This window comes from Macaca mulatta, chromosome 9 (assembly GCF_049350105.2).
Source record: "Macaca mulatta isolate MMU2019108-1 chromosome 9, T2T-MMU8v2.0, whole genome shotgun sequence".
In the NCBI taxonomy this organism is placed as follows: domain Eukaryota; kingdom Metazoa; phylum Chordata; class Mammalia; order Primates; family Cercopithecidae; genus Macaca; species Macaca mulatta.
The window spans coordinates 101,010,498-101,154,676 of record NC_133414.1 but is presented as its reverse complement, the minus strand read 5'-3'; the positions used below and the strand labels follow the sequence as shown (position 1 = coordinate 101,154,676).

Sequence of the window (144,179 nt, the reverse complement as noted above, 5' to 3'; positions counted from 1 at the left end):
CCTTTTAAGGCGATTTCTTGGCCCTCAAGGTCTCTGATTTTTGTTAGTCTAACCCAAAGAGTCAGCCAAAAGCTTTGCTGGCTTTTCTCCTTCCTGGTAGGTGGCCTGAGGCTTCTATCTGCATACTCAGTTTCTTTCAGCAGCAAATGCCTTGAATGAAAAAATGGATTCAGAATGGCAGCCCATCTCTGTTGCACTGATCCCTTCTCTGTATTTTGTCTTAGGTTCCGGTTACTTTGAAAACTTTCTGGTGACTTAAAGCAGATGTTTTCTGCTAGTTTTTCTCTATTCTAATTGTTTTCAGTGGGAGTGTTTGTCAGCTATATACTATTCCATCATACTCCTTTTTATGTCTCTTTTGTAGCCTCTCTCCAACTTCTTAATACATTTAATCCTTCAATCCCTATCAAACTTGTTTTGTTTCAGATTAAGAGGTTAAAAAATTTTATTTCCAAGTATCTGAATTCTTCAACATCATTTTCTCCCACTCTGAGCAGAATCACTATATCTCCATAGGTTCTCTTATAGACAAATTTCACTAATATTTTCTAGGTATTTTGTCATTTAGGTGTTGACTTTCATTTTGTTCCTAGATTTGAAGAAAGAGGGCTTTTTAAGAAAATTAATTTCCAGGTGATAAGCTTTTCCCCCTAGTTTTGTTTTTATGTTGTAATTTTATTATATTATGGAAATATCATGTGTCTGTTCTATTTGTTGGAATTTATTGAGTGTTATTTGTATCTTAATATATGATCTCTTATTGTGTTTCATAATCACTAAAAATATACAAATTCTGTGAATGTTTATGTGTTTGTGAATGTGTATGAACATATAATCTATTAAATTATTTTGTTCTCTATTTCTCAGATTTTTTAATTTGTCCTGTTGTAGGTCAATAGATACAAATTAACATCTTCAACTATGACTATATTTCTATTTCTTCTGTTTTCTACAATTTCACTTTATGAATATTGATGCTATTATTCATCTACATGGATTTGACATTTTATCATTAGATAGGGCACTTATTTGTCTCTTCTAATGTCTTTTGCCTAAAAATCAACTTGTCCCTGCAGTAGGTAGTGTTATCCTATTTACATTTTTTTGATAATACAGATATATTAGGTCTTAGTTTTGTTGTGCTTTCTCTTTACACTGCTTTAAAAAAAAATCTTTATCTGTGTTTGGCTTTATTTAGTGAAGATAACTAAAAGCCAAACACAATCAAAAAATTGTGTTTGTTAAATAAACATACATCTAATGTGTTTTTAATGGTCTTAATGGTTTTTAACGGTCTTAATGGTCTTTTAATGGTCTTTAATGTCCTATTGTGTTTCATAATCCTAATAAAAGAGCATTAAAAGAGAATTCTTTTAGCTATTAATATTACTTCTCCCCAGAAAACGGGGACAGCAATGTCAGAGTTGCTCAGAATTTAGTCTCTCTCCTTTCCCTGTCTCACTGACAGACACTTCCTACAAAGATTGTGGGTTTGTGTGTGTCCCCCTTCAGTTATCTCTTCTCTGCTCTTCCATGGAGCCAAAGAAGACCAAGGAAACTTCAGCTTCTGGCCCTCATGCCCCGTTCCGAACAAAGAATTGCTGACTTTGCCTCCTGGGTGGTAGGTAGCACTTTCTTTGGAGCCCCTTCTCTGCCAGCTTTAGGTATTCTCCTTCAGTGGCATTTCAAAGCTTAGCTTGATCTTCCCTACACTTGATAGTCTTTCTTCTGTAATGGCTTAGGTTAAAGATTCTGTGTTTCATTGTCCCTTTTTTGTGATTTTGTATTGAATCACAAAGAAGGAAATGAATAGAATGTTAATCTGGAATCTTAAAAGAGAAAAATAATAGCTAACACTTAAATAGTACTCTGTATATGCCAGGTACTGTTCAAAGCATTTTTTTCATGTAATAACTAATAATCTTCACTTTGCGAATGAGGAAACAGTGACACAGAGAAGTGAAGTGACTAACCTTAGGTGAAAAATAATGAGAGTAAATAGATAAGCCAAGATTTGAAGTTAGGCAGGTGTGCTCCAGAGACCACGGTGCACTTTGCTATACTGCCTTTCAATCTCATTTATTTAATAATTTACACTTTTCTTGCTGTTGTGTCATTTTCCTTTAATGTATATGTGAGTACATATACTCAAATTATTTTAATTGCTATCCTGGTCTTCCTGTTCAGTCATGAATCAGTGCCATTCTCTGTTTCTTTCTTTCTTTTGGTAGTTTCAAATGCATTTTAATACCTGTGAGGTAAATTCTCACTGTTTTAATTTTTCAATTTTGTTCCTAACTACTCCATTATCTTTATTTATACAGATGAACTTTGAAATCATTCTACCAGGTTTCTAAAAAATCATCTAGTGATATTTTCAATTAATTGTATTAAACTTGGAAATTATTTTGAGAAGAAATGATACATTTATAGGACTCTAGTTCACTACATTTATCCTTTTATAAATAGCATTCTTATTTATTTACAAGACTGATCAATAATAAAAAAGAGCAGGTATAAGTGAAACAGAGTGAAAAAGGATTTTGGACACAACACAAATTTAGAAATATTAAATGAGTACTATAAATAATTCATAAATATGGATGCTTATAAGAAGCTTTTGGTATTTAAAACTTGTAAGGGATTAATATCTGGAAAATACACGAAGCTCCTGCAAATCAACAAGAAAAACAATAATAGACTACTAGACAAAGGAGATGAGCAAGCTAATTACAAGAGAGGAAACACAAAAACAGATGAAGAACTAAATGCATTAATAGTTGGAAAAATTCAAATTAAAAAACATCAACTGTCACCTTACATGTTAGACTGGCCAAATTAGGAAGCTGGATAATATTACACGTGGGCACATATATGGGCATAGAATCACAACTGCTTCTGTGTGGTTGATGTTCATGCAGACAGCGACAGACAGTCATTCTAGGGAGCAACCTGGCATCCACATTAAATCAAATATATTCAGATCCTATAACTCAGTGTTCAATTCCTGAGATCATGTCCCAAAGAAATTTGCATACAGGTCCAAAAGGGGACATGTACAATGATGTCAATCTCAGCATTGTTCTTGGTGGCTTGGAATTACAGGTGACTTGTAAGTTCACCACTGGGGGATTTGAGAGGTAAAATGTGTGAGATCCAAACCGTAGAGTTTTAAACAGCAACTAGGACAGGTGCATCCAAGGCAACATAAATTTTATGAATGAATAAATAAATGTTAAGTAAATTAATGTAAACAAAAGGAAGATGTCTGTAAATAGACCAATAATGATAATGACAATATGGCATAAAGTGAAGACAATGATGGCTACAACTCTGCTCCTGAGATCCAACTCACCAAAAAACAAGTAGCAATAGAGAAAATCTCATGTCTGCTTGTGTATTGAGAAATTCCTTCCAAAATATAGCTTTGGTATTTTAGAGTCATACTAATCTTCTCCGTTCTGATAGTGAATTTTTTATTATTTAAATTATTTTAAAATGTATAATGGGACAGTGAAACTTAAAAACTTATTAGCACAAAATGGCCAGGGAAATAATTTTGTTTTTTGAATTTCCAAATCTTTCCATCTCGAATGAGATAAAGTGGCCAGTAGTCAGGTCCACTCTCCTCTGTCTGTATTTTGGGAGGAAATATCCAAAGCCCCTCCTCCAGTTCTATTCCTATGGCCAGGAGCTAGGAAAAGTGCTGCAAAAAGACTGAGTTCTAGGCAGAGACCTTGTGTAAATCTTGTTTATTCACTGCATTCTTTAGGCCTGCCTGGATCCATTCTGGTAAAGTACAGGCCAAGTACCAAATATGGGAGCTCAGCCCAGTTTATTTCCAATTTATGTGTTTTGCTATAAGAATGTTAGTATTATCAGCAAATTGGAGGATTCGTCCAATCTCCAATCTTGGTTCTTTCTTCCTAATTATTTTATGAACAGGTTAAATAAAACCAGTCTCAGGTATGATCTTTATGGGGCCCCAACGCCTACCCTTCTCTTTACTTCTTATCTCAATCCACCACATCTATGTTAATGCTACAACCTCCTCTTATGAAGTGACATCATTTTTGTCCCCATCCATCCCCATATTGATTCCACACTTCTCCAAGCATGCACTATTGAGATTTAGATGTGATTTACTTTATCCCAAGTTCCAAGGTGTACCCTGGTTATATTAGGCCACTTAAGTCATTTCTGTCCTCTTCACCATAACGCTTGCCTAAGAGTCAATCTTGCAGGTCCAGTTGTGGTACTGCCTAGGACTTTGGTTTAATTGGGAAGAGATGCTCTCTCTGGCCTTGGATGTGAACAAGGAAGCATGTAACCATGATTTTTCTGGAACCCACGTTGAGGCATGGAAGAGGATATTGCTGAATTAATTTCAAAGAAATAGGGTTAGAGCACTGATCAAAAGATGCCTGAAGCCTGATTATCCACAGACAATTTTCCGTCATCATTTAAGTCATTTTGAGTTGGGTTTTCTATTATTTCATCCTAACAGATACAACTGCTTAGACAGACTAATCTTTATTTCCCAACTGACTTCTAGAAAAGGTCTCTAAGGATAACTCTTCTCTATCTGGGTTAAATGGTCTATTTCATCCCCAGACTTTGAAACAGGCAAGAAGTTCAGAGATTAAAAAGTCAGCAAGCCCAGATAGTAAACCATCTCTCTTGTTCAAAAACTCACTTCCTGGCTTTCTAAATTTCAGAGTTAGAGAATCTCACAAATGCAAGAGATTCAGAAGTCGTACTTATCAGCGTGGTCGACTTGGTAATTCATGACTCCTGATTCAGCTTAAGGCTGGTAACCTCTCCTTCTTTATCTATGAAATTCTCTGGGAGGAGAATCTGCCCACATGTTAATACCAGATTTAAGGACCACTCGGGAGTTATCTTAGTTGATGGAACATAGTTTAATGCTGTAATACTATGAAATCATGGCAAATGTTTGTATAATGCCTACAATGTGCTAGACATGTTCTAAGCACTTTATATAACTCATTTAACTTGCATTTAATCCATATTACACCATTTCAGGTAGATGCTATTATTATCTACATTTTGTATATGAGGAAACTGAGGCACAGAGAAGCTAAGAAACTTAGGCAAGGTCAGACAGCTAGTAAGTGTAGACTCAGAACAAATCTTGAGAGCTGGGTTCCAGACTACATGCTTAATAAGTACATCAAGAGAGTAAAATGAATTCCATGTCAAGTATATAATGGTGAATTTTATAGAGATTACATAATCATAGAGTTCATAACTATGAGTTTTTGTGATCTCCTTGATGGTTTTGCAGTGATCCATCCACCTACTGTATTCCACAGTTCTTAAGAATGGCTGACCTCTATTTACAAGGTTGCTAGCAAACATTAGGTATGCCACTTCTGAAGAGGAAAATAATTATTTCATAGAAAGTTAACCCACTCATTTGTGGCTTCAGCCTACCTAAGCCTTGGTCTCAAAAGCTCTAAGCTGTGACCAATAGCTCACAGCTGTGCTGTGCTCAAATGTCTGCGTGAAGAATATGATGGTGGTTCATCTCTGTGGGAGTTTGGTTATTGATTCTAAAAATTCCTTCTCTGATTGCACTTCTTCAGGATCAGGATGATATATCACTTTTTTCTTCATACAAATAAATGTATTTGAAAATAAATACACATGAGATTTCTATATAATAACACTATATGCAAACAAGAATGGCTAATATTTAAAAAGACTGCTAATAGTAAGGATTAATGAATATGTGGATCAATCAGAATTCTCATATAATGCAGTTGAGAGTATATTTTGAAATAGCCACTTTGTACAGTTATTATTTATTATCTACTAAAGCTAAAGGCATCCTTATTTTTTGATCTGGCAATTCCACTTTTAGGTATATAACCAACAAAGTAACATGCGATATGCTCCTCAAAATACAATCACTGAAATGCATATTGCAGTATTAGTTGTAAAACTCAAAAACCGGGTGTGAGGGGGCAATCCCCAATACCCATCAGCATGATAGGTAAACAAATGTGATATATCCACACAATGAAATGTTACATCCATCTACAGATACATGCAAAAATATGGAGGAGTCTCACAGACATGGTGTTGAGCAAAAAAAGCCAGACCAAAAAAGAGCACATACCGTATGAGCCATTTTATATAACACAAAAACTAGGGGAACTCCTCTATGCTGCTAGGTTACCCTGGATGGGCAGTGCTGGAGGGAGCATGGGGGCGTTTCTGAGATCCTGTTGTTATCCTGATTTTTTATTTGGGTTCTGGTTATGCAGATGTGATTAGTTTGTGAAAAGTTGTTGTGCTGAACACTTAGGATGTACATACTTTTCTGCAGATATGTTGTACTTCAGTAGAATGTTTTTAAAGTACATGTATGCAGTTTTCCCTGCAGAGGCTCAGTGAAGAGGACAAACTGTCAGTCTCTCAAGACAGTGAGCTGTTTTGATCTTTCTCAGACAACGATCCTTGATTCCAGAGAAAAGCCTGACCAGATCCCATAACCTTTTAACCATGAAAGAACCAGATAGACCAAAGTGAATGTTTAAAATATAGTAAACCTATTTTTCAGATTTCTAAAATGGTTGAGTGGAAAAAAATCAATAGTATTTTTAACTAGAAAGATTGTCCCATGTTGACCTTTATATTAATTTTCTGAATAGTTGGATTTGGAATTTCAAAGCTTGTATTGGTTTTTTTGGGGAAAAATGTGAGTTTTCCAGTGATAGTGTTACTAACTATACAACTTGGAAGTCTGTGTCTATTTTGACAAAATAATTTGTGTTTAGTTTACTAACATTGTAACATATTCAGTTCTTTTTGGAGAAAGAAAAGAGACATATTATGGATAATTTGCATTGACTCTTCTCTTGAAGTTTTGCAAATGATACATGATCAATGTTCAAGATACCATTTCTGTTAGGAATTCAGATTCAACCATCATTGATAGAGAACTTCCTTTGCACAAAGCACCATTCTGGATATTTTATATTTTTCAATTAATTTAATTTTTATTTCAATTGTGTGATGTGGATATTTAACCCCATCATATGGATAAGGAAACTATAGCTATAGAGATTGATTTATCCAGCTAGAATTCTGACTCTAAATCTAGGACTTTTAAAAAATCATGCTAGGTAACCTTCAGAGACTGTCTTCTAGAAAATGTCATTGCAGAGAAATCTAGGAGGCAGGGAGCCATATCCTGTTGTCACCAAGGCATCATCCTATACTCATAAATCAGCAGATGTGAGGCCAGGAGAAGCAGGTATGGAGAAAGGAATACAGGCTCAGGAAGGTTACGGGCAGACAGGGAGAGCTTGCCAGGGAGAGCTTGCCAAGCATTTCCATTCTTTTCTACTTAGGATGAGGGCTAAACAAACAAAATACAGTCCACAGTTTTTTTCTCTGAATCAAACATGAGTTTGACTACCTTATTATAAGGAAATTTACCAGCCCTTTTTCATCTTTACCAGTTCTTTTTCATCTGCACAAGATATTGGGAAGGAGAAACAAACCACAGAGCCCTTTTGTCCCATGATCTTGACCTTGGAATTGCTAAAGAATGTGCTCATTTTTCTTTGTCAGAAGCTGTATTGGAACTGAAGAGTGAAGAAATTGAATTTTGTAAACAGAGTTCGGAAAAGACGCACTTTGGTTCCAGGAAAGAATTCACAGTGACTCCACTCAATGAGAGTTGAGTTGGCAGCTTCAACATCTTCTCTGGGAAGCCCCCGAGTAGCTTGGAGAATTGATGTTGCATAAAAGGATAATCACTGTCATTTAAAAGAATTAGTGTTTGGGTTCTTCAAGTGACATTGTGAGAAGAAAAATATTTATTAAAGATTGGCCTATAGAAGGAAAAACTAGATCCCAGAGACAATAACAAGAGAAAAGAGTAGTGATCTCAACTCTCCTCCTATTAGGGAAGAAAAAGCACACACACACACAAAAAGTAAAAAAAAAAAAAAGTTGGGGTGACTGATGTTTTATTCTTTATGCCTTTCCCTTTAAAACAAAAATAGACTTGGAAGTGGAATAGTGAGACCACTTAGATATGTACAAAATTTTGCTCTTAAAACTCTCCTTGACCCTTAGAACCTTAGCCCTAATTGCTATTTTCACTTCTAAATATCATTCTGCATGCATTCATTTATTTAATTGCTTGTGCCTACTGAGTCTTTTTTCTCCTATTACTCTATTTTGAATTTGAATTGAGCAAACACATAACTTTGGTTGGAAACGTCAGCTTTCAGAGGCTTTTAATTTTCTTCTAGATTCCTTGAATAACCTCTAAATTACTACCATAAAAGCCAATTGATGCACAGAAATTTTTCCAAAGAGCGGTCATGGTTTTGAAACTTAAGCCTAGGGCTATCATTTGAGCAAAATCTTTTGTTATTTGTGAATTTGTTTTCATTTGGTTTTCCACTTGAAATTAATTAAATAATTTAAATTGAAACAAGTTGAGGTACATCTGGAAAGAGCAGCTGCCAAATAAATGCTTGTTGAGTTAATAAATAAATGAATGAATGGGCTAATATGCTTAAATCTGATTCTGTCTCTGAATCTGAGGGAAAAAAAAAGTGGTTGACATTAACTCTTCCTTGATTGGTCCAAGACTTGTACAGGACACTGAAATCTCTAGTTACTTTCATCGTGAGGAGTCCTCTGGAATTTCTTTAATGAAGAGATCTTGAATATACAACTAGCCCTTAGAAGAGGTTACAAACTAATTGTCTCTGAGCTAAATCCAGCTCCAAACATATTTTATTTGACATTCACAGACTTTTAAATTGTTTTAATTAAAATTTACAAACTAGGAGATTTTACCTAAAAGCATAGGTTCTATCTCTTCTTGTATTAGCTCTGCACTTCTCCACAGTATCACACACATGGACGAGAATAGCAGCTACTTGCTGTAGATAAGGCATAGGCTCTACAACTTACTACAGTCCACGTTTGCCCTAAAAGGAATTACTATTAATAAGTATTTGCACTGTTATTTTTCATGTATGTAGTAAGCATATATTTCTCTGTGTTACAAACTTAGACTGAGAGCTATATAATTCTAGAAAAAAATGGAAAAAATCATCTATTTTTCTTTTAATAGAAAAGTTCATTTTATATAAAAGTTAAACCTTTAAAAGAAAGTCTGCCTGGCTTCTTTGGGCATCTGTGCTTACAACTCTTGCCTTACTATCTTTTTTCTGTGATTCTTTGCTTTTTGTTTCTAACAAAGCAAATAATCTCTATCACAGAAAAAAGACAGTAAAGCAAAAGGTTTGTTTCTGCTTTTGTTTCTTTTATACAAGTCATAATGGAGAGAAAATTTATTCTTGTCTACAAAACAAACCTTTTCCAATATTTTAATTTTTTCTCTCAAGGTTTATCTGAAAAGTGATTTCATCAACCCATGTTGGAAGCTTATCAGAGACTGTTGGTATGAGACAAAAACTGGGGAGATGAAACCATGAGTCGATTCAGACAAAAAGTCAGTCATGAACTGGGACCTGGCATCACACACTGGGGTTGAGCCAAGCTGGAGTCAGGCAGGAAGTCAAGGACCAGAGCACCAAAATCAGACAATTACTAAGAGGGGCCAAGTCAAGAACTTACTGGAAGAGCCAAGTCAGAGATCAGGAAACTTGAAGAAGAAAATATGTTTGGAACCTGTATCCTGTCTACTTCTTAAGACTTCAACACACATAGAAGCTTGAGGCCACATTGGGTTTTTGGCAACTAGGTTTATCTTAAACTTAAAAAAATGCTTTTAAATAATGTTCTAACTAATTTTTCCACCAGGTAACTTGATATAAACATACAAATGATTCCTTTAGCAACTTCTTTTAAAGTATACATTTTATTAAAGTATAACACACATTCGAGTGTTCAGCTTAGTGAAATTTTACAAGTGAACATACTAGATAAACAGCATGTAAATCAGTACATAAAACATTATCAGTACCTTTATGCCCCTTACCAGGCACTACTCTTCCAAGGATAGCCACTATGCTCATATACAACACACAGATTACTTTTTTCCTGCTTTTTATTTACACTAGTGAAATAATACAGTTTATGCTGGCTTCTTTTATTCAACATTATATTTGTGAAAATTATATATGTTACATGTAGCATTATTTTTCTGTTGTTGTAAGAAAATTCCACAATTTAGGCATTCATTCTATTCTTGATGGACATTTGAGTTAGTTTTGGTTTGATGTTAGCACAAAAAATTCTGCCATGCACATTTTTTTTCATGCTTTACGGTAATTATATGTATGCATTTCTTCTGGACATATGCTCACAAAGGAAATTGCCGAGTCATAAAGAATGCTCATGGTCGGCTTTCCTAGAAACAGTCAAATAGTATTCCAAAGTATTTATATCAACCTATATTCCCACCAAGAATTTAGGAGAGTTCTGTTTGATCCACAAAATCACCAACACTTGGGATTGCTTGTCTTATTCATTTTAGTCATTCTTGTAATTGTGAAATGATATTGGTTTCAATTAGCATTTGAACTTATCAAGTTGAACACTTTTCCTATGTTGGTTGGTCATTTGAATATCTTCTTTTCGTAAAGTGTCTTTTCATTTATTTTGCCTACTTTATCTATTATGTTATCTGATTTTTTTTCTATTCATTTTTGGGAGTTTTAAAATATACATTCTGTATATGAAATTTTTGGTGATATCTGTATTGCAGTATCTTTGTTCATTCTGTGGCTTGTCTTATCACTGCCTTAAAAATATGATTTGATGGACTCTCATTCTTAATTACAATGTCTTCCAATGTGTCTCTTTTTCTTTATGGTTAGTGCTTCTAGATTGCATCAAGGTCATAAAGACATTCTTCTAAGTTTTAACCTAGGAACTTCATTGTTTTACCTATCGTATTTCAGTCTACCATCTGTCCATCTGAAATTAATTTCTATTTACAGTGAAAACAAAAATTAGGAATGAAAATTTCTTTTGTCCAATATGTATATCCACTTGACCCAACATCATTTATTGAAAGCATCCTTTCCGTTCCCCCACTACACTCCAACAATCAAGTGACCTTGAATATGTAGGTCTGTTTCTGGACCCTCTATCTGTTTCATTGGTCTGTGTGTCTATTCTTGCACAAGTACCACACTGAAACTGCTTAATTACAACATTTCTTAATACCTAGTAGTGTATAAACCAGTAAGGTTTGTTTTTCCTTTGTAATATTATCTTAGTTATTCTTAGATTTTTGCATTTCTGATATAAATTATAGAGACATCTTGTTAATTTCTACATGTACACATTCACACACACATACACATACACACAAACTTGTTTGAAATTTTATTGAATTTTCATTAAATTTGTAGACATTTTCTCCATGTTGAGTCTCTTTATTCATTAGCATGGCTTTAGTACTTATTTATTAGGCTTTCAGCTTTTTCTCAAACTTACTTGTATTTCTCAAACTTACTTATATTTCTCAAAAGAACACATTGATTCTTTTGTATCTCACACGTGTGACTGAGTTTTTAGGCTCATGTGTGAGATATGCTTCCCTCAAAAATTGTTATGACTGTGGCATGTTACCTGTGTGATGTGAAAATAAAAAGGCCACACCATCTTCCCTAGGAAATTTAAAGGAAGATCACTACTATTTTTAAGCTTTTTGCTATTTCGTTAATATATCCTTTGTCTCATTGCATAAGGAATAATTATTTAAAGTATAAAACTTTAAACTACTAAAAAAGAGGAGAGGAAGTCAATAAAATTTCATTCACAATCTCAACCATCTTGTATTAGTGTGTTGCATTACTATAAAGAAATACCTGAGACTGGGTAATTTGTAAGGAAACAGGTTTATTGACTCATAGTTCTGCAGACCGTACAACAAGCATGATGCTGGCATCGGCTTGGCTTCTAGGGAGGCCTTAGGAAACGTACAATAATGGAGGAAGGCAAACAGGAAGCAGGCCCATCTTACATAGCCAGGGCAGGACCAAGAGAGAGGTGCAGAGGCGCCACATACACACTTAACCAACCAGATTTCATGAAAACTCTCTCATGAGAACAGCACCAAGAGAGATGGAGCTAAACCATTGATGAGAAACTGCCCCCATGATCCAATCACTTCCCACCAGGCCCCACCTCCAATGTTGGGGATTACAATTTGACATGAGATTTGGGCAGAGTCACATATCTAAGCCATGTCATATCTTGTATACTCACGGTGAATATTTTGGTGTAAATATCTTCCATATATACCATTAAAAGGGTATCATATTATATATATATGTTCTTGTGTATCCTCCTTTGTCTCTTAACAATCTTTCAGAAGTATTTTCTTGCTCAAAAATTATCATTTAAACATGACTCTTTAAACTACTAGATAATACGATGGGTATCAAATGTGTGGGTATCAAATAAACTATTTAATAAAGTACTTATTGGTAGTTTCAAATTTTATTTTTAGATTATTTTTTCTATTCTGAGTAATGCTGTAGCAAACACCCTTGTAAATAAATATTTGGTTTTATGACTATTACAGCTTTCTAAAAATATTGAAATAGAGATGGATGCACTTCTAAATGTTTAATTCTCATTGCTAAATTACTATGAAATGTTAACACCAATTGATATAAACCACAACATTGTAAGAAAAGGCCCATTTCTCTGGAACACCAAATGATGTTGGCAATAAACTACATTTGGTAATTTTCCCCCCAGAAATATAAAATGCATTTTTCCAAGTTTCCCCTGAAAGCTTCAGTGCCACATAAGCTCTTTAGGAGATAGAGCTTAATGGTTAGTATTCCTCTAGTGTTTTTCTCATATTACAGTCATATGACAGGATGAAGATTTTAGGTATCTCAACCTTTATTTTTTCTCTCCTTTCAACCTTCAGACCAAAGAGGGCAAAACAGAAAAAATATGACTGATAATGAATAAAAAGATGGATTGCAACTCATAATGGGTAGGGTTGGGAAAACAAGCAGGTTTACTATTGGTGGAAATGTATATTGGTATCAGTTTGAAAGGCAATTTGATGATGTCAGTATCTGTGAGCAGTTAAACACTTAAATGATACATATTCTTCACCAAGCAATTCCAGTTTTGTAAATTTTTTCTGAAGGGAAAATTACAGAAGTACACAAATACTCATAGAAATACTCAGTGCAGTATTGGTGAAATGAGGAGAAAAAAGAGAGAAAGAAAGAAAAAAGAAAATGAACTACTATCATGTAGAGAATGCCATGCCATAGTAGATCCATGGCACAGAATACTGTATTGATATATAAAGAAGATGCTATATATATGAATGAATAGATAGTTAAGATACTCTGTAGCACAAAAAGGAAAATGAAGACCAATAGCTGTATCAATTAGGATTGATTCAAATCTAATACAGAAATCTACACATGCAGGTTTAATTTCTTTTTTACATCGAGATACTCATACACAATTCTATTTTAATAAAGTATGGGAGGGGAGGGCTATTTGTGGACTGAAGAAGTCAACCAAGGACCTCTCTTCCCAGGCCCCCTCATCCTCTCTTTTACATTTCAACTCAGAGGGCTGTAAGGATCAATGTCTCTGCATAGCTGTAACCCAACTGTGGCCCTGCTATACATAATAAGACGTACTTTGCTTCTATAACAAGGAATCAAAGGGCAGAAACCCAGGGAGAACTCAGTGTAAAGCACCACAAATTTCATCAGGGACCCAGCTCCTTCCTATATTTCTTCTCTATGCTCCTTAACAGGAAGCTTTGGTCATCACTAAGTGGTCACGAGTTTCCAGCTCTGGGTTTTCATTTTCCTTTCAGGTAGGAGGCAGAAGGAAAAATGAAGAGGCAGGGATGGCACCTACCTCAGGAGAGCAAAACTTTAGAAATCTTCAGCAGATTTCCACTTCCATTTCATTAGCTAGAACTGTGTCACAAGACAATCCCTAGCTGTCAGTAAGGTTAGGAAAAGTAGTTTTTGAATTGGATACAAGGCTGCTTTGAACAAAATGGGAGTTTCTGTTAGTTAAGAAAAGGTAATAGACACTGAGTGGGCAACTGGCAGTGTCTGCCACAATATCTAGAATATTACTCCATTATCTTGAAAAAGTAAATTACTGTTTAGTTATACCAACACTTCTATATGTGATTTCATACACACACACACACAGAGAGAGAGAGAGAGAGAAAAGCCTAGAGGGAAATACAGGGGAAGTGGAATTATTGTTGAGCAGAGTGAATGTCTGTTTTTACCTTTTGTATGTTTTTTTTTTTTTAAATTTATTTATTATTATTATACTTTAAGTTGTAGGGTACATGTGCATAACGTGCAGGTTTGTTACATATGTATACTTGTGCCATGTTGGTGTGCTGCACCCATCAACTCGTCATTTACATCAGGTATAACTCCCAGTGCAATCCCTCCCCCCTCCCCACTCCCCATGATAGGCCCCGGTGTGTGATGTTCCCCTTCCTGAGTCCAAGTGATCTCATTGTTCAGTTCCCACCTATGAGTGAGAACATGCAGTGTTTGGTTTTCTGTTCTTGTGATAGTTTGCTAAGAATGATGGTTTCCAGCTGCATCCATGTCCCTACAAAGGACACAAACTCATCCTTTTTTATGGCTGCATAGTATTCCATGGTGTATATGTGCCACATTTTCTTAATCCAATCTGTCACTGATGGACATTTGGGTTGCTTCCAAGTCTTTGCTATTGTGAATAGTGCTGCAATAAACATACGTGTGCATGTGTCTTTATAGCAGCATAATTTATAATCCTTTGGGTATATACCCAGTAATGGGATGGCTGGGTCATATGGTACATCTAGTTCTAGATCCTTGAGGAATCGCCATACTGTTTTCCATAATGGTTGAACTAGTTTACAATCCCACCAACAGTGTAAAAGCGTTCCTATTTCCCCACATCCTCTCCAGCACCTGTTGTTTCCTGACTTTTTAATGATTGCCATTCTAACTGGTGTGAGATGGTATCTCATTGTGGTTTTGATTTGCATTTCTCTGATGGCCAGTGATGATGAGCATTTTTTCATGTGTCTGTAAGAAACTACCATCAGAGTGAACAGGCAACCTACAGAATGGGAGAAAATTTTTGCAATCTACACATCTGACAAAGGGCTAATATCCAGAACCTACAAAGAACTCAAACAAATTTACAAGAAAAAAACAAACAACCCCATCAAAAAGTGGGCAAAGGATATGAACAGACATTTTACCTTTTGTATGTTTTAATTGCTTTAGCTTTCTTACAGTGAACATTTATTTCTTTTATAAGGATACTTTTACAAATAAAAAGGTCACTCCTAAAATGAAATAAAGCAAAAGGGGAAGAAAAAGAGGTAAAAGCTACTAGGATTTCAGATTCAGATGTCAAGATGGTAGCTCTGTCATAAAAGAAAAAGACCGTCCTGGTCCGAAAGTCATTTATCTGGCACCATAGCTGTCTGAGCAGATCAAGTAAAACTTCGAGAAGCAAATTTTAAATCTTCAAGTGTTTGTATCTGTATGATTTCCCAAGTAGTTCAAAGAAAGCATTGGGCCAACCAACAATATAGAAAAAGCACACATTCATCATCCACAATTTTTGTAGGCTCTACTAAAAAATTATACTGTGATATTCCATGGGAAAAGAAAGGACAAACAAAATGGCAAGATCTCTGCCTTCTAGCAACCAGTAGAAATGTTAAGGAGGAGACTTCCTGAAAAGGATACATCTGGATAGGTTATACTGTCAGATATGTTGCTATTTCTGTGATGTGAAATGAGATGTGACATAAGTAATAATAAAAGTAATGAGACAAGTTAATATTTATTGAGTACTTACTATGTGCCAGGCAGTATGCCAAGTATAATGCAGGACTTCATTTGCTGTACTTTTCATTTTGACCTTATAGAAAAGGAAACTGGGAGAAACCAAATGACTTGCTGAAGTCCGCACAGTTAATAAGTGGCATATCTAGGATTTGAACGCAGTCCATCTGATGGGACAGCCAAAGTTCTTAAATGCTTTGTTCCACTATTCCTCCTCACTCAGTGAACCTTCTACACAATCCAGAGATAATCCTGCTTATACTGAACCGTCCCCAAAGACTCACACTTTTGAGCAGACAACAAAGTTGCTGGCCTTTCATTTGGAAGACTGTTGCTAAAATACTCTTGTAACCTCTGAGGAGAGTGAGGCCCTATGGCAAAAGTATAGTACCATGGATGAATTAAATCAGATTAGCCTTACTGAAGGCACAGAGAGATTGACTTAGATTGTGTAGGCCTGTAACAGGCCAAGTACCAGTGTTGCGGGGAAACTTGAGGGGCACGCAGTGAGAGACAGTAATCACAGAGCTGGAGCTATGCTGGGAGTGTTGGTACAGCTTAGGGATATAAGTTCTACGCTGGGGAAAGAACCCTTGAGAGAGAATAAATGGTTGGGTTTCAAGGACTATGGCTTAGTTACATGGTGAGCAGGCAGGACAGTAAATCCTCCTGCCTCACCTCACTCCTTTCTCTTTGAGGAAAAAGCAGCTGACAGGGCAAAGGACAACAGTGAGTCAAAGAGCTATGGAGCTGCTGTGGTCAAGGGTGTCTGTGCTTTTTATGGAATATGGTGCTCATCTCCATGGGAGTTTGATTCTTCATTCTGAAAATTACTTTTTGCACTTCTTCTGGGCCTGGTGCCTAGGTTTATCATTAGTTCAGAGTTACCCTTCTGGGTGGGTTTATCATTTATGTATACCACATTCCACAGAATTATTTCTGAGGGATTTGTCTGGAATGGCATATTGATTTAATGCATATATCAACTCCTCTTGATGAGTATGGGTAGCTGGAGAACTAAGTTAATACACTGATTCCTGCTTTGGCAGAAAAGAATGCTAAGATGTTCATTATGGATGTGTGTTGGGATAAGTACCGATTCTGATCCTGGGTCATATGTTCTTGTTGTTTATGGTACTGAATCAGAAAAGGCATGGGAGATAAGTGATAACCATTAGGAAATAAGTAGGGGTAAAAATTAGGTGAAAAATATTAGTGGGGAGATCCTGACTGCACGTTGGGCTGGCTGGATGTAAGAATGCTCCCTTGGACCAATCCATTTCTTGTTCTCTGAAGGACGTTTCTCCCAGCCCCAAATATGTGTCCTTAAATTGCTCCTGATTTTTTCGTAACTTCACCCTCATTTTCACTCCTCCTAGTCTTCTCTATTCTAAGAAGTTTACTTTCAATAAGTACATTTAAAGGGAGAAATTGCAAATAATAACTTAATTTAATTCAACACAATTCATTGGTCAGTTGAGGTGAATCAAATTCCTCTAGTTATAAATTTATAAATTTATAAACATTCACACAAGGTATACATACAAGCAAAAGCATATCAACCCTTTCTACCACTAACAGACAGTTTTCTCATTCACTAGTATGTCACTTTAAACTTTGAAACAAACAGCCTTATGAAGCTTCCTTTGTTCTTAAGCAGAAGCTTTCCTCCTCCCCCGGTGTTTTTGAGATGGAGTCTCTCTCTGTTGCCCAGGCTTGTGTGCAGTGGCGCAATCTCAGCTCACTGCAACCTCTGCCTCCTGGGTTCAAGCGATTCTCCTGCCTCAGCCTCCCAGGTAGCTGGGACTACAGGCATCTGCCACCACGCCCAACTAATTTTTGTATTTTTAGTAGAGACAGAGTTTCGCCGTGTTGGCCAGGCTGGTCTCAAACTCCCTGCCTCTAGTGATCTGCCTGCCTCTGCCTCCCAAAGTGCTGGGATTACAGGCTGAGCCACCGCGCTGGGCCCAGAAGCCCTTCTATTATATAATGAGAGAGCTCATCATGTACTAGATGTTGGAAGAATAAAGATGAATAAAACAGCCACTTCCCTTGAGGATCTCACAATATAAACTGAGTATTTCAACAAGTAAGATGAACAATACTATCATAAAAGCAGTCAACAGGGGGAGCATTTATCAAGAACTGTGAAGGATTTGGAATTTTATTTTCTTAGCAGGCTAACAAATTAATCTAACACAATTTCATAGAAGCTGGCAAAAGACACAAGACTATAGCACCAAAGACGAATAATTCTATTACTCATGACACAAACCTAAGTATCCTCTTTGCTTCAGTTCGTTTTTCCCAACCATTCCCACAAGAGCACTTTAGATAGATGTTTGACAAGCAGTAGATGTATTTCACAGCGGAGGGTCCCTGAGCTTAGGGAGCCTGCATCTTTCATACCATACGGTAAGGAAATCTGCCATTTCCTTCAGAGAGAAACATTACATCTATCTTCCAAAGCTATTTGCCATGTAAACATTCTTAAAAAGAAAGGACCAACAGGACAGCCGGTGCCTCACTCACAAGGCAGGCAGAAACACAAGACCCATGGAGAATTAGCTCTGCCTGGAAATTATGGAGGGTTTCATGGATGAATTGTTTAATTTTAAAAATAAGTAGGAATTCACCAGGTACAGAAGCAGAAAGAAAGACATTTTAGAGAGTGAACACTCAGTCAGCAAAGACCTAGAGATAGAATGACGAAAGGACAAGGACAATTTGAAATTACTTAGAGAGTAAAATAGTATTCTCAACTTCAAAGAGTTGACCACATTTTGATCATTATTTAAATTTGTTTTGGCTATAAACTGATACCATAGTAGTCACAGCACTGTTTGTGAGACAAATCATTGAGCTGAACACAGTGAGACTTGGGTGTAGATCAGGATGCAATCTGCTGGGCTCATTGTGTTCCTGGCGCTGCACAGACAAATGCCCTGCCACCCACTCCAACTTCTCACAACATTGTGAGAACATTGGTTTAGCTATCTGAAGACAATGTTCTTCCCATGGTCCCCAGACCCTTCAGATCTGCCAGCCACTACACATATGTCTTGATTTTTTTTTTTCCTGAACATATACCAGAAGTCATTGAGAGCTAGAAACTATTTTTAGGTAGTCATGAGTCTATCTTTTAAACTGTTGAAAATCCGAAAGGCTAAGTCTGTTGATTGCTTCTGGTTCTGCTAGAATTAATGTTGCCAAAGCAACCAATCAAATAGTAAAGATATCATATTGGCCGGGCGCGGTGGCTCACGCCTATAATCCCAGCACTTTGGGAGGCCAAGGCGGGCAGATCACCTGAGGTCGGGAGTTTGAGACCAGCCTGACCAACATGGAGAAACCCCGTCTCTACTAAAAATGCAAAATTAGCCAGGTGTGGTGGCACATACCTGTAATCCCAGCTACTCAGGAGGCTGAGGCAGGAGAATTGCTTGAACCCGGGAATCAGAGGTTGCCATGAACCAAGATCGCACCATTGTACTCCAACCTGGGCAACAAGAACAAAACTCCATCTCAAAAAAAAAAAAAAAAAAAAATCATCCTACCAGCACAATTAGTATTATATGTGGCTTTGGGACTGACGTGGCCCTGCCAAGGAAAGTGCTGGCCAATGTGGAGAAAAGAATTATTGGTAGCCTGACAACCCTTCCTGAACTGGGGCCACCTGCATCAATATAATGGGCAGGGGAAAGAGTTGGGATTGTTAAATGCAGATTCCCGGGTGATACTCCTCACAAATTAGCCCTCCTACAAGTGGGATCTGGGAAATCTGAATTTTTAAACAAATTCCTTTGGTGGTTTTTTTATGTATTCAAATATTAGAACACTCCTGCTAAAGATGGTCCTTGAGGAATGAGTCTGTTTGTTCTGAAGGAGTTAATAGACCTCTCTTGGGAGCAAATGCACTTCTAGGCCTTGGTGGGGAAATTTCCACAAACTCCTGCCAGGGACCCTCCAACACAGCCTCCCAGGGAAGGATAATTCATTCTCGGTGTCTCACCATAGGGTTGGGCTAGCAGCAGAGGTTGTTTCCTGTTATCCTGAGGGTGACTCACACAAGTGACCCAGGAGTACAGCCTATATTTAATCAGCCTGAAAGTGATAAGCCTCAGAAGAAGTTCCAAGTGGTTTGGCAGGCTCTGGCCAAGATACACATGGGTCATAGAGGTGAATGACACCGTGTGGTTGGATGTTTAGAGAAGCACACTGACAATAAAGTCCTAAGAACACCAAGAAATATGCATCAGGGTAAATGTCATGAAGGCAATAAATGGGGTACAATGAGGGAAGGAATAAAAGATGAATTGAGTTTATTTTCTTTCAAAGGCAAAAAGAAAGGTGTCTTGGGAATCCTAATAAAGAAAACACACTAAGTCTATGGAAGACGTAAAGGCAGGCAAATGCCTGTAGTATGTCCTGAAATAAACATATTATATGATAGATTATTGTATTTAACACAGTATGTCTCTTAGTCTTCACAACATTCCTCTAAGTTATGTACAATTACACCTGCTTAATAAATGAAGAAATTGAGACTCAGATGGTTTAAATTATGTATTCATGTATCCCACAAACATTCAGGGAGCACCTACCAGGCATCATATGGAGGTCCCATAACCAGTCAGTGACTGGACCATGGTTCCAAGCCAGGCCTCTGACTTTAGAATGTGGTATTTCTGCTGTCAAACTGCTCACAATACGGTTACAAAATGTGAAAATATAAGTTTTAATGCACTAAGTAAACTAAAATATAAGATTTATCCTCCAAAAGTACATGATAAACTTCCAAATGAACTGTACAGATTAAAAATGTCAATGTCTGTGGTTTTGGAGGGCTTTAGAAGGCTTCATACAGAAGTATGGGCTTGAGATGGACCTTTAGGATTTAGAGATGGTCTCAGGAATAGAAAGCATTTGCTCTGAGTTAATACAGGAAGTTTAGAAAGAACTCATTGATCATGTAGATTAAAAATCCCAGTTCATTTAAGCAATATTTATTGATTCAATAAATACGATGTGCACAGTTTCTTAAATCAGTAAACTCTGAGACTCCAAAATCATAATAATACTCAGGCTCTTATTAAATAATTTATAATCCAGTTGAAGAGATAAGACAGGAAATTATAAAATGATTAGTGATGATACCTAATAGCATTATAAAGTTATGTAATAAACCATTTAACTGTCTAAATCAAGGAATATCGTAATAAATGATAAGGTGATGGTTGTTTAAACAGTAAGAGCCAAAGGAATTAGAAACAAAGTAAATTTGACCTCTTGATGATTTTGGAAGTTCCAGGAAGAAAAAAACACTGGAGCAAATTAGAGAAAGAGAGAGAGTGTGAGCGGGTGTGCGGGTGTGTCTGTGTATGTGTGTTTGCACCTCTATTGTTTTTCCAGGAAAGGTAGATCCAATATTGTGTTTTAGTGTTTCTGTATTTTTTTCAAGTAAATGACTTCCTAATACTCTAAGAGGAAACACATGCAATATTTTTCTTTTCTCTTAAGTATACAATTTTTAATAAGTTCCTATTTCTTAGAATTTTGTATTGTAATTGTCATTTTAATTTTTATGAGGCTGTAAATCTTAACTTCCTACTTGATTCAAGGCACAAGGATAAACTCTTAGAATGGAAGTTTTTGTGTGTTTTGTAAGTGTTTTTTGTAAGATGTGATCAATGATTCACATCACTTAGTGTAATATCTTTATTTTAAAAAGTTTTGCAAATTACTTGGCAATTAAAATGGTTATTGTATATCTCTTCTTTGTCATTCATACAGACCAATACCTAAAAGTATAAAGAGCTAAGCCATTGTTGATGTACAGCTACTTAATAGAATATTACCAGTAGGATGATTATGACTTTTACTCAAAAAAGAGATTCCAACCAATTGATGGAATGAAGAATGTGGCTCCAGAAAACATATTTCTCAGTACTGAGAATAAAGCAGAAGAGGAAAACTAAGTAAGACACTACACAGCCAAGCACTGGCCCCCAAACTCTAGAATCTTCCTAGCAGGGTCTGGAAATTTTAGTTTTAAATTGATGGTAAAGATGAAGACCTGTAAGGAATATGTATGTTTGCATTTTTATTCCTGATATTTTAATTTTAATAAATCTCTTTGCCATTAAAAGTTTACGTTTGAACCATTTTTCCTCCTAAAAAGTATATATGTCTATCATATTTTTTGAGTCTTTGCAAAATCTCGCAGACTATTCTTTTGTTGTCACCATAAATAAAATAACTTTAATTCTAATTGTAGTGGTTTTTTACTTGAAATTTCTATACTTTTAAAATTAGAAATTGAGTTTCTGATCTCCAGTTTTTGTCTTCGGAGGAAAGCTTTCAAGTTTAAATAAACTATTTGAAGCTACCTGAGTTTTAAATTAATATTCATTTATTATAGTAGAAATTTTACCTAGTTTTTTTCAAGGTTTTATGTCTTTTGTCAATCTTATAAACTTATGTATTGAGTCAATGTTTTGCAAATAAGAACTATTACTTCTGGGAGAGGCTTTGACAAGTGTTCAATCACCTCAAGTTTTAAAAATTAGTATTTACAAATTTAGTAAATTAAATTATTTAAATATTTTAAATGCATTCCTAATAATTTTCTTTTTGAACACTTTAAAATTTGGAGCCCTATCATGTTTTTCCTAAATACTTAATCATACACTTAATAAATTAACTTACAAATATAGTTAATCTCAAATACCTTAAGCACACAATACAGTTTATTTATTTTGGCAAATTATTTTATAACATTCAATTTAAATCCAAAACTCTAAAATTAATTACATAGTTTATTAGGAATTGCAAGCCTTATACGTCACAATCTCTTAAATGCTACAAACACTTTAAATTCAAATATTAGGAGACTATCCCACTGATTACAAAACTTATTCTTTTTTTTTTTTTTTGACAGAGTCTCACTCTGTTGCCAAGGCTGGACTGCAGTGGCACGATCTCGGCTCACTGCAACCTCTGCCTCCTGGGTTCAAGTGATTCTCCTGCCTCCTTCAAGCTACAGGTGTGCGCCACCACGCCTGATTAATTTTTGTAGTTTTAGTAGAGAGAGGGTTTAACTATATTGGCCAGGCTGGTCACTTGTTCTTAAACCTAGCACATACAAGTTTGGCTTACCTTTTATTATTAATTTCCCAGGAATGAAAAACTATTTCCATAAAGAAAACCAGAGTAATACTATTAACATGACATTACCTGATAAGATGAATTGACACTACTTTCAGGTGGAATTGAAGTTACTGTCTTTGTTCTGGCTGCTATAACAAAGTAACATAAGTTAGATGGCTTTCAAACAATAGAAATTTATATCTTACAGTTCTAGAGGCTGGGAAGTTCAAGATCAAGGGGCCAGCAGATTCAGTATTTGGTGAAGACCAGTTTCCTGGTACATAGATGGCCATCTTCTCCTTGCACCCTCACATGGTGGAAGGGGGTGAGAGAGCTCTCTGTAGTCTCTTTTATTAAGGGCACTAATCCTGTTCATGAGTGCATACTGTTATGACAAATACAGAGAATAGCACTTAGCATTTCTCTCTGCAATATTTATTACATTGTTTCAGAATTATTCTGTAACAGCAGGGGGTCAGGGGTTGGGAAATGGTCATAGAATGAGTTTAACCTGAGGCTTTCTGCAAAAGGCAGTGAGGGATTATTGAGGATTTGTTAGCAGAGGCATAAAGGAATCTGCCTTATATTTTAGAAAGACTGACCTGACAGCAGTTCGGAGAAAAGGTTCAAGTAGGGTGAGATGGGAGGCTAGCAGATCAGAAGGTCTGAGCATTTTGTCCAGAAAAGTGATGAGTCTGGACTATAACGAGACAAAGAACAGGGAAAGTATTAATAAGTTACATTGACCAGCATAGGTAATAAATAGGATGTGGAAGGTGAGAGAGAAAAAGGTGAGGATGCTTGAGTTTTCTAGCTTAAATAATTCCTCATTAAGATGAAACACACAGCTGGGATGTTTCTTTTCTATGTTACTATTTCCAGGTTTCCAGAGAGGCTAATCTGCAAAAGAGGTTTCCAGGAACATTATGAATAAGAAATGAGCTTTCTGTTAGTTTATCAGTTTGTGTCACGGGCCTTAGCAATTTCTTGCCCAGAATCTGCATGAAAGCATCTTAGCCCAAGATGGGAAGTGATGGCAATATCATGTAGACCTGAACTCTTCTGTAATGCATGTCTAAGTATTCCTGACCAGGCAGGATGTGCTCTGAAATGATACTGCCTACTGCTCCAAGGCAAGTGATGAAAATACATAAGTATTGCTCAGAAGGCATGTCTAATTGGATATTCTCCTTTTGGGTGGCAAGGAGAAACTATCCTGTAAGAAAACAGGATGTAGAGAGTATTTGTCTGCCAAGATTCTTCCCAACTGCTGTTTCCCAATGGTCAAATTTTTGACCCACAAGGAGATAATGCCCCTGCACTTCTGGGTTGTGTCATCCAGTTTCTTCAGTGACATCTTGAGATACTAGGTCCCAAACTTTGCTGTGTAGTGTTTATTTAAAACCAGAACTGATGGTAAGAGCCGGAAACTCATGTGGTCAGCCAAGGCAAAAGATCCAACACACTCAGGGAAAGTTACTGAGTGTTCTCAGCAGCAGAACAATGAGGACTAAGGAGAAATTAGGGTCGTGACAGGTGGGGTAGTAGTTGTGAAAATAGGTGGAGTTGGAGGAAACTGAAGGGGTCAAAAGATTCTTGCCTCATACATAATTTATCCTTTTTTTTCACTGCCTGAGGTATCACACTAAGTGTTTGATACATATCACCTGACCTTCACATCAACCCTATACACATTTTACACATAAGGACATTAAGGTCCAGAGGCATAATATGTGTTGACAAAGGCCACATGGCTAGTAAGTGTTGAGGCTAGAATTCGAACCAAGTTGAGATTTTTCTATAGGTCACACTGATCTAGTAGATAACTAAAAGTTGTTTATGAGGCTTAAACTTCTATGCTTTTGTCCTCTTATAGGCTACATTATAACATACTTCCTATGTTAAAATTTAATGTCTCAGTAAACTAAACTAAAATCTCCTGCTCATTTTCATATATTTTCTACAAATGAAGTAGGTAGGAATCTACATAGTATGAATAAAAGAGTTACTTTATTGCAGCACTATTCACAATAGCAAAGACTTGGAATCAACCCAAATGTCCATCAGTGACAGATTGGATTAAGAAAATGTGGCACATATACACCATGGAATACTATGCAGCCATAAAAAAGGATGAGTTTGTGTCCTTCGTAGGGACATGGATGCAGCTGGAAACCATCATTCTTAGCAAACTATCACAAGAACAGAAAACCAAACACCGCATGTTCTCACTCATAGGTGGGAACTGAACAATGAGATCACTTGGACTCAGGAAGGGGAACATCACACACCGGGGCCTATCATGGGGAGGGGGGAGGGGGGAGGGATTGCATTGGGAGTTATACCTGATGTAAATGATGAGTTGATGGGTGCAGCACACCAACATGGCACAAGTATACATATGTAACAAACCTGCACGTTATGCACATGTACCCTACAACTTAAAGTATAATAATAATAAATAAATTTAAAAAAAAAGAGTTACTTTACATATGCAATGATTCTTGGCTTCTGTAGTTATTAAAGAATTATGAAGCTAATGGTATCCCAAAAACTACACACTATGTTGAATCAGGAATAAATTGAAATCCCAAACAGAACAATAGTGAGTCCTGAAATTGAATTGTTAATACAAAATCTACCAACCAAAAAAACCCTGAAACAAATCGAATTACAGCTGAACTCTACCAGACATACAAAGAAGGGCTAGTATCAATCTGACTGATGCTATTTCAAAAAATCTAGAAGCGACTCCTCCCTAACCGATTCAATGAGGCCAGCATCATTCTGATGGCAAAACCTGACAGAGACACAACAACAACAGAATAATAATAAAACTTCAGGCCAATATCTCTGATGAACATAGACACAAAAATCCTAAAAAAAAAAAAAAATACTAGCAGTCCAAATCCAGCAGCATATCAAAAAGCTAATTCACCATGATAAGTAGGCTTTGTTTCTGAAATGCAGTGTTCGTTCAACACGCATAAATCAATAAATGTGATTCATTACACAAACAGACCTAAAAACCAAAACCACATGATCATCTCAATAGACACCAAAAGGGCTTACAATAAAATTCAACATTCCTCTGTGTTAAAAATCCTCAACAAACTAAGCATCAAAGGAACATACCTCAAAATAATAAGAGCCATCTATGACAAACTCACAGCCAATATCATGTTCGTACTGAATGGACAAAAGTTGGTCACATTCCCCTTGAAAACCAGAGCAAGACAAGGATTTCCAATCTCATCACTCCTATTCAAAATAGTGCTGGAAGTCCTAGCCAAAGCAATCAGGTAAGAGAAAGAAATAAAAGACATGCAAATAGGAAGAGGAGAAGTCAAACTATCTCCCTTCACAGATGATATGATTTATATTTAGAAAACCCCATAGTCTCTGCCCAAAGGGTCCTAGAACTGATAAACAACTTCAGTAAACTTTCAGGATATAAAATCAATGTACAAAAATCAGTAGCATTTCTAAACACCAATAACATTCAAGTTAAAAGCTAAATTAAGAACAAAATTCCACTTACTATAGCCTTAAAAAGAACAAAATACCCAGGAATACAGCTAACCAAGAAGGTGAAAGACCTCAACAACAAGAATTAAAAAATACTACTGAAGTAAATAAGAGATCACACAAATTAAAAAACATTCCATATTCATCCATAGAAAGAACCAATATTGTTAAAATGGCCATGCTGCCCAAAGCAATGTACAGATTCAATGCTATTTCTATCAAATAATTAACATAATTTTTCACAGAATTAGAGAAAAAGACTCTAAAATTTATATGGAACAAAAAACAGTTCAAATAGCCAAAGCAATCCTAAGCAAAAAGAACAAAGCCAGAGGCATCATACTACCCAACTTCAAACTATGTAAGACTACAGTAACCAAAACAGCATGGTACTAGTACAAAAACAGACACATAGACCAAGGGAAAAGAATAGAAAATCTAGAAATAAAGTGATACACCTACAATCATCTGATCTTTGGCAAAGATGACAAAAACAAACAATGGGGAAAGAACTCCCTATTCAATAAATGATGCTGAGATAACTGGCTAGCCATATGCAGAAGATTAAAACTGGATCCCTTCCTTTCATCATATACAAAAATCATGCCAAGATGGATTAAAAATTAAATGTAAAACCCAACTCTATAAAAATGCTAGAAGAATATCTAGGAAGTACTATTCTGTACATAGGCCTTGACAAAGATTTCATGAAAAAGACTCCAAAAGCAACTGCAACAAAACCAAAAATTCATAAGCAGGACCTCATTAAACTAAAGAGCTTCTGCACAACAAAAGAAACTGTCAACAGAGTAAACAGGCAACCTACAGAATAGGAGAAAATACTTGCAAACCATGTGACAGAATAGGAGAAAATACTTGCAAACCACGTATCCAACCTACAGAATAGGAGAAAATACTTGCAAACTATGTATCCAACAAAGGTCTAATATCCAGAATCTATAAGGAACTTAAATTTACAAGCAAGAAAAAAAAAAAAACTACAACAACAAATAACACCATTACTAATGGGCAAAGAAAATGAACAGACACTTCTCAAAAGAAGACTTACAAGAGGCCAACCAGCATGAAAAACGCTCACGATCACTAATCATCAGAGAAATGCAAATCAAAACCACAATAAGATACCATCTCACACCAGCCAGAATGGATATTATTAAAAAGTCAGGCCGGGCACGGTGGCTCATGCCTGTAATCCCAGCACTTTGGGAGGCTGAGGCGGGTGGATCATGAGCTCAGGAATTTGAGACCAGTCTGGCCAACATGGTGAAACCCTGTCTCTACTAAAAATACAAAAATTAGCTAGGCGAGGTGGTGGGCACCTGTAATCAGGAGGCTGAGGCAGGTGAATCGCTTGAACCTGGGAGGTGGAGTTTGCATTGAGCCGGGATCGTGCCACTGTACTCTAGCATGGATGACAGAGTGAGACTCAAAAAAAAAAAAAAAAAAAAAGGTCAAAAAATAGCAGATGTTGGTGAGGTTGTGAACATTTATAAATTGCTGGTAGGACTGTAAATTAATTCAGGCACTGTTGAAAGCAGATTGGAAATTTCTCTAAGAACTTAAAACAAAACTACCATTTGACCCAGCAATCCTGTTACTGAGTATATACCCAAAGGAACACAAATCATTCTACCAAAAAGATACATGCATTCATATCTTCATTGCAGCACTATTCACAATAGCAAATACACTGACTCAATCTAGACACCTATCAGTGGTAGGCTGGAAAAAGGAAAATGTGGTACATATACAGCATATAATACTACGCAGCCACAGATAAAGCAAAATCATGTTCTTACCAGCAACATGCATGCAGCTGGAGGCCATTACCCTAAGTGAATTAACACAGGAACAGAAAACCGAATACCACATGTTATCACTTATAAGTGGAAGCTAAACATTGAGTACACATGGGCACAAAGGTGAGAACAATAGACACTGAGGCCTACTTACAGGGAGAGGGTAGGTGGAGGGTGAGGTTCAAAAAACTACCTTTCGGGTACTATGCTCACTACCCAGGTGATGAAATCATTTGTACACCAAACTATGGTGATACAAAATTTACCCGTCTAACAAACCACACAAAGACCCCCTGCATCTAAAATACAAGTTGAAAAAAAATAAAATTTGCTTGTTTTTAAAAAGTTATGCAGAAAAGGCAGAGCAAGATGGTCAAATAAAAGTCTCCAGCAATTAGTTCCTTCACAGGAGCACCAAATTTAACAACTACCTACAAATAAGAGCACCTTTATAAGAAGCAAAAATCAGGTTAGCAATCATAATACCTGGTTTTGACGTCAAATTAAGGAAAGAGGCACTGAAGAGGAGCGCAAAGGTAGTCTTGAATTGCCTATACCACCCTTCCCTGATTCCCCTACAGTGGCTGCATGGCACAGAGCCAAGTTCAATCTGCGAACTTAGGGGAGGAAGAGTATATGATTGGAGGACTTTGCATTGGAGCCCAGTGTGGACCTGTCACAGCAGAAAGCAATACGAGGCAGAACTTAGCCATCATATGCAGAGGAAGAATTTAGACCAGCTCTAACCAGAGGCAAATCATCCATCCCTGCTTTTGGAACCTGAGTTCTGTCAAGCCCTGCTACTATGACCTAAAATTCCCCAGGGTCTTAATAAACTTAAAAAATAGTCTAGTCCACAAAGACTGCAATTCCTGGGCAAGTCCTGGTGTTGGGCTGGCTGAGAGACAGTGGACTTTGGGAGCACACAACCTAGTGAGATACCAGCTGAGGCGGCCAAGGGAGTGCTTGTGTTTCCCTTCCCCAACCCCAAAAAGTGTAGCTCACAGCTACGGGAGAGATTCCTGCCCTCTGCTTGAGAAGAGAAATCAGAGAAAAGAGGACTTTGTCTTATAACTTGGATACTAACTAAGCTACAGTAGGATAGGGCACCAGGCACAGTCCAGGCCCTAGCTCCTAAGACAACATTTACAGATGTGCCTTGTGCCAGAAGGGAAGCCACTGCCTTGAAAAGACTGAAGCAATCCCGGCAGAATTCATTACCTGCTGACTAAAGAGTCCTTGGGCCTTCCATAATCAGCAATGGTAGCCAGGTAGTACTCGCTGCAGGCTTTGGGTGAGACTCAGAGCTGTGCTGGCTTTAGGTGTGACCCAGCACATTTCCAGCTGTGGTGGCTACAGGGAGAGACTCCTTCTGCCTGAGGAAAGGAGAGGGTAAAGGGGACTTTGCCTTGCAGCTTGGGTACCAGTTCAGCCACAGTGGGGTAGAGCACCAAGTGGATTCCTGAGGTCCCCAACTTTTGGCTTTGGTTCTTATATGGCATTTCTGGAACTGCCCTGGGTTAGAGGGGAGCCCATTTCCCTAAAGAGAGTCCCAGGCCTGGCAGCATTCACCAAATAATGACCGAAGAGTTCTTGGGCCTTGAGTGAACATTGGCAGTGTCGGGCAATACTCGCCATGGTCCTGAGTGGTGGTGGCCATGGGGAATTCTGCTTGAGGAAAGGGTAGGGAAGAGTGGGGAGGGCATTGCCTTGCAGCTTAGGTGCCAGCTCAACCAGAGTAGAATAGAGTGCCAGGTAGGTTCCTAAGGTTCCTGTCTCCAGGCCTTGGCTCCAGAGAGTATCTCCAGATCCATTCAGGGCTGGGAGAAACTCACTGCCCTGAAGGGAAAGACACAAGCCCGGCTGGTCTTGCCACCTGCTGATTATAGAGTCCTTGGGCCTAAAGTAAACATAGGCAATAGGCAGGCATTTGTCACTGCAGGTCTTGGATGCATCCCAGTGCTGTGCTAGCTTTGGGTCTGACCCAGTGTAGTCCCAGGGATGGAGGCCACAGAGGTGCTGTGTCACACACTCCCACAGGTCCAGGCAGCTCAGCACACACACACACAGAGAGAGAGACTGTTTATCAATAGGAAAGTAAGAGAAGAGAAGAAGAATAATTGTTGGTAAACCAGGCAATTATCCTGAATTTTACCCCAGACCACCAAGACAGTAAATTTATGAGTCTGCAAGAGCCACAGTATTACAGATACAGCTGCAGTGGCCAAAACAGATACAGCTGCAGTGACCAAAGATTTCGATCACAACACCCAAGTCCCTTTAAATACTTGGAAAGCCTTTCCAAGAAGGATGGGTACAAACAAGCCCAGACTAAGACTACAATAAATAACTAAGTCCTCAATGCCCAGACACCAACAAACATCCACAAGCATCAAGACCACCCAGGAAAACATAATTTCACCAAATGCACTAAATAAGACCTCAAGAGCAATCCTGGAGAGACACATCTATGACATCTCAGGGAGAGAATTTAAAATTTTGAAGAAGCTCAATGAACTCCGAGATAATACAGAGAAGGAATTCAGAATCCTGTCAGATAAATTTAACAAAGAGACTGAAATAATTACAAAGAATCTTCATCAACACCAGACCTTTCCTACAAGAAGTGCTAGCTAAAGAGAGTTCTTCAATCTGAAAGAAAAAGACCTTAATGGGCAATAAGAACTCATCTGAAGGTACAAAACTCACTGATAATAGTGAGTACACAAAACACAGAATATTGTAAACTGTAATTGTAGTGTGTAAGTTACTTGTATCTTAAGTAGAATACTAAAAGATGAATCTACCAAAAATAACTACAGAAACCTTTCAAGAAATAGACAATATAATAAGATATAGAAAGAAACAACAAAAAAGTTTAAAAGTAGGGGGATGAAGTTAATGTGTGGAGGTTTTTATTCATTTTCTCTGTATTTGTTTATGCAATCAGTGTTAAGTTCTTATCAGTTTAAAGATAGTATAAATTATAAGTAATCAGTTTAAAGATAGTATAAATAATAAGATAGCATAAGTTATAAGGTATTATTTACAAGCCTCGTGGTAACCTAAAATCAAAAAGCATACAACAGGTACATAGAAAATAAAAAGCAAGAAATTAAAACATACCAGCTGAGAAAACTGTCTTCACAAAAAAAGAAACAGGAAGGAAGGAAAGAAGGAGGAGGAGAAGACCACAAAACAACCATAAAACGCATAACAAAATGCCACGAGTAAGTCCTTGCCCATCAATAATAACATTGAATGTAAATGTACTCAACCCTCTAATCAAAAGACATAGAGTGGGTGAATGAATAAATAAGCAAGATCTCATGATGTGTTGCCTACCAGAAACACACTTTACCTATAAATGCACACATATCTTTTGATATGACTATAAAATAGTTTTTGGTTTTTGGAAAAGATAAACAAAACCATAGAATAGTCATGCAAAAAGATATTCCACACAAGTGATATTCAAAAAAGAGCAGGAGTAGCTGCAGTGATATCAGACAAAATAGATGTCAAGACTAACAGTATAAAAAGAAACAAAAAAGGTCATCATATAATGATAAAGGGGTCAATTTAGCAAGAGGATGTAACAATTTTGAATATATATTCACTCAACAGATATATAAAGCAAATATTATTAGAGCTAAAGAGAATAATAGACTTCAATACAACATTGAGCTGGAGACTTCAACACCCCACTTTTAGCATTGGACAGATCATCCAGACAGAAAATCAACTCATTTACTCTGATGTGATGATTTTCATGCATTGCATGCCTGTATCAAAATGTCTCATGCATCCCATAACTATATATACCTATTATGTACCCACAAATTCTTTTTAAAAAAATTAACCATGTGCACATACACACGCACACATACAAAATAAAGCGACAGAAGAAAAAAAGACTGAAGTTCAAATTCTGTCTTTACCTTATGAGCTATGTAACTAGAGGGGTGGGGGTTTCGGGAGAAGAGGAAATATTTAACTTCTCTAAACCTTAGTTGCATAACTTGTAAAATGGAGACATAAATACTTAGTTTACAGGTTTTTGTTGGAATAAGACAATGTATCTAAAATGTCCAGCTGTGGGCCAGGCACTTGGTAATTGTGCAGCAATATTTATTCTTCTTGGTGGTGATTTTTAACTTATTTTCAACGTGGATTTTAAAAAGCTGATGAACAAAATGCACTGCTTCCTAGACAAATTTATTTGCAAGCCAAATTTAATATATAATTTTAGAGGGTTCCAAGCTCCTTGAAGACCATCTACAGGTTCCTTATTTCTCAAGGGGTTATCAGTGGGAACACATTAGGGATTTAGATCTCTGTGCTGCACCTCTGCATTAAAATCTCAGGCATGAGTACAGTCCTCCATATTTTAAACATCCCTCCCACCAAGTAATTCATGCACACTCACTGCCTCATGTTAAATGACCACAGTTAAGATGCCCAACCTGCCAGCCTGGGTTGCTGCAGAAGAATGCTACCAACGTGCACTTGGAATGTGTTTGTATGTGCTTGGCTTGGCTTTTCAACCAGACAGCAAGCTCCCAAGTAGTGGAAACTCTCTTCAACATCTTCCTTTGCATGCACACATGGTATAGGTGCTCTGACTTGAGTGGCTTCTTCATTAAGGAGGTTCAGTTCTTGGTGTTGCAGGAAAATTAGCCATGTGTGATGGCTTCTATTAGAGTCCAGCAGACGCTGTCTGTATTTGAGTTTGTAATGAATGAATAGTTTGCAATCTGTTCCTTGGAAAAAATGCAGTATCTGAGATTTCCCAAGTCCCTCTGTGAGTATCAAATAGTTCCTGGTTAAGTCAGTGCTACAAAGTCAGAGACACAAAATCAGCAAAGTTTAAATCCCCTATAGATTTGATCCAACTGTGCCTTCAACAAATGCCTATGTACTTTATCTGCATAATAAATGCCTTTGAGGCACTATTCACAATAGCAAAGACTTGGAATCAACCCAAATGTCCATCAGTGACAGACTGGATTAAGAAAATGTGGCACACATACACCATGGAATACTCTGCAACCATAAAAAAGGATGAGTTTGTGTCCTTTGTAGGGACATGGATGCAGCTGGAAACCATCATTCTCAGCAAACTATCGCAAGAACAGAAAACCAAACACCACATGTTCTCACTCATAGGTGGGAACTGAACAATGAGATCATTTGGACTCGGGAAGGGGAACATCATACACTGGGGCCTATCATGGGGAGGGGGGAGTGGGGAGGGGGGAGGGATTGCATTGGGAGTTATACCTGATGTAAATGACGAGTTGATGGGTGCTGACGAGTTGATGGGTGCAGCACGCCAACATGGCACAAGTATACATATGTAACAAACCTGCACGTTATGCACATGTACCCCAGAACTTAAAGTATAATAATAATAAAAATAAAAAATTAAAAAAAATGCCTTTGAAATATAATTCTTGTGGATATTGTTGGGATTCAGAATATACTGCCCCAAGATATGGCACCTTGGAACTTGAAAAAATAGCAGAAGCAGGAAGGTCACTCTCACCTTACACTGCCCTTCTCCCCTGAAGTAGGTCATAAGACCCTCATTCAAGAGGTACCTTCCCTATACCCAGAGGAAAGAAGCTTTCTTACCTTCAAAGACACAGAAATGTCAAGAGGAATCTGGACAAACAGGCTTTGCTAAGTTCTCCTCAATTACTACCGTTAGATCATACCACCGTTGTCCAATCCTGCTTGCTCATGTCCATCCACCTCATCAAGCCCAGCATTAAAAATAAACAGGTTTACCTGTGTCTTTGGATTTTTTTTTTTCTTTAGGACAGAGTCTAGCTCTGTCTCTCAGATGGGAATGCAGAGCTGCAATCAAAGCTCACTGCAGCCTCAAACCCTTGGCCTCCCCAGTGGCTGGGACAACAGGTCTTTGGATCTTCATTTCTGAAGGCTTCTGTGTCACATCAAACTTACATTAAATAAATTTGTAGTGTTTTTCTCCTGCTAATCTGTCTGTGTCAGCTCTGTCAGGGACCCTAAGAGGGTTGAGGAAAAACTTCCTCCCATATTATATAAATATATATGGAAAAAATAATCACACGTCGTTCCACTGCCTGGAGATAGTCACCTTTAAGTTTTCATGATTATCCGTTCGCGTCTATATAGAGATACATTTAGATATGGAAAGAAACATAGGTCATTTCCTCGGGAAGCCTCTCCCTGATCTTCCACCCACACCCCAGTCTAAATGAGGTTTTCCTGCTAGATCAGTTCATAGCATCTGTACTTTTTCTTGATATTCCTTATTAGAGTAGAAAATATTTGATTAATTATTATATTTATTTTCTGCTGCATCTATTCTTTGTGAGATAAACTGATTGTGGTAATGACATTGAGTATTGAGTACATGGCTATACGCCCAGCATTTAGATGAGTGCTAGGATACAGTTAGACAAATATTCAATACATATTTTTTCAGTTAACAAAATGTGACATTACGAGTGTGTACATATGTTTCTAAAGTCAGTGAGCTGCCATCTTAATCTTATTACCAAATGCCATAAAGAAAGAATCACCTGGAAACAAACGAGGCCAGTGTAGCTCTTGCTAGAAACCACTGGATCTTGCAAGCTTGAAACAGAATACTCAATAGGTACTTCACAACACACATGCACACACACACACACACGCACACCACACATTTGTGAAAGACAGTATGAGGCACAGAAGGTACCTGGTTGACCTGACCCTGGTCTGTTCACTATTAAAAAAAGTATCAGTTGAGAACTGACTCAGGGTGGGGGACAGGCACCCACTCAGCTAACTCTAGATCTCAGGCCAGATGCCTGTTGGTGTTCAGTGAAAGTTCATTAGGCTTCCAGTGAAGGCATGACCATGATTTCCTAGAAATGACACTACTCATGATATTAGGAATCTCTCTGGAGTACAAGAATTCAGTTTGAATTGTCAGCAGAAAGACATGTGAATATGTGCAAGTCATCTTCCTGGAGCCTCAGTTTCTTTATCTTTAAAATGAGGGTAATAAGACCCACTGCAAAATGGAATATATATATGGTACATGTAAAACACAATATTCGTCCTTGAGGATGCAAAGATGCCTTCAGCAAAGTCCTTGTCCTCCAGTATATACATATATGTGTATATTTATGTGTGTGTGTGTGTGTGTATGAAGTGATTTTATTATCTTGAATAATAGTATTATATTTATACTGCAGTTCAAAAAGGTAGATTAGTTTAGAAAGAAACTATTTTGTGGGCATGAAAAGCAAAACTTGATCCTTCTGTTGATATTAATTTATTTAACACCAGGTTTGTGCAAGGTGCTGTGATATATATGACGTATATTATGTCATATGATGTATGATATATGATGCATATTTAGATATATGTGTATGCATGTATGTGATATACAAGATACATACAAATATATGAATTATATATACAGATTAATATAAAAATTTTATTGACTTATTTATATACACATAGATGGATTGATCTTCAAAACATCATATTGAGTGGAAATATCATGAGATATATTAACATACAATCAACCTGGGAGGCGGAGGTTGCAGTGAGCTGAGATCACACCATTGCACTCCAGCCTGGGCAACAAGAGCAAAACTCTGTCTCAGAAAAATAAAATTAGGTGCATAAGACAGCAATAAATAGTTCACATCACTACATACAAAAAGAAAGGTGCATTTAAAATACATTAGAATGGCTACCTATTAGGAATGCCAGTGGAAGTGGAGTCTGGGAATAAACTACATAAATGAAAAAATGTTTTCAAGTGTTCTTGCATGGACTGATGATAACACAGCACAAACTGAAGAAGAAGACAACCTCAAACCTCTCTTCACTCCCACCTCCCACAGGAAACCAGCACAGTAAACTTACCTCTTCTAACACTTGCTGTTATTAACAGTTAAGGACAGAACATGAAGGCTGTGAGGTGATCTATCAGAGCTGTTACTGATGTCGTCCATATTCTGCATCTCTATCCAAAACACACTGGCTCTAGGAAATAGAAGTCTGACAAGCATTATGTACATTTCATTTTCCTCATGTCATCTTCTTTGGAAGCTGAAGAAATCTTGAAAGCCTTGGACTGCTGCCATCAGACATAACTAGCTGCCATTGTATTACCTTTCTGACTACGCGGTAATTAAAAGTTGCGTCTTTACTGGATTGTTTTTAGAGTTAAGAAACGCATGTCTATGAATGAAACTGGACGCACAAGGCTACACAGAATAGGATTCTATTTACATAAAATATCTGGAAGAGTTTATCTCATTAAGACAGAAATCAGATTAGTGGTTTCCAGGGACTGAGGAGAGGGAGGGGTGAGGAGTGACCACTTAATGGATTTTTTTTTGAGGTGATGAAAATGTTTTGGCACTGGATGGAAGTGGTGATTGCACAACATTGTGAATGTGCTAAATACCACTAAATTGTATACATTAAAATGGTTAATTGTTATTTTATGTGATTTTCACCTCAATTGAAAACAAAAAGGGGAAAAGGAGAAAGGGACTTTCCACATTCTGAGTTCTTAAGAAAGTCCTTTCTCAGTGAAAGGATGACTAAGGTGTTATGCATAGGTCAGTTGAATGCTGAGTGGGCAGGGGGCGGGGTGGAAAAAGGCCACAGGCACAAGTAGAATATGGGAGGATGGGGTGTAGAAAGTGCTGCAGTGGGGACCGTCCCTCATACTGATTCAGGGTCTCACTAATGAGCAAATGCTCTTCTGCAGCTCTCCGCACTGCAATTGAGTTCGGCATTCATGCCATACCCACTTCTCGTGAATTATCTCTTTTCCCAAAGGGGTGTCTATTTCCTGAAGGCTAGCCCTTCAGCTTTTTCCTGTGGCATGACCTCCCCCAAGGCTTTGTCCTATCCTGAGGCCAATCCATTTGAGCATCTGGTGCATGCGAAACACAACATTCGTCCTTGAGGATTCAAAGATGCCTTCAGCAAAGTCCTTGATCTCCAGTAGGACCAAGTCTATGTGGTCTGGATTCCCGTGATCTCCGTGAGCTCATCCACTGCAGCTGTGCTGGCCTCTTTGCTATGCCTCCTGAGTGCCTGGCATGCTCTGGCCCTAGACCCTTACTCTAGTGATTTTCTCTGTTTGGACAACTGTTCTTCAAGTCTCTGTTCCAATCTCACAGAGGCCTCTCCTCACCATCCTATTTAATAATACACCTTGCTTCTTCCCCTCACTGACTTCTCCCCAATCTCCTATACGCTGCATTACTTACCAGATCATATATCCCTTCCAAACATAAAGTATTTTATGCAATCATTATGTTTATTATTTATCCATCTCCTGCTGCTAGAATCTCAGCCTCACAATAGCAGTCTTTGGATATTTTACTCACATTTTAATTACAGGTCTAGCATGGTTCCTGCTAAAAAACAATTGCTGCTCAATAAATATTTGCTGAAAGATTTAAAAGCCCATGGTTCAATTTAAGCACTTTCTTTTCTCTATCAATGTGAAATTTGAATACAGCAAGTTTCTGTAGCTGCCTCTGACAATTTTGCTAACAGTCCTCTTTGCTGTTATCTAAGAGCAGATTTGAAAATCCACATCCAGGTGCTGGGGATATCACATTTGAGCTATTGCACCCTGGCCACAGGCCCAATGTGCCAGACTGCACATCTCTCCTGCTATATTCACCTTTAAACTATATCCTCTCTTAGGGCAACAGCTCAGCAGGTAGCACCCTCTAAGGAGTAAGGGGGCTAAGTCTCTCTTAAAGACCCTGAAAATGCTGCCAGTGCTGGTTGAAAAACCCTGGTGATCTGTGACATCTGTAGTGACAGAAAACTCTGGGAGGTTTATGGAACCTCATTGCTAAATTTCCTGCACAACTGTTTCAGCAGAGTGGAGCCCATGATTCAGCCATTACTAAATGGCACTGGCCACTTATTAGGTGACAAAAATGAGCCCATGGGGGTACAAAGGTAAAGCTCAAGTCAATTCTATTGAGTCTACTGGGTCCTATCACTAAATATCCCTATAAATGGAGTGACATTTCTAGGGATGCTCTACAGATTACCTCCATCAAAGATTCACATAACTATTGTTATCTGACTATTATCCAATTAACACCCAACAATTGCTGTGAACATAAGGAGGTGAACAAAATATAGACTTCTGCCCTCAGTTAATCTAAGAGTAGTAGAGTGTTTGTAAAACTTTTATTCAAAATAGAGAAAAATAAATACCATTACATGAAAAGGTAAGAGAAACTGCTGTGCCTTAACCTCTCACCTTCTACTGGTAAGTATTCGCATAGTGTAGTTTCTCAGATTGTGGTCCCTGGGCCTTCATCATCTTGACACCTACAGATGAATATGTAGTAGTATACAAACTCTCAGGCATAGGCCTGGACTCCTTGAAACTTCTTTAGAAGATAGGCCTGAGGGTGTGTATTTTTAAAATTTCCTCATGTGATTCTTATATTAAAAGTTAAGAACCAGTGTTATACCACATTATAATTGATTACAATATAGTTTATTCTTGTGCCTGACAATTATAAGAAGAGCAGGCGAGATGCATCTTCATTTTGTGGATGAGCAAATTGAAACTCAGATATGTTAAATCCAGAGTTACAGTTATTTCACGGCAGAGCTAGAATTAGAACCTGGACTACCTGATTTCACATTTAATCCTTGCCTTACCCCATGCTGGCCTGTTTCTCTGTTGGGGGGGCGGGGAAGAAACCAACATGTGAAACGACAGACATTATTTCCATAGGGAACAAGTCTTTTTTATACAAGCTGAGCAAATTTAGTACTAGGAGAAATACTGCCACCTTGTGGCCATCTGGAAGTGAAGCACAGCCCTTTCTGTCATTGGAGAAGTTGATTCCTCCCTGCCCCCACCCCCCTCGCCCCTGTCTTGGTTGCACTGCTTTCAGTGACGGATTTGTGTTGAGCTAACCTCACTCTCTACTGATGCAGCTGATGCGTCCTTTGGACTTTGGACTTTGGTCTTTGGTTTTGTAGCTAAGATTTTTTCTCCTAGCTGAAGCTAATGTACTCATTTAGGGCACGGAACACAAGGTCATCATGCCATGTAACGGCCAGCAGAGCCAAGACCATTCATCTTGGTGGATACTTTCTGCAGCTGACATATGTTTAGATTTCTAGAACTTTGACCTTAAAATGAAAATTTTAAATATATATATATATATTTCTATATTTTGTTACAAAATCTTCCTGAAGAAGCCAAGGCTGATTTCAATGTTGGAAAGAGGGACCGCCCTCCCTTTCAATTCCGGGGAATATACAGAGATAAGAGGAACTCTTCTCCATTCAATTTCAACACACTAACCTCTGCAAATTCACAAGAAAATCTTCATGGGGGTTGCACTTGGCAGACACATGATACAGACCACAGAACTACATGGAGAGCCCTAAACACAGCTAGTGCTGTATGGCTAGGCGGATGTGAAACATGAAACATTCAGCCTTCAAGATAACAAAAAAGTTTGCTCAAGCCATGCCAGGAATCTGTGGAAGTTGTCAGCTACTAATAAGTCCTCAGTTTGGGCAATCTTTACAAGTACTTCTCCTGCCTTGAATGGCAAAGCTCCCAAGCTGCTGTATAAGTGAAGCCACCGTCAGTGACCACCCCCACATGCCCAGGCTTCAGGCTGTTCTTGATCGCCTTTCCTCCAGTCTCTGCTCCTCTTGCTTGCTCCTGCCAGGGAATCTTTAGCAACCTCTTCCTTTCTTGAGATCTCAGATCCTTGGTCACTTTCCTGACTTCACACACTAAGTCAAATCCTCCTGTTATGCTCCCGCATTACGTTTTCATCTAATGACATCTGTCAAAGTTGTGTTTAGCATTTAACTGTGTCACTATCCCATTAGTGTCTGCCTCTTGACTCATGGTTCCAGGAGGTAACCATGTATATAAGCCAGACCTAGCACAGCGCCTGGCACAGAGTAGAAATACAATAATCATTTACTGAATGAATGGAAAAAACCCATAAACAGGGCTAATTTTGATTCAATAACTTCATTTTTATTCCCCTCGAATCACATCTTCCAAACCATATCTTTGATAAACTTTCCGCTGCAGCCTCCAGAGTGAATCTGATATCATTTGTTGTTTAGCATCTCCCAAGTTGCCACTGAAGCTGTATCTATCAAACTCAAATCTCAAAGTGGGGAGAGGATACACACAATTTTATGTCCTAGAAAGACTTTAAAGATTGCAAATGTTCTTAACAATAGCCTCCTGATTACTCAGAATTTTCTTTGTATAACTTTATACAAGTTAATTGATATTTTCAGCCCTTGCCTCCTCTATAGAGTGGGGATAACAGAACCATTGGATGGAGTAGTCAGATAACATACATTTAATTCTTTTCCATTAAGTCTGATGTTAGTCAATGGTTTTTCCTGGATGCTGTTCACCAAATTGAGAATGTTCCCTTCTATTTCCAGTTTCATAAAAATTTTTGTCATATGTAGATAATGAATTTTGCCAAATACTTTTTTGTGTAAGCATATACCATGGTACATAGTAGGCACTCAATAAAGTTAATTTCCTCCCTCCTTAAGTACTTTTTTTTTTTTTTTCCTCCTCCCCATAACTTCCTGGCTAGCTGTTTGGCCAGTATTGAGTCATATGGAAACGACCTCATTCTGCCGAGAGCAGCTCCAGAACCTACACCTTTGAACTTGGCTTAGGCTTATACTGGAAGTCGAGAGTTGGAGAGACCCAAAGCCCCAGACAGGGCCAACCCAAGTATATCTACCTAGAGAAGTCCATTTCAACATCAACCTGTTCTCTTTCATCCTTTGAAGAGCTCTCCCTTTCCTCAGCCATCTGGAGATACTCTGTTCGCCTGAGCCTGCTAACATAGCAGACCTATGCCCAATTCCTGGGGCATTGCCTCCTTGTCCTCCCCCACCAAGTCTTTAGTTTAAGATTAAACAAGTCAAGTAAGAACTAAAGTGTTCATGACCTATAGTGGTTAAATGTCTTCACATTCTTTAATAACATTTATATTTCAGCAAAATAAATTACGATAAGATTTGTATTTTACCAACATATGGTACCCTAAAGCAGTGAAATACTATGTACCAAAAAATAATATGATTGTATTACTCTGTTTTCACACTGCTAATAAAGACATACCCGAGACTGGGTAATTTATAAAGGAAAGAGGTTTAATGGACTCACAGTTCCACATGGCTGGGGAGACCTCACAATCATGGCTGAAGGCAAATGAGGAGCAAAGTCATGTCTTACGTGATAGGAAGCAAGAGGGTATGTGCAGGGGAGCTCCCCTTTATAAAACCTTCAGATCTCATGAGACATATTCACTATCCTAAGAACAACATGGTAGAGACCCACCCCCATGATTCAATTACCTCCCACCACGTCCTTCCCATGACACATGGGAATTATGGGAGCTAAAATTCAAGATGAGATTTGGGTCGGGACACAGCCAAACCATAACAATTATATTTAAAAGGAATATTAAAAAGAAATTATTTTTATTTACTAACATGGAATAGCAACCATAACCCATTGTTGAGTAAAAAGCATGTTTTAAGCACGTATGATGTGATCACCTTTCTTTAACTTTGTGTGTATGTAGATATCTAAAAATTCACAAGAGCTACCTTTGAACAGTGAGATTGGGATTAATTTGCACTTTAAAAAAAATAGATCTCGCTCTGTTGTCCAGGTTGGAGTACAATAGCATGATCTTGGCTCACTGCAACCCCCGCCTCCCAAGTTCAAGTGATTCTCCTGCCTTGGCCTCCTGAGTAGCTGGGATTACAGGAACATGCCACCACACCCAGATAATTTTTGTATTTTTAGTAGAGACGGGGTTTCACCATGTTGGCCAGGCTGGTCTTGAACTCCTGACTTCAGGTGATCCACCCACCTTGGCCTCACAAAGTGCTGGGATTACAGGCATGAGCCACCTTGCCCAGCCTTTTGCACTTTCTTTTTAAAACTGTTTTGTATTGCTTGAATTTTCTAGATGACTGTGTACTGGCTTCATAATCAGGAGGAAAAACAATGATATACTTGCTGGGTTGTACTGCAGATTTAGAAACACACAGCACCAGAAGTCATTTGCACCTTATGTTGTCTCAGGGATGAGTTAGTTATCGTTTCGCTCATTAATTTATATGATCATTTGTACAGCGAACTTTTCTTGGATGCCTAGACCTATAAAATTAGTCACACGTAATTCTTACTCCCTTCCACTGCCTTTAGGATAATAAGCTCCATATATAATTAATTAGGATGAGAGTGATAATGACAATAATGTCTACCACTTTTGTGTAAGCCAGACACTGTTCTAGGTGCTTTTCAGAATTGTCTTTAATCCATACCACAAAAAATGAGGGAGGCATTGTTGGCCCTAATAAACAGATGGGGCCTGCAGTGTCTTTAGCCGGAGACACCGGAGAAGGTTTCATAAAGAGGTGGCCTCCAACTAAGACTTGAAAGAGGGGTGGCATTTGACCTTCACGGATGGGTAGAAGGGAATTCCAGGTCAAAAGAAAACGTATAGCGGAGAGGCATTCATGATGTCAAGTTACGAATCGTTTAGTTTGTTAGAATTGTAGGGAAGGCTTTCAAAAGAGACAAGGTTGTCGGGGGCAGATTGAGGAGGAGAAAGTTCCAGATTTAGGAAACAAATCTGAAATCCCTGCAATCCAGAGGTTAAGCCGTGCACTTTAGACAGAGGGGTTTGGATGGTTGGTGGGAGGGTGTCACACTGGAAAAGAAAGTCCATTTTGTTGTACTCACTTCAGTGTGCACTCACTTCAGCATCTTTTGTTTAGGTGACTAGGACACATTGCTCCCACTGATGGCCCTTTCCCGAATTGCTTGCTGCGGCAACATCCAGAAGAATGGAAGGAGAGCACACAATGAAGGGAGACTTTACCTGTGGCCATTTCATTTGTCATGACCTTTGAATGAGCCTTCTTGGTCACTTCCCTGCATTTTACTGCAGACTCGTGCTTTTTATTTATAAAGCAGATAGCTAGAAGAATTCTGCAGCTGGGGAAGTCAAGCCCAAAGCTCTGTATGAAATCTGATGTGTATTTGAACATCATTAGCTCTTTGTGTGTTCTCCTTAATCTACCAACTCTAGCATCAATGTCATACCATTCATGTACTGGTGCCGGGCTGGGCCTGTGGAGCCCTGGGCGTTACTATAATTATAGGAAAGCTATATTTAGCACTTACCACGTGCCAAATACCATTCCGTGTGCTCTCAGTGGAGTATCTCATTTAATCCTCAGAACAGCACTACATGGCAGATACTATCATTTTCCCTCTTCTAGAAGCGAGAAAACTAAGGTCCAGAGAAGGTAAATAAGTTGCCCAAGGTGACAAGGTCCCAAATCTAGGAATGGCAAGGATCCAAATGCACAGTCTTCAGAGCCTACACTCCTACCCACTTCTTTATGCCTCCTTTTCTGCCTTCAAGGACCTTACAATGTATATGGGGTGCAAGATCTTTACATACAGATCACAGGTCAAATAACATACGAGTGCCTGATGGAACGAGGACAAGCACAGGTGACCTCAGAGAGGACTCAGAGCTTTCAGAGAGTTGGTTACAGCCTACAGCCTCCTGTGGGAACTAGTGATTTTCCTCGGCCTGTGCAGATGGGTGGAATTTGGGTAGATTTTTTTGAGAGAGGAGAGCACAAGGTGCAGATGATGAAGAGCAGGATTTGGACTGGGAGTAACAGAGTCAGAAACAAGAATGGGGGAAGCATGGAAGAAGAAGCTGGATATGACTGGAATTAAACACAGGGATGGGGGCAGGGAAACTCAAAGGAGCTTGGATACATGTGATAAATTAATGATACGATCTTTAAAAAAAAAAAAAGTTCAACTTCCCTAACACTATGACTTTTCCATCAAATGCCAGTCATACAAGAACACAAATGACTACTGCACACACATGTTCCTTCATTAACTGATTCATCCAAGAAATGTTGACTGAACACCTATTCTGTGCTAATCATGATTTCTGCCCTCAGGTGGCTTATGGCCTAGCAAACGGGAGATAATTAAACACCTACAGAAGAGAATTATATGTGAGCGCTTATCAGAGGTGCATGGTTTAGATGGCATAAGGGTAGGAATTCCACAGGAAGTGGCCTTTGGACACCCACCAGAGTGGAATTCCCATTATTCCAAAGCAAGATGGTGGTTTGGACAATACGCATGTGTTATGGAGGAGAGGGGAGGAAAAGGGAGGAAAGAAAAGGAAGATTGGATGTCTGGATAAATCTGCACTATATTTTGTCACAGGGATGAGAGACCAGTGTTTTTCCAAGCTTTGTAGAATAGCTCTTTCAACTTTCTTTATTGATTTCTCTTTGCCTGGAACCCAGGCCTTCATCCTCGGGCAAGAGATTTAAGCAATAGATGCCAATCTATACTGAAAACTAACGTCACCAACTAAAGTGTTCTTACTAAACAAAATTCACCATGCCCATTACCTTTTTCACGCAGAATGAGTTATCCCATGAGACAGCCCAGTCCTTCTATACTTAGACATCTCAACAGCCTGCTCTTTGCCATAGACACTATTGGACACTTGGTCATTGAGAGATCACCTGCTAACAAATGTGACACATGGCCTCCTGCATCTCTCTGCCTAAAGACGCCTGTCCTCAGGCTACCAAAACTGGAGGGAAGAAGATAGGCCAGAAGTATTAGGGAGTTAATGCCCTAGAAAGGCCCCTCAACCAATGAAAGACTGGGGTTGGTGTCAAGACTCAGCTTCCCTGTGCCTTGTTGGTGCAATGTGGAGGTTTGTCCTACGTAGCCTTTCAGAGGGACCCCAGTAGAATTGGGCCCCACTTGTCTATAGCAATAGCATGGTTATCAGGGCCTGCACTATGGGCTTTTCTTTATTCCCTGTCTTACTTTACAACATCATCATCATGTTTCCTGGAATCACCTCTTAAATGAACCACGTGTACCCAAACTTTGCCTCAAGGCCTCCTTCAAAGATATCCAATCAAAAACATTTTCCAGCAGCCATGACTTGACCTAGACTCAGTTGAGAGTCATTTAAGAAGTGTAAAGATTCTTGAAGATCTCTTTACTTCATAAAAAAGTCCATGTGTCTATTTTGGGGGTTCTGAAACATAGTAAGGTCAATAACAATGAACTTCCTTTTGTCCTAGGATCCAGATTTTCTCTATAAGTGCTTACTCAACTTGTGAGGGACGTGGAGAATATGTGTAGTTGATATTGTTCATTCTTTTCTACAGAGGAAACTATCCAGCATCCATTTCACCCTTTTGTTTTCCTAGTAGAATTTCCATTTTGACCTACTTTTCCTATAACTCATAAAGCTTAGGAGAAACTGATCCAGTCCACAGCTCCAGAGGTGGCTCCTGAGTTGCCTAAGTCAATCAGTATATGGCAGACCACACAGGTAGGCAGATGACTAAATTTGGCTCAATCATACTAAAAGGCCAGGTATATATCTGAGGGAAGAATTTTTTTTTCCTGTTTTTCCCTCTTTTTCTTTGCTGTTTGATATGGAAAAGGAATCACACTGTTGATTCACTGATAAAGCCTTTGGATGACCGTGCAAAAACAACTCTAGTCTAATGCCAATGTTGAAGCTACAGATTGGAAAACTAGAAAATAATCCTGGGTCCCTGATAATATCATTGAGGCACTGAATCAGCCACCAACCCTGACTTCTGCCCAGTAACCAGTAACTGTCTTTGTGGGGGTCGGGGGAGATTCCTGATCTGTAGCCTTTGACAATTTCTGTTGTGTAAATACTCCCAGTATGACAATATCAAGCTATCAACGATTTAACAACTGGCTTTCAAAATTCCTAAGAATGTAATAATTGGCTCTTGTGAGCTGGTACAAGCAGGCTTCAGTGAGCCACACCTTTGAACTGCCTGTCATATGAGGTAATACATTTTTTCTATAGTTTAAGCCAGCTTGAGTACCTAAATACATCCTGACACTCCTACCCAGAACCCTCTATCATCCTCTTAACAGAAGTCCTCCTGCCTCCCCACTCTTAATCTTTTGACACTCAGGGGAAATTGATTCTACCCCAGCCTCCAAGAATGAGGCCTGTGGATTAAGCCAATCGACTTATCCAATTCCCCAATCATAAGTCATTAATTCAGAGGCTGTTTGTGATCTAAACAGTTCAATAATAATGGCTCTCAGAAGCAAGGACCAGCAGGATCAAGGGTCAGGGGAGGTGCTTGGAGGACTAGGGGCATAAGTGTCATTTCTTCTGGACTGTGATATGTCGATAGGTCGAGAATGGTTGCAGGCACCTTGTCACTATCAGTTTGGCAAGCAAATATATGAAGAGATGGACAAGAAGTAGATAAATGAAGAGGTTAGATTCAAGAAAATAACAAGGAATCTTGACTGGAGGCACTGGTTTAGGTTAGTCAAAGCCACCCCATATCTGAACACCTAGTAAGATATGTCGATAAATTTCCATTTTGCTTAAGCATCTGAGATTTTTTATTGTTGTTGTTACCATCTATCAAGGTCCAGAGCTAAATACTATGGTAGATACTTTATATATGCTTCAATCTTCACAAAAACTGAAAAACGTTGAAACATTTTTTTCCATTTTATATATAAGGAAATTAAGACTCAAAGAGATTAAGTCATTTGTTTCTACCTTTATGAAGAAAGTAAATATTTGATCCCAGATCTGTATGACTCTCAATTCACCACTATCATAAGATGCACATCTATGTGGGAAACCCCACAGTCTCTGTTCTTGTCTCTTGAGTCCTGTATTAGTCTGTTCTTGCATTGGTATAAAGAAATAACTGAGACTGGGTAATTTTTTGTTTATTAATTTATTTAAATTTTGAAATGGAGTCTCACTCTGTTGCCCAGGTTGGAGTGCAATGGCACGATCTTGGATCACTTCAACCTCTGCCTCCTGGGTTCAAGCAGTTCACCTGCCTCAGCCTCCCGAATAGCTGGGATTACAGGTGCCCACGACCACACCCGGCTAATTTTTTGTATTTTTAGTAGAGATGGGGTTTCACTATGTTGGCCAGGCTGGTCTCAAACACCTGACCTTGTGATCTGCCTGCCTTGGCCTCCCATAATGCTAGAATTACAAGCATGAGCCACCTCACCCAGCTGAGACTAGGTAATTTATAAATAAAAGATGTTTAATTGGCTCATGGTTCTGGAAGCTGTACAGGAAGTATAGCTTCTTCTGCTTCTGGGAAGGCCTCAGGAAACTTACAAACATGGCGGGAGGTGAAAGGAAAGCATGCATGTCTCACATGACGAGAGCAGGAGCAAGGGTCAGGGGAGGTGCTACACACTTCTCTTTTTCTTTCTGAGATGGAGTCTCACGCTGTTACCCAGGCTGGAGTGCAATGGTGCGATCTCAACTCGCTGCAACCTCCGCCTCCTGGTTTCAAGTGATTCTCCCTGCCTCACTCTCCAGAGTAGTTGGGACTACAGGAGTATGCCACCATGTCCAGATAGTTTTTTGTATCTTTAGTAGAGATGAGGTTTCACCATGTTGGCCAGGCTGGTCTCGAGCTCCTGACCTCAGATGATCTGCCTGCCTCAGCCTCCTAAAGTGCTGGCATTGCAGGTGTGAGCCACTGTGCCTGGCCGGTGCTACACACTTCTAAAACAACCAGATCTCACACTCATTCACTCGCTATCACAAGAACAGCACCAAGGGATTGGTGCTAAACCATTAATGAGAACTCCGTCCCCATGATCCAATCACCTCCCATCAGGCCCTACCTTCAACATTAGGGATTACAATTCAACATGGGATTTGGGTGCGGACACAGATCCAAACCACATCAAGTCCTGTCGAAGGGCCCTATATAACTGAAAAACAACTTGATCCTTAGTTTTAATTTTAAAATGTAAAACAAAACAAAACAGTTTCTAGTTATCTAATGGAGCCTGGGGTTAATACAGAATTGTAAGTTCATTTCTTGAGGGCCACCTCCTACCAATCTGAGCAAATAGCAATGATACATAAAACATCTTTAAAGGAAAATAAAAAGGCATAGCCAAGCTCAAAAATAAGATCAATCCTTTCATGCTATAAGAATAGAAACAACTGCAAGATGATGACTTGGGCACAAGCCAAAGCTTAGTTGGATCAATGCTTGGAAGCAAAGCAAAGACTGTTTTTAGGTTTGGTAAAGAATAAATGTGCCCCACCTGAGGCAGAACAGGAACCAGGCTCCCTTCCTAAAACCATGGGCTGATGTAGAAGTGTGCAGTCTTGCCAGTGCAGCACAATGTTTCAGTCTTGTCTGAGATAGTACCCAGAGTTCTTTGTCTCATGACCAAGAAATTAAGGAGCCTGGACACAAGGGTGAGGTTGGAGTAAAAGTTTAATAATTGAAAGAAGAAAGCTCTCCACAGCAAAGAGGGGGCCCGGAAGAGGGTTGCCACTTTTACCGTTGAATCCAAAAGCTTTTATAAGAAAAAACTCCTTTCATCTCTGTAGCTGTTTGTGTAACTTCCCTTAACTGTGTAGTAGCTGCCTGTGTAACTCTCCTTACCTGTGCAGCTGCATGTATGTCTTAGGTAAGCACAAAGTATAACTTCTCTTGTTTGTGAAACTGTAGGTATGTTTTAGGTAAGCCCCTCTCCCTGTGCAAGTTCCCATGGAGCCCATCATGTACATGTCTGAAAAGGGGAGGAAACTTTTTCCTGAGAGCCTGCTGATTATCCAAAGAACAAAGATTTCTTTGTCAGGCCTTGCTCCCTTATCTCTGCAGCTAAATCTTAATTTTTCCCCAGGCTGCTCTATATGTGCCTGTAGCTTTGATATTTTTTTTTTCAGGCTATTTCTCTGTTTGAAGGAATTTTACCAAGGACCCATCCTAACTGTCTGCCTAACCAGTTTCTTTTCCTTCTTCTCTCTTAGAACTTTCTGTCTTGTGGAAGATGGCTAAGAGCTACTGCCAAACACTCCCTGGGACTGTGGCTTCTAGAAAGCTACAGGCCTAAGGATCTGGGAAGATTTGGCACAGCCTATGACCAGTGGCTGAGCCAAGCTGCCCCCAAATGCATGACTGAATCTGTGATAGTCCTGATATCACCAAAATGTATGAGCCTCAAGATTATCTCAGTAAATCCTGGCTCAGAAATGGTGACTCTGGAAGAACTGGCAAAAGAACACACAAAACTATTAGATAAGGAGAAGTGAGTGCAGACAGAAAAAAAAAGGACTATTCAAGATGAGCCTACAAATTTCAAAAATTCATGAGGAAAATCACATGAGGAAAGCCAGGTTACAAAGTCAGCATGAAATCACTGCAGTTAAAATTAAAATAATAGAGCAACTCTAAAAAATACTTTAAAATAACTCAGTAGGATCTTCAAGAAGATAAATAATGGAATAAAATATATTAAACTATGATAAACTGTCAATAAAATAAAGAAAGTGTGTTGAGTCCCAGAGAACTAAATGGTGTGGGGTGGGGTAGGAGGTGTCTAAAGGATATGCCTAAGCCCAGGCCTCACAAAGTTGTCTCTCCCAAGTGGCTAGAGTTCCCTGCCTAGGGACTGGGGAAGGAGCAGTATAAACCCTTCAATGAAGTGATAACATTAGAGTTATGACAAGAGGAGCCAGAAGCAAGGCCAGCCCTGAGCTCTCCATTCTCATGTGTTTCAGGTGGAACAAGAGAAACTGGTCCAAGTCAGGCCCCATCCTCCTAGGGCCCAGTGAGGGCAGAAAGAGGAAGGGACAGATCCAGGCACTGATCCCTTCTGCCTGCTCTGTGGGCACCTCTGCTGTACTAATAAAGTCTGTCTGCATTGCAAAAAAAAAAAAAAAAAAGAGAGAGAGAGAAAGAAAAAGAAAGAAGAAAAAAATTTAAAAAGCAGGAATGAAACATATGCAAGTAAAAATATAAAAGGGGCAATAAGAAATATTAAGAATGAAAAATACAGAAAACAAAATACATACCTCAGTGGATACACTATTCTAGCCTGGTTTAGTAAAAACTAAGAGTTAATTTAAAGAGAGTAATGAGAAATTCCCTAAAATGCAACATACAGAGACAATTATAGTTTAAAAAGAATTAAGAGGCCTAGAAAATAACTCAAATTTCAACAGATAATAATAACAGTTTCAGAAGAAGAGAATGAGAATGGTAAAGATGCTCTATTCAAAGAGAAAATAGCTGGAATTTTTACAGAAATGATGAAAGCCTCTGCCTTTCTAATTAAATTAAATCTGATTAAATAGATTAAGTAAAACTAAATCCACATTGAAAGTCGTTGCCGTGAAACTGCAGAACACATAGGAAAGTGGTAGGGGAAGCTTTAAAAATTACCAGGGGAAAAAAGTTAAAGATTACCTACAAAGGAATGATATTTACACCAACAGCAAACATCATCAACAGCAACAGATGTTAAGAAAACATAGTTTAACATTTTTAAAGTGCTGAGGAAAATTACAAATGGCCTGGTATAGAATTCTAAACCAAAACAAATTACCATTCAGGAGTGAGCATAGAAAAAATTCTAAATTTCATTAATTATGTGCCTTATTCAGATAGCTGTACAGAAACTGATGATTCAATATCTAAAAAGCATCTGATCTAATCAGAGGTCAGAAGACCCTGTGAGCGTGCCAATAAGGAAGACCAAGATGTTTGAATATGCAATGCTTTCAATGTGATCTGTGAACTCCTTCTGCAAATAGCCTTTTTTCTGAAGCTCATGGGTGACCTTTGAGTGATTCTCCTACCCAATATGCCCACCACAAAGAGAACCAGGTTCACCAGAATGAGGATGATTCTGGACCATGAGGTCACCTCAACTCGGGAACATGGCTGTGATCACTGACATGTGAGAAGTCATTCTTGGGGCCACTAGGTGAAGCCATGAGGAAAAAAGCCACACCACCAAGTACAAAGACTTCTCCATTGCCCTTCTCCCAAAGGAACTAAAAGTTCTTGCTTTGAGTTCACCAAAGTGGAATAGAGTGTTCTCTAACTTAATTTTGACTTGCAAAGTAGAACTTGCACTTCTGGCCATGAAGAATAACTAGTACCTGACGTGCCCTCCTTCTGTCTATAGATACAAAACTGGAGAGCAGGCAGTACAGACTGTGATCGCTCAGAGAAGAGAAATTAATGAGCAAACCCTGTGATCGCTCAGACTTTCTGCCTAAAGACATTTTCCAGACCATAACACAGGAGGGAACCGTAAGCAAAGCACAACTATCTCACTGACATGCCTACATGTTGAAATGATAATACTTTGGGACTCATGGGTTAAATAGAATATATTATTAAAATTAAATTTTGGAAAAGTAAGTTGGCCTACTGGCCAGCATGTAGTTAGAATGGATAATATGCAGGAAAGAATATTTCAAAATCCACGTTTGGCTTTCTTAACAATAAAACTGAGGGGCAGTTCCAAGATGGCCGAATAGGAACAGCTCCAGCCTCCAGCTCCCATCGTGAGCGACACAGAAGACGGTGATTTCTGCATTTCCAACTGAGGTACCGGGTTTATCTCACTGGGGCGTGTTGGAAAGTGGGTGTAGGACAGTGGGTGCAGCCCACCGAGCGAGAGCCGAAGCAGGGCGAGGTGTCGCCTCACCTGGGAAGTGCAAGGGGGAAGGGAATTTCCTTTCCTAGCCAAGGGAAATTGTGGCACACAACACCCAGAATATCAGGTCACTCCCACCCTAATACTGCGCTTTACCAAGGGTCTTAGCAAACGGCACACCAGCAGATTATATCCCATGCCTGGCCCAGAGGGTCCCACGCCCACGAAGTCCTCCCTCATTGCTAGCACAGCAGTCTGAGATCCAACTGCAAGGTGGCAGTGAGGCTGGGGGAGGAGCGCCCTCCATTGCTGAGGCTTGAGTAGGTAAACAAAGCAGCAGGGAAGCTCGAACTGGGTGGAGCCCACCACAGCTCAAGGAGGCCTGCCTGCCTCTGTAGACTCCACCTCTGGGGACAGGGCACAGTCAAACAAAAGGTAGCAAAAACCTCTGCAGATTTAAATGTCCCTGTCTGACAGCTTTGAAGAGAGTAGTGGTTCTCCCAGGATGGAGTTTGAGATCTGAGAACGGACAGACTGCCTGCTCAAGTGAGTCCCTGACCCCTGAGTAGCCTAACTGGGAGACAGCCCCCACTAGGGGCAGACTGACACCTCATATCTCACAGGGCCAGGTACCCCTCTGAGATGAAGCTTCCAGAGGAACAATTAGGCAGCAACACTTGCTGTTCAGCATTATTCACTCTTCTGCAGCCTCTGCTGCTGATACCCAGGCAAACAGGGTCTGGAGTGGACCTCGAGCAAACTCCAACAGACCTGCAGCTGAAGGTCTTAACTGTTAGAAGGAAAACTAACAAACTGAAAGGACATCCACACCAAAACCCCATCTGTATGTCACCATCATCAAAGACCAAAACAGTGCAGAAAAGCTGAAAATTCTAAAAATCAGAGCGCCTCTGCCCCTCCAAAGGAAAGCAGCTCATCGCGAGCAATGGAACAAAGCTGGATGGAGAATGACTTTGACGAGTTGAGAGAAGAAGGCTTCAGACGATCAAACTTCTCTGAGCTAAAGGAGGAAGTTCGAACCCACAGCAAAGAAGCTAAAAACCTTGAAAAAGATTTGATGAATGGCTAACTAGAATAACCAACGTAGAGAAGTCCTTAAATGACCTGATAGAGCTGAAAATCATGACATGAGAACTATAGTAACTGACTTGATCAACTGGAAGAAAGGTTATCTGTGCTAGAGGATCAAATGAATGAAATGAAGCGAGAAGTTTAGAGAAAAAAGAGTAAAAAGAAATGAAGAAAGCCTCCAAGAAATATGGGACTATGTGAAAAGACCAAATCTACATCTGACTGGTGTACCTGAAAGTGACTGGGAGAATGGAACCAAGTTGAAACACTCTGCAGGATATTATCCAGAACTTCCCCAACCTAGCAAGGCAGGCCAACATTCAAATTCAGGAAATACAGAGAATGCCACAAAGATACTCCTTGAGAAGAGCAACTCGAAGACACATAATTGTCAGATTCACCAAAGTGGGAATGAAGGAAAAAATGTTAAGGGCAGCCAGAGAGAAAGGTCAGGTTACCCACAAAGGGAAGCCCATCAGACTAACAGTGGATCTCTCGGCAGAAACTCTCCAAGCCAGAAGAGAGTGAGGACCAATATTCAACATTCTTAAAGAAAAGAATTTTCAACCCAGAATTTCATATCCAGCCAAACTAAGTTTCATCAGTGAAGGAGAAATAAAATCCTTTACAGACAAGCAAATGCAGAGAGATTTTGTCACCACCAGACCTGCCCTACAAGAGCTCCTGAAGGAAGCACTAAACATGGAAAGGAACAACCGGTAACAGCCACTGCAAAAATATGCCAAAATGTAAAGACCATTGATGCTAGGAAGAAACTGCATCAACTAACGAGCAAAATAACCAGCTAACATCATCAGGACAGGATCAAGTTCACACACAACAATATTAACCTTAAATGTAAATGGGCTAAATGCTACAATTAAAAGACACAGACTGGCAAACTGGATAGAGTCAAGACCCATCAGTTTGCCGTAATCAGGAGACCCATCTCACACGCAGAGACACACATAGGCTCAAATTAAAGGGATGGAGGAAGATCTACCAAGCAAATGCAAAACAAAAAAAGGCAGGGGTTGCTATCCTAGTCTCTGATAAAACAGACTTTAAACCAACAAAGATCAAAAGAGGCAAAGAAGGCCATTACGTAATGGTAAAGGGATCAATTCAGCAAGAAAAGCTAACTATCCTAAATACATATGCAACCAATACAGGAGCACCCAGATTCAAAAAGCAAATCCTTAGAGACTTACAAAGAGACTTAGACTCCCACACAATAATAATGGGAGACTTTAACACCCCACTGTCAATATTAGACAGATCAACAAGACAGAAAGTTAACAAGGATATCCAGGAATTGAACTCAACTCTGCATCAAGCGGACATAATAGACATCTACAGAACTCTCCACTCCAAATCAACAGAATATACATTCTTCTCAGCACCACATTGCACTTATTCCAAACCTGACCACATAGTTGGAAGTAAAGCACTCCTCAGTAAATGTACAAGAACAGAAATTATAACAAATTGTCTCTCAGACCACAGTGCAATCAAACTAGAACTCAGGATTAAGAAACTCACTCAAAACCACTCAACTACATGGAAACTGAACAACCTGCTCCTGAATGACTACTGGGTACATAACGAAATGAAGGCAAAAATAAAGACGTTCTTTGAAATCAATGAGAACAAAGATACAACACCAGAAGCTCTGGGACACATTTAAAGCAGTGTGTGGAGGAAAATTTATAGTACTAAATGCCCACAAGAGAAAGCAGGAAAGATCTAAAATTGATACCCTAACATCACAATTAAAAGAACTAGAGAAGCAAGAGCAAAAACATTCAAAAGCTAGCAGAAGGGAAGAAATAACTAAGATCAGAGCAGAACTGAAAGAGATAGAGACACAAAAATCCCTTCAAAAAAACAATGAATCTAGGAACTGGTTGTTTGAAAAGATCGACAAAATTGATAGACCACTATCAAGACTAATAAAGAAGAAAAGAGAGAAGAATCAAATAGACACAATAAAAAATGATAAAGGGGATATTACCACTGATCCCACAGAAACACAAACTACCATCAGAGAATACTATAAACACCTCAACACAAATAAACTAGAAAACCTAGAAGAAATGGATAAACTCCTGGACACATTCACTCTTTCAAGACTAAACCAGGAAGAAGTTGAATCCCTGAATAGACCAATAACAGGCTCTGAAATTGAGTCAATAATTAATAGCCTACCAACCAAAAAAAGTCCAGGACCAGACGGATTCACAGCCGAATTCTACCAGAGGTACAAGGAGGAGTTGGTACCATTCCTTCTGAAACTATTCCAACCAACAGAAAAAGAGGGAATCCTCCCTAACTCATTTTATGAGGTCAACGTCATCCTAATACCAAAGCCTCACAGAGACACAACATAAAAGAATTTTACACCAATATCCCTGATGAACATTGATGCAAAAATCCTCAATAAAATACTGGCAAACCGAATCCAGCAGCACATCAAAAAGCTTATCCACCATGATCAAGTGGGCTTCGTCCCTGGGATGCAAGGCTGTTTCAGTATATGCAAATCAATACATGTAATCCAGCATATAAACAGAACCAAAGACAAAAACCACATGATTATCTCAATAGATGCAGAAAAGGCCTTTGACAAAATTCAACAGCCCTTCATGCTAAAAACTCTCAATAAATTCGGTATTGATGGAACGTATCTCAAAATAATAAGAGCTATTTAGGACAAACCCACAGCCAATATCATACTGAATGGGCAAAAGCTGGTAGCATTCCCTTTGAAAACTGGCACTAGACAGGGATGCCCTCTTTCACCACTCCTATTCAACATAGTGTTGGAAATTCTGGCTAGGGCAATCAGGCAAGAGAAAGAAATAAAGGATATTCAATTAGGAAAAGAAGAAGTCAAATTGTCCCTGTTTGCAGATGAAATTATTGTATATTTAGAAAACCCCATTGTCTCAGCCCCAAATCTCCTTAAGCTGATAAGAAACTTCAGCAAAGTCTCAGGATATAAAATCAATGTGCAAAAATCACAAGCATTCTTATACAATAATAACAGACTAACAGAGAGCCAAATGGTGAGTGAACTCCCATTCACAATTGCTTCAAAGAGGAAAAAATACCTAGGAATCCAACTTACAAGGGATGTGAAGGACCTCTTCAAGGAGAACTACAAACCACTGCTGAATGAAATAAAAGAGGACACAAACAAATGGAAGAACATTCCATGCTCATGGATAGGAAGAATCAGTATCGTGAAAATGGCCATATTGCCCAAGGTAATTTATAGATTCAATGTCATCCCCATTAAGCTACCAATGACTTTCTTCACAGAATTGGAAAAAACTACTTTAAAGTTCATATGGAATCAAAAAAGAGCCCGCATTGCCAAGACAATCCTGAGCCAAAAAGAACAAAGCTGGAGGCATCATGCTACCTGACTTCAAACTATACTACAAGGATATAGTAACCAAAGCAGCATGGTACTGGTACCAAAACAGAGATATAGACAAATGGTACAGAACAGAGCCCTCAGAAATAATACCACACATCTACAACCATGTGATCTTTGACAAACCTGACAAAAACAAGAAATGGGGAAAGGATTCCCTATTTAATAAATGGTGCTGGGAAAACTGGCTAGCCATATATAGAAAGCTGAAACTGGATCCCTTCCTTACACCTTACACAAAAATTAATTCAAGATGGATTAGAGACTTAAATGTTAGACCTAATACCATAAAAACCCTAGAAGAAAACCTAGGCAATACCATTCAGGACGTAGGCATGGGCAAGGACTTCATGTCTAAAACACCAAAAGCAATGGCCACAAAAGCCAAAATTGACAAATGGGATCTAATTAAACTAAAGAGCTTCTGCACAGCAAAAAAAAAAAAAAAAAAAAAAAACACAAAAAACTACCATCAGAGTGAACTGGCAACCTACAGAATGGGAGAACATTTTTGCAATCTACTCATCTGACAAAGGGCTAACATCCAGAACCTACAGAGAACTCAAATAAATTTATAAGAGAAAAACAAACACCCCATCAAAAAGTGGGTGAGGATATGAACAGACATTTCTCAAAAGAAGACATTTATGCAGCAAACAGACACATGAAAAAATGCTCAGTATCACTGGCCATCAGAGAAATGCAAATCAAAACCACAAGGAGATACCATCTCACACCAGCTAGAATGGCGATCATTAAAAAGTCAGGGAACAATAGAGGATATGGAGAAACAGGAACACTTTTACACTGTTGGTGGGATTTTTGTGGAAGACAGTGTGGCGATTCCTCAAGGATCTAGAACTAGAAATACCATTTGACCCAGCCATCCCATTACTGGGTATATACCCAAAGGATTATAAATCATGCTGCTATAAAGACACATGTGCACGTATGTTTATTGTGGCACTATTCATAATAGCAAAGACTTGGAACCAACCCAAATGTCCATCAGTGACAGACTGGATTAAGAAAATGTGGCAAATATACACCATGGAATACTATGCAGCCATATAAAAGGATGAGTTCATGTCCTTTGTAAGGACATAGATGCCGCTGGAAACCATCATTCTCAGGAAACTATTGCAAGAACAGAAAACCAAACACCACATGTTCTCACTCATAGGTGGGAACTGAACAATGAGAACACTTGGACACAGGAAGGGGAACATTACACACCAGGGCCTGTTGTGGGGTTGGGGTGGGGGTAGGTATAGCATTAGGAGATATACCTAATGTAAATGACGAGTTAATGGGTGCAGCACACCAATATGGCACATGTATATGTATGTAACAAACCTATACATTGTGCACATGTACCCTAGAACATAAAGTATAATAAAATAATAATAATAATAATAATAAAAAAACTTACCCCTTGAAATTTATACTTTCTTATCCACATTCCAGTATCTGGAATATGACGCTGTTTGACAAATAATCATGTGCTGTTTGGAAGAGGTCTTCTTGGCAGTTGCAACTTATGGAAATAATTATTTACCTGCTAAAAGTGTTCAGGTTAAAAAGGAAGTATCTTCTAAGAAACCCAAGAAGCATTAAAGATTCATAAACAAGTTATATTTAGCAGCATTTAGAGAAAAGGAACACAAAACCAAAAAGCAAGCCCCTACCAAAAAAGAGAAAACCAGAAAATTTTACCTATATTTTATAATTCCAAACACAAGGGGCAAAAAATCCTCTATAAATGGAAGTTCTTTAGGTGGTTCTAGGTATCTGCTTCAGTTTTTAACTCTCTTCACAGTTTACATTTATAGAAATATAAATATTATTTCTTAAAATTCACATTTAATACAAACTTTCAAAGGTATTTAAATGTAGGATAGCAGCAATGAGAAGGCTTTTAAATCTAAGAACCTACAGGGCATGACAAGAGCAATTCCTAAATCCAGATAATGATTTTACCATTGCTATGTATAAGCTGCCATTTGCAGCAAGTTTTACATGGGACATTATTGAACATTTTGGGGAGTGGGGGAAAAATAAGAATCTGCTTTATCATCTTTGATTGCAGACATGGGTTCATGACATGTCACAAAGCTACTTTCTCTGAGAGCAGTTAGTATCTCCAAACCAGGCTAGAATTTCTAAGGGTAGTCTTGCCTTTTGGTGGATTAAGTAATTTTTTGATGATACTTCCATGTTTGGGGGTACATTGGGCCATTAAGATGAGCACCAAGGAGAAAATGGAGAGGTGGCAAAGCTCTAGCAATACTCTCCTGCTCAAAATGCTTTTGACATCTGAGAAAGAAGTAGGTGGTTTTGAGCCGGTAAAATGCATACACATACATAATAGTAAAACATTATAATTTAATGTTTTCTATGTGAATTCACAATTGAAATATCGTATTCTATGATACGATTAATCTATGCAAAATTCTTTGAGGTAGAGCCTTATTTAAATTCTTCATTCGAATACATATACTTTACATAAATATGATCCTCTCAGAGTTGTAAACAAAGTTTAGAAATATGGTAAAATCTCTAGAATGATCAGAGGTAATTTAGAGGCAAAGTGGCCTGTTCAGTAACTGACATTCCAACAGAAGGTCATAGCTTCTTCTGTTGATTCATGGAATGGGGTTAGCCTGTGGATAGACATTTGTACTAATATACACTGATTACATTCATATTACAGAATCATATGTTAGATACCAGAAGATAATCTTAATCTTTCGTCCTCTGCATATACTCCTATTTGGGTAGTTAGCATGCCACTGCATTTACTCTTGATGACACTTGTCTTCCCAACTAGATTTTAAATATCCTTGGAGGCAGAATCATGAGATATTAAAAATCTATAAATATGTTGGCTCTTCAGAGCTAATAAATGATAAAATGTACCCAGTAAGAAACCAAGCAGTATTTACAGCCAGCTATTAAGAATCTTTTCAAACACTAATTGCATATACTCAGAACTGAATTTGTTGTTTTTTGCTCTAGACCAAGTTTTGGATTTCATTTCCGAAGTTCGAATTTTCTGTGTCACTAGTAATGTCCTTGAGGATGACAGCGTGAATTTTCTCTGCAAGAGTACAAAGATCAGCTGTTTTTAGACCTTTAATCAATGTGTCACATGCATCTTTCTTTCCATGAAGTTGATACCAATTACGAAGCAGTTGAACTTTTTGTTCTGCTGTGTCTTGGACATTGTCATTCTTGATCTCATCTATTTTGGCTTCACTGACACCATTCTTTCGAACAAAGTCTTTAACTTGACTTAGTGTCATGGCTCCAGCGATAGTGGTGATATATTTACTCAAGTCAACATCTGAAAAATAGAAAATAGTCTAAAAATTTGTTTTTCTAAATGAAATTCCCATTACTGAAAACCATGTTTATTTCTCTTTTTATAGTACTTCAGAATATAGCTAAGTCCTAAAGATCTGTGAAGAGCTGACTGCGGGAATACAGAAACAAGGCAATCTTGAGTTCTAACTCCAAATCCTGCCATGTACCCGGTAATTTGTTAAATAACCTGGGCACAATATATAACATTTCTGTGTCTTCTTTTCTCATTTATAAAATAAGAGGATTGGAAAAGATCATCTATAACATCTCTCATGGATCCAATGATCAATGATCCACAAATCTAAAAGTATAAGCAAAGAGTTTATGATCATCTTATCCCTAAATCACAGATCAAAGAACAACTGAATGGAATCATGTATGTTGTTACAGAGTTGGGTACACCGATAATACCTGAGTCTACAGTGCACTTTAACCTCTAGATCCATTTAGGCAGGAGTTCTGTAATACATCTAGCTGATTATGTAGGAGAAGTTTCTTAAGCCTCAGACTATTGTGTCCTATTGTTACTTGATTATTTTATCTATGAGTATTCATTATAAATTTAAACAAATTGCCTGATAAATGCTTTATGCTGAGCAGGTAAAATTGTATGAGAAATAACAAGATCCCACAATACGTCACTGAAAGTAGCAACATTATTTTACTCTGAAATTGGCCTATTACTCTAAAGGAAGCCATCTCTATGAAATAAAACAATAAAAGCCTTACCAGATAAATTTATTGCTGTTTCCTAGAAAGCAAAAAATGGAAGCAGAGAAAGACAAATAAAAATATATCTTTAGCATATTCTAAATGTAAACTTCTAATTTTTCCTTAATTCAGAAAGAAGTACAATCAGTTGCTTGATGTATAAAATTAGGAAGCTAGATTAAGTGATTAAGAAGCATACTTTTACCATTCAATTTTTATTCTGAAAGGTTCCAGCCTTGCCAGAAACTGAGCAATATTGTCTCAGTTTTTAAAGGCAAGAAACCTAAAGAATTCATAAAATAGGTTGAGGTTATTTTTCATGTAGACTTATTAAACGATAAATATAACCACTCTAAAATTTTCTTCCCTGTAACTATTCTTATTTTTAATACCAGAAAATGGCTCAAATTGAAATTTTTTTTACCATATTAATTTAAAGAATCCTAACTCCCACTGAGCCCTGGTCCCAAATAAAATAATTCCATCAAGCGCACCTGGTTTCTTTTCTCGGCGTATTTCTTGCTATCTGAAATGTATTGATACCATGTTGGGAAAAGATACGGTGAGACATAAGGTCAACTGGCAGCCAGAGAAAGTTAAGCCTTTATGACAAACTTTAAGAGCAATCTCTTTGCTCAGGCTTGGATACTGAACCCATGCCTGGTAAAGGCTGTTTCTCTGCAGGGATAACAACAACACGGAACATGGAGGTTGGCCATGTTTTTTTTTCAGCTCATTTTCAGCACACTCTCAATTCCCTCCTTTGTTGATTCTTACGGTTTTTGTGTAGAAGCTTACTTTTAAATTGGGTACCATATCATAATTCATCTGTGAGGCCCCTTTAACTTATGGCACACACAAACACAAGCAATGTTTAAATAAAGAAAGTATCAGGCCAGATGTGATGGCTCACACCTATAATCCCAGCACTTTGGGAGGCTGAGGCAGAAGGATTGCTTGAGGCCAAAAGTTTGAGACCAGCCTGGGCAACAAAGTGAACCCTGTCTCTATAAAAAATTAAAAAAAAAAAAATTAACCTGGCATGGTGGTGCATGCCTGTAGTCCCAGGGTCCCAGCTGAGGCAGGAGGTTCACTTGAGCCCAGGAGTTTGAGGCTGCAGTGAGCCATGATTGCACCACTGCACTCCAGCCTGGGCTATGGAGCAAGACTCCATCTCAAACAAAATGAAGCAAACAAACAAGAAACAAAAAAGTAAAAGGAAGTAACAAAAAGCCAAATCACTAATTTCTCCATTTTTTTTTTTTTTAAGGAAAGCTGATACCTATTTCAATACCTACAGGATTTAAGGTTGTAGATTCATGAGGACCTTGGTTTTCCTTTCTGTGCTTTCTGCATGGTTTCTTTATCACCACTGAAAGAACAAAGACATTTTATCAAACTCAGGTCTCAGCCTTGTAGAATGCATGTGAGAACATACTTTCATACTAAGAGAAGTATAAGAAGGGAAAAGGAGAAATTCATTGAAACTTAAAAGTGGCCAAACACCACAGAAGGCAGCTGATTTTGAAACTTTCGTACCACTAAGTCAAGTGTTCTAGTGAAAGGACATATCTTAATTAGTCATCTAATTACCACGAGCTGGCCTAGCATGAAGATGGTTTTTGACTTATATGGCAAGCACCACTCCCTGTCCAGCAAAGATGTGGACGGCAAGACTATGGCAGGACACAGAAGCTGCAGAACAAGCAAGTCAACATCAACTTGCTATGGATGCCCAGAAATTGAAATACACACACAAATAACTCAAGTATACATACTCAGTAGGTGTATGCATTAACGTCAACGTGAGATAGAAGAATCTGTATGTCTCTGAGCACAATTAGAGTGTTTAAATATCCCAAATGTATTTTCAGCTAAACAACTGCTAATGGCAAGGCAAACTTTCTTCTTCAACTGAACTGAAGAAACAGAGAATTGTTCTGACAGAGAAGGGAAAATTGGATATTTCTAAGTTACCGAAAGTTGGTATGACCCTGTAGTTGATGAATGACTTAAAGGGATTTTTCTAGACTAATTATGATTATACCTAATTTTGGCTTTTCTACTGACTCTACTGAGTCACCTTTGTATAACATGTGTTCCCATAGTATTTTAAGTTAATGAGGAGAAATAATTAAAAACAAGCCATTAGGCCAAGGAAGAGGAGGCAGAGAAGTACAAGTTTTTTAACCGTTCCCTGCAATGTGTTTCTTGGGAATGCCTTTGCTTCTTGTGTTCTCTTTTTGCATAGGGAGATCTCAATGAATAGTGAAGAATTACTTCTGATTTTTGGCCAACTCCACTGCTGCAGAGAACCCTTATTCATAGGAAGGATTAGAATACCACTCAATGCCCCAAAACCGTTGCTCAGAAACTAGCTGAGGGATAATTTCATTTGTTCTTATCTATCAGCTCTCAAGGCTGCATTCAGAGGCAAGAAGTTAACAATACATAAATCTACCAAACTGGTAGCTTTTTATAGGTAAGAATAAGGCAAATCTTTGTGAACTACTTCCTAAGTTATTTCAATCTGCAGTTTGAACAAAGCAAGAACTTACCATAAACAATTGGTGGAATTAGGAGAAGAAGAAGAAGAAGACATAACCACAGCAAATCAGATCTGGAATCTGAAGGTTGGAACATTGGACATTTATATGAAAATAAGCAATCTTTAAGATTAAACAAAGGACTCTCAAATAATCAAGAGTGATTGGTTTTTCTTCACATCTTTCCATGGGGATGAGGGAAAGGAGAATATAACCGTCAAAAAATAATTACCTTCCTCTTTGCACTTGGTGTTGCTGGTGAGTGTGCATTCCTCGATGATTCCATGTTTACACCTAGAAAACAAAATACAGGGGAAATTCAAAAGCCTGGAGGAATGATTCCTTGATCATTTTTCAATGGCACGTTATAAATTAGGGGCCATTTTATTCGTCTTTGCATCTCTGGCAAACATATTCCCTCAAATATTTCTAGAGTAGTATCTAAAGCAGGCACAAGTTGATATAATTTGGATGGCTGGATGAAAAATATCATAAGGAATGACTCTGTTTTAAGATTTCAAGAGTTAAAGGAAGATAGGAAAATAGTGACATACAAGAGAGATGAAGTAGACACAAAAATAAACTTAAACCTGGTAATAAACTGAACACATAAATCCTACAGCTTAAACTAGCTCTTAAACTGCCAAGAGTAATTCCAAAAAATTCCCATAGCTGAGAAAATGGCCAGGTGATAGCCATGCCCATGATGCGGCTCAGGGAGGGTACTCAGCTGGCCCTTAGAGGCTGCTACTTTTAGCATACGGTGGTGATCAGGAGACTCAAGAGGTTCATATGTGATTTCTTTCAGACAGACAGACATTCACAGTCAGGTTGTCTTGAGTTCACAGCCTCTGCCCGTTACCTGACTAGGTGAGCTTGGGAAGTCAGACTGTCATGAGCCTATTATCTCATCAATAACATGGAAGTAATATTATCTATTTCAAAAGGTTATGATGAGAAGAAAATTAAATCAAGATTATGAAATATTTGGAACTACTATTATTGTTATTATTTTACTAAGTCAGTTGCTTCCCAAGTGCCTACCTAGCCTGTCATCATAGGGGCATTCTCAGACACTTGGGGCCAGGGGAGAGCCTGGGACAACTGTACATAAAATTTTCCTAGCAAATAAAACATAAAGCATCATGCCCTTAATTCTTAAGCCTATTAGCTTCCCAAGATGAATTACAAGTCAGGTTCTCTAATTTTGGGTCAAAACCAACTTCTTTAACCTGAAAGACAAGGCCCTTCATGATTCAGCCCTGACCCCTTCTTAGTCTTTCCTACACTCCAGCCATGTACTCTGTTTTCCTGTGCTTCCTTTGTCTCTTTGCAGCTGCTGTTCCCCTGCCTATAATGTGCATTCCTTCCGTGTGCACCTGTTAATGCTCTTTCTTTTCTTTCTTCAAGACTCAAGCCATGAGACACATTTATGTCTTCACCTCCATCTCCTCAGGCAGAGCTGAAAAGTTTTCCTGCATAATTTGTAACACCTGGAACATAAGTCTCTTCTGATGCTATTCTCATGCTGCTGAAATACAATAGCCATTGCTTTTCTTGACTACAATAATAGTAGTTCCAAATATTTCATAATCTTCTGGACTGACAGCTTGATACCAGGCATGTGTCTGGCTCACATCTTTAGCTTAAGTGGCCAGCAAAGTGTCACCTACACAGGAAGTGTTCACTAATGTTTAAATGAGCAAACAGTCATCTAGTTGCTTGGTGGCAAAGCAAGACTAGAACCCTAATTCTTAACTCTCAGTCAGTGTTACTTCCCTAGGAAAATGATAACTCTCATGTTATAGCTAGTGGTTTAATCAGAAAAAGACTACAACTTACTTGGTGCAAGGGTCACAGTGTTCACATACAGCAGAGTTACAAAAAAAGTTTGGTTTACATCTGCACTTGGTATTCTGGGTCCGGGTGCAGTTTATTTCCACTTCTAAGCCTAGAAAATCAGTTTGGAAACTATTAGTTATAGTGGCTAATTAAAAGTGGACTATGAAAATGGTGGGCAAGAGCTGCATGCATTTTTGAGATCCACTGCTTATATCAACAGTCACAGCATGACACCAGTAATACAGTTGGTGTTTAAACACAGAACAGGAAACCCCAGGTTAAAATGGCCAGCAATCATTTAGCAGACAAACCAAGACAAACCTCGCCATTGCTTAGATGTCTCCCCTGTTCCTCTAGTCTCTAGCCTTAACACTCAATGGGTGACTTGGGGACTGGCAGCATCAGCATCACCTGGGAGCTTGTTAAAAATGTAGAATGTTAGGCTCTACCCTAGATTTACTCAATCAAGCCAATACCAAGGCCCTCACTCAGAGACTCTGATGTAATTGCCTTGAGGTGGGACCTAAACATGAAACATTTTTAGTAGCTCCCAAAGCAATTCTAATGCACTGCCAGGGACAAGAAACACTGCTTTATAGGCTGAATAGGGAGGGGAAAAGCTTTATGTCCAGGGGTTTCTCCATGTCAAACAAAACTAGAAATACTTGTGTTATATTTTAATATGGGCCCTTAGAATACATTGGGATATCCATGAAAATTCAGGTCCCCAGCTGGAATTATCAGAACAACTAAATCTCCAAAGAAATGGGGAGCATTCCTACCCAACTGTTGGATTTCTGTGTCCTTGTATTTGTAGGCTTCTGAGCTTTTTCTGGTCGTGAACAAGCACTATTATACAAGCATAAGTCAAGGCCAGAAACAAAATAATTTCTGAGATTTTGATTTGAGCTGATGAACCCTGTTCCTAGGGTTCATATTTAGTCATTCTCCTATATCTGGAAGAATTGCCTAGACTTACTCATAAAGGTCTAGACCAGTAATTAGCTCGGTACCTGGTCCTGCAGTACCCTAGTTACCTGTCCTTCCCTTTCCTGTGTGTCAACACAGCACCACAGTAGGCCCCAATTTCAAATTGTCTTATAAATGGTTCTACATGGAATTCCAAGATTGATCTCTTTCAATTGCTTTTTAAGACTCTTACCATGTCCTTCATCACACAATCTACATCTTCTGCATTTGGAAGAAAAATGGCCTTTGTCTGTGTACTCCTTCCCTTCTTGGCAGGGCACGCAGTCTGGTTCATCCTCATTGACTGTGCAGTCCCTAGCTTTCCTTTCACCTGCCCAAGGGAAAAAGGAGCAAGTGTATGAACAGGACATAGGCAGGTAACAGGGTGGGAAGTATGCAGGGATGATAGACAATAAAACTCTTCTAAAACACAAGGGGAGCGGAGTAGGCTAATGATATATAAATACAATGGGGGAGAAGATTATTGTAAAAGTCATGTCAAGAGCCAGGAAGTCTCCCAAGACAAAAGCTAAAAGAGTGACGGAAGCCCATAGAAATAGGATGATTAGCAACAGGAGCATACAAAACCAAGGAAGGTTAGAATGACAAAGTGCACTGCACGAAATGCCTTTGCCAACAACCAACTTCCTTGGAGAAAGGGGAGAGGTTGGTGGGTATATATTCAGAGTGGGGATAGCTGTTACTGGACACTGAGATTATCAAACTGACTCACATTGCTCTGACTTTTCATTTTACTTTCCAAAGTCCACAAACCCTGATAAGAAATAGTGTAATAAGGAAAAGAACATTTGAAGTTTTAAAGGCCTTGGTCAAATCTTGAAGAGCTATAAAATCTTTAACAGTGTTGTTTTCGCCAAGCCTAAATTTCATCCTGCATATGACGGAGATAGTAATATTTCTCTTGCATTGCTGTCAGAACTGCACTCGGCCTGCCTAGTGAGCATGACAGTTCTCTTTGTTCTCCCCTTTCTATTACTTTTTCATCAAAAGACAGGGTATGTACTGATGAGTTTTGACAAGCATTAACATATTTATACCAAAATTTATTATCTATCAGGCTTGCTATCTTAAAACAAACAATTTTAAATAATATACACATTTGCATTAATTTACTTTAAAAATAAAGTGAGTCACTGTATTGCTATTAGTAAGCATCATGTAATGTGTTCTCTTAAAAAATTCATTTATCTGATAGGTGTTTATTAAATGCCTATTGAGTGCTAGGAACTTTTTAGAAGTTTAATATTATGCAGGAAATAAGATAAAGCCTTCATCACCAAAGACTTCACCTTCTCAGGATGGAGGTAGACAATACACAAATAAATATATTGATATCAAGTGCTAAAAAATGCTAGAAAAAGAAAGCTAGATGAAGGCAAGGTAATAGAGAATGAAGAAGAAAGTGACAGAAAATACCAAGAGAAGTGTCTGAGAAAAACATTACTAGTGACTCTAATTGTTAATGGTATAACTAGTTTAAAAAAAATAAGCAGTTTAATCTGCTCTGCTCACCCATACAGCAAAATTAATTTCTGCTGTGTTTCCTAGGAACATGAATTCCTTAATAACTTCATATATTCTTTTTTATTCTTTTTGATAAAATAAAATATTTACTACATGAGCAAATTATGACATGTAAATATATATGCTATTTTAGTAAATAAAGACAATAGTCTGTCAATAGAAAAAAGACAAACTGGAGATTCCCAGAACAAAATTCAAAAATAGTGCATGGGGCTATATAACATTGTAGCAATATTTAAAGAAAACACAGCCCAAGTCCAAGTATAATTTTATTTTTTGCCAATGGTATTATACTGGTCTCTGAATGAATTGGTCTCTTTAATAAATTATCTTGCAGAATGTGCCTAGCACAACATCCTTGGTATAATAGAGAGACAATAAACCACAAGTTCTTTGGTTCTGCCAAAGTATGAAAACAAAATTTATTAAAATAAGAAAATAAGTAGTTGTTTTATTGAAATCAGATTTTAAAATACTTTTTTAAGTATAATGGTACATATGCTTATTATAGAAATGTTGGATAAGGCAGGAAAGTATAATAAGAACTTATGTATCAGGCCGGGCACAGTGGCTCATGCCTGTAATCCCAGCAGGTTGGGAGGCCAAGGCAGGCAGATCAAATGAGGTCAGGAGTTTGAGACCAGACTGACCAACATGGCAAAAACCCGTCTCTATTAAAAATACAAAAAATTAGCCTGGCGTCGTGGTGTGCTCCTGTAGTCCCAGTTACTTGGGAGGCTGAGGCTGCAGAATTGCTTGAACCCAGAAGGCAGAGGTTGTAGTGAGCCGAGATCATGCCACTGCACTTCAGCCTGGACTACAAAGTGAGACTCCATCTCAAACAAACAAACAAACAAAAGACTATATATCAACAACTTTGAGATACTGCCTGTTATTCTGTTGCATTCCTATGCATATACATACATACATACATGTATATGCATGAGCATACACATAACAGGTGTGTGTGTATATATATGTATAACGTGTATATATGAAATATGTAGGCAGTATACCACAGAATCCTTCTATTGAATATGATGATGTGGGGAAGACTTCTTTGATCATTTAATCAAAAATGTCAATTTACATAGGAAACAATTTAAAAATACTGTAAATATTTTATTTTAATTTATAAAATATAACTTTATAATCATTTGACAATTTTGTGATATAGAAGTTATTAGAATCCCAGTTTCTTTCTTACTTAAGTCACATCCATAACGCATCACTTATAATTTCCTGTTTGTCTGTTTTTCTCTTCCTTTCTTTGTTTCTTTTATTCTCCTCCCTCCCTCCCTCCCTCCCTCCCTGCCTTCCTTTTTGATGAAATGAAAACATAGACATACCAATAATCTGTATGAATGGCTTTAGAGATTTTTGTGATTTTTCTTACCACTTAACTTTTATCTTTCTCTCACAAAATTCATCAACAACATTTTAGCATCTCATCTTTACTAAATTCTCCAAAGCACTGAACCTAATTTTCATAGAGATAAAATCTGTCTTTTCTCTGTATTTGTATTTCATTAATTTATATAATATTCAATCAAATTACATATGAATATCACAACACCAATGAGCGTAAACAAATTTGGAAGCAACTTAAATATTGATAAGCCTAAAATTCAAAAAAAGGGAATTGAAGTGGGAAGAGTATTTAACATGGTTGGATGCCATCCAGGATATTTTATAGAGGAATCAGGGAGAATCAGTGAATCCAGCCAGATCAGTTGGAAATCACTTAAGAAGATTTATATAATTGAGGATTATGTTAGAAATGTATCAAAAAATATGACTTTGTTTGATACATACTATTTCAGTCTTTAAATATTCCAAAATTTACCTAAGGAATCCCACATCATATTGATAATGAAATATCATGTGTACAATATTTTCCTTTATTTTTGATTACTTTCTCAAGGTATTTTCTTAAAATTTAATTGCTATCTTAGCGAGTCTAAACATTTTTAAATTTTTGACTCATATATTCAAATGTCTTTCTTAAAAGTTTATAACAATTTACTTCACTTCTTAAATGAAAATAGAACAAAGCAAAACCAAAAAAGCAATAGACAAAAATCCTTGACAGTTTGATGTGCAAAGCATATTTTGTTCATTTTAATTTGCATTTTAGGTTTTAAAATTATGAACAAAGATTTCGATTCATAGGGCAAATTGATTGTGCTTAGCAGGTCATAATAAAGCCAGGAAGCCATTTTTTATTTGTGTCGGAGAAGACTTAAGTGTAAATGGATTTAAGTAAAACGGGTTGGGTTACAAAGGAGATATTTCCATAAGGGTTATTAAAATCTGGACAGGAAGCATAGGGAGACTGGTAGAATCTTTTCACAAACAGGACCCATCATGTTTTGCAGCTTGAGTGCTGGAAGCCTGGGAGGCCAACCATGAAACATACTACAGTCCTTTTTTTGTTCTACTAATCTATCACATGAACCCATGTGCTATTTTCCTTTTTTCGACTCTACTCAAAGTTGAAGAAATGTTTGCACAATTGTATTTTGCTTAGCTTTTAATTTACCAGTGTTTGAAGGATTTCTCATCTGAAATTAGTTTGCCATTCAAAGTATTGATTTTAAAAAAAAAAGCTGTTGGTTTCTGCCTGTTGCTTTTCTTATTCATCTAGTTATTCAGCTGCAAAATGCAAATATATTTTGCAGGCTTCAGTGCCAGGACAGCTTTCTTAGAGACCTTCTGATTGAAGGGAAGTGCTGAGACATATCCCTTAAGAGTAGAAGTCTCTTGCTTTCAGAGTTCCACTATTGTTATGATAGATGCATCAGTTTTGACATGATAAGCTTTCATATTCACAAATGAGTCATTTTCTCTTAGGAAAAAAATGGAGCCAAATAGACCACTTGTAAATTAAATTTATCCATAACCACATCAAATAAGCATGCTAAATATAAATAAAACTCATCTTTGGAAAATAATTTCATAGTTGTTTTTCTCTCAGTTATGCTATATAATACAGGAGAACCAAAATCTGTAAAATTATTATAGCCATGACTATGTGCTATTCCTAACTGTGACTTTCACTGTAATCTCTGGATGTTTTGTGTAATATACCTGGAGGACAGGGGTTACGGCAGAATTGGCCCTCGTGATGCAGGCCTTCCAAGTTCTGAGTCTCAATTGTAGTAACGATCTTCCTCAATTCAAATCCCTTGGAGCTGATATCAGTCACTTGGGCATTAACACATTTGGACAATAATCTAACAACAGAGGTAAGAACCTGTAAAATAAAAGCATGAAGAGAATTTTATTGATTTCTGAAGTAAGCAACATGGTAAACAAGTTTTATTGATTTCTGAAGTAAGTAACATGGTAAACAAGTGTAACCTGCCCAAAATTGGCGGTATCTGCTGTGCACAGGCAAAGCCAATGTGAGGGCTCTGTTGTCTTTCAGATTTCTTTCCGAGAAGGCAGCAGGTCACCTGTATAGCAGTTCAGACCTCAGGTTCTGAGGGCGAGAAAAGATTTGTCCAAAAACTCACAGTTAAGAGTGGCTAACAAGAGACTCAGAGCCAGGACTTCTGGCCCAAATCTGGGCTGTTTCATATTTATAGAATAGTTTCCTAAATATTTTACTCCACCTAGGCATGCAAACAACTCCATTTGTTTATAGACAATTATTGGCAAGAAGACTGCAAAGAACCTTCAAAACAAATGGATACTGGGGAAAGGGGAGGTGTTTGGCAGGAATTCGCTAAGAACCAGAAGTCAGCCGGAAGACCTACAGTCTGGGAAAACTGTAGCAAGACTCCTAAAGCCAGGGCTCTTGCTGGCAGGGAATGCAAAACTTGCCAGCCGCGCCCAGAAGCTTGGGAAGAAGCTGAGTTTGCATTTCCCTCCCTCCAGTTTTGGCACTGAATTTCTCAGAACAGCCGTGACCATGATTGTAACCTCTGGCAGGGGTGAGGAAATGGAATGCATAGACAAATAGTTAGAAGCTGGAAGTCATCCTATGCCAGAATCTGTGCATTCCCTTTGAACCTCTCAGAAACAGGGACACATGAGATTTGTTCTTTGTATCCCATGACAAGAAACTCAGAGAACAATTGGATATTCACCCATTGCCTGCAGCATCAGTGAGGAAGAATTACTTTTCATAGCCAACCAGGTTACAGAGTAGAAGAAATGATGCAAGAATTAGCAGACACAGAAGATAATGACTGACGCCCTGCCCCAGCACCATGCCAGTCTAAAACGATCTCCACACTTTCTCAGGAATGGTCAGCCCCGGATCTAGCATGGCAGTTACAAATACAGCAACAGCTCAGTGACTGAATTTAACTACTGGAAGAAATACAGACCCCCATTCAGGGCTTATTCCAGTGTCAGTGTGGCAAATGGATTTAAAAAGGAACCAAAAGAAGAAGAAGAAAAAAAAACAAAAAATAAATAAATAAAAGTATATTACCTTCTTAATATACTTTTTTTAAAAACTGTTCTTACTGAAGTTCAAAGCAAACAGGAAAAGATTTTTAAAAAGCAGAAAAAAAAAGGCATTCAGCGGTGAGAAATGACAGCCCTCAGCATGGCAAGAATGAGTAGACAGATGCCTGGAACAGTCAGTGAGAATTCTCAATTTTGAGCACAGCATCAGACTGCAAACAGTTTGTTGTGACAGAGAGAGGCAAAAGCAAGCTTTATAGTCATCACCGTGAAGAGGGTTTTACTTTGGTGTTTTTTGTTTGTTTGTTTTTGTTTTGTTTTTGTGGGTTTGTTTTTTTTTTGTTTTGTTTTGTTTTTTTAGACAGAGTCTTGTTCTGTCACCCAGGCTGAAGTGCAGTGGCACAATCTAGATCTCGGGTCACTGCAACCTCTGCCTCCAGCATTCAAGTGATTCTCCTGCCTCAGCCTCCGGAGTAGGTGGGATTACAGGAATGCGCCACTATAATGGCTAATTTTTTGTATTTTTAGTATAGATGGCATTTCACCATGTTGGCTAGGCTGCTCTCAAACTGCTGACCTCAGAAGATCCTCCCGCCTCGGCTTCCCAAAGTGCTGGGATTACAGACATGAGCCATCACACCCGGCCAAGAGGATTTTACCTCTAGGCAAAGCCCCACAAGAGAATTTCTTCAATATGACCATTGTGCTCAGCTACTGCAGGAAAAAATGCCCTCTTGATGAGGGGGTATAACGGTGGTCCAGAAAATTCAACACTAGAAGGTTAGGGATTAAGAAAACGAAAAGCAAAAGAAAAGAGGGACATTTCAAGAAAAAAAAATTCAGCAGTATATTATCTTTTAATACACAGAAATTTTAATGGTGCTTATTTCTAGTTGCTAAGACTATTTTTTTTTCATTTTGCTTAACTCATCTTTTCTTGATAACGCATATGTGTTTGTTGTAAAATAAAAAGATTTAAAAGTTAGCAAGGTTGTGTTGAGCCTAAAGATCTATACTGATTTATCATAATCACCTGTGTTATTATTTTTTAGTAAAATGGAAAATAGGGGTAATAACGGTAGTAAATCTATAACAGCAACTTAGTATTCGAAAGGTGGAAAAAATTCTAAACCTTTGAATTATTAACATTTAATTCTTTATATAAATTTTGGGTTCTTTTGCTCTTCTAGCTTTCTTTGGTAGTCTTATAATTTTACTAAATCAAACATCATAAATATTAACCTTTGTTTAATCGGATATATTTTCTTAAACCAGCATAATCAAAGCCGTTTTATTTCTCTTTGGTCCACTAGGACTAAATGTATCACCACTCATTATAGCAACATTGTTTGATGGTAAAGAAAATTCTCTTTTGTTTTTGAAGTAAAATTATTGGACACAAAAATATGTTACACTAAAGAGAACTTTTTAATTTTTGAAATCAAAAGCTCAGTTATACAAATCACCAGAAACTGGTAACTACAGTTTGCAGTAATTTTTGTCTCTGATGAAATCTTGGTTTATTTTTTCTTAGAGAATACTTACCATGGAAATGTACTTTATTAACCACACCCTGATAGATTCCCATGTCAAAAATGCAACAGGAGTTGCTGGTTGCCAATGAGACAATAAGATAAACAAAAAGTGCTTCATAAATTAGCATCTCATTGTGCTGTTACTGAACTAGGAATAAACAGATATATCTCTCAGAACACTGCCTATTTTTATACTTCTAGAGATGACATGGGCTAACTTTCTTGTGTGGCTTATAAACTGAAAAAAATCTAATAATGCAGTATTGTTTAGGCACCCATAGAGACTACTCTGGGGAGAAAGACACATATAAGTTCTAGGAGGTTTGTCATAAAATATTATGAATATTATTTTATATTTGAACTATTTTTGAAAGTGTACTTTATTATATAAGTATAATGGTTACCCTTCTATACAAGCTTAATAAAATAAAATGCTTAGCTTAAAAGTCACTTAGAAATGCATGTTAATAGATTTATCTGAAAGTTAGACATCTCAAATTGAAAATGGACATTTTAACCCCTGGCTTTGAATTTCAAATAGATTGATGAAAATAGATGGGTTATGGGGTTCTACAGGAAAGAGTGCTCCCCACCCCCAATCCTCTCAGAATGCAGCAAAGAAGTAACAGAAGGCAGAGGGGTACTTGAGAGGACAATAGAAACAAAAAGTGAGAATTTTTTTTTTTTTTTTGAGATGGAGTCTCCCTCTGTTGCCAGGCTACAGTGCAGGGCGTGATCTTAGCTCACTGCAACCTCCGCCTCCTGGGTTCAAGTGATTCTCCCGCCTCAGACTCCCGAGCAGCTGGGACTACAGATGCTCACCACCACACCCAGTTAATTTTTGTATATTTAGTAGAGGCGGGGTTTCACCATGTTGGCCAGATGGTCTCGATCTCTTGACCTCGTGATCTGCCTGCCTCGGCATCCCAAAGTGCTGGAATTACAGGCATGAGCCACCATGCCCGGCCGAATTTTTTTTTTTAAAGGGGGGTGTTGACACCAGCAAAACATCCAGTTAGCTTCTAAAATTTTAAACAATTAAACTAAAAGTTGGTATCTCATTATATTTACAATTTAGAGCAGAAAGGACTTTATAGATGACCTAGCCCAAACCCCTTTTCTGATAGAGATGGCAATGTCCCAACTGGTGAAGTGACTGGCCCGCAGTCATGCATCCAGCAAAGGAGATTCAGGACTGTCATGGGCTAAATCGTGTCCTCCCCCAACTCCCAAATTCATACATTGATACTGATACCCTAACTTCCTGAGCCTCCGAATGTGACAGTATCGGGAGATAGGGCCTTTACAGAGGTGATTAAGTTAAAATGGTGTTAATAGGGTGAGCCTTAATCCAATGTGACTGGTGACCTTTTAAGAAGAGGAAATTTGGTATATACAACTTCCAGAGCTCTTGTATTTGGAAGGCTGGAAGGGTCCAGACTTTGGAAGAGTGTCTTGGCTTTACTGTTTTTGTTTTGCTTTTTTTTCTATTTTTAGCTAAAGCTATATAAACCTTGTAGATTAAACAGTATACACTTCTAAATTTAAAAAAGAAGATGACGACGAGGAAATTTGGACACACATACAAACAGAGGAAGATAATGTGAAGACACATGGAAAAGAAGCCCATTTACAAGCCTGGAACAGATCCTGCCCTCGTGGTCCTCAGAAGGAACCAGTCCAGCTGGCACCTTGATATCAGGCTTCTAGCCCCCAAAACTGCCGACCCAGTCAGCAGTCCTAAGAATTTAATATAAGGAATGAACTACAGTCTCTTGATTCTCTTGGATTCTTGATTCTCTTGGATTCTTGATTTGTGAGACATTAGTGGTACATATAAACTTGGGATCCCTCACAGCTGAGCCCAAGAATTTTCCATCTTGGACGATCACTGAGCTAAATAGGCAAGAGATTTCCCATGGTCTTCGGAACTAGAATTAGCAGGTGCCAATATGAACTGGAGCTACTTCTTTCCAGACTTATTGGTCCTGCTAGGCTGGGTTGAAATCTTACCACCCTCTACTGCTGAGGACAAAAACGGAGCAAGAAATGAAGTTCCACTGACTAATTCTTCTTGTCTGCTTGTAGACTTTCAGGTACTTATCAACACTTGAGGAAAAAGAAATTCTAAAAGACGAATAGTTTATTATTGAATAGTTTAACATTTCCAATAAGATCTCTAATATATCTGTGTAAAAAACAGGGATATAGTGATGCCATCTTGTCCTACTACATTACCAAAAACCTGAAATAGAAGCGAAATAAATTTTTCTACATGAAAGAGATAAGCAAAGATCCCATTTGTTTATATGTTTTTTAACATGTGTACATAAAAATATACATGGTAGTCTTATCCCAGGGATGTCCTCTTTCTTTCTTAAAGCGAATCTCTGGAAAGTCCAGGACAGAGGTAGTTGAAGCAACAGTTGCAAGTTACTGATTAGATCCATGACTGGCCAAGCCATACATAAAACAAAACGAATGAGCCTAGGAAATTCCATCTGAAATTACATTTTGATTTTAGTGCTAGAGTTAGAAAAATAGTTCTCAAGACCCCGACAGACATCAGAATCCTGTAGTGATGCATTATTTATTAAGGCCCCCACACAGACCTAAGGAATCAGGATCTCTGAGAATGGGGAAGTACCCTTGGTGATTCTGATGCTCATCACAGTTGCAGGGCAACTAAGTTAGAGGAAGCAAAATCTGAGGTTAGCAGGTTACTACATTTACATGTGAGAATATGAGTTTTACAGACTAAAGGCATCTGTGTTCAGCACTTGCAAATCAGAATTTGACTTCTCATGAAGAAATAATGACCCTTCCAAAAATAAGCCTGTAAGAGAAAAGAAATGATCTTTGGTAGAGGAAATGGGTAATGTGAGGGCTATAGTGCCCTAAAATACAGCCCCAGAGTCCTTACAAGCCTAGAGGGGCCACCTGGGTCATACAAGAATAAAGCAACCTGGGATAAGAGACTACCGAGAGAGGAGGGGCAAAGGAGCAACCATTGCTGAGCCCCAGGGGAACAGGGGCCATGTGGTATGGGAGCCCAGATCTTCCATTTTTCAAGTGAAAGCAAAATCCCCCAACACTTAGACGGTGGTGACTAATACTAAAAATAAATAAATGCACGTGTGCATATACACATACACGCTTTATCTGCAGGCTAACAAGACTGCCCGTAGGCAGTATAGGTCCAGGGTTTTTTTGTATTGTTTTTTATTTGACAAATAAAAAATTGTATATATTTATGGTATGTAACATGATGTCTTGAATTGTGTACATATTTTGGAAGATAATTAGCTAAACTGAGCTAATTAACATTGGGCATTCCTTCACATACTTATTCATTTTCTTTTTTTGTGTGTGAGGAGAACACTTAAAATCTACTCTTAGTAATTTTCAAGTATACAATACATTGTTATTAGCTATAGACATCAAGTTGTACACTAGATCTCTTGAACTTATTCCTCCTAACTGAAATTTTGTATCTTTTTGTATCCTTTGACTAATATCTCCCTAACTCTCCCAACTTTGCCCCCTACCAGCCTCTGGTAACCACTATTCTACTCTTTACTTTTATGGATTCGAATCTTTTAGATTCCACATATAAGTGAGATCATGTAGTATTTGTCTTTCTGTGAGTATAGGCCCAATTTTTAAAATCAAGCCTAAATCCTTACAGACATTCATGTGAAAAACAACAACAACCAGTTAATTAGGACCAATGATCTCTTTGTGAGAATGGCTAAAAACCAAAGCTAAATCCTCAGCAGAAAACAAGAGCCTTCACCCTCATACTCTGACTTCCTCTCACTCTCTTCTTCAAGATCTCTGCCCTCACAAATAAAAAGTATTCACATTTCTCACATCTTATATTTTTATAGCCTCACAAAACACAGAGGTGAATAGAAACACAATGCTGCCTGACTTCATCGAAGGACAGGCTGTCATTAATGAATCCAATGTCAAATTGTCAAATTTACTCTAATTTTGCCTGTTTATCCCAGTCCATGCCTTAACACAACCTACAGTAAGCTTGCTCACTTTGCTGGGCTGAGTATATCTGCTGATTGAATTTGTAGTCAGATTTGCTAATTTACAAGGCTGGCCTTGCTCTAAAGATACAATTTTTTGTTTGTTTGTTTTCTTTTTAGATGGAGTCTTACTCTGTCACCCAGCCTGGAGTGCAGTGGCATGATCTTGGCTCACTGCAACTTCCCCCTCACGGGTTCCAGCAATTCTCCTGCCCCAACCTCCCGAGTAGCTGAGATGACAGGCATGCTACCACACCCAGCTAACTTGTGTATTTTCAATAGAGTCTAGTTTTCACCATGTTGGCCAGGCTGGTCTCAAACTCCTAATCTCAACTGATCCATGATCCAACCACCTTGGCCTTCCAAAGTGCTGAGTGACAGGTGTGAGTCAACCGCCCAGCCTAAAGGTATAATCTTATACTAAATTCACTATCATTTCTACTTAGTGGGACTCAGGCAAGTTGTCCTATATAACTATGATTGCTATTTCTAAATGCCTAAAGATGGGGTGACTGTGCTGTACAACAGTTTATTTCAAATCAAGAAAGCAGTTCTGATCAAAGGGAAGAACCACCTCATTTCCTTCCGGGGAAGGTGAAGTTACCAATCTTAAAAAAGTCAGCTTCTCTCTGATTTGGGCTTTACTACTCACACTGTCGTTTCAAAGACAATAAAGGTAGGCAAGTGGACTGAAGATTTGTTCCTGCTTGAGACTGAATTGAAGATATTTAATTGGTGTTAGAAGTCTAACTATATAAAAAGCTAAAGACTTTTTTTAAAGCAAGGATTTTCCAGAAAATAAAGAGGATTTATTAGTTAAATGCTATTTTTCCACTTTTATGAATACACATATAGCAAAAAGAAAACTATACACTAAGGTTCTTACAGTGTTGTACCTTATAAGGAAGTACAAGGTACAACATATAATATTATGTTGCTTTTTATCAAGTTTTAAATTGTCTTATTTTATGATTTTTCATCATAAGTACTACAATTTTCATATGTAAGTTCTATGAGTAATTTTTGGGTAACAAGAAAAAGTCATATATATATATACACACACACATATATACACACACACATATATATACACACACATACATATATATACACACACACACATATATATCAGTACATTCAAGAAATGCTTTTTCTAATAGTAAATTATAAAAATAAGTAATAAATAAATTAAAAAGTAATAAAAATTATAGTAATCCCAGCTCATTTAATAAATGCTCTCTCTATAATGTATCCAATAAAAAACACAAGATAAAAATTATGCAGAAATAGAAAAAGGTTTGTGTAACATTCAAAGGAACAAAAAGCAGACTATATATAGCTCAAATTAAACATGCAATTATGTATATGTGTAGACAAGGCTAGGAATTTATAAATCAAATCAAAATTCTTTACATTAGTTGGGTGAGATAAAGTATAAATGTAGTTTTTAAATATTTGCTTTTTGTTTTACATTGTCTGGTCATTTTTTCTACATTTACCTATTTAAAAAGAAGAAACGGATGGGTTCACTGTCCTAAATTTGGTTTCAAGTTGCTTTTTGTCAATTTCAAGTTTTAAGTGGTGTTATTTCATTTTTCACCATAAGTCATTAGTCTTTATTCCCTATTACAAAACATGTGCTCACCAAGGGACTTTTGGGGCCTAAGATAATTCGCCAAAAGCAATTAACTTCCTAGGGGCTTTCAAGTGGGGGGATTTCCTTACTTAGGTTTCAGACCATCTCTTAACAAACAGTTATTCTCTCAAACTGGCGGTTTACTCTGGTAATTTGGCACCCCTAAAGCATTCTAGTAGCCTTCAAAGAGGTTCCTTTGAAACATTGTCACTTCTTCTATGTGTTAATTTGAGAGTATTCAGAAGGAAATTACTTGTCCAGTGTCTCAAAGACCTTACTCAGAGACAACGTCTAAATTCCAGATCTTCTTTGCCTCTAATTATTTTATCTTTTCCCCTCTCTAAAGTCAGTGCAAGAAATTTTTTTTTTTTCTAAATTAAAGTCTAATTTGCCACTAAGGGTGGTCACTGTATTTCAGGCACGAACATTAGAGGATTTTTCATTAGCCTAACTGTAGCTGGTAGTGGGGGTGATGCCATTTATCAATTTAATTTTTGCTTGCAAACCTTGCCATCATTTATAAATTTGGGTTTTTCCATCCTGGTTGCTAATGTCTTAATTCACATTTATTATTTTATTGTATTTATAAGACTTCTCAAGTCCTTTGCGATGTAAGTACAGCCCATTAAAAATGAAAATAAATAGCCCAATTTATGTTCATCAGGTTGGCTTAAGAAAAATTATTAAATTACAAATTAAACTACAAAAATGATTAAATAGTCCGTTTTATGTTCATTGGGTTGGTTTAAGAAAAATGATTAAATTACAAATTAAATAACTTTCTTTATTTTCCCCACAAAACTATTCTGTATGACTACTTGTAAATATACAGCTTTATTTTCCAAAGGCCCTCTCCCTTCCTTTGACCATAAGATAACCATTCTAAAAAATGTAAAGGAGATAAAACTGGCTGTCCAGTGATTGCCTGGCCAATGTCCTAAATAATGCAAGACAAAACCTGTTGGGGCCCAATTAAATAAAAATCCATGGACTCTCAGAGGCTTCGGAATTCAAATGAGCCTCATGGATCCACATCCCTTCGATTAGGCATCTGCAAGCTGGCATTTCTGAGTGAGGGACTTTCCAAAACAGGCTGCTCAAGTTTCTTGGCCAATAACAGGGTCATGCACAATTAAAAAAAAAAAAAAAAAGCAAACACAGCTATTTCTCAAACAAATTTGTAAAGTAAGTTTGACTCTTTTTCTGTCTCCTTTAGAAATTTGCCAATATTTTGGGAATTCGAACTTTGTTATTGTTAAGTGTCGAAGTGAAAACACTGAGAAATAGGAAAGAGAAAACTAATACCAGGAAGGTTGAGAGAAGGAAAGAGAAAGAGAAGCAAAAGGGGTTAAGGATGGGGATATTTGTTGACTGTAGTTATCATCAGAGTCAGAGGACTAGGGAAAGAGGGGAAAAGCAGAAAACAGCTCCCCACCCATCTACGTCCAGCCCATTAATAGAATTTAAAATTTGCTTCTGTATTCCAAGTAATTAGCATTTTGCATCCATTTTATTTATTGCTACTACTAAGAAAGCACTAACTGTGAAGGCATAAAAGCAAACATTTTCTGGAGACACATGAGGTGACACAAGAGTGTCGAAACTTCTTTAAGGATAAAGGCCTGATGTTAGGCATGTCCTGAGTGCAAAACCAATTTCTGTGTAACTAAATTTAAAAGAGTTCTATTAAAGGGGATAAATGGAAGATATACCGCAAAACGTAAAAAATGATTACTTAGGTGATAGGGTTATGTCTGATTTTTGTATTTGACTCATCTGCATTTATAAATTTTATTTAATAAGCCTTAATTTCCTAGGCCATATATCATATACAAATATTATAAATTACACCTAACTTATAGGTATTATAATATGTATATATACATAAATGTATGTGTATTTATATATGCGTGTGTGTGTGTGTGTCTGTATTCTTTCAGAAAAGCAAAGTTTTCTTCGGGCTTTAAACACACGCAGCCTCTGGTAAAGGTGCTATTGGTACAATAGTTCAATAAGCATAGCTCCAAGCTTTGGCAATTTTCTTACACTTTGCTAATACTGCTGTCCATGAACTAAGAGATTTTCAAAGCAGCCAACATTGCATTAGTGCAATGGTTAATAACAAGGGAGAGAAGAGTGTGGTCTGAGATTGTATAAATGGTTTCTCAATCTTGAATCATAAATTTTCTCCAAGGAAGTTTCTAAAGAAGCCCAAATAGTGCACATTATTTCTGAAAGGCACAGGAGGATTTTTTTTTTTTTCTAATCATAAAATGGACCCAGACATCTCAGCCTTTTGGTGTAATCTGGATATCAGTAATCTGGATATCAGATGCAATCAGGGAACAGCCTGAGTTTTGGAGTTAGATCTGAGTTCAATCCCATATCTGCCATTTACTAGCTGTGTGATCTTGGTTGAATTACTGAAGCTCTCTGAACCTCATTTCGCCATCTGTAAAGTGGGGATGTGGTCATCTTCCCTACTACATGGCTCTCCTGAGAATCCACGGAGAGCACATTTGTAAACATTTCTCTTGCTATGCTTGGCACTTTGTTGGGGCCAAAAAAAAAAAAAAATCCATGGACTCTCAGAGGCTCCGGTACTCCAATGAGCCTCCTGGATCCACGTCTCTTCGTTCAGCCATCCGCAAGCTGGCATTTCTGAGCGAGGGACTTTTCAAAACAGGCTACTCAAGTTTCTTGGCCAGTAATAGGCGCCAGGTTCTGTGTGGTGGGAACGGGTACCACCCCAGCAGGAGACCAGGCAGAAACTACCATGGGAGTGCAAGCTAAGAAAGGGCAAAAGAAGAAAGAGAAGGGCAGAAAAACAAAACAAAATGAAACCACTCAGGCAGCGACTTACAGTGTTAAGGAGAGAATTCCCGGAAGGGAGACGACAGTTTCTTTTTCTGTATGACAATAAAAAAAGGTAAACAAGCCTCCAGAAGCTCATTCAGCCCCCATATAACTTTTTCGAGAAAGAAACAGTGCCGTTCTTCCGAGCCCTCCGGTTTAACCACTGCTTCGGGGCTGACTTATTTCCTACGTCTGAGAACTGCCAGAAAATGAGCAATATCTGTTCTGAAGGCTACAGTCTCTCTCCCCGCCCCCGCGGGGCGGCGCGCGCTCACCCACCAGCGCCGCAGCGGACCTTTGGCTTGGCTTGTCAGGGCTTGTCCAGGAGTTCCGCTCCTCTCTCCAACCGGGGTCCTCCTTCAGGGACCCTAAAGCTTCCCAAACTTCCGCTTCAATTCCTGTCCGCCCCCCACACCCACCTCTACGTGGAGCACAGTGGTCTCCGAGGAGTGCCGGAACTGCCCCGCCTGCCCCGCGGGGTCAGCACTTTGCATCAAGTCCCTAGAAAAGCGAGTCCTCCAGCGTTCTGAGCACCCGGGCCCGAGAAAAGATCCCAACAGCCCCCGGGAGCCAGTCTCCAACGCCTCCCGCAGCAGCCCGCCGCTCCCAGGTGCCCGCGTGCGCCGCTGCCGCAGCAGTCCCGCACGCGTCCCGCGCCCACCCCACTTTGCCTATCCCCGGGACTAAGACCGAGTAAGCCTCCACCCGGGCAGGAGAGGGCTCACCAGAGGTAGGAGGGTCCAGGTGCCCAGCATGGTTGTTGAGCAATCCTCCGAAGTGAAAGAGCCTCCCCAATTCCGCGCTGAGCGGGTCCACCAACCGCGGGAGAAGCGGCAGCTCCGCCTGGGCAGCCAGGGCTGGCCTCAGGGTGTGTTCCGTGTCAGTGCCCGCCCCTGGCGCTCCAGCCAAGTCACTCGTAAACCGCTTCCCTCACTCCCCAGAAGCGTCTTTGAACACCTGTGTGTCACTCTTGCGCGAGATCAGAGACGAGCTCACGAAAAGCCCCCGTGGTCAGGAGGATGGGAAGGAAGCCTCGCTGGGGAACGCCCGGGTTGGGGAGGGCTCCATTGATTCAGCAACTTGGCCTGCGCGCGGATGGGGAGGGGGAGAAGTCAGGGTGAGGAAGGAGTCAGGGTTTGTTGCACAAATGGGCATTCCCCGTCCCGGGGCGTTCCTGCAGTGGCTGGCAAGCTCACTTCAGGTGAGGACCTCGAGAGCCTGCCTGCTGACCCTTCTAAAGACTTCCGCTGCAGTTCAACCTGGGAAGTTGAGGACGTCTTGAAGGAGAAAGCAGCTCAGAGTGCACAGGTCCTGCCTGGGTGCACAACCTTGGCTAATAGCTGGAGTCAGTCAGAGGAAGACTTGCGGGGCATTTGACTGAGCTGTCCGTGTTGTGGCTGCAACAGAGGCTCACAGACGTTCCTGCAATGGACAGGTCGCCATATGAAAAAGTACAGATATTGCGCCATAGGGCTCTGAAAAGGGAGGGCCCCTTTTTATTTCTCAAGAGGAAAACAAAGCTAACAACTTAAGGCAGATTGCACAGCCCCAGCTATATTAAACATTCAGAATTACTTCCTGTCCTTCGTTACTCATTATTTCCTGGCCAGTTTTCTTTAAAGAAAAAAAAAAAAAAAAAACTTCTAATTCTTTCGTGCTCTGGTGAACACTGTTCAAAGTTACTATTCTTTTGGAATAGTAGATAGCTCTTAGGTAGTTTTGCATGAATTTTACAGAAGGTATGTTTGAATAATACCATCATTACTGAACCTGAATTTGGACACACTGAAGGTTTCAGTATTCCTTTGGCATCATCCACCAAGCTGTGCACCTCACTCTGCCGCCTCTCTCCCTTCCCAGTTAGATTCAACCCATTAGTAACACATTAATAACCCTTTGCTTGGCTCACTGTTCATCCTTCAGGCTTCCTCTTAGTTGACATTTTCTTCTGGAGCCTGTTCGGGCCCTCAAATCTAGGTTAGGTTACCCTCCTGAGTGCTTTCCATCATCCTGTGTTTTGCATCTGTCACTGCACTTACCAGCAGTCTTGTAGGTAAGTTTAATAACTAGTTTGTCTCTGTTCCACCCTTCAGTAGACTGTTAGTGCCATGAGGAAGACCCTGGGTGTGCCAGCCTTGTGCACACACTCTGAGCATCTAATAGACACAGAAACAAGTGGGACAGGGAGGATGGTATATGGGCATTCTCTGTATTATCTTTGCAACTTTTCTGAAATCCCAAAACTATTCCAAAATAAAAAGTTCATTTAAATAAAAAATGTAAAAAGAAGGAAGGAAAAGAGGTGGGAAGGAAGAAAAGGAGAGGTAAGGGAAGAAGGAATGGAAGGAGGGAAGAGAGAAAAAAGGGGAAAGGACAACTGACAAAATCAGTATCTCTTGAATGTGAATTATAAGCCAGAAACTCGCATATGTGGATCTTCCTTACTTAATACTTATCATTATAGCCCAGTGAGGTGAGTGATTATTAAACTTACTTTACAAATAAAAAAAAAAGTAGCCAAAAAAAGCTTCAGCAACATTGGCAACGTTGGTTAGTTAATAAACAGCAGAGTCAGGAATTAAACTTGGTTATTCTTGCTTCCAAGGTCCTGCTCTTTCTATGCCATACCCCCTTCCCCTACCTCCTACCCTTGTACATCTAATTATCCTCAAGTTCAAGGAGATAGGAATAGGTGCTGTGTGGGGAGAAATATGTTTCATGGTCAAATAATCTTAGAAAATTATGGGTTAATTTAATTTGAAAACTTTCTTAATCCAAAACTTCTCAGGGCCTTTAACATGCTAATATTAAAGGGTGGGGTAATTATGTATACTGTTCCCCAAACTTCTTTGTCTATGGAACTCTTTGAAGAATCTATTGAATGAACACCTAATAAATGCTGGTGTTTCTGGGGAAAACAGTTTGGGCATCTCTAAAGGTTATTTTTATTTTGCCAGCATACTCCTGAGAGTCCTTCAAGGGCAAAGTAATAAAATCTTAATAATAGAATTTCAGGCACTCTACCAGATGTTGGAGATTTTGGACAATCATCCTTTTTCAAACCATACCATATAAGTATGGTTTTTTTTTTTTTTAAGTCTTCAACTAATTGGATAAGGACTGTTGACATTATAGAAGGCAAATGTTTTACTCAGAGTTTAAAGATGTAAATGTTAATCCCATCCAAAACACAGCTTTACAGAAACATCTAAGATAGTGTTTGACTAAATAGCTGAGTGCCATGGGCTAGCTAATTTGATACATAAAATTAACCATCACAGTGGCATTGGTACCAATCCCAGGGCTTGGGTATACACGTAGGTAGAGGGAGGTAGTAGGTGGGAAACATGACTTGGCTTAAGTCAGTCAGCACATCGCATTCAGTTGGAGTAGATTTTGGGACCGTTACGGAAACACTGGGACACAAACCCTTTATTTTTCACTGGATTTGAAGTAGAAATATGTGAGATGTGAAACTGATGTGGTTGGTTGTGAAGGGAGCTTGTGGTCCTGCCAGAGCTGAAAACAGTCAGCTCATGCTGAGAGGAAACCACACTGAGAGGAAACCATGCTGAAAGATCAAGGTTGGTAGAGTCATCCAAGTTCTGGGTGCATTTGGTTCTGAAATTGAACTCTGGACCCCCCCCACCCGCCACCTCCCCTCCCCCCGCCACCCCCACCCCCTACCCAGTTACCCAACTCTACAAATTCTTAGTTTTTGCTTAAGCTAGATTCTTACAACTAAAAAAATCTTAACTGATAAATTATCAGAACTTTGATCTGTATAATAATTCTTTTGTTATAAAAGTTAATTGTTACAAATTAGCTACTCTAGTTTCAAGCTCAAGTGAAGATAATTGCATAAACAATCCTGTAGACGGCTGAGTATCTAGGGACATTACTTCTCCTACCAAAGAATTTTTCTGTCACTAGAGGGCGTCAGAGCCCACAGCAGCCAAGTGACAAAATCTATTAATAATTGTTTCTACCAATTAACAGAAATGTGTATGGGTTCTTGGGAAAGGAATAGAGAGGAGGGAGATCTTAGATTTGGATAGGTAATCTGTGAATCTAATCATATAGACATTTTCACTTCCCAGAGAACATATTCTTTCCTACAGGATTAAAGAAATGACATATGCAAAGCACCTAGTACACACAATAAATCTAATTTTTACTTTTACATTGCTTTTCCTAAATGAAGTGCCTTCACAAAACAAATTGATAATTTGGGGTCACAGTTCAGATGGAAAAAAAAGTAAGTTAAATGGCTTACAACCACTTTTCCTGAACTACTTCCTTCCTCCACTACTTCCTTCCTATACTTCTTCCTTCCTGCACTACTTCCTTCCTGTACCACTTCCTTCCTTCACTACTTCCTTCCTACACTACTTCCTTCCTGTGCTACTTCCTTTCTATACTACTTCCATGCTCACATTCCTGAAGGCTAGGGCAGCACAGGTCTAGTAAAAGTGTCCTAAAGCCTAACTGACCAGGGCTGGAAAGCTTGGCCACCAAGATATGGAGCAAATTATTAAGTCTCCTAATTTTTCCCACTATGAAAACTGGTATACGAACCTACCTGTTGAGCAATGACTGAAAAATGCAATGCAGTAAAGAATGTTTAGACTGTGGCAACTAAGAAGCAGAGAGCAATTGGGTTAGTAGGGTGAAAACATCTGTTCTGTGGACCCTGGCTTCTTAATCCAATTGAGTACCCCTCCCCTGACATTTTTGCATATGGTGGTCCCCTGAAAACACAGATATTCTATGAAACCAAACATGAGAAGCATGCCTACGCCCTGGGTGTTAAGAACTGACACAAGGAAAGATAGGGACCACTTTTCAAGAGGTGTTGATTTGGGGGCAGATAAAACTTAATCCTGAGTGGGCTTAGCTTAAGGCAATGTTTCTTCAACTTCAGTCTATTTTGCCATTTCTGTAGTTTACTTGTATATACTAAATATATATTTAACTAATATGTATTTTTAAATCAACTTATTTTGTTCCCTAAGTCATTTTGTTTTTAAAATAAAACATTACATTATAACCATAAATGGAAAATCAGCATTCCTTGCCAAAAATAGAAGGTATCCATAAAAATAAATATGCCACTATTGAAACAAAATATTTGCCTACATGCCAATAAAAATTGTTTCCCAAACTACTAGTGGCAAGGGCATTATACTTCTGGAAAGGTTGGCTTAAGACATGGCAGCGCCTTCTCTCTGCTTTAGACTTCCTCCCTGCCCCCAAACAACCTCCAGAGAAAAGACTAGCTAGTGTGGGCCTCAGGCCCTCCTCATGGGACTGGAAGGGAGGTGACTGGAAGGAACAGAATGAGGGAGGGGCAGTCATTGTCTCCCAAGCCCCTCTGGTGCTGGGGAGTGGGATAGGGGTGGGGGACTCTTTACCAGGGCACCAGCCTTTCCTTGTTAGAAAAGGCTGAGGGGACAGCTTGAGGGAGATAATGGATGGGTAGGGAGGACTACAGGGAGTCCTGCAGAAATAGAGAGAGAATGTGGAATGGGATGTTGGAGGAGAAAGGGCAGGGGAGCCCAGAGCACTTGGGTAGAAAGGAGACATAGATGGTTTTCTGCAGAAGGCAACCTTAGTCAACTAATACAATAGTGGTATTAATATCTAGTTAAACTGAGAAAGAAGAATGGGGAGTAAGAGTTTTTATTTGGATAATGTGTGTATATGAGCATATAGACATTTTCCTCTCCCTGAGAACATCCCCGAATTAGCAACTTGTCCTATGAAGGATAGCATCTCTAGATATAAATCCTAGTTCAGTTACTTCACTAGATGTGAGAAGCTGTGCATAATATTTAACATCTCTCAGCCTCAATTTTCTCACCCGGTAAATATAAGTCTCTCCAACAGTAATGATATGCCCAGATAGATTCTGGAAAATAAACTTGGATATTGTTATTTTATTTATTTTATTATTTTGTTGTAGCAATTTGCCAATGGCCCCCTAAAGACCATCACCAACACCTTTCATAGGTGACAACTGATATAGTCCCTGCCTATATTGCCAACTAAATGCCCTTTTATTTACCCATACTGCTTTCCTCCTCACTAGGCTAGACAGCATAAGCATTGCCTGTCGCCTAACATCTTGGCTTCTCCATGAAGAATACCATATTTTTAAAACTTTCCAGAAAATAACTAAAAATGAATCATTGGATCAGTCTCTCCCCTCCCATGGTCTCCCATTATTGCCTCTGATCAGGTCTGAAGGTGAGAAGGTGTCTTTCTCTCTCTCTCTCACTCTAGCTCTTGCTCTTGTTCTCCCTTTCACTCTGTCTCTTCCTATATGACTTGCCCATTTAGACAGGCCCAATGGTTTCATGAATAACTAAACACAAGAAGTCAAGAAAGGCCTGGCTCAGAGAGCATGGACTACGTCAGTCTTTTGAAGTTCCCTTAGTGTATTAAAGCAAAACAAAAAGCAACACAATATTGAACCAGTTTGCAAACACTGTGGGATATCTTGTGTTTTCATAGAGCAAATAGATGCATTTAATACTTAGAACTTAAATGCAGAATCACATTTGGTGCTAGTGTCGTTTGCCACTTGACATATGACACTAGTGTGCTACTATCATTTAAGGCCCTTCATGGATGTGAGGTGTAACCCATTCCTACTCACTCTTAATAGATTCTGACCTATACAGGCAGAAAAGTAGTGTGGGAGACACCTCTGGGACCATAAGATCAACTCCTCCCACTTCAGACTCTTCTCTACAACAGCCCTAGGAGACTATGCCAGCCTTAGCTTGACTCCTTCCAGCACTGGCTCCTACTATTTCTCAAGGCAATTTATTACATATCAGAACACTTTGCAGTGGTTAGAAATTCTCCCGATGTTATAACTTCCTATAGTTTGACAAGTGTTTGCTCAACATCCACTATACAAAGAACACTACTTATAAACAGAACCGGAATAGCTCCTTGTAAAAGGAGCTAGTAGGGAATGATAGTAACCCTCCCGTCACCTGACGTAGGAAGAGGCATTTTACTGTCTGAAAACTCCCCACAAACTCTACACAAACCTACCTCTAAAGAGTTTTTTGTCCAGGCAACAAGGATATCTAGGCAGCCTGACTCTCTGATCACAGTAAACTGAGGGAGAAATTGAGGCCTTTACCAGGCTTTACACTGAGGAAAGACATTAAGCAGGCATTCCTCCACCTGGCTTTGACATCCTCTTAGAATTTCCAAGTCATTCAATGGGTTTATCAAAGTTCTTCCTGAAATTTCCTCAAATTTATTTTTATTTAAGTCAAGTAAATCAAATAAATGTTGAGAAGAATGGTTTAAAGGGACAGATATTTAAAAATAAACAAAAATAAGATATCAGTAATATCTAATGTTTACATAATGTCCAGAACATTTGTGTGTGTGTGTGGTTTTTGTTTGTTTGCTTGTTTTGGCATACCTGTTAACTTATCTGAACCTTACAACTCCCCATAAAGCAGATACTGTTACCATCCTATTTTATAGAAAAGAAACTGTTTTATAGAAAAGAAACTGTTACCATCCTATTTTACAGAAAAGAAACTTGGAATGACTTGCCCAAAGTCACACAGTTACTAGGTGACAGAGGTGAACTTCAAAGCCTGTGCTGAATCCACTTCCTCTTCAATTACCTCAGTGGCCTTATCATCAAGATGTAAACTCCCTAAGTAAGTACAAAGCTTTCTTGCTTTGTTGTTCTGTTGAACACACGGTTTCCGGTTGATTAACACCATACTCTTGTCATATTATTTAAATTCTGGGTCATATTGACCAAGATCATAATACAGTGAGCTAAGGGAACTCTTTCTTGCACTGAGTAAGTCTGTTAAGTAAGAATTTTTGCTGTTAATTTTCACTCCTCTATCTAAGAATCATAGCTCACATAGCCATGCAAATTGGATTGAAATAAAGATAATCTAATTAAGATAGTGTGGCCATAACTCCACACTCTAACTCAGTGCATTTCAAACCTCAATATGGATATAAACTACCTGTCAATATTATTAAGATTAATATTCTGATTTGGTAGGTCTAAGAAGCGTGAGGTTATGAATTTCTCACCAGCTCCCATGTGATGTTGATGCCACCTTCTGGAAAGGACACATGAAGTAGCAAGAGTCTTTGCTCAGGGAAACCACCCGTCAGTTCAGTTGTTTACCTCAAACAGATAAGGACAAACCAACCCCACTTTTACCACTTTGGCCAGTTTTATTATTATTACAGCACTTCTTTAGTGGTAGTAGATGGGAAATGTGGGGAAATCAACAAATTCAATAATCTCATTATAAACATATTTGTATCCAGTTTCAATTTAGCTTCATATTATACTACTTAGGCCGAATTTTTTCTTAGCAGAAACAAGTCTTACTTGACCACATAAATACATTTTCCTATCAAGAAAAAAAAAAAAAAAAAAGTTCATTTTCAAAGACACTGAGCTTTTATTTCTGTGAACAGCAAGAAAACTGGCTAGAAGCCTGCTGAATTCCTCAGCCAATCAGGATAATGTGACCATAAATGTCCATGAATTTCCCCCCTCAGTGAATCTCTGCCTTTTTTATTTCTGTCGTGGGACATGTATTTTACAGTTCTGTACCACATATTCTGCCTTTTATGTCTTACTTTCCTCTTTAAAAAAAAAAATTAAGCTCGGTAAGATCTCTCATCAAATAATCCATTGTCTTTTATGTTAAAAGCTGTTCACTTCATACACATACAACTTTTAATTGCTTCTTAATGATAATACCTCTCCATTTAGATCACTTAATATGAGCTGGGTACCATTTAGTGGGTATTATAAATATGATTTCATTCAATGCTCATAAAAATCTTGGGAGGTAGGTCTTCTTATTGTGTGCATGATATAGATGAAACAATCATGGGCCCAAGCGCTTAAGGATCTTGCAGTAATCACCCAACCAGTAAGCAGTAGAGCTGGGATTTGAACCAAAGCAATTGCTTCTCACATATAACATACTGCCTTCTTGAACCAACACATACCAGTTAATCGAGCATTCACTATGTGTTAGACCCTTTTATATATACTAACTTATCTAATTCTCATACCCACACCTATAGGGAAAGAATAACTTTCCTGATTCACATAAAGAGGTTACTCGATCAAGTTCATGTGTCAAGTAAAGGTATCAAGATTTGCCTGACTCTAAAGCCTGGGCTCTTTGCACAGTATCATGATAATTCCTATCTTTTTAGTGAATGGGACAGTTTGCCTCATTGCTGTTTTTCATAGAAAGCCCATCTGAAACATTTACATACCCAGCACAGACTGAAACACGTAGTTTCTGGGACTGGTACTAAATTACTTCGCCCAACTTTTTATCCACCGTTTCCCCCATCCAGCCTCTCTCTCGCTCCCCACAGTGTTCCTTTCCCAGGACATGATGCATCTCCCACCCTGCCCACCCCACTGCCTGTGGCACTGTTAACAAAGCAGCTGTTGGATTGAATTGGGAACTGTCCCCCTTTTGACCTTGGTTTTTCACCTGTCCTAGGATCACACCTCTTCAATTTGCCTTCCTTTCCATGGATACTAGTCTAGACCTCACCCAAAATGAATTTACTATCAACTTTTCCTGGTGTGAATATAATTAAAAAGTATAAATCACAATGATGGAAGATAAAGCAATGGCCAGTTCTTTAAAAAAAAAAAAAAAAAAGTCATTTCTCTCTTAACCCCATGGTTAATAAGTAGCTAATATTTATCAAGGGTTTAACTGCACTGGAAAAGTGCTTTATGCATACAATGTCTCATGTGATTCTCACATAATCTTAACATCTAATATTATCCTCATTTTACAGATTAAGAAACATAGGTTGGGTGAGTTTAAGTAATTTGCACACAGCTAGTATGTGGCAGAGCTTGGGTTAGGACACAGGTCTGGAGGCTCCAAACCAAACATCCGGTGGTCTGGCCCCGCTCTCTCTTGGATGTTGCTGGGCCTGCCCTTTGCTTGTGCTGACTTCCTCGCAGTTGGCCTCCCCATGCCCTGTTCCTACTCTGTCATTCAAACATCCCCTCTGGAAGGACCCTCTTCCTCCATAGTCCAAATCCCACTTTTCATATTAGGCAAAACCAAAGCCTCCTCTGACTCACTTTATTCCTTTGTGACCTTTCCAAATTTAGAACTTTCTCAGCACTTTTGAGGAGGGAGTGAAACTGATTTGGCATTTGGAGTCTGGGAAAATTATCTCTCTCTTTTTAAATTTACACATCAGATAAATCCAGATGCATTTGGAATTGAGCTATCCCATTCTTTCTTATCATTGCATTGTAACTGTACTTGACTTTATATGGCTTGAGTCTCATTCCTAATCAGAATGCAACTTGCTCCAGAGGGGGGACATACTGGTCACTTTCTTTGAATGGAGGCTTTGAGCTTAAGTCTAAGATCCCAACAATTCTCCTTAACTAAACGAATACTTATGAGTACCTACTTTGTACCATGGACTGTGTTAGGCATCAGGGAATAGCAGTAGGCAGGATAAGAACATTCCTTGCCTTCCTGGACTCTACAGATTACTGGGAATGACAAATTAGATTAATTATAAGCATCAGGCCTGGCCTCTCTTTGCCTGTGAAATGCATCTCTCTTTTGACTCACCAGACACCACAGTTCTGGCTCTCATTTATCCCTGGCTGTTGCTTCCGTGCCACCTTCACTGTAGTTATGTTCAGTGTCCTGATGCTTCCTAAAGTGCTCTCCTTAGTCCTCAGGTCTCCTAGCTTCAAAGATGGCCTGAAGTGCCAACCATCACCTCTTCCCAGATGCTCTTCAAATCTACACCTCATGCCCTGACTTCTTAGTTTTACATTTAAAGTGCATTATGTTTAATTTCTGCTCATGTTCCACTCACCACCTTGAATTCTTATCGTGCCTAAAACTCAACTATTTCATTTCTATCCAGACCAGAAGGGTGAGAAAAGTAGAAGTGGTGAACAAAACTTAAAAATTAATAAATGAAATAAAATTTCCAGTGGAAAGAAGTCCACTTTATCTTTCGGCTCATCTGGCCATCTTCTGAAACTACAGACTTTGCAAATTCGCTTTGCCTTTTTCTGCATCTGTCAAGCTCCATAAATAGCTTGGAAGCTCTTTGAATGTAAGAACTATATCTTCTATTATTCCATTTTGCCAGGATCTACCCCAAAGCCTTCGTACGTGCTTTACACACGTGTGAGGAGGTGTGTGGTGAGGACACAGGCACTAGAAATGACTTTTGCTGTTGCTCTCTCGATCCTCCTGGCGTTTGATTAGAGAGTCAGGACTAAACACATGGCTAGCAAATTATACAGTCAAGCACATGTAACCTTTTCTGATTGAATTGAGTTTGGATTTTGTCCTGATTTTTGATAGAAAGATCAAAACCATAGCATCTATGCTGTCCTCACCCCATCTCTCAGGATGTATAGACTTGTTAAGGAAAAACAACGTCACCAATAACAATTAAAGAGAGGGAGAGTGAGAGAGAACAGCCCTAGTTTGAGACTCACATTCTCTTTCCCCATACTTCATGAGGGTTATTGCTGCCTACGCTTATTACTGTTTAAAATAATCCCAAGATAAGTAGCCTGCATTTTAAGGGTTCTTGACAATTATTTGGCCAGACTCCCATCTCTCCCGAATGCTGGCATCTTCTGCTTGTGAACATCTCTCTTTGAAGGCAGCAAGAATCTGGTCTGTGGTAAGTCACAAGCCTTCCCTTCCTAGGAGCCAAGGCTGGCAAGGCACCCTGCTGCAGAGCCAGGAAACTCACTGACCCAATTTTTTTTACTGCATTTTTACCTCAGCGCTCACTTTCTTCCCTCCCTTATCTCTTCTCCCCAGACCCCTACACTTACACACAACATCATAACCCATTAAAACTTAAAGCTTAGTAGAAGCTAAAGAATCTATGCTTTTAACTGTACTTAATTTTTATCCATTTTTTCAGTGTTTCAGGCAGTGGACAGTGTTTCTAAACATAAAAAGGTTTTCTGAGCTTTCATTTTTCTGATTTGTAAAACAAATGTTAACAGAATAAACTTTACATGCTTATTAGGAGGATTAAAGGAGGTAATTCATAGAAAAGATGCTATGCAGTGCCAGAAACAGTAAATTTTCAATGAATATTAATTCCTATTAATAATAATAATAGAGAAGAGATCAAATTCAAGGACAGAAAGAATAAGGAAGGTTGCTTCTAATAGCTTCAGGTATTATAGAAGGCTTTTTCCAGTCTGTTAGACGTGGAACAATTTAGCATGAATTTGTAGAAGAGAGGACTCATTTTAATAAACTCCCCCTCTCTAGGTGACCCAGACACCTAGACATCTTCGGTTCCCTGAAGTAGAGTGAGCTGGAGCCCTGGTGCAAATGAACTGAGCCTGGCCCACGAGTAGGCCCATCTCTCAGCATGAGCCTGACTGGTTGTCACTTCTTCCTGTTGAGATTGGCTTTCAATAGAACAGAATCTTTTCTCTCTCTTACCATTTTCTGACAGGTCAGAGCAAGGGTGATGAAAGCCCAAGCAGATTAGCAGAGTACAACAAATTTACTCACAGTTATGTTTTCTCAACTTCACCCACTTATGTGAAAAGAACAGTCAAGAGCTTATTTTAGATTTTTTAACAATTCAGTCCACACAACCGTTAATTCATTAGATGTCAAAAGAGCAGAAAATAAGCTTCTCCTTTGGGATATGTAGGTATACATTTTACTTCGAATCTAAAGGAATCTGGGGAATGTGGGCAAAAATTACCTCCACCAGATATAAGGATCTCAAGCACAATGCAACTTCTCTACAAACATCAGCATTGGTTTGAACCTCTAAGAAGTTCTAATAATATTTAATGAAAGAATTATTTTATTCAATTTTCAAACTTCAACTCTACCCAACACCTGGCACTTTACATTTGGTTTTATTTAGTAAAAATATTTTCAAGAAATGCTGTTCAACACTTTATTTCTATCATAGCTTCTTAATTATGAATACAATTGTGTTAATTTAAAATTATAATCAGTCTCAATACTTGGCATATATTTTAAAATAACACAATATCACTGAATTACTGCTCATTATGTTCAGGGTACATTAGAGATATATTAGTCATTTTCAATTTAGTGGAGAGGAAGTGGGTTTTTGCTGTAAAACTACAAAATTTTAGGGTCAAAACACTTGAATTAGTTCAGTACAATGGAAGGACTTTTCAAATGTAATTAATGTACTGATTTTCTCCATTCTGCATGATCCTCATAATGAACTAATATATTTTCCTTGGCCATATCAATCCTTTTGTTAGAGACTAAATAGTTTCCCCTTGTTTACTCTGGCATTTGTGATAATATCGATATATTAATTATATGTTATCCATTACCCCAAGCTTGTCCAACCCATGGCCCGTGGGCCACATGCAGCCCAGGATGGCTTTGAATATAGCCCAACACAAATTCGCAAACTTTCTTAAAACATTATGAGATTTTTGGCGATTTTTTTTTTTTTTTTTTTTAGCTCACCAGCTGTAGTTAGTGTTAGCATATTTTATGTGTGGCCCAAGACAATTCTTAGTCTTCCAATGTGGTCCAAGGAAGCTAAAAGATTGGACACCCCTGTACTATACATTATATTATCACTATAATTAATTGATAATAGAAATTATGGTTGGGTCTTAATCTGGATGGGGCATAAGATTCAGTGGCTGGGTCATTTGATCTTACCTCAAACTTGAGAGATACATCAGATTTTGGTGATAATTAATTTGTCAATCAAATGAAGAGGGACAAAATGAGGCTTCTATTAATCTCACTGCATAGCATTATGGTATAACACAATGAGAGTAGTACTATATCCTAACAGTGCACTAAAAACTCCCCAAATCTAAGCGTAGAGGACAGATTCAATGGAGATGAGCCTCAAAAGCTCAAGTCACCAAGGCACCTCCTGCTCTGTCAAGTATCTCCTAGTTTGTGGCCTTACTTTAATTCTCGAATATTTATTAAGAGGCCACTATGTGCCAGGCACTGTTTTATGACCTGGAGGTGCAGCATTGACCAATATTGAAAAAAAAAAAAATCCTACTCCCTTGGAACTTACGATCCAGTGGAAAAGTAGTCAGGGCCCCATTTTCCTAAGCCCAGAGCCCACACATTTATTTGCTAATAGCTCCCTTTGCCCTCAATGCCCCTTCCTATACCCTCTCTCCTGCTCCACCTGATTCTTTACATATTGGAGCACTGGGAAAGCAGGAATGACAGGAAAATTTTTATTATGTCTAGTCTGTAATAAGAAAAAAACAAACACTTTCAGTACTTTCAGTTTTTAAAAAGTATGACATTACTATTTTCCTTCTCAACTAATTTTTCTGCGTGGAGCTAATACCTCATTCAAATGCACATGCTGCTCTGTACACGGTTTCTTCCACCTTTAATTTATCTCCTTCCTTTTGTATAAATTTAGCAATGTTTTCTTCACAAACCTTAAAATAGCCAAGTGTTCAAAGATTTGAAAAATGTAGAGGCAGTGTCATTGTCTGCTCTTGCTTGAGAGTTTTTTTTTTTTTAATCGTTGACAGCATTCTGGTTCTACTTTCACTTCAGTTGGTAATTTAATGTGATACTAAAACAACCTGTAATAACAGTTAAATGGATGGAGCATGAACTACATGCTAGAAATTACAATAAACATTTGCATCATCTAATTGAATTCCCAAAATAACCTTATTATTTTCCTCACTTTAAAGATGCCTTTTGAGAGGTGAAGTAAATGACCCAGAGTCCCAAAGTCAGCAAGTGGCTGATCTGTATAGTATTACAGTGGATCTAGGATTTAGGAGTTAGAGCTCTGTATAGTACTATAATGATCTCAGTTCATCTAACTGCAGGGCCACATTCCACATATTTTTTGGCCCCACAACATTAGAGTATTAATCAGGTTCCCAAAAATGCTTCATAATTAATGTGAAAGAGATTTATTTTGCCAAACAAAGTTTTAAGTGAACTATGCCAAAGTCAATGATCTGGTGGAATTCACAGAAATGTTTTTATTACTTAATAACCAGTAACTAGCCAGGCATGGTGGCTGATGCCTATAATCTCAGCACTTTGGGAAACTGAGATGGGAGGATAGCTTGAGGCCAGGAGTTCAATATCAGCCTCCGCAATATAGCCCAGGCTGTTTCTATCAAAATAAATTTTAATCTTGTTTCTATTAAAATAAATAAATAAATAAATAGCTTATCTCACTGGCTGCAACAGGAATTCATTTTTTAAAAGGCCACCAACTTAGATCAATATCCCTGATGAACATCGATGCAAAAATCCTCAATAAAATACTGGCAAACTGAATCCAGCAGGACATCAAAAAGCTTATCCACCATGATCAAGTGGGCTTCATCCCTGGGATGCAAGGCTGGTTCAACATACACAAATCAATAAATGTAATCCAGCATATAAACAGAACCAAAGACAAAAACCACATGATTATCTCATAGATGCAGAAAAGGCCTTTGACAAAATTCAACAGCCCTTCATGCTAAAAACTCTCAATAAATTCGGTATTGATGGAAAGTATCTCAAAATAATAAGAGCTATTTAGGACAAACCCACAGCCAATATCATACTGAATGGGCAAAAACTGGAAGCATTCCCTCTGAAAACGGGCACAAGACAGGGATGCCCTCTCTCACCACTCCTATTCAACATAGTGCTGGAAGTTCTGGCCAGGGCAATCAGGCAAGATAAAGAAATGAAAAGTATTCAGTTAGGAAAAGAAGAAGTCAAATTGTCCCGTTTGCAGATGACATGATTGTATATTTAGAAAACCCCATTGTCTCAGCCCAAAATCTCCTTAAGCTGATTAGAAACTTCAGCAAAGTCTCAGGATATAAAATCAATGTGCAAAAATCACAAGTATTCTTATACACCAGTAACAGACAAACAGAGAGCCAAATCATGAATGAACTCCCATTCACAATTGCTTCAAAGAGAATAAAATACCAAGGAATCCAACTTACAAGGGATGTAAAGGACCTCCTCGAGGAGAACTACAAACCACTGCTCAGTGAAATAAAAGAGGACACAAACAAATGGAAGAACATTCCATGCTCATGGAGAGCAAGAATCAATACCATGAAAATGGCCATACTGCCCAAGGTAATTTATAGATTCAATGCCATCCCCATTAAGCTACCAATGACTTTCTTCACAGAATTGGAAAAAACTCCTTTGAAGTTCATATGGAACCAAAAAAGACCCTGCATTGCCAAGACAATCCTAAGCCAAAAGAACAAAGCTGGAGGCATCACGCTACTTGACTTCAAACTATACTACAGGGCTACAGTAACCAAAACAGCAAGGTACTGGTACCAAAACAGAGATACAGACCAATGGAACAGAACAGAGCCCTCAGAAATAATACCACACAACTACAGCCATCTGATCTTTGACAAACCTGACAAAAACAAGAAATGGGGAAAGGATTCCCTATTTAATAAATGGTGCTGGGAAAACTGGCTAGCCATAAGTAGAAAACTGAAACTGGATCCTTTCCTTACTCCTTATATAAAAATTAATTCAAGATGGATTAGAGACTTAAATGTTAGATGTAAAACTATAAAAATCCTAGAAGAAAACTTCGGTACTACCATTCAGGACATAGGCATGGGCAAGGACTTCATGTCTAAAACACCAAAAGCAACGGCAACAAAAGCCAAAATTGACAAATGGGATCTCATTAAACTAAAGAGTTTCTGCACAGCAAAAGAAAAAGAAACTACCATCAGAGTGAACAGGCAACCTACAGAATGGGAGAAAATTTTTGCAAACTACTCATCTGACAAAGGCCTAATATCCAGAACCTATAAAGAACTCAATCAAATTTACAAGAAAAAAACAAACAGCCCCATCAAAAAGTGGGCAAAGGATATGAACAGACACTTCTCAAAAAAAGACATTCATACAGCCAACAGACACATGAAAAAATGCTCATCATCACTGGCCATCAGAGAAATGCAAATCAAAACCACAATGAGATACCATCTCACACCAGTTAGAATGGCAATCATTAAAAAATGAGGAAACAACAGGTGCTGGAGAGGATGTGGAGAAACAGGAACACTTTTACACTGTTGGTGGGACTGTGAACTAGTTCAACCATTGTGGAAGACAGTGTGGCGATTCCTCAAGGATCTAGAACTAGAAGTACCACTTGACCCAGCAATCCCATTACTGGGTATATACCCAAAGGATTATAAGTCATGTTGCTATAAAGACACATGCACACGTATGTTTATTGTGGCACTATTCACAATAGCAAAGACTTGGAATCAACCCAAACGTCCATCAGTGACAGACTGGATTAAGAAAATGTGGCATATATACACCATGGAATACTATGCAGCCATAAAAAAGGATGATTTCGTGTCCTTTTTAGGGACATGGATGCAGCTGGAAACTATCATTCTCAGCAAACTATCGCAAGAACAGAAAACCAAACACCGCATGTTCTCACTCATAGGTGGGAATTGAACAATGAGATCACTTGGACACAGGAAGGGGAACATCACACACCAGGTTCTATTGTGGGGAGGTGGGAGCTGGGAGGGATAGCATTAGGAGATATACCTAATGTAAATGATGAGTTAATGGGTGCAGCACACCAACATGGCACATGTATACATATGTAACAAACCTGCACGTTGTGCACATGTACCCTAGAACTAAAGTATATTTAAAAAAAAAAAAAGACCATCAACATTTAATAAATTGCATTCTGTGGCAATTGCTTTTTCATATTTTCCAACTATTGGGTAGGAATTTAGTTTCAATATCACTTTTAGTAAATAAAGTACCAATTTAAAGTGCAAAATCTTTCGACATCTATTTTGGGGAAAATGTCAAGAACATTTTTCTATTTGTCATCGGTTCACCAAATTGAGTCCTTAAGAACCTGATTTTTTTTTTTTTTCCACCAAAGAGTCAAGCCAAACGAAATTCCACCGACTTTAGTCAGGGTATATTTCTGGGTTCTCTCAATGTCTAGGTTAGTCCTAGTTTTAAAATTTAAGAATTTAAAGCTCTGGAGACATGTATTTATGTAAATACACAGAACAGGGGCAGGGCACAGAGGCTCATGTCTGTAATCCCAGCACATTGAGAGGCCCAGGCGGGTGGATCACCAGAAGTCAGGAGTTTGAGACCAGCCTGGCCAACAGGGTAAAATCCCATCTCTACTAAAAATACAAAAATTAGCTGGGCGTGGTGGTGCATGCCTGTAGTCGCAGCTACTCAGGAGGCTGAGGCACAAGAATCACTTGAACCTGGGAGGTGGAGCTTGCAGTGAGCTGAGATTGTGCCACTGCACTCCAGCCTGGGCAACAGAGCGAGACTGTCTCAAAACAAAAACAAAAACAAAAACACACAAGACATAGAGGTAAATATTTATGTACGTAAATATATATACCTGTTAATATTTGGCCTGGCAGAAACTAGTTTGCTAGATTATTTTTTGGGAAAAGACTGGTTCAGTAGCAGAAATGAATATGGGTGTTAATCAAATGTCTGTAAATTAATGAGGGCCCTTTGAGGTTAGTTCAGCTTAAGCATTTTGAATCTGAAGAATGAATGGTCTATGTTAAAGACACTTTTGGGGAATGGGGAGTGGTGGCAAGCACAACACTGCATCCCAAACAGAGCCAAGGTGACAGGGTACCTGGCTTCACTTCCATGAGTACTTGAGAAATTGATAATCAAGATGAAACAACGTGTTTTTCTTTAGACAGGAAAGGCAAAGATAATGGCTAACAAGAAAGAGAGTGTTTCATTGGGAACTCTATGAAAGGATTTCACAATTTTTCCCCTGGTAACTCTGGGATTACCTAATCACCTTCTCCATTCCACTTCTTGTCTCTCTCAGAGCTGTTCAGATGGTGATGATGACCTAGAAATCCCCAAGAGTGTGAATACATTTGGTCCATAGCCAATTTTCAGGGGCTCTGTCTTCAAAGCAGTGCCAGAAATTATCCCAACAAGGAATTTCTGACTCTATGGGTCACAAAAAAGAAAGGGAGGGTGGGAGGTTTGGGAGGCAAGGCCCAGGAAAAATTAAAATAGAAAAATAAAACATAGAAGTTAAAATTATTTTTTGAAAGACTAAGTACTGACAAGGTTAGCTTTTAAAATAAAACAACTACAAACTCCATATGGTTTCAATTTTGCTTTAGTATTCTGCAATGCTTCTTTTCAATAGATTGACCCGACATATAAACACATACACATACACAAACACAATCTTTGTATTTGCCATCGAAAACACCTAGTATCCTACAAAATTACCTGTAAGAGTCTCAGTTAAGTAGACACTGGAAAAACAATCAGAATCAGATTAAAAGATAAATGGGGTCTCACTTTGATAGCACATATTGTTAACTAGAAACAACGCAGAGAATATTAAAGTAAAAATCATCCCATTGTATGAGGCTTATAATATACATTATAACAGAATGAACAGGGATAAAATCGATTTATACATTTGTAAAGTTACAGTAATTTCCATGAAGTAGATGGTGAGTATTTAAGGATGTATATTGTAATCCCTAGAGCAACTTTGTAAAAATAATGCCAAAAGATACAGTTAAAAAGCTAATAGATAAATTACAGTGAAATTTAGAAAAAAAATTAAACAGTATAAAAGAAGGCAGGAGAGAAGAAAGAGAACAACAAAAAAGGCAACAAATAAAAATAGATCAAAGAACAGTAAATCTAAATCAAACGATATCAAATATTACATTAAATATTAACAGACTAAAAATAAAAGATCATTTTTTCCCTTAAACTCCCTGTTCTCAAAACTCCTGTGACATCAATTACTATTACAAATAACAGTTGCCAATCCCTTAATTTCCTGCTGCCTGAAGAGCAGACAATACACTCCTCTCCCCTTAATTGTTAGCAATGAAGGACTTTGTTTCATTTCATTTTAAATGGCCAGTTAATAAGTAGTTCCTGGCTGGGCGCGGTGGCTCACACCTGTAATCTCAGCACTTGGGGAGAACGAGGCCGGTGGATCACAAGGTCAAGAGATCGAGACTATCCTGGCCAACATGGTGAAACCCTGTCTCTACTAAAAATACAAAAATTAACTGGGCGTGGAGGGGCAAGCCTGTAGCCCAGCTCCTCAGGAGGCTGAAGCAGGAGAATTGCTTGAACCCAGGAGGCAGAGGTTGCAGTGAGCTGAGATCAAGCCACTGCACTCCAGCCTGGTGACAGAGCAAGACTCCATCTAGAGAAAAAAAAGAAAAAAAAAAGGAGTCCCCTTGGACAGCAGCCTTCTAGCGCTTCAGAAACTATAAATTTGGCTTAAATAAACTGTTAGGCAAACTGTAGCTCTGCTCACCATCAGAGCATCACCCTCTGAACACCAATTCCTGGCTGCTTTCTAGGGGGAAAATATGCAGGAGGGACAAAAAGAGGGATATTGCACAAATTACTAAAGCCATTACATGCTATGACTCCTATTTGTACTATAGTCTTACTTTTACAAATGTCCTATTAATTACAAAAAGGTAGCAACAAAAAAGAGCAGCAAAAGAACTCTTAAAGTGGTTGGCATTATGACTTTTATTATAAGAAAAAAAGGCAAAATCCAAATCATCTAAAAAAAAGGAAGGAGTTAGTCAATGACAAAATCTGGATCTAAACCTGTATCAGATGGGATTTGAGGAAATATGTCTGCCACTCATTCTTAGCTTATTCTGTTTACCCAAACACTCAGATCCTAACTTGAATTTAAATGGGCCAAAGACTGCAACAGAATCAGATGGCTCCATGCCATTGACACCCTTTACAAAACATACTGCATGAAGTTTTCTCATATTGTGCCTGTGTTTGTCCTTAGCTGTACTTATTTTATCAAGTTAACTCTTTGAGGATGGAAAACAGATACATCACCTGTTACTTCACACACTTGGAGATGAGATACCCATTCAAGTAGCAGAAGTTGTGAACTTTAGGAAAAGTGAGGTCAAGAAAAGTATCTGTCTTTTCCAGCTCAGATGCTCGGCACAAACCTTTTCTGCCCAAATCTACAGTTGGCTAAGCATTGCTTGAAAATCAGACTCCATTATTCGGGAAAATGTCTATTCTTTGTGCCCTCTATAGATCGTGACAGGAGAAGACAAGGTTTGTCTTTACGTTTTAGGATTATTTTATTTATTGCCTTTGGGCAGAGGAATCCGAATGCCAGACATGAGCTCCGACATTCTTTTTGTTAGTTTTTGGATGTATAAATATTAAATGGGGAATTTTAATGCTATGCAAACTGTCTAATTTATGTACTATCTAAAATGCAATTTTAGTATCCTGGTCTAATGTCCTTCTTCCTACCTCCTAACATTCACTACCTCTCTGAGTTGTGAGTAGCTAGAATCAGACCTATTCACATAGTCTCAGCACTGCTAACTGCAGGGGCCTAAGCTCCTATGAAGCTGGATAACAGTGAAATGGAAGTCAGAAAAGTGCACAGCAATTTGCTGCATTCAAAAGGAACTCAGTGAAGAGGACAGACAATCAGGTCAATAAGACTTTACTGGAATTTCTGGGTGGTTTTGGAAGGTGGAATACAAGGCAGAGATTGAAGAGATGTTTCTTGGGATGGAAACATCCCAAGACCTACTTAAACAGGGTAGTGACTTTGCCTATGAGTAGAAAAAAGTTGGTAGGTGCCTTGATCCAGGTACAGCAAAACCTTTCTTTAGGTATCATATCCTGAATTTTAACATTAAGTATAAGGGATTTATGGACTGCCTGAATATATTAGAAACATTGTTCTATCTTTATAAACCCATCTAAATTCATTTTTCTTTCCAGTTATCGGTGTGATTACATCTGAGGTCTGCCATGAGCATACTTTTTCCAAAAAGTGTTTATTTTATGAAGAGTTAGAGGCATTCATTCATTCATTCATTCATTCATTCATTCATTCATTCAACATAAAGGCCTTGGCAGAGTTTACAATTAAACAACATCCTCTCTAGAGATATTTATCGAGCCCCTCCTATCCCCTAGGCACTGTGCTAGATACGGGGATACAATGGTGAACAATCAGAGTCCCTGCCCTAGGCTGGTGAGGAAGATGTATACAAAGGAAATAATTGTATCAAATGTATTACTACAAACTACAATAAGTACTATGAAGGAAAGATAGAGTGCTATTAACGTATATGAAAAGATACAGTTGGGAGGATGGTATGGTGGTCAGAGGAGGCTTCTTTCCTTGAGAAACTGGTTATCCCAGAGAGCCAGAAACAATTTGAGTAGGAGTAAACCAGTCAAAAAACAGTGGTGCTTTTTTGGTTGATGCTGTGAACATAAAACTGATTAAAAAAAAAAATAGTCTGCTTGAAAAATGATCATGACAGATGGAGCCTAAAACTCTGAAAGTCTCCTTTGCACAACAGAGACTATGCCAATGGGGGCACGCTTTCTTTGGATTTATAGGCTTTTTCAAATGGAGACATCAAAAGCAGAGTGACCATTCAGCCTTACAAGCATGAATTTGGGCACAGCTGATGCCCTAAGGCATAGCAGAACGTGAAAATACTTCTTCCAAAGATTTTTTTTTTTAATGGAAAAAATTGATACTAAAGACCTTTTTCGGGAAAGGAAAGAAATGGCAAGGTAATTTGGACATTACAAAACTCTATGCTGATCCTATGGAAATAATAATGTGCTCCAACTTCCCCCATTCTCACTGCTTAGGATTATACTTCTTGCCTCAATATAATCAATAATAATCAAGATCCTACTTATAAAAGTATTATAAAATAATACTTGTCTTAAATATTATTTAATGAGAGAGAGAAAAAAAAAAACCCACAAAGTTGTAATACAACCCAGAAAACAGCTTTCCAAACCCTTCCTTCTTATTTAGGAGGATCTTCTACCTAAACACATTTTTCTTCTCTGTGTAGTATTGCGGGGCAGAGGATGGGGGGGAGACATCAAATAATGTAATGTTTTATGAATACCAAACCTACACAAAGTTCTGAAAGACAGAAACTTTTCCAAGTCTAGGACTTCCTCCACATCTACTTTCCAAGAAGAAGGCTTTAAAAGGGGTAAGTAATGTATAAGAGACCTGCATAATCTCCTTAACATGCACACATTATGTTACTAGAAAAGAGGACAGAAATGCCTATATCAACAGCTGCCCAGAACGTTTTTAGCAGAGCGTCATTCCAGGCCAGCCAGCGAGAATTAAGGCGGAAAAGCCTTTCAGTGATTCAGAAGCTGCCTTCCCTTATAAAGTCAAGGTTCTCTGGAGTGGTATTTTGACTACTTTTGGAGGAGGGATTGCCTACATCCACTTCTCTAAAGAAGCCAGAATTTTCTCTTCCTCTCTACCAAAAAAGTACTCTACCGACAAATATGTGTGCAAAATGCAGGCCGTGCCTGCATTCTTTCAGGTCAGCAGAGCACCCGTGTTACTAACATTCACAGCTGGTTTTGGGATAAAGTTATTGTCATGGATTCAGGAAAACAAACATGGTTTTAATTGTTCCATTATGAGTTTTAAACCCAAGATGATCAAAAACCCTGCATATAGATTTGTCCAGCTCCCATCGCTGAAAGGAATCACCTGTATTACATATCCTGGCTACAAAATAAGAGCATTCATTAAATGCGTAGCTAGGACCACTCCAAACATAATTAGGTGTCTGGTTAGTTAAATGTTCTGGATAAATGAGGATGTCTATACCTAACATTTATGAGTTATCAGTTTTTAAGTATTTAAATACGAATTAAATATGCAAAACACAAGTTAAATACAAATAACTGCAAACACAGAAACTGCTGAATTGAATAGTTTGTTTCTGCAGAAGTGTGAAGACCATGACAACACACCTTAAGGTCACAAGCAGAAGACTCCAATTTTTGTTATATGTTACAGAAAAAAAAAAAAGGAGTTTTATCTGGTTACTATAGTTGCTTGATTTCTGGATAAGCCATGAACGTTCAGTATGATAGTCATACTAACGAACTCTTGAGATATCATTCGTGTAAAATTCAAATTCGTATGTATTTCAAGTAGTTTCTCCAGAGGAAGAAAGGGAACAGCTTTGCCAACTATTTTCCTGTTTTAAATTTAGTGATGATTGAAATGAGTTCAGGTGTGTGAGCCATCATTGCTTCTGAACCTACTGATGTAATTCACAGAGATTCAGCCCATTTTCCTTGTATTGGCCTTTACCAGACAGGGCTTACAGTAACAAAATCATGAAACAAAATATTCTGTTTTATATGTTTATCTTCTGTCTTTGAAAGTTCAAGAAACAAGTGCTCTGATACCTGATTTGGTTAGTGTTTGAAGGTTGCCAAGCTGTGTTGCATTTAATAATTTGGGCTTAGGTAATGTGGATTGTCATAAAATGCATGTAAGCGTGAGACAGTGCTGAGTAATAGAATATTGAAAGCCAGTATTCCACTGTATTTTCCCATCTGTCCTCATCACCACCTGATGAAGAAGGTGTTACATCCTTACCATTTTATAGTTGGAAAAAACCAAGGTGAGATGATAGATGATTTGCCAAGGGACTCAAAATAAATTGTTGAAAACTGGGATTTGAATCCAACCTACCTCCAGAGTCCATACTCTTGCCCCTACCTGACGATGCCTTTTATTATAGATAATAAGAGTCTTGTCCTGTTCCAACTATCTCAAATTCCAATCAGGTTTAAAGAAGTAGGAGCTCTTCAGTATAAAATTACCCTATAGGGTCTCAATTTTGTTGGAAAAGGAAGTGAATGCTTTGAATTCCAAGTTGCAGCTTTTAAAATTCTTGACGCATCCAAAGATATCTCAAGGGTCTCTTCCTGTTCACTTTCTTTTCTAGGGGCTAAAGTATGTCTGATGCTAAAATAACTGTTGTGTAAACTCCCAGGCTGATCTTGGCACACAGCCTGCCCTCTCGGCGCTGTTCAAGCCATGTTGTTCTTTATGGGATCTTCTCACTCAAGCCTCAGGATCTCCTAACGGTATCCTAAGCTTCCAGTGCTTCCCATGTCACTCTGGACAACAAGGATTTAAACACCACCTGACACCTGATATTTGCCCTAATTAATCCAAGTTTGAGTGACAACTGATAATCTGATTGGCACTTTGTAGTTTTCAAAACATTTGAGCAGGTTATGTCTTTGACCTGCTCAGGAGCCCTGAAAAGTGGTGGCTGGCAAGTGCCATCGTCATTTTGCAGATGAGGAAACTGATATGCAGGTGATTGGCCAAACACAGACAGTCAGTAGGCAAGGAGGCCCTGGTTCCCGGGACACAATTTTAGGCACTCTATCTAAGTCATGCTTTCCTTTTGTGAAGCTATCAACCTCTTCTGCTTATTACCTCACAGACACCACAGATAAATAGAAGAGTTTATACTGCCTATTTATATTTTCAAATTCAGTATTCAATCAGAAATTATTAGAGGTAGACAGGATATTAAAATAATAGGCCCACACACTTATAGATTACAAAACGAGGGCCAAAGGGCTTAGTGAACTCTTCAAAGCTACACAGTCAGAGGCAGGGCCTAAAATAGACTGGAGACCCACAGTCCTGTCCAATCCACTTCCCTGTCTATAAATCTGCTCTCCATCTGTTCTCTGAGATATAAGCCTGGGATCCTATAATGTAACAAGAAAAAGCTATGATAATATTGATGAAGATCATTCCTCACTATTGTTCTGTACTTTCAAGAGTTCAATATCACACTCCTTTGTTACCCTCTGTCCAAGTGCTTCTGTGTGGTTCTTGTTTAAATGCAGATCTCTTTATTTCTTTCTTTTGCCTGATTGTCCTGGCCAGAACTTCCAACACTATGTTGAATAGGAGTGGTGAAAGAGGACATTCCTGTCTTGTGCCAGTTTCCAAAGGGAATGCTTCCAGCTTTTGCCCATTCAGTAAGATATTGGCTATGGGTTTGTCATAAATAGCTCTTATTATTTTGAGGTACGTTCCATCAATACCGAATTTATTGAGCGTTTTTAGCATGAAGGGCTGTTGAATTTTGTCAAAGGCCTTTTCTGCATCCATTGAGATAATCAGGTGGTTTTTGTCTTTGGCTCTGTTTATAGGCTGGATTATGTTTATTGATTTGCATATGTTGAACCAGCCTTGCATCCCAGGGATGAAGCCCACTTGATCATGGTGGATAAGCTTTTTGATGTGCTGCTGAATTTGGTTTGCCAGTATTTTATTGAGGATTTTTGCATCAATATTCATCAGGGATATTGGTCTAAAATTCTCTTTTTTTGTTGTGTCTCTGCCAGGCTTTGGTATCAGGATGATGCTGGTCTCATAAAACGAGTTAGGGAGGATTCCCTCTTGATAGGAATAGTTTAAGAAGGAATGGTACCAGCTCCTCTTTTTACCTCTGGTAGAATTCGGCTGTAAATCCGTCTGGTCCTGGACTTTAGGAAAACAGGAAGTCAAATTGTCCCTGTTGGCAGATGACATGATTGTATATTTAGAAAACCCTATCGTCTCAGCCCAAAATCTCCTTAAGCTAATAAGCAACTTCAGCAAAGTCTCAGGATACAAAATCAATGTGCAAAAATCACAAGTATTCTTATACACCAATAACAGACAAACAGAGAGACAAATCGTGAGTGAACTCCCATTCACAATTGCTTCAAAGACAATAAAATACCGAGGAATCCAACTTACAAGGGATGTGAAGGACCTCTTCAAGGATAACTACAAACCACTGCTCAACGAAATAAAAGAGGACACAAAAAAATGGAAGAACATTCCACACTCATGGATAGGAAGAATCAATATCGTGAAAATGGTGAAAATGGCCATACTGCCCAAGGCAATTTACAGATTCAATGCCATCCCCATCAAGCTACCAATGACTTTCTTCACAGAATTGGAAAAAACTACTTAAAAGTTCATATGGAACTGAAAAAGAGCCCGTATTGCCAAGTCAATCCTAAGCCAAAAAGAACAAAGCTGCATCATGCTTCCTGACTTCAAACTATACTACAAGGCTATAGTAACCAAAACAGCATGGTACTGGTACCAAAACAGAGATATAGACCAATAGAACAGAACAGAGGCCTCAGAAATAATACCACACATCTACAACCATCTGATCTTTGACAAACCTGACAAAAACAAGAAATGGGGAAAGGATTCCCTATTTAATAAATGGTGCTGGGAAAACTGCCTAGCCATATGTAGAAAGCTGAAACTGGATCCCTTCTTTACACCTTATACAAAAATTAATTCAAGATGGATTAAAGACTTAAATGTTAGACATAAAACCATAAAAACTCTAGAAGAAAACTTAGGCAATACCATTCAGGACATAGGCAAGGGCAAGGACTTCATGTCTAAAACACCAAAAGCAATGGCAACAAAAGCCAAAATTGACAAATGGGATCTAATTAAACTGAAGAACTTCCGCACAGCAAAAGAAACTACCATCAGAGTGAACAGGCAACCTATAGAATGGGAGAAAATTTTTGCAATCTACTCATCTGACAAAGGGCTAATATCCAGAATCTACAAAGAACTCAATCAAATTTACAAGAAAAAAACAAACAGCCCCATCAAAAAGTGGGCAAAGGATGTGAACAGACACTTCTCAAAAGAAGACATTTATGCAGCCAACAGACACATGAAAAAATGCTCATCATCACTGGCCATCAGAGAAATGCAAATCAAAACCACAATGAGATACCATCTCACTCCAGTTAGAATGGCGATCATTAAAAAGTCAGGAAACAACAAGTACTGGAGAGGATGTCAAGAAATAGGAACACTTTTACACCGTTGGTGGGACTATAAACTAGTTTAACCATTGCGGAAGACAGTGTGGCTATTCCTCAAGGATCTAGAACTAGAAATACCACTTGACCCAGCCATCCCATTACTGGGTATATATCCAAAGGATTATAAATCATGCTGCTATAAAGACACATGCACACGTATGTTTATTGCAGCACTGTTCACAATAGCAAAGACTTGGAACCAACCCAAACGTCCATCAGTGACAGACTAGATTAAGAAAATGTGGCACATATACACTATGGAATAGTATGCAGCCATAAAAAAGGATGAGTTCATGTCTTTTGTAGAGACATGGATGAAGCTGCAAATCATCATTCTCAGCAAACTATCACAAGGACAAAAAACCAAAGACCTCATGTTCTGTAGGTGGGAACTGAACAATGAGAACACTTGGACACAGGAAGAACATCACACACCGGGGCCTGTTGTGGGGTGGGGGGAGGGGGGAGGGATACCATTAGGAGATATACCTGATGTAAATGATGAGTTAATGGGTGCAGCACACCAACATGGAACATGTATACATATGTAACAAACCTGTACGTTGTGCACATGTACCCTAGAACTTAAAGTATAATAAAAAAATTTTAAAATAAAATAAAATTCTGGAACAGACAAAAATAGTAGTCACCTGGGGCTAGGTGAAGAAGGGGATGCAAGGGTCAAAATAATTGTAGAGTTGATAGAACAAGATTAAAAAGATAAATGTTTATTGCTTAGCTACTACAAAAAGTAACCAATAAAGGAATTATAACCTTTTGGGAGGCGGGGATAGAGAAGCCTATCATGAGAGCAGGAAGTCTAGTGGATAAGGTCCAACACTGATAAGCAGGAAATGGTGGCAAACCCATGTCAGGTGCAAAATACAGAAAGTCATAACCACCAGAAGAAAAGACCAGAAGGGCTAGAAGCAGCCGTCTCTGAGGATCAGGACTGGTGAAGGGAGGGAGGAGGCAACAGGATTGCTTTGCATCCTAACCCCTCTGTTATTTTTTATTAACTATACCATTTTTATTTATTATGTGCATGTATTATTTTACCAAACATTAAAAACTACATTTAAGACAACTGTGCATGGTGCGTGAGTACCAATACTGTAAACCACATACAAATAAATTCACACAAAAAAACAAATGCAGATCTCTAGGCCCCATCCCAGAGAGCCTGGCTCAGGTGAGTCCCAGGAATGTATTAGGACTATTACTTTCAATGGCAAAAACCGTGATTACTTTTGCACCAACCTAATAAATGTTAACAAATTGCCCAAGTGATTCTGATGACTATGGTTCTGTAAATTCAGGCCATGCTTTAGGAAACTCTGCCCTAACTCACTATTTTCAAGGACTGGAGTGGAAAAAACATTGGTGTACCTCATTTAAGGAATATTTATTTTTGGCAGGGCTCTCTCAAAAGTTAGTCATTATAGTGATCAATAATTAGTTAAAAGCAAATCAGCCCAAACCAGCAGTGGATCATAAAGTTGACACTTCCATGGAGTCTGCTGTTTCTTTAGTAAGGGGCTCTTTGCTCAGCAATTCCTCGGAAAATCTGTGCTTTTCCAAAAAACCAGGAGGAAGCATGATGGTCACCCTTGGATCCTTTGCTTAATGACTTGACCTTGCAACTATGGTTCCACCTGCTTGCCTGAGGACCTCTGTTCTGTGCATTGGCTTTTGGTGGTCGATATGTTGATATACCTAATGTGTTTGACCTCCTAAAGCAAGTACACTAGGCAGCTGCATGCTGCTTAAGGAAAATAGGGCAAGGTTTTTCTGTTGTAATAATCCTGAAATGTGCTAAAGAAAGTCTACAGCCAGAGAACGTCCCTTTTCTTATGCATCTTATCTGTTCTTTCCTTAAAATAGATTAGGGAAACTTTCTGAAAATAACAACGTCTGAGATGGTCATTGCAGACAGCTCATTTAAGGTTTGGGGAAAATAGAAAGTTGTTTAACTAAATTCCTGAGTTTCTACTATATGCAGAAGGGCAGGGTGCTCTAAGGGAAAAATGAACACACTGGCTGCCTCCAAAAGTTTACAGCCTAGTGGTGAATATACTACAAATGTGAGAGAATATAAGAGCTTACATCAAGTAAGTGTGCTGATGAAATCACTGGAGCGATTGGAGAATTCTCCCTGTGGAAAAAATGCATCTAAGAAGGTTTGCAGTAGATGAATTTTGAGTAGGCTTTTAAGATAAGGCAGAAACATGATCTGGCAGAAGAAGAAGAGGGAAGCTATCCCCAGCTCTGGAAATAGAATACACAAGGGCTGGACTACATGAATTTGTGTGTTGTGGGGAAGGAGGAAACTTAAGACACTAAAAATGTTTGTAAAGCTTGGAGTGAAGGCTGCCAAGGAGCAAAACAGGAGGGCAAAGGAAAAACAGGCGAGCAAAAGAAAGTTGAAGGAGCAGCAAAAAGGATGCCTCCTTTGAATGTTCATGCTTTCCTAATAGTTTAGTTTGTATAGCTGCAGACAGGGAAAGAGACCAGTTGGTACAAGATATGTATACTATATGCTGAAGGGGTAGCTGAATATGTCACCCCAAAATATGCCTTTCTGGCATAAGGATTATTTTGAGCTGAAAGCAATCGAGAAGTAGATACAAAAAATCTCTCTGCCCTACCCCTATTTGCTTAAAAGCAGGACGTGCACTTACAAAGGTGTCCCTCCTTCCCTCTCTACCAAGAAGGACAAAGGTTGATCACCAGGGATGACCTCAGGCCCTTGCTTGCCTGAATATGGCAAGAGGAACAGACTTTACTATATAACCTTTTGTCTACCATTAGTTTCCCATGTATTTGTTTTCCCACAATTTGCCACCCCTAGAAACTCAATATCCTTTCCCCTTGTCTTGTCACTTCCCAACCAATCTGTTGTTCTTTGTTGACAATGCCATATAAAGCAGAGTTCTAAGTCACCTCTTTGAGAATTGCTCATTCCCTGGGTACTTCCCATATATATATATGAAGCCTATTTGTTAATAAACTTCTGTTTGCTCTTTTCTTTTTAATCTGCCTTTTTTTGCAGGGGTTCCAGATAATAATTCAGAAGAATAGACTGAGAATTATTTTTTCCTCCCATACAATGCAAAATAGATGAAACTAAACTAAAATATACTAAACTAAAGTAAATATATGAAACTTAACTAAAATAAAAAATATAACAAAAAATAGAAATTATAAAATAAAGTAAAAATAATATAAAAACATATGAAACTAAACCAAAGTAAACTTAACTAAAATACATAGAACTAAACTTAGACAGGGCCTGTTAGGAAAACTAGGAATACAAAATTAGATGCCAAAGTAGGAAAGAGCCTTTTAGTTCTAGCTAAAAGATGATTAGAAACTGTAGCATTGTAATAAAGTGTGGACATGCAGAAAAAAAGAGAAGTTTAAGACAACCTGCCAGAATGTATAGCTAAACGGAGACTGTACATCCTGGTTCCTTGAAAGTCAAACACGGATATCAGTTTGATTACTCCAGAACCTACTTCTTTTTTGACCCAAAATTGTAATGCCCAAGCTTGTCAACTCACCTTCTTCACTAGCCTCCAATGAGAATGGCATTTGTCTGCAGACAAAAATCAAATTCACCCTCCAGGAACAGAGACGTGCCAACACTACAGTGATCTGAAAGTATTTGCTATTGGTTTAAATAGGTCCAGAGATCCAAGCATTGGTAAGCATTGCTGAAACTGCTTAACTTCCCAGAGTGACCTTTAGGAGAGGGACAAAAATATCTTGACTAAATAAAATAAGGTGAGTGCAAAAATTTAAAATTTTCATGAGATTCTAGTCATTCTTTTCCTAGTAAGTCAGACTTAGTGTTTAATCCCTTACTCCTGAAGAGTAAGAAATAAACTACTTTATTCATCTTATTATCTATGTAATAAGTACTATACTTGGGGACATGGTAGGCATTAAATAAATGTAAGTTCCATTCCCCTCTGAGAATCTCTGGAAATAAATTTACACTAAGACATTAGTAGGCATTTGCTCCAAACCTATGATCCTCAAAAGCTTCCCAGAAAATTTGCATCCTGGAAATTTCCCCAGATTTTCGTATTGATATGGTTTGGCTGTGTCCCCACCTAAGTCTCATCTTGAATTGTAGTTCCCATAATGCCCATGTCATGGAAGTGACCTGGTGGGAGGTAATTGAATCATGGGGGTGGGTCTTTCCTGAGCTGTTCTCCTGACAGTGAATAAGTCTCACGAGATCTGATGGTTTTGTAAAGGGGCGTTCCCCTGCACACACTCTCTTGCCTGCTGCCATGTAAGAAGTCCCTTTGCTCTTCCTTTGCCTTCCACCATGATTGTGAGGCCTCCTCAGCCATGTGGAACTGTGAGTCCATTAAACCTCTTTCCTTTAAAAATTACCCAGTCTCAGGTATGTCTTTATTAGCAGCGTGAGAACAGAGTAATACACTTACAAAGTTTATTCCACATCATGGTAATCATGTGCTGATAAAATGGTCATTTCTTTTTTAGACACTGAAATAGTGTGTGACACTCTTATGTTAATACACTTGGGATATAACACCATCTGTGGTATTTGTCACCAAAGACAATTAGCCAAGAGCTTTTGTTACTACTTCCTTCCTAAGCGAAAGTTACAGAACCACATCTAAGAAGCTGATAACAAAGGAAGGCAGGAAGATACCTGTCTGAAATATTCTAACTGAGACTATCTCCTCTCATCAATGTCCTTGATGACATTTCATACTTTTGTTTTCTTGTTATTTAATTACCTATTGAAATACTGTAGGTTGGGGTGTCAGGGAGCACTGGAGCTGTGATTGGATTGGATGTTATTGTTGTTTGTAGATCAGAGTTTACAAACTGAAGACCCAAAAAAACATTGATTTAGCCTGTTGTCCTCTTTTTAAAATGTTAGCTAATTGCCATCATTTTAAATGAAGGGATTTTTGCATAAAAGTTACAATTTCTACCTTCTCATAAAAAGTGGAAGATCTGGCAACTCTGAACTAGCATTACAACACCAGATGGGGTTGAGTGGTGACCCATCCCTTGCAGGAGACCTAGGTCCTCTGTTTATCAGAAGTACCACTTGGCCTTTTCAGTTATCCCTGCCCCAATAGGCATCTGAATTTGTAAAACTTGTCTTAGATTTTGGAATATAGATTACTGATGCATGGCAAAAATATCATATAAAGGGTGTACACACTTAGAGAAGTTAAGAAGTAGAAAGGCAAATCAATGCAGCCATAATAATCCTGTCATTTATATTTTCTAAGGCACCATCAGTAAACACTAAGGTTTGTGATTTTCATTGAATAATAAAGACTAGCGCCTTTTCACTGAAACCTAGCAAACACCATTTAAGAATAAGGACAAAGGAAAGACTGCATAGAATGTCAGAACTAGAAGAAAACTGAGAGATGAATTAGCACAAAGTCTTCATTTTTGGAAAGATTATTGAGATTCAGAGATGTAAAGATCTTGTCCTCTTTCATAATAGCATCTTCATGGCAAAGTCAGGACTGTGGATCTCTACACTGAGGGTCTCTCTCTTACTCTGTGGCTATTCTTGCCTAAATTATGTCTTCCTTGATGTGTATAAATCAGCCAGTTTAAGAAAAGCATCACACTCTTCTAACTGCACATTGCATATGTGTAACAGCTGACATTGATGAAGAAACAGAGATGAGCAGTGACATCCCAGACAGTTGGCATGGTGTCACTCATCCTATATCAACAGGATGGAAAGTGAAAGAATTGAAAGATCCTTAAAAGTCTCTTCACATTTTCTACATAGTACACAAACCTTTTCAACAATAGCCCTGAGGTCATCTTGCATCCACTTACTTAATTCAATAGACAAAACACTCACTATCCCATAAGGCAATCTGTCCTCTGTGCTGCTAGGTTGTTAGAAACTTTACCTTATGTTTCTAGGTGAAGGTGAAGGTGAAGGAAATCTATTTCTTTGTAGACATAACCCATGTGTGCTACTTATATTTTCACAGGGAACATGAAAGATGCTCACTTTTCTACCTCACATCGCTTCAGTGCATTAAGGCAGCCTTCGTGTCTCCTGGAAGTTGTCACTTCTGACGAAGCATTCTCAGTTACTCAGAGCTGCTACTGTGTGTGGCCAAGCTTCTGAACCTCCTACAATTCTCAACACACACTCCTTGAGTATTAAAATTGAACAATGCACTAATTAATGTTCTGAGAAACCAAGAGGTTGAGTCTCTAACTGTAGCTTTACCAAAGCCAAGCAGGGATCCAGAGAACAGAGACTTTCTGCGGCTTATAAACAGCAATAGTAAAACACTTTCCCCTTGGTAAGATAGCTTTGTTACTGGTTCAAGGAATCCACTAGTGACAAATGAGTTTCTGAATCACCCTTTACACTATAAACTAACTCTGCTAACGACTTAGTGAATGTTCGTCATTGTTGTCAATAATGGTATTGTAGCTCTGAAGTGTCCTGTACATGCCAATGGGTCATGGTGGTCCTCTTCACATGGCCATATATATCCCAAGATCCTTTGGGTCACCAGTTGCCTAGTTCTCTACCTGATACTACTGATATTTTTTTTCTTTTTTAGGGAATGCCTCTTGGTTGCTGTGATTTTGGTCCAAAGCACTATATGTATCCTTCTTGGTATGGCTTTTTTTCTCCTCCAATATGCTGGATTCCAACTCCAAAACACTCCTTGGTGGTAATATCAACAATTCTATATTTATTCACTGTTTTGTGTTTAGATGAGCAGTGATCTGGTTTCTAGACTAAATAAGTAACTATCAGCTAGTCTTCACAGAAGTCTAGCAAATCCGCCAGTTCACCATGTCATCCACACCCAGAGAATCAGGGTCAAACTGGATGTCATGTGGTTCTGCCTCCTTCAGCTGTTTGTCTGAGTGATTCCCAAATTTTGTTATGAATAAGAATCACTGAGGATTGTATCAAAAATAGATTTTTATTTTGGATAATTTATATAAATACTCTGTCTTCAAGGGGGTGAAGTGTAACTCCCCGTTCTTTAAGTGTGTACTGTACTTGTAACTTCTATCCAAAGAGTATAGTATGGAAGATGCTGACAGAAAAATAATTTTACAGTAGAGAAACCTGGCAAACATTAGTCCAGTGATTAAGATGAACATCTACAGTGATAAGTCATTCTGGTAGCATCTTGTCTTGATATCAAGGGATGAGAATAGCAACTTACCTCTAGGGTTTTCTTCCCAAAAACATGTGATCTCAGTCCAATCATGAGAAAAACATCAGACAAATCCAAACTGAGAGACAGTTTACAAAACATCTGACCAATACTCCTCAAAACTGTCAAGGTCATTAAACATAAGAAAAGTCTGAGAAACTGTCACAGCTAAGAGGACATGGCTAAAGAGACTTGACTTAAATGCAATGTGGTATCCTTGAACAAAAAGGAACATTAAGTAAAAGCTGAGGAAATCGGAATGAATTCTGAAGATTCCTTAATAATGTGTAAATATCGGTTCACTAATTATGGAAAATGTACCACAGTAATGTGAGATGTTAATATTAGGGGAAACTAGGTGTAGGGTAAATGAGAACTCTCTGTACTATCTTCACAACTTTTCTATTCTAAGATGAAAAGTTTATTTTGGAAAATTGACTCTAGGGTCTTCTCCAGGGATTATAATTATAATTTAGGAGGTGTGTTTAAGGGGAAAGAGAGTCAGCTCTGCATATTATTAATATACTCTTCTGTTGATTCTGATGCAGTCAATTCATAGGCCATATTTTGGGATCCCTGGTCTATTCCGAAGGTTCTTATTCTTGGATACACATTAGACATCTGTGTCCCATCTAAGATGCCCTGATTTAATTGATCTAGAGTGTAGCCTCTGCACTGGGATTTTTTAAAGCCCCTTAGGCAATTTCAGTTGCAGCCAAATTTAAAACTTATTACTCCTGTGCTGTCCAATATGGAAGTCAGTAGCCATATGTGGCTATTCAAATTAAAATTTAATTAAGATTAAATAAAATTTAAAAATTCCTATAGACATTTCAATGATCAATAGTCATATGTATTGGACGGTGCTGATATTGAATTTTCCATCATTGCAGTAAGTTCTGTTAGACAACACTGGTCAATACCATTGGTATAAATGGCTGTTTGTGGTCCTCTTCAAAGGCTTCTGAAAGGAAGAGTCCCTATGAGTAATATACAAGACAGGCTGCTCTAATCATTGGTAATTATTCAAATAATCAATTTGTCCTGGATTTCCTGGGACTTTTTAAGGCACTGCAAGTCCCATATCCTACCTTCCCCACCAGGACCAAGGAAACCCCTTGGGTATACCACCAACCTTGGTCATCCTGTAGATTCAAGGTCTTTTGTGAAGGAGAGCTTCAATCAGTAGGAAGCTGGGGCAGTTTGGTCTAGTCAGCTTGAGAGAAAAGAGCTAATATTAGGTTCACTTGAGCTAGCTGGTGCTAATATTGTCTTGTGTGCCCAGGCTTTCATGAGGCTGGGATGTTGAATAGTGAGGTAATCGGCTTTGGCTTGATGATTTAACCTCATGCTCCCTACCACCTTGGTGGAGCCTGACACACAGGCCACTACCCACACCTCTGTGCATGTGCTTGAACTCAATCTCTGGTGTCAGATGGGTCTGGGCTTGAATCCCTGCTCTACCACTTACCAGTTCTGGGGCCATGCAAGTTATTTGGCTTATTTGAGCCTCCATTTCCTCATCTGTAAATGGGAAAAATAGTATTCCTTATGGCTGCTCTGAAGATTAAATGAGTTTATGTATTTAGAGCAAATAGCTCATAGCATTGTCTGATAACTGTTAGTTGATTTATTTTTATTTGCCCTCTCTTCAGAACATCCTAGACTATTTGCTAAGCATTTTCTGCGCTTAATTCAGTTCAGTTCAAGAAACATTTACTGAATGTTCCAGGCTCTAGGAATGCAAAGATGAAATCAATTTAGTCTGCCTTCAAACACATTATAGTCTAGCATAAAAGTTGGACATATTATTATAGAACAATATAGTGAGTGCTATGAGAGAGGCAAACACAAAGTAGCATGGATAAATATAGGAGGCACCCTTAACCAAAATGAGTGGGGTAGAAGTGGGTAGGGAGTCACGTCTGTAATCCCAGCATTTTGGGAGGCCGAGGCAGGCAGATCATGAGGTCAGGAGTTCGAGATCAGCCTGATGGTGAAACCCTGTCTCTGCTAAAAATACAAAAATTAGCCAGGCATGGTGGCAGGCACCTGTAATTCCAGCTACTCGGGAGGCTGAGGCAGGAGCATTGCTTCAACCCAGGAGGTGGTGGTTGCAATGAGCCGAGATTGCACCACTGCACTCCAGCCTGGGTGACAGAGCAAGACTCCAGCTCAAAAAAAAAAAAAAAAAAAAAAAAGGAAGTGGGTAGGGAGGGCTTCCTAGGGGAAGGGGACACTTAAACTGAGTTTAGGAGGATATGTAGAGTATGCTAAAAGAAGAGATGGCATTAGGAAAGGAGTTAGAGGAGTGAATGGGGGAAATATTGTTTCAGGCAGAGGATCAGCATGAGCAGAGGTCCTCGGTTATGAGCTTGTCTGACTTGTTAATGGGAAAGTCCATTGTTCCATATCACTGGGGCAATGTTGGCACATATGAGTTCTGAGTTGGAGTAGATAAGGTAGGTGAGGCAGGAAAAAAATGTAAGTGCAATTGACAAAGGAAAAATAGGTATTATCCTTCTTTTCCAGGAATTTAAAACATATTTTAAAGCTCTTTGTTCTTCATGGTTAAACCTAATTTCTCAAGTTATCTTTGGTGACAAAGAGGATGTTAAAAGTTGTTCTGTTTCTCAAATCTAACAGGTGCTATTCTGCAATCTGACATGTAATTTTGTTCTTTCATAAACAAAAATAAAATACAGTAAAGCTCTTGAAAGTGCCTTGTGAATCTTATAAATGCATTACATTATCTAGACACTCTGAAAAGCATAAAGGAGGGATACAAGTTTATTCCACTTTCCTAGTTGGCCATTACAGGATTATGGGCCTGTAGCTTTACAGTTTTCTGATCCCTTTCCTAAGATAAGACTTATGTACCATGTCTTAAGTGTCTGCTATGATCTTAATATGTCCCCCAAAATTCATGTATTGGAAACTTAAACCCTAGGGCAACAGTGTTGGGAGATGAGGCCTAATGGAAGGTGTTTAATTGATAAGAGCTCCACCTCCATGAACAGATTAATGCCACTATAAATAGGACTTGTGGGAGCAGGTCCATCCCTTTCTTCCACCATGGGATGGCACATCAAGAAGGCCCTCACCAGATGCTGGCTCCTTGATCTTGGACTTCCCAGCTTCCAGAAATGTGAGGAATAAATTTCATTTTTAAATAAACTATCCAGTCTCAGCTATTTAGTTACAGCAGAATAAACAGTCTAAGGTAGTGTTTATTAAGTGTAGTAAGTACATCTGATGCTAACACCATTGGTAGAAATACTTTTTGGAAACTGAGAAACTGGTATAAATGCCTTGACATGTAATGGCAAACACATTGAGTGGTGAGATGGGAGTATGTAATAAGTGGGATAATGAACCCTTCCCGCAAGATGTTCAACTACTAATCCCTTAAACCTGTGGATATGTTACCTTACACACAAAATGGTGACTTTGCAGATATGATTAAATCAAACTCTTAAAATGGGAAGATTACAATGAACTATCCTGGATTATCCATCAGAGTCCAATATATTCACAAAGGTCCTTCTAACAGGAGGATTAATGTCAGAAAGAGAGTTTGAAGACGCTCTGCTGCAGGCTTTGAAGAAAGAGGAAGCAGCCATGAGCCAAGTGGACTCTAGAGACTAGAAAATACAAAGACATAGACCCCCACAAGAGCTTCCAGAAGGAATGCCTTGATTTTAGCCCATTGAAAATTTGTTTTGGACTTCTGACCTCAAGAACTATAACAGAATACTTTTGTGCTGTTTGAAGCCAGTAAGTTTGTCATAATTTGTTAGAGCAGCAATAGGAAACCAGCACAGGGTGTCACAGTCTTCTGGGTAAGAGTTTACCTCTGCACTTCTGTTGTCTGAAAAACTGTCTGTGTCACCTCTAGAACTAACTTCCTCATTACTGAGCACCCGACGATAATAATAGCTAATAATTACATCGTGCTCACCATGGGCCAGGCAGTGTTCTAGGTGCTTCCCATTAACTCCTCATATCTCGTTGCCACCTTGTGATAAGGCATGAATATTAACCTTATTTTTCTTAAAAGAAAGCTAAGGCACAGAGGGGATACAGTGGTAGTAAATGATAGCTTTGGAATTTCAACTCTGAATCATAACCCCCGTGTACTGATCCAAAATGTTTGCCTTTACACAAAGTCAAGGTCTGAGGGCCAATTGTCACTGCATTCCTTCCTCACATCCTCATGTTGCATGGTTCTTCTCACATTTAATATACCATGTATCTTCTCTCTGATCCTCTCACATTTTGAAATAAATGAAAACATGAAAATAAAACCCTGAAATACCAGCCTTTACACCCTCATAGAAAGTGTCCAATCAAATTTCCCATAAAGAATATTAATTATGCTCAAATGAGGGACAGAGCAGAGCCTGGTAAATCCCTGCAAATGTGGCGGGATGGCCATTGTGCCAGCATAGACTCCATGCCTTTGTTTTTGTGGGCTGTCTTAGGAGAACTGTTTGTGACTCTCCTGGAGAATTTCAAAGGTGGGAAACGGAAAGGGTGCCTTGCTCTCATTGTGTCTTCTCAGAAAAATGAATTTTATGAGCTGAAGAAAATAGTCAATGAGGATGATCAGTCTAGAAAAAAACAATTTCTACAGCCCAATTTTTCAGCACCAGCAGAAAATCATTTTTCTTACCAGACATCAATATTTTATGGATATTTGTCAGTATTTACATGGCCTAATCTAAATCTACACAGTGCTGCACCAGTGCTCAAGCAATTTACAATAAATCATAATGAAATAATCTTACTAAGATGGTGCATGATGTTTGTAGAACAACGTGTCTGGAAATTATTCTTGGATATGTGCTTTAGCTTGGAATTTATTTTATAGTGTCCCTGAACTGCAACCAAGTTACCAGACACCACTGTTTTTCTTTCTTTCCTTCTTCTTCTTCTTCTTTTTTTTTTTTTTTTTTTTTTTTGACACTACTGTTTTTCTAACTGTTCCATAACTCCCTGGATACATGGCTGCTGGCCCCAGGAATTATCTGGCTGCTTGACTGGAGATATCTTTGCACACACACTCATACCCATACAGTGTTGGTTTCTGTCACTGAAGAGATTTGGGTGGGATGTGAAACTATAAATCTCAAACCCAGGCAATAAGATCATTTAATCACTTACTCAGAAATTTATTTTCAATTATAAGTCTTTCCTGGTTAGCATCATAGATTATTAGAAAAAAAAAAAAACTTGCAAGAAAAACTAAACCTTGAGTCCTCTTTTAGTATGTCTCTTTATTTCATCATAGTCTGATTATTATCAGTGCTTTGGATATACACTACCATAATCAAGGAAGAAATGATGTAAGAATCATAAAGGTGAATGCAAAAACTCTTCTCTTTGGTGTTTAGATGAACAGTCACTTCATAAAGATCCCAAGGACTACACAGACACTGCGTGAGTCAGAAACATGAGGAAGGGGAATCCTTCCTCCATTCAAATTGCTCTCCTACTCAAGAAAATATGGAAATTTTGCTTCACATGATTCCTGGGATGAAAACTAATGGATTAACCCCAAATGGCCAACTTTATGTTATACTGTGTAGATTTTATATTTTAACATTCAATGGCTGTGTTTTCTGGTTGGTAAAAGTTAGACAAATCCCAAGCAGTATAGAGAAATCCTGTTATGATCTAGTCTTATGCTGTTTAAAATTTTCTAATAATCAATAGTGCAATCTTCAAAGATATATATGTATGTATATGTGTGGGCACCATTAATCAAACAGATCTGACATAGTAATATGAGTTAGCAGCTGGTCATGGCTGTAAAATAAAGCCACTCATTCTGGGATTTTTCTCACATGTCCACAGTCCAGATACACTCATAGTGCCCACAAAAATATTTCTTTATGAGTTTAGTGAGAACCTAGTAGACAAATACAAAATCATCGAAGCTATTCATTGTTGCTTGAGATGAGGGCTTATATCTTTGAGAAATGACAGGATCACCTAGTATCTTAGTCCATTTTCACACTGCTATAAAGACATACCCAAGATTGGGTAATTTATAAAGAAAAGAGGTTTAATTTACTCACAGTTCTGCATGGCTGGGGAGGCCTCAAGAAACTAAACTCATGGCAAAAGGGGAAGAGGTGTGCCTTACATGGCAGCAGGCACGAGAGAGCAAGCAAGAGCAGGGAAAACTGCCTTATAAAACCATCAGATCTCGTGAGAACTCACTCACTTTCATGAGAACAGCGTGGGAGAAAACGCCCCCATGATCCAGGCACCTCCCACCTAGCCTTTCTCTGGACATGTGGGGATTATGGAGATTAGAATTCGAGATGAGATTTGGGTGGGGACATCGAACCAAACCATATCACTTGGTCTCTCTACTTCCTGTCAAGTAGGTTAGTGGGCAAAGAGGAGGGCTAGAGAGGCTTCCTTTGAACAATCTCCTTTCTTTTCCAAACTACTTCTTTGACCGGCTGCTGGGTAGACTCTTTCGTCAAAGGATGGTCCCTACTTATGTTGCTAATTTGCTCAGTGACAAATTAGTAGACAAAGCTAATGCACCAAAAAACAAACAACAACAACAACAACAAAATGAATGTAGTTATAATAAAGCTAACAACCAAATTCCTCTTTGTAAAACATAGACCTGTCAACCTTGTCTCTAACTTCAATTCCTACTTCCACTCACATCCCTCAAGAACTTGATTTATAAACAGTGTGCCTACCATAAAATCATCACTCCCTCTATGTATTTATAGACGACTGAAGGAATATCTTTCTTCCTTGCATGCTACATGGTATAAGAGTTTTAAAAGTCCGTGCTAGGCAGAGGCAGCCCTTTCTGCCCCTTTCTGTTCTCAGTTTATTAGAAAATGGCCTGAAATTCCAGCATGACGGCAAGCTGGCATCCTCCGTGGAATGTGCAAACCATGCCTGCATCTGCCCATTACCCTAACTCAGTGTCTCTGGGCATTTCTGCAGTTGTTCTGAAGGCTTGGCGTGTTTATCTCCCACAGGCAGCTGAGCCGCCTCCCGTTTCATGAACAGAGCAGTGGAATGCAGTGGAAGAGACCCAGGCCTCCGGCCACCCAGATTAGAGAGTTTTGTGCTGAGGTCCCTATATGGCTGTGTTAGACTGACGACAGGCTCAAGTCTGTCTTTGTTCCTTGTTTGGGAAGCAAGTGGGAGGAGAGCAGGCCAAGGGGCTATATAACCCTTCAGCGTTCAGCTTCCCTGAACACCACCCAGTGTGGAGAAGCCCAGCCAAGCACTGTCAGGGTAAGTGGCGCCAGCCCAGGGATATGACTTATAGATTCCAGTGGCTCTTTTAATTACCCAGAATAACAAGACATCATCTGCAGGGATTTGGCTGGGTTCATGCACTGATATTTCTGAATGAAGATTGTTCTACTAAAATGATTGTAGCTTTTGGCTTCAATGATCTAACATTAAAGACAAGGCTAATATGTAGTTTGGTATGATGGAAGGGGTGGAGAAGAATATGAAAATTTTATTAATGCATGTCACTTACAAAATGTTCATACTAAACAAGCAGCCCAGATCTTGCAGCACAACACAGGTATGCAGGTTAGCTGTGTGCAGTAAGTTATACATTTATTTGTATTTAGGCACTGGAAACTCTGAGATTTGTTTTTGGTTCTGATTTGGTGTAGGGATTTTTTTCACTGGGCTGTATTTTTGGTGCAGCTAAGGTGTCTGGAAGTGGATTTCGGAAGTGAACAGAGAATAGTTGCCTAGTCTTTGCGCCTGAATTTGTGTATTCACTTCTGGGTTTCCCTGGCTCTAACTGGTAGTGTCTTCTGTTGGAAATGTATATCTCTTTTTTGTTGGAAATGTGTATGTGTGACCTTACATGTTCGGATCTGCATCATTGGTCATTTGCAGCAGAGCACAGCAGGTGACCAACTGAATTTTTCTCTGGAAAGAAAGAGGGAGGGAGCAGAGTCTGCATCTGACAGCTGTGTGTGCCTCCCGGCGGGATATCTGGTTTGCATCTCTCTCAGCTTAAAGCTTCCCTCAGCCTGGTGAGGCAAGTGTGACTGTGGAGCCAGCCCTGCCACCCCAGGCTGAGCTTCACTGCAAATCAAGGCTTGGCAGCTTCAGCCCAGACTGGAGTTTTCATGCTGAGATTTTCCTAGCATTTTGTGATTCATGACTAAATATGGTTTGCGTTTCAAGACGAATGAGCTGGGAACTGTAATCTTCTTTCCCCTCCCATCAACGACTCATTTTTGGCACAAGATGAACTCTAGTCAGTTGGAGCAAACCCCCTGACCTGGGTGCAGTTCCAAAACCAGACACTCAAGCGTGTTTTACCTAATTAGGAAATGCTTTGCTCCAAACCAAGCTGCTCATTCAGGTTAGAGAAGAGTTACAAACCACTGAGCGGACTCTTTCCAGGGACACAGTGACTTCTTCAATGACAGTGCTCCTTTTGGACATTATAACATTCTTCCTGGATTTTCTTTTTCTTTTCTTTTTTTTTTTTCTTTTGGCCAAGTAAAAAAAATTTGCTGAATTTTGAGATTTATTTTTCTGCATTCTTGCTGATGCTGAGAGTCAGCCTACTTTTTCTGAGTATAGTCAACCCCTCCTCCCAAGCCATCACTGCCCAACAAAACAGTTATTAAAAATATCCCGGCATTCATGGTCACCATACCTTCCCATTTTCAGAGACCATCCTAATTTGAAATGTTTTGTCCTCTTTTCAGCCCTTACTTTTGGTTTGGAAAGTGCACTCAGCACATCCATAGAGCGCCTGCTTATCCCCTGGGGCTGGCTGCTTCTGACAGATACCCCAGGCTCTTAAGCTTCTTCCCTTTTGTCTCCTTTACAGTTCTCGCCTCTTTTCTAAAGCTTCTTAATCTGCTATGGGGGAAGTCAAATCACAGGAATGTCAAACATAATTCAGCATCTGGAAAGGGAAAAGAAGGGTGGGAAAGGAAAGGGCAAGCCATTCCTAAGTCCCATTTCCATTCTTGCAAGTGGAATCCACACGTTGATTATTTGTATTCTAAGCCTGGAGCAGTGTGGAAAGAAAGCAAAGGTTAGAAACAAAGAGATCTGGATAATGAAAATAATCACACAGTGATAGTAATAATAATATGATAAAATTATTATTTATTGAAAACTTAGAGCATCTCTGCTGCTATAAATTATTTTAAATACTTTAAAAATCCAATCTCCATAAGAACTCCATGAGGTATGTCTCGATATCATTACTGTTTTATAGCAAGGAAATTGTGGTTTAGAGATGTTAAATAACTAAAATCACACAGCATCTAAGTGTTGGAGCCTGGACTCAAATCCAGGCAGTCTGTCACTGTGATCTGAAATCTTCGTTGTCCTAAATGTATCAGTTCAAGGTTCTTGGACAAGTAATTTAAACCAAACCTTAAGGCTTGGTTTCCCTGTCAGTTGAATACAATATTACATGCCTTGACTTTAAAATATGTCATCTCAATTGCAGTTTTATGTTCTTTGCAAAGAATTATTTTACATGAAGCACTGCTAAGGAAGTTTTAGGCCTTTGGCAAGACGCAGGTTTGATTTTGTGGGAATGTTTTGGCAGAACTCCAACTCTGTAATAGCTATTTTATTTCCCTACTTCTCAGATGTATCCTTAAAGAACTGCCTTTTTTATATATGAATTTGGAGGTGCAATCAGTTCACCCATTTAAAAGAAGAAATTTTCTCAATTTGAAATCCTAATTGAGATCTCAGTGCCAGGCAGAAAACTCTGGGTGTCCTTCTCTTAACGGAACATTTCAACCTAATTGTGATTAGAAAACTGGAAGAGAGCTTGAACTGGAAACCAAGGGTGGCTAAAGGGTACCTGATGTCTGGTTGGAGCTCTGCCTCTAATGCCCTGTGTGCCCTTGAGCAATCACTTCCTGATTTCCTTATTTGTGAAAATGAGAGCATTGGATGAAAATGTCCTCTAAAATGCCTTCAATTTCTCAAATTTATAAGTTGACATGCTGCTGCAGCCCTTCTAATTTTACAAAAGGATCCAAGTATAAAGTGGGTTATTTAAAATTTTGTTTTATTACCAAAGAAATACACATTCAATATAGAAAATTTTAAAAATATGACAGAACCAAGGGAAGATAATTAAAAACACCTACGAAACCCACCACTTCATCACAACCCCAGTCAACATCTTGCTAAATATGATTAATCTTTTTGCAATGCATAAAAAATACATTTTTAATGAGATGTACAATGTTACTTTTTCTAACCGATGACTTACATAAGAACTACCTTTTGCTTATCCTCTTACTCTACCTTTTTAATGGCAGTAAAGTATTCTACCATATGATATATAATCCATCAGGCTCACCCTCACTTGTTGAACTTTTAGTTTAACAGTGACTTTTATTAATGGTGGATAATTGCAGCCCCTAAAATTTAAAGCACCTTCTCTGAAAATTTTATTTCAAAGCTTCTCTGAGGGTAAAGTAAAAGTCCTTATGATTCAAAAAGCTTTCTCCATTAAACACTTGACATTTTAACATTTTTAAATTTTTACATGCTGCCTCTCCCTCAAAAATCTAGCTGTTTGAAAAAATTTCAAAAAGGTAAAGCATATCTAGAAAAATGTATATTTGGGTTGATACAGACAGGACAATCGAGATGCTTGTTTAACGTAAGGTAAGCAACTCTCTGGAAAGATCTGGTCTCAGAGTCTGGAGTTCCCATCTGTGCTCTGCAGTTTATTTATTCATTCACTGGCTCGGTCCACCTTTAAAGTGCTCACGAGAACACATGAGATGCCGGTCACTACACTAAAGTTGTATAAACACAGAAGTCAGTTTCGGAAGTCAGAGTTTCACCTTACTGAAACCTTACAGTCTAACTAAAGTACTTCCAGATAAGTGCTGTATTAGATAAGGGTGATGGGAGAGCACTAGGAGAACAGAGGAGGGCCCCCAAACCCAGCCTTGGAGGTGGGAGTTGTCAGGTAAGTGCCACAAATGCCCAATTACAGCTGAGGTTGCTTCCTCCCTGTTTTCAATAGAATCCTGTGAAGCAGCTCCAGCTATGTGTGAAGAAGAGGACAGCACTGCCTTGGTGTGTGACAATGGCTCTGGGCTCTGTAAGGCCGGCTTTGCTGGGGACGATGCTCCCAGGGCTGTTTTCCCATCCATTGTGGGACGTCCCAGACATCAGGTGAGGAAAATTATGATTGGAACATAACAGGGCACAGAGCAGGTTCCTCTGTGCCCATGTTTATCCACAGATTGTCTATCTCTTTCTGCCCAGAAGTTATGTATCCTTGTTAAAAATATACCTCTCATGATTAAGGTCCAGGAGTAAATGCCAATTTCACATACAACGTAGACAGATTATCTGATGGGTGTCTATCAGATACAAAATCTGCCCCTTTTTCATGTGTCCTTTTTGTCTAAATATAGTCATCATCATCATCAAAATCATTTCCTCACCATCAGAAATGCTTATACATTATCCTGATGCATACCAAAGCTACTGTTTGGAAAGAAACTACAATAAAAGTCCAGGTCACTTAACCATACAGAGTTGATGTTAGATGGATACCAAATGCAATTTTACATAATATTAGCTGTCAACAAAATATATTTTGACAGCCACATGGTAATTCTACATATTATGTGTAAACAAAGCATTGGTGGCATCACATGGTAAAAACTCAGTAATTTCATCTCAGAAAATCTCCTTCACATCAGAAATGTATTTTGTGCATTGGGGCTATCTGATTGATGTTTATGCCTCTCTGCTTGGGATATACTCATGAGAATAAATAATAGAAACCTCTCCCAATGAATGCAGTCTGTCTGAATTCGTTGATCTTTATGCAGTGGAGATATTCTGCACAAGTCGCTCTTTTAAGGGTCCCTAGTAGCCACGGCTGTTTTGTAGTTCTGAAATAGTCACTCCAGTGCAATTTAAAATCTAGTAACAGTAAGTTTTTAAGAGCTTCACCATAATGATTTTTAAAAAAATGCAGCTGACTAATTTCGGCAAATGTCTTCACAGTTGATTGGTATGAACTTATCCATTAGAAATCAAGCCTCAAGTGGTTGTAGATGCAATGCTTTTGCTTATAATAGTTAGAAAATAATACTTATATTCTTTTGGGTAGGTGATGACTTTAAAAGTACAGTTTAAAGGATTTATAAGACACAAAATGCAATTTAACAAATATGTAAAATTTTAATCCTTCTCTCAACAAATAATTATTGAGTGCCACAAATATGCCATGCAATTTGCTATAGTGATGGACAAGACAGACATGATCTCTGCCCTAAAAAAGCTCATCAAGGAACATAGGAGATAAAAATACAAAGTAAAGTTGACTTTCCCCCAACATCTCCTTTTATTTGAAGGCAATTCTGGTCTTTTTCCAATCAACTACAGAATGTTGCTTAAGAGCATAGTGGCAATGAGACTCAATATGTTTATTGTTGCTGATAATCAGAAGAGAAACTTTCCATCTCAATGATTTAACCTTTTGTGGCTTGACTGTAATTAATTCACAAGTTCTAGAAGATGCTGACTCATAATGTGTTGAACCTTTTTAGGGGGTGATGGTGGGAATGGGACAAAAAGACAGCTACGTGGGTGACGAAGCACAGAGCAAAAGAGGAATCTTGACCCTGAAGTACCCAATAGAACACGGCATCATTACCAACTGGGACGACATGGAAAAGGTATGGGAGGTTTGCTGCAGCTTGGGCCCTCAGGATACATAATCCCTGTGTTCCCTGATACAGAACACCACGCTACTGCTGGGGAAATAACTGGCTCACATTGTTCAACTTTACTTTTACTTGTTAATGTTCATTGTGGGTTATTACCCATTGAAAAAAAATTCCTGAAATGTCTCTTTAAAAAAAATTCCCTTGCCAGGCACAGTTGCTCATACCTGTAATCCCAATACTTTGGGAAGCCAAGGTGGGAGGATCGCTTAGCCCAGGAGTTTGAGACCAGGCTGGGTAACATAGTGAGATCCTATCTCTACAAAAAATAAATGAAATTAGCCAGGCATGGTGGCACACACCTCAGTCCAAGCTACTTGAGAGATTGAGGTGGGAGGATCACTTGAGCCTGGGAGATGGAGGCTGCAGTGGGCCAAGATCCTACTCCAGCCTAGGTGAGGGAGTGAGACTCTATCTCAAAAAAAAGAAGAAAAAAATCCTGCAGGGCACAGTGACTCACACCTGTAATCCCAACACTTTGGATCACTTGAAGCCAGGAGTTCGAGACCAGCCTGGGCAACATAGCAAAACCCTGTCTCTACTAAGAAGAAAAAAAAAATGTTTAATTAACAGTGTGTGGTAGCATGCAACTGTAGTCCCAGCTACTCAGGAGGCTGAGGTGGTAGGATCATTCAGGCCCAGGAGATCGAAGCTGCAGTGAGTTGATCATACCACTGCACTCCAGCCTGGGCAACAGAGCAAGACTCTGTCTCTAAAGAAAAGGAAAAACAATGTCCTTGCCTATTAGGGTTTATTAACTAATTAGTGGATGGCAGTTCTGTAGATGAGAAGAGTAGCCCTTTGCCACTGCAGGGAATTAATCATCTGTTGCTCATGTCAACTCGGTTGCCCTCCTAGGACAAGCAGTGCATGAGCAGCAGCTCAGAGAATAACCCTCCTTTCATTCTCATCAGGGGCTGTATGGCTATCCCTCTCAGTGCAATACAGCTAAAGAGGGCTTGAAATGCTTGAAATGCTGGACCTTAAACAGCCCATTCTTGAAAGGTGTTCATTAACTCACTCTAAACATCTAAATTAAAAATGTTTTTGTTTTCACTATAGTAAACAGGACTGTAACATTGCAGATTTGTTACATTTCTGAATGTCTCGTCACACACCGAAGCACAATAGCCACTGAAAAAAGCTATATGACAAATATTTTAAAAATTATTTCTCTGTGTTGTATTACATGAGGCCTTATCTCCCAAACACTTATAGAAGAGCTAATGAGAAGAAGAGCTAAATTCTAAGATTTTGATGTTTGGTCATTAAACATTACAGACACCAGTGATCAGAGAAAAAACAGAAGAAATAATGAGAAAGTGACATACAAATTTTAAATGCAGCAAGATATATCAGAATCACAACATCTGGCCTTTTATTTATCTATCAGCTCATTACTACTACTACTATTACTACTACTACTACACACACACAATTTGTCACTTAAAAAAAAATACACAATGTTGTCAGAATTTATCAGCAGTAATGCTCCAAGCTCCATCTTTCTACAAAAATTTCCTATCAGTAGGTTTGCTTAATTGAGGATTCTAGATTTGGTAAGATTGCAGTTTGCACAGAGAAAAAGATATCAATATCAACAGGAAAATATTATTTTAGAATTTCTCCATGGAGCTGACAACATCTTAGAATGTATCCTCCTAGAGAGAGACTATAAGAACAAAAAACTTCCCTTAGTTCTAACATTTAAATTCAAAGTATCTTCTGGTGGGGGTGAAGAGAAAGCGAGAGAGAAGGAGAAGGGTTGCTTGTTGAGACTGGCAGGATTTTTTGAGCAGTCTGCTGCTTTCAATCCACTAAAGAAACAAAACTTTGAGAAGTTTCATTTCCTTTCCATCAACCACAAATCCAAAACAAAAGAAAGTGGAATAAGATAGTCTTGAAAGCTAATTTTGCTTTTGCTAATTTATAAGCTTTCATCAGCAGTTCTTGTTTTGCTCTGTTTTGATTTTGGGTGAATCTCATATTCATGGCTCTGGTGGAGAATTTTCAAGCTTTTAAAGATTAATCAATTTAGTCCTTTTTGCAATGGTTTGTTCTTTTCGGCATCTAGGAATTAAAGAAAGTGCTCAACCATAAAGCAAATGTAGTTATGTCCAAAGTACCTTCACATAGACACACTATACGTAGGTGTGGGCCTTTTGGAAACAGCTGAAGGCCAAAAGTCTCACTGTGAGTGAAAGATCCAGAGTGTGCTGATAGAGGAAGCTTTTCTCATCCCTCGAGAGCAAAAAGGGTGATGGAGGCAAGAGTCAGGGAGCCCTGTTCTCTTCTTCATATAACATTGCAAAGGGCAACTTCTCTAGAAGCATTAAAAGTGTCAATTAGGTTTCCAAGTAAGCGTCATTTATTCATATACACATTCGTCTTTTTATTTACAAAATTAAATCATTTTCCCATGAACATTAAAATGGAAAGAGAGAACAAAGAAAATAGAGTTGAATGATAATAACATTGATTCTGGGCCAGACACTGGGCTGAACAATAACTCAAGGGTTACCTTATTCATTTGCACAAAGACCCAATGAGGTACACACTAATTATTTTCATCTCCCTATTACCAATCATGAGACTGATGCTGAGAAGGGTTAAAAACTTGCCTAAACTCACACAACCAAGAAGTGTCCGAGCTGGGCTTTGAACCCAAGGTTTGATCAAGGGTTGTGCCCTTAACCAGTATACCATCCTGCCTCACAGATCTGGGTTAGGGATTCTGCTCAGTCACTTACTAGATGTGAATCATTTGGGAAAGTACTCACACACTTTGACCTTCAGTCTCTGCATCTATAAAACCATGGACACATGATGAGTATTTGTAGCATTTCCTTTGGTCTTGGTGTCAAGTAGCTTCTGGTCCCTTTTTGGGAAATGCAGGGCTTCATGACAGCACATCATTGTGTTTCTTCTCTGTCCCCCAACTCACTAGATCTGGCACCACTCTTTCTACAACGAGCTTCGTGTTGCCCCTGAAGAGCATCCCACCCTGCTCACGGAGGCGCCACTGAACCCCAAGGCCAATCGGGAAAAAATGACCCAGGTAAGTATGCTACCCCAGCACACAACACTTTGGGGTCTGGGGAAAGTTCTGTTAGAAGGAGGCTATGCAGGACAGCAGAGAGAAGGCCAGAGCTAGGAGTCCACCAACAGACTGATAACCTTCAATGAACTCAGGGATCCCAAAGGACAGGAACAGCTTGATGGTACTTGCATCCTTCCTGCAGGGACCAGCCCTTTGCCTCCAAAAGCAATAGGAAATTTAAAAGATTTCATTGAGAAGAGGCCACGTTTAAGTTAAAATGTCTAAGGAGAAGTCACTTCAAAATGCAGCATCACATACATTAGGAATTTGGGTTCGAGAGTCAGACATATCTAGGTTTGAAAACTGGATCTGCCACTTATCAGTTATGTAACCTTAAAGAATTCCGTTAATTTCTCAGAGCCTTAGTTTCCTTGTCTATAAGTTGGAAGTAATATTAATACTATTATTTTTCAAAAAGATTGATGTGAACATTAACAACAAGGTGAAACGACAGATGTATATCATGGTTCCTAATAAACATCCAACAAATAATAGTTATTATTGTCATTATTATTACTTGTTTGAAGCTAAAGACCTTATGATAGAATCCCATCCAGTCCACCAGACAGAGGAGTTTTCTAGTTTGGATGAGCTATTAAATAACAACATTATGGTCAGGTACTAGGCTCAGCATTTTACATTCATTGTCTCTTTAAGTTCTAGCAATGTGAAGCAGGAACAATGATTATATTGTTTATATAAATGAAGAAATTGAGGCTCAGATACATTAAATGATTCTCCCAGGGTCACATAGCCAGAACTGGCAGAGCCTGGGATTGATCCATGATCTTCCAGCATTGGAGAATCATAAATGTAAATAACTGCAAGGCCTTTTCCTCAGAAGAGCTCCTGGTGCTTGCACCAACCCACTAGCACTTATTCTCCACAGGGAAACATCTGTAGGCCTGAAAATCACTGCATGTCGCAAGAGATGTTGCTTCTGATGAATTATTGTTCCTGTCAATGGTGTGAAGGCAAAAAAAAAAAAAAAAGATTGGAAATTATGGTTCGCTAGTGAATGATGTCAGACAGTTTGGTTAATAGAGTAGGAAGGGTCTTACAGAGGGAGAAATGAAGACCCACAGACATCTCCTGATGCACAAACTTCTCACAAGTGACCTGGAAGGGCTTGGTTCTAATCTTGTCCCTGGACTGCACCAACTGGGACACTGACATTCTATGTGGTCCTCTATTATCCGTGGGCAGGTCCTGTCTTCCAGGAATCAGGGCCTCTCCCACTGCAGCCAGAATGGCCTCAGATTCTAGGGTTAGCATTGACCCAGCAACTACATAAAAAGGTGGAATCGATTAGATGGAACCTCAGGCAAATCACAGAAATGGGGCTAATCCTAGCCAGCCTGAGCTTCAGATTTAAAAGTTTTCTTTCTTTATACCAGAGAAATCAAAACCTGAATGTTGTCTTCTCTTTTTCTTCTGGCTTTGACATAGTTAATAAGCCCTAGACTGTCTGCACTGGAAAAACTGGAGATCTCATTTAGTCCAAACTCCTCCTCTGTTTATAGTTAAGAGACCTGGAATGAAGCCACTAGCAGTCAACTATTAGTTTGGTGACTATTAGTCAAAGCCAAGACCACAGACAGAAGCTAGACTTTCCTTTCCCCTGGCCAAGCCTTGTGTGCACACTGCTTCTTCCCCTCCCCACCCTGTCAGGCCACTGATGTCATGGCTCCCCATTCACACCTTCATTTCTCCTCTTTATGTGACCAGGGCTGTTCTGATCCTCCTTACTTTGGCCTCCTCTGCCCAGAACAGGTCAGGCCCCTCTACATCCATCAACCAGGTGTGCTCTCCTGACCATTCTTTGTCAGATGGGCACCTTCACTAACAGCTCTTTGGATTGCTTTGCAGATTATGTTTGAGACTTTCAATGTCCCAGCCATGTATGTGGCTATCCAGGCGGTGCTGTCCCTCTACGCCTCTGGACGCACAACTGGTAGGTGACTGGGAGGGGCAGGAAGTTGGTCGGAGCGCACCACCAGAGATGGGACTGAATGGTCATTAACACGTGGGGGTGATGGACTGGGGCTGAGTTAGAATGGACACGGCTGAACCCAGCCCTAAAACACCTTCTCATGTTCAAAATAAGCCCTCGACCTCATATTTCTAGCAGAACTTTTTTCTACTGTTTTCCTCTTCCTGTTCTTCCCTTTTTTTCATCTTCCCCAAGCCCTGTCCCACCTCACCTCTCCTATCACATGCCCTCTTTTCTCTTCTTAAATAAGAAGCTCAGAAATTCCCTCTCCCCAAGGCTTCTCTCTACTTGGCCAGCAAGTAACCACATGCCAGCTGCCATGGTCACTTCTATCATGCCCAACTGTCTCCCAGGCATCGTGCTGGACTCTGGAGATGGTGTCACCCACAATGTCCCCATCTATGAAGGTTATGCCTTGCCCCATGCCATCATGCGTCTGGATCTGGCTGGCCGAGATCTCACTGACTACCTCATGAAGATCCTGACTGAGCGTGGCTATTCCTTCGTTACTACCGGTGAGGCCTGTGGGAGATAAGGGGCAGAGGGGATCAGTGTGTTGCTCAGCAACTTCCAGGACAATCCTCACTATCCAAGGAGATGATGGGATGAAGATTTGCAAATGGCAAGGCCTGGCTCTAATGCACAGAGCAAAGCACATCTTTCTTTGCTATGTGAAGTTGCAAAATGATTACACTATTTCCTTGAGGAGAACAGTTATAGACACCCAGTGTTATGCATTAGTCAGTGTTGCATACTTGATCTTTTTTAAATCCCCTCCATTAGCAAATAGAAGAAGATTGTGCAGAGACTGAAGATGGCACGGTGTGGTGATTGGCAGGAGACATTGTGATAGGACTTGAGTCCCAACTCTGCTACTCAGTAGCTCTGTGAGCTTGAACAAGTTAACCAACCACAGTCTCTTTATTTGTAAAATGCAGATAATAATAGATCCTGTATCACATGATTGTTAGGAGTATTAAATGGAAGAATGCATGTGGAATACTTGACATAGAGTAAGTATTCAATAATTGTTAGCTATTACCAGTGATACGTGTTAATAGCTAACACAGTGACACATATGTATTCAGATTCTAAGCCGGTGCACCCAGTCCTCCCTCACAAGAGGAAAGTGTCAGCATTGCCAGAAACATGGTATGTCCTCAGTGCTGGTGGCTCCAGCTACCTGCCCTCCCCTTAGCAATTTGGTATTGTCCACACGTTTAGGTTTCTGAATGTGCCTGTGGCTTACTTTATGCTCCAAATTTGAGGCTTGAAACTTGAACCCTGCCACTGTTAAAGTCTCCACTTGCAATATGAAGTTGAATACTTGCATTCCTCCTCTGCTCCCTACAAAGAATCTCAAGATGCCTCAAAAAGGTTCCTAGAGCCTCAGATAGAATTAATAGCCTGTAACTTGAGAGAGCAGAAGTCTGAAAGGTCTCTGCCTGCCCACCTCTTCCGTATCTCGTACAGGACGCACTGCTGAAAACCTCCGGACTAGGCCTGGTCCTGAGACAGCACCACCTCTTTCCTGGAGGGTGAGAAATGTGCCAAAGGGTTGAGCTGCTATTTACTGGCCCAAGCGACATGATCTCAGACTTTTAGAAAATTCTGGGGCCCCTGCGGAGCTGATTCAGCCTAAGACTTCCTGGTTAACTGAAAATACAGTATAACAAACTTTCTGTTATAAAATAATTATAATAGAGAATAGTTATCCTGCAAAAAAAAAAGTTATGGTAAAAAAGGATCCCCTACTGTGAGCCTTTCTCTAGCTAGCTCATTTTATTCTTGTTATACATTTTCCAGACAACGCATACTGAGGGCCTACTATGCATGAGACAGGGTGCTAGGAACAGAGGTGATTCCCTGGTGGCCCTACTACGTCATTGTCATCATGGATTTTGGATTGAAGAATATTGAACTGACACATTTTTTGAAGGCGTATATCTTGAGGGAGAGACTGAAGTAGGGTAGGTAGATCTTTACCACCTGTGCAGACCCTAATGTTTGCCACAATGTTTGTATCTGGTTGACAGCTGAGCGTGAGATTGTCCGGGACATCAAGGAGAAACTGTGTTATGTAGCTCTGGACTTTGAAAATGAGATGGCCACTGCCGCATCCTCCTCCTCCCTTGAGAAGAGTTACGAGCTGCCTGATGGGCAAGTGATCACCATCGGAAATGAACGCTTCCGCTGCCCAGAGACCCTGTTCCAGCCATCCTTCATCGGTAGGCAACAAACGCCCTTTTCCTGGGAAGGGGAGTCATTGTCTTCTCCCGTATCAAGCCAGCCTCCAGAACATGGAGACAAGTGACGGTTGCCCCAAGACCAAAAGCATTTCTAAACCAGAAAAAGGGAAAGTGCCACATATTCAAGGTGAGAAGACATAATGAGGCCAGGAAAGAAGTTTTCTTTCGAAGAAAACAATATCTACGTTGCAGTTAAGCCCAAAGCATTCTTGGTGTATGATGAAAGAATTAAATAATGCCTATGCTTTGGAGACAGTGGAAAGGGTAGGGAGAGTGTGCTGAATGCTGAGAATTTGGGAATGCTGGGGGAGAGAAAAGTAGAAGAGCACTCAAAGTGAGTCTGTTCCTACATCCACATTGTCTTGGAGAGACAGGTTTGTATAGTTGTTTACATAGGCAGGCTCTGAGAGGGATGAGCCTGGGTTTCAGTCTTAGTTGTCTTGATCTTGGGAAAGTCACAACCTTCCCAATTTGTCTCCTCATATATAAAGTGGAGACTGTAATATTACTTATGTCCTAGAATGGCTGTGAGAATTACATGAGATAGATAAAGAACATTTAGCCCACTGCCTGGCAAAAGCAAGCATTCAATAATTATCAGATATCACTAGTAATTAATAATCAGGTAGTGCTATTGTTAACGTTATCATTACATCACAGCACCGCAGAAGATGAAGGGGCACCTAGAGATTTTTTTCAAAACACCTGCATCAGAAATTAACAAAAGTCCAGACCCGCCCCCCAAAAAAATTTTAGCAAGATTGGAAAAAATGATCCTTTGTCTGAACAGGATAGAAAATTTTCCTGATAATCCAGCCCCATTAGCTTTGGGGGCTGGGGCAGATGCAAGGTAGCTGTCAAATGGAGACCTGGGAGAGCTCTGAAGAGTGGCTGCAATATTGGCTCAGCATGGAAGCTTTACAGGGAATCGGAAGGCTTCACCCCTGATTTAAACCACATGGAGTGAGTAGTGAGTCTGTTAAAAAAAATCAGTGATACCTGTTGTAGCCTGTGCCTCAGGATGCTGCAGCAGGCCTTCCTCATCAGAAGGGAGTCAGGAAGACATAGAACGTAACAAGACCCTTTAGTCTCTCAGACAGGTGGTTCCTAGATTATTATGTCATCCCAGCCTCAGTCCACTGCAAGATCATCCAGATGCTCAAGTTTGGTCTTCCACGTCTAGCCTGGGTTTTACTCTCCACCTAAGGACCATGGCCTGTGTCTCTTTTCCAGGGATGGAGTCTGCAGGCATCCATGAAACCACCTACAACAGCATCATGAAGTGTGATATTGACATCAGGAAGGACCTCTACGCTAACAATGTCCTATCAGGAGGCACCACTATGTACCCTGGCATTGCCGACCGAATGCAGAAGGAGATCACGGCCCTAGCGCCCAGCACCATGAAGATCAAGGTACTGTTCAGTGACAGACTCAGTGGCAATGATGCCAGCAGTGTCAGCCCTATAACCACAGACTAGAACTCTTCAGAGACTGTATTTTGGTGACACGCAATTGTGGGTTTTAGGGGTAGGTAGTGGACACAAATCCCATATTTTACAGGATGTAAGTCAATCCAGTTCATAAGAAAAATTGAGTGACTTTATACAAAATTTGATCTCTGTTTATCCTTATCAGCTACTTTCAGCAGCTGCAATCAAGATCAGCAGAGCTCCCCACATGTTCATATCTCTTTAAAATATGCATTTTGTTTGCTCGACACAAAAAATAATGCATCGTGCATGTAACACATTTTAAAAAAATACAGATGACCTAGACTTATTTCTGAAGAACTTTAAACACTGTAGATTCAGGAGCGTTATACTCTTCTTCCATTACTAACCTCAATCCCGTGGCCAGGAATTCGAATTTTATCTTCATTCCTCTGTCTAGCACATCTTTTGATACAGGCGCTCAGAAGCACTGAATGACTCCAGGATGACCAAGCTCAGTCCCTGAGCCACCCAGGACCCCTGTATGTGGTGTGAATGTTGAGCCCTAGTGAAGGGAACTCAGGGATTAAATGGAGATAATTCTTTGGAGGCAAACTTAACCTGTGGCTGGTCACTTCTCAAAGGCTATTATCACTCTCTGAAGTAAGAAGGCCACACTTGGGACTTTCTGACTCATGTCACAGGAAGCAGAGGGGCAATTCTAGTGCAGTTCACACATGTGGGTATTTAAACAAATTCTCTCCTCTTTGCACTCCCTTCTGTTTTTTAGAAGGAGTATGCAGCTAACATTAGAGAGTGTGCTAGACTGAAACACGCACACTTTCTCTCTCCATGACAGGCTCTGACTAGTTCTGCCCTAAAACACTTCAGCGTGAGAGAAGAGAGACTGTTTTCCAACAGGGTTTGTGTTTCTTGGATGCCGTTCTGATCAGCTCTTACCTCCCTCTTATTTTCACAGCAGAGGGAGGAGAATGAAGCCAGCAGCTGGGCTCACTACAGAATTCATCTGGTTGAGGGTCGATAACAGAAAGAGGCTATTGCTAGAGTTGGGCAGTTCCTAGTTCTCTAAACTTAGTTTCTTGAATATAAATGAATGTGAAACTCTGGGCCCCAATGTAGTGAGATAGTACAGAGCACCAGGAGAAACCTGGGACAATAAGATGATAACATTTGGTGAAAACGGAACTGGATGAGGGACCTATGGGAACTCCCATAGAATTTGCCATAGGCTGTTCTTGCATTGCTATAAAGAAATACCTGAGACTTGGGTAATTTGTAAAGAAAAGAGGTTTAATTGGCTCACAGTTCAGCAGGCTGTACAGGAAACAGCTCTAGCATCAGCTTCTGGGAAGGCCTCAGTCTCAGAAAGCTTCGAATCATGGTGGAAGGCAAAGCAGGGGCAGACACCTCACATGGCAAAAGCAGGGGTAACAGAGAGGGCAGGGGTTGGGGGGAGGGTGCCACACACTTTGAAATGACCAGATCTCTCATGTGAACTCGGAAGAAGAGCTCACTTATCACCAAGGAGATAGCCTAAGCCATTCATGAGAGATCCACCCCTGTGATCCAAACACCTCCCACCAGACCCCACCTCCAACACTGGGGATTACATCCCAACATGAGATTCGGAGGAGACATCCAAACTATATTAAATTCTTTACAACTTTTCTGAAAATCTAAAATTATTTCAAAATAAAAAGGTTATTTTTAAAAACAAAACAAAACAAAAAACCACCTGGGAGAACCCAGGTTTGAATATTAGATCTGACACTGATATAACCAGTGTTACCTGGGTCAGTTACTTAAACTGTCTCAGCCTCTGTTTCCTCATATGTAATATGGGAGTAATTTAAGACTTATTCTTCAAGATATTTATGAGAATCAAATGAGATAATACATGTAAAATGCTTAGCATAGTGTCTGACATATAATTACGTGTTCAGTAAATATCAGTACTTTGTATTAAGAAGTACATGCTCAAGCAGAGCTCAGAAGATAAAGATTAAACTGGTTAACCAGTTTTCACTGTTCTCTGTGCCTAAACCATTCATTTATTTAAGAAACATGAGCATGCCTTGCATGTTAGGCCTATGCACTGGGAAAGGCCAAACAGTGCAGCTTAAGAGGCACCTATTGCAAGGGAATGTCCCCAGCAGGGGACCCTGAATCCCCCATTGTTAAACAGAGCATCTGGGTGAAAAGTGGTAGTTCGCTTCACCACGTCAAAAAACATTTGTATAGTAAGTCCTAGCACAATTACAACTTCTCCTTTGAATAGCCTAGAGTTTCTACAGAAAGTGTTTCGTGTTGAATTCTGAGGCTGAGTTCATGGAAATCAGAGGCATTGCCAGGGTTCTTAAGTGGGGGCCATGGCTAGATTTGCAGCCAACTCTGTTTGCTCAATAGTGTGGTTGAGGAGTTACACATGAGAAAAACGAATGTGCTTACTGAAGAATTTCTAAACCCGTGGCTCCCTCTGGCGGTCCTGCCAAGAACATGACACAATTAGGACACAATTGGCATCTAACAGACAAGCCTGTGTCCCTGCTGAACAAGAAACTAAGCCATGGTAGAACACCCAGGCTCTGTCCTATCGCACTAACGACTGCACTCATGATGACATTAATGACCCTTCTTTTTCATCTTGACTGACAGATCATTGCCCCTCCGGAGCGCAAATACTCTGTCTGGATCGGTGGCTCCATCCTGGCCTCTCTGTCCACCTTCCAGCAGATGTGGATCAGCAAACAGGAATACGATGAAGCCGGGCCTTCCATTGTCCACCGCAAATGCTTCTAAAACACTTTCCCGCTCCTCTCTGTCTCTAGCACACAACTGTGAATGTTCTGTGGAATTGTGCCTTCAGTTCTTTTCCAAGTCATTCCTAGCCAAAGTTCTGACTCGTTACCTATGTGTTTTTTAATAAATCTGAAATAGGCTACTGGTAACTTCTAGCGTTGGCCTCCGATCAATACCCGACCGAGATCACGTTAGGTTGACCTCACCCGTTACAGGATGGCTCCCTCTAGTGGTCCAGCTGAGCACATGACAATTAGGATGGATATGTTTCTCAAGCAAAGGGTAGAATCACATTACCTAAAGTGGGGAGCTGCATTTCGGTTCTGTAAAGAGGAATAATTTGAGAATACATTGGAGATTTTAAAAAATAACATGGACTACAGTGTATCAATGGGATAATCTACAGTACCTCATAACTTGCAAAGTGATTATATTACTTTACACTCATAACCCCAGTACTGGTAACCTGATGGGCGAAAACAATTACACATACACACACGTATATATATATACATATACACACATATATATGTGTGTGTGTATATATATACACTATATATATTAGAGATAAGGTCTCACTCTGTCGCTGGAGTGCAATGGTGTAATCATAGCTCATTGCAGCCTTGAACTTCTCGGCTCAAGCAATTCTTTCCTCTTGGCCTCCCAAAATGCTGGAATTATAGGCATGAGCCACTGTGCCTATGTATCTTAAAAGTAATATCTTGTATATTAAAAATCACACACACATATACATTTCCCATATGTATACACATGTATGTGTGTGACTTTTAATATACAAGATATGACTTTTAATGCATACACTATGTATTAAACATATATATATACACACACATATATATGTACATATAGAAACAGGTCTGACTTCTATGTTCATTGAGGGAAACATGGATTTTTTAAAAAACATTGAGAAACACTGCCTTAAAATCTCACTACACATCTGGACCATCTGTTTCCCTTCTCCTGATCTCTGTCTTTGAAAAGGATACTATGGATATATTCATGCCAGAAGGAATGAGAGAGATAACAATACTTTCCAAGGACTATTAGCATCAATCATCTGGCGAAGGGTTTTACACATAGCATCTCTCAGCTGTTCTTCACAACTATCTAGGGAAGTATTACTATCAGCCCACTTTATAGATGAGGAGACAGAGATTGCTCTAGAAACGCAACTGGATAGGAGAGTTACCAACTTCAGCTGTTCCTTTGCCCATTTGGCCTGAGGCACAAGGATATAAAAAAATACCAACCCTGCCGTTCAGGGTCTTAGCCTCAGACCACTCCTTGCCCAGGCTGTTCACCACCCTCAGTTGCTCCCAAGCTGGGAGCTGCTTGCCCTCCAGTGCATACAGTGTGTGTCAGCAGCTACTGGTTGTCCTGAGGAGCGAAGGTGGCTCTGTCCGTGGCAGCACCTCACTGCAGAGACCTCCAGGCCCAGGACTGAGTGTCTGTTTGGTCCAGAAAACCCAAACTTCCCTAGTATTCTCTGGCCCTGTAACTTGCAGATAATTAGGGTTAATACTACAAATAATAAGAGCTAGGATGTACTGGTGCCCGCCATGACCACAGCCTGTATCAAGCTCTTTATATTAGGATCTTATTTTCTCCTACAACAGCCCTATTATTTTGGTCTGCCTTTAAAAAAAATAGAGATGGGGTCTTGCCATGTTGCCCAGGCTGGTCTTGAACTCCTAGGCTCAAACAATCCCCCTGCTTTGGCCTCCTAAAGTGCTGGGATTACATGCATGAGGCACAGCACCTGAACATTACTGCCTTTTTACAGAAGAGTAACTGAGGCTAGCAGCAGCCCAATGTCATGCTGCTGGCAAAGATATCAGCTTGCTCCTTCTTGTGCTTGGTTTCCAACTTATATTTTTAGCCATTAGGCCAGCATCTCCCAAAGAATAGGCTATAGGGACCAACCTCATTGGAAGCTCATTTTAAATGGGTAGAGTCCTGGGTCACATCTAACACCCGCTGAGCTAGAATCTCTGGAGTTGAGGCTGGAAACTTGAACTTCAATCAGATTTCCCTGGTGATTCTTATGCACATCAAAATTTAAGAACTACTGGAATATGATCGAGGGAAATCTTTCAGCTGCAAATTCATGCTTCCCAGGCAAGGACACCTCATAGCCACTAGATTTAAACTTAAGGATTAGTGTGCAGATACTTGCCACCAGATCACTTTCATAACTGAAGCAGAAATTGCCAACCATTGCTGTCATCTCTACAGGGTTTCCTTGGAGTAAAACTGGTCAGTTGCACTGCTACACTTCATATTTACCACCAGGCAGCATGAGCGCTCTAGTAAAGAAACATTCTTGGAACAGCCTCTCAGACTGAAACAGCCATGCCCAGAGGCAAAAATCAGGCAAACCAGAAGCACCCACTGAATATGCATTAGTGAAATGGTCTGTCCTTGTGAGCCACTCAACTGCAGTGCCTAAGCACCCTCCTCCCAGTTATCCATCAGTAATTCCTCCCCTGATTCCACTAGATGCCCAGTGACTTAAGAGGCTGGGCTTTGCACAGGTGGCTGAGTCCCCTTCATGAGTGTCACACCAATCTCCAGAGGAGATAAAACCAGCAACATATAGGTTTGACAGCCTTCGGAATCCTCTTCTCTCCTCTAACAATAGCAAACCACACTCTCAAAGGAGAGGAACATCCTTCTATGACTACCAAGTTTTCCCATGACAGGCTTCTGCAACTCTGGAGGACAGCATGGGTTTCTAATGACATTAATTCACATCATGCAGCCATTACTGTGAGCAGATGTG

General features: G+C 39.0%; 2 protein-coding genes, 1 long non-coding RNA gene and 1 other non-coding gene across 8 annotated transcripts; 3 read left to right on the top strand and 1 right to left on the bottom strand.

Annotated features, from left to right (window-relative positions):
* The first annotated feature begins 11,510 nt into the window (after positions 1-11,510).
* On the top strand, positions 11,511-11,611 carry LOC114670249 (small nucleolar RNA U13). The gene has a single exon (XR_003719729.1). It is a non-coding gene; the product is annotated as a small nucleolar RNA U13 (small nucleolar RNA).
* Positions 11,612-58,094: 46,483 nt separating this feature from the next.
* FAS (Fas cell surface death receptor) lies at positions 58,095-83,364 on the bottom strand. Of its 5 annotated transcripts, none has more exons than XM_015147621.3 (9): positions 81,954-82,678; positions 70,551-70,716; positions 66,109-66,246; positions 64,947-65,055; positions 63,337-63,398; positions 63,117-63,185; positions 61,857-61,930; positions 60,577-60,598; positions 58,095-59,827 (listed from the first exon to the last, which is right to left on the bottom strand). In XM_015147621.3, exons 1-9 carry the CDS (start codon positions 82,041-82,043, stop codon positions 59,496-59,498), a joined length of 1,062 nt encoding a protein of 353 aa, XP_015003107.2. In that variant the 5' UTR covers positions 82,044-82,678; the 3' UTR covers positions 58,095-59,495.
* Positions 82,489-116,519, top strand: LOC144331023 (uncharacterized). Its single transcript, XR_013397858.1, has 3 exons — positions 82,489-82,639; positions 89,511-89,643; positions 116,406-116,519. It is a non-coding gene; the product is annotated as an uncharacterized LOC144331023 (long non-coding RNA).
* A 7,745-nt stretch (positions 116,520-124,264) lies between these two features.
* On the top strand, positions 124,265-141,471 carry ACTA2 (actin alpha 2, smooth muscle). Its single transcript, NM_001258072.1, is given in 9 exon segments — positions 124,265-124,298; positions 128,062-128,213; positions 129,605-129,733; positions 132,729-132,839; positions 134,751-134,835; positions 135,228-135,389; positions 136,911-137,102; positions 138,357-138,538; positions 141,233-141,471. Coding segments are annotated over 8 exon segments (1,134 nt in total). The 5' UTR covers positions 124,265-124,298; positions 128,062-128,084; the 3' UTR covers positions 141,377-141,471.
* The last annotated feature ends 2,708 nt before the right edge of the window (positions 141,472-144,179 follow it).

Coding starts and splice junctions, on each gene's coding strand:
- FAS (XM_015147621.3), bottom strand. CDS start 82,043: ATGAGCTTCTGGAGGCTTGTTTACCTTTTTTTATTGTCATACAGAAAA. Junction 65,056..66,108: donor ATTGTGTGATGAAGGACATG/GTAAGAGTCTTA, acceptor CTGATTTTCTAG/GCTTAGAAGTGGAAATAAAC. Junction 63,186..63,336: donor CACCAAGTGCAAAGAGGAAG/GTAATTATTTTT, acceptor TCCAACCTTCAG/ATTCCAGATCTGATTTGCTG.